The sequence below is a fragment of the Gossypium hirsutum genome, chromosome D10, assembly GCF_007990345.1.
Source record: "Gossypium hirsutum isolate 1008001.06 chromosome D10, Gossypium_hirsutum_v2.1, whole genome shotgun sequence".
NCBI classification, from domain to species: domain Eukaryota; kingdom Viridiplantae; phylum Streptophyta; class Magnoliopsida; order Malvales; family Malvaceae; genus Gossypium; species Gossypium hirsutum.
Window position 1 is genome coordinate 23,107,100 of NC_053446.1, and position 144,179 is coordinate 23,251,278.

At 31.8% G+C, this 144,179-nt stretch overlaps 7 protein-coding genes and 1 long non-coding RNA gene across 11 annotated transcripts; 4 read left to right on the plus strand and 4 right to left on the minus strand.

Annotated features, from left to right (window-relative positions):
• Nucleotides 1–30,159: 30,159 nt before the first annotated feature.
• On the plus strand, nt 30,160–31,026 carry LOC121222183 (uncharacterized). The gene is made up of 2 exons (XR_005919254.1): nt 30,160–30,512; nt 30,796–31,026. It is a non-coding gene; the product is annotated as an uncharacterized lncRNA (long non-coding RNA).
• Nucleotides 31,027–31,819: 793 nt separating this feature from the next.
• Nucleotides 31,820–34,108, minus strand: LOC107914656 (acetolactate synthase 3, chloroplastic). Its single transcript, XM_016843631.2, has one exon. It carries the CDS (start codon nt 34,030–34,032, stop codon nt 32,053–32,055), a length of 1,980 nt encoding a protein of 659 aa, XP_016699120.1. The 5' UTR covers nt 34,033–34,108; the 3' UTR covers nt 31,820–32,052.
• Nucleotides 34,109–50,557: 16,449 nt separating this feature from the next.
• Nucleotides 50,558–51,758, minus strand: LOC121222184 (23 kDa jasmonate-induced protein). The gene is made up of 2 exons (XM_041102218.1): nt 51,054–51,758; nt 50,558–50,954 (listed from the first exon to the last, which is right to left on the minus strand). Exons 1-2 carry the CDS (start codon nt 51,633–51,635, stop codon nt 50,778–50,780), a joined length of 759 nt encoding a protein of 252 aa, XP_040958152.1. The 5' UTR covers nt 51,636–51,758; the 3' UTR covers nt 50,558–50,777.
• A 10,572-nt stretch (nt 51,759–62,330) lies between these two features.
• On the minus strand, nt 62,331–64,342 carry LOC107915402 (uncharacterized). The gene is made up of 4 exons (XM_016844566.2): nt 64,232–64,342; nt 63,912–63,957; nt 63,417–63,603; nt 62,331–62,382 (listed from the first exon to the last, which is right to left on the minus strand). The coding sequence occupies exons 1-4, from the start codon at nt 64,322–64,324 to the stop codon at nt 62,331–62,333; spliced, it is 378 nt and encodes a 125-aa protein (XP_016700055.1). The 5' UTR covers nt 64,325–64,342.
• A 14,072-nt stretch (nt 64,343–78,414) lies between these two features.
• Nucleotides 78,415–79,819, plus strand: LOC107896014 (leucine-rich repeat receptor-like serine/threonine-protein kinase BAM2). Its single transcript, XM_016821179.2, has one exon. The coding sequence runs from the start codon at nt 78,426–78,428 to the stop codon at nt 79,683–79,685; it is 1,260 nt and encodes a 419-aa protein (XP_016676668.2). The 5' UTR covers nt 78,415–78,425; the 3' UTR covers nt 79,686–79,819.
• Nucleotides 79,820–99,058: 19,239 nt separating this feature from the next.
• On the plus strand, nt 99,059–103,138 carry LOC107914658 (uncharacterized). Its single transcript, XM_016843635.2, has 7 exons — nt 99,059–99,423; nt 100,081–100,190; nt 100,974–101,123; nt 101,227–101,462; nt 101,926–102,036; nt 102,385–102,429; nt 102,782–103,138. The coding sequence occupies exons 1-7, from the start codon at nt 99,321–99,323 to the stop codon at nt 102,939–102,941; spliced, it is 915 nt and encodes a 304-aa protein (XP_016699124.1). The 5' UTR covers nt 99,059–99,320; the 3' UTR covers nt 102,942–103,138.
• Nucleotides 103,139–125,288: 22,150 nt separating this feature from the next.
• LOC107914659 (probable fructokinase-4) lies at nt 125,289–128,730 on the minus strand. The gene is made up of 4 exons (XM_016843636.2): nt 128,057–128,730; nt 126,293–126,625; nt 125,760–125,876; nt 125,289–125,670 (listed from the first exon to the last, which is right to left on the minus strand). Exons 1-4 carry the CDS (start codon nt 128,462–128,464, stop codon nt 125,542–125,544), a joined length of 987 nt encoding a protein of 328 aa, XP_016699125.1. The 5' UTR covers nt 128,465–128,730; the 3' UTR covers nt 125,289–125,541.
• A 5,373-nt stretch (nt 128,731–134,103) lies between these two features.
• Nucleotides 134,104–136,765, plus strand: LOC121222185 (uncharacterized). 4 transcript variants are annotated; one of them, XR_005919255.1, is made up of 3 exons: nt 134,104–134,418; nt 134,545–135,740; nt 135,928–136,754. XR_005919255.1 is itself a non-coding variant. In XM_041102220.1 (3 exons), the coding sequence occupies exons 1-3, from the start codon at nt 134,359–134,361 to the stop codon at nt 136,146–136,148; spliced, it is 354 nt and encodes a 117-aa protein (XP_040958154.1). In that variant the 5' UTR covers nt 134,104–134,358; the 3' UTR covers nt 136,149–136,765. The 4 variants fall into 4 exon arrangements, 1 of the variants encoding a protein (XP_040958154.1); XR_005919256.1 differs by having other exon boundaries at nt 134,545–134,622; XR_005919257.1 differs by having other exon boundaries at nt 134,550–135,740.
• The last annotated feature ends 7,414 nt before the right edge of the window (nt 136,766–144,179 follow it).

Below are 144,179 nucleotides of genomic sequence, written 5' to 3' on the forward strand. Positions count from 1 at the left end.
GTTGGGGCTTGCGGCGGCGCTCCTTGCTGTTTAGGGCTAGGGTTCTTTGTGTTTTTTTTTATTTTGCTGAGTTGGGCTAGGCTAATTTGGGTCTGGGGTGTTTTGGTGTATTGGGCTTGTGTGCTGCTAGATTTAGGGGTTATTGAGCCACTTTCTTTTTGTGTTTAAACCCAGGCCGATTGGGCCTTATTACAATTTATTTTTATTTTCGAGCTTTAAAATAGCTCAAAAACATAAACTGACAATCATTTTTCAGAATTCCTTGTTCATTTCTACATTAATTCATTTCTCATTTCTCATTTTCATTTTCATTCTAATTTTCATTTTGGATAAAACCATAATCATTTCCTAAATGTTTTCCATTTCTCCATTTCTATTCATTTTGTTCATTTTGATTCAACACGCAATTCATTTCTAGTTTTAACAAGCTAATGGAAGAATTGATTGGATATATGCAATTGTGGCTCAAATGATTTATAATTAAGTTCCAGCTTCTTGCCTATTAATTATAAACTCATTTAGTCACGAAGTCATTTCACTATAATATCGTGATTGAGCTCTCCCCAATGGCATACCATTATGAAAGTAACTCATTAGTGTTCGTTTAATGACCTTGTCATAAGTGTCTTACCCTCAAAGAATATCCTTAATCTCTTTGGAATAATATATGTTATCCCAATATGATCTTATTTCATCTCATGGTAGCCATTACATCTTCCTTCATGAAAAGTCAATTACTATCAAATAGCAATCAAGTCATTCATCACAAAGACAAACGACCCATAACTATGTTTACTTTTCATCAACCATGTAATGCTAATGAGAGAATAATATTTACCCATGTATCGGGCTATGAATTCCACTATTGTTAATGACACTACATACTACAGAAGTCGTACATCCAGTGCACCAACTTTCAGTTCCTTATTTATTCGAACTTATACTTTTACTTACATCAAATTGTATGAGTCACGCATACATAGTCCGTCATCCACTCAGGATTTAGGTATGTCACACTATGGACATCACAAGTGAATAAATCCATAAATGGATCTAGGATCTCTTCTTCTTGGGTCCTATCTGTAACACCCCTAACCCTAAACCGTCGCCGGAACAAGGCTACGAAGCATTACCGGACATATCAGATAACTTATAACTAATTCACAAATAAATAACATACATAGCGTATTTTAATCAATACGGCACCTAGATACATGCCACAATATCAAAATAAAGGTACATCACTAAAATTTATTTGAGGTCAGGATTGCTCTGGATGCTGGACCGGACACTGGCTTTCTACTAACCTGCGCACGGAAACAACCGTACGCTGAGTATAGGTATACTCAGTGGTATTACCATAATTCAAATTTATAACATTAATCGATAAATTATATACATTTAATTTATGTCTACAATTATTCATTAATTTTCTCAGACTTTAAATCAACTTGATAATTAATAACAATAGGCAATATTTCAAATCTTGTATTTAATTGTATTCATACCTTATTTCACTATCTCAATTCCATTGGATTTTTCACATCTCATTCCAATAGTTCATTTCAATTGATATACAATTCATTCAATTTATCACTATATTCAATATCAACTTTATTACAATTTGTACTCATTAATATCATATAACAAAAATTTACTCTTAATCAGATCATGAACTTTGGGTTCATATATTCAAATCTCATATCTCGATTTCAAATTCACATATCAATTCACAATTTCACTTTCTCATTTCTTTCCATAGCCCAATCAATCACACTTATTCAAAATTTCTCATTTCAATTATTTACCCTTTTTAACTTGACTCGGATCTTAGCGGATACACGGATCCAACCAAACACACCAGAATGGCACCCAGTGTCTCATCGGATAGTTCGAAGCAATAGTTGACACCCAGTGTCTCATCGGCCAAGCCGAAGTAAGTTGGTACCCAGTACCTCATCGAATCTATCCGAAGTAATAGTATGACACCCAGTGTCTCATCGACTCAAGGTCGAAGTATCCTTGAACACTTCCAATCCTATGGCATGCCAACTATATCCGACTCAGCCCGACTAGTTAATAGGGTATTCAAATCATTTTTCTATTTCAAATTCACTTTCTACTTTCTAATCAATATACAATTCAATACCAATACATATTTCAGATATTCACATATAATCATACTTCGATTCAATTCAAACCACTTTTCAATCAATACACAATTTACATATTCACACATAATCATAATTTAATTCACTTTTATTCAATTCATATTTTTAATTCATTTTCCAATCAAATTCAAATCACTAATTATTTTTCAATCAATATACATTTCAAATACTCGCGTATTTTCTTCATTCAATTCAATTTGATTCAATCCAAATCACTATTATCATTTCAATTGCTTACCTAATTTTACTTACCATGCATTTTAATTAAAATATAACAATTAATAATAAATAGATTTGAATTATAGTAATATAAACCGTGATTCTCGTGTCTACGCCTCGTCCACTTTTTCTTTTCCTTTCTTCGTGGATGCCTCGGGTGTAATATTAGCTACGAAAAATTAAGATAATTTTCATAATCATTAATACAATATTAATTTTTCATCTAATACTTGAATTTCTATTTTATTTTCATCTCAATTTTAATTTAATCCCTAACTAAATTCATTTATTTTTCCATCTCAATTCATACCTCATTTCTACTCAAATTTCAACTAAACTTAAACTTAACTATCTAATTTTTATCATAAATCCCTAATTTCGAGATTCTTTCAATTTAGTCCCTACTATTCAAAAATTACACTTTATTTTACAATTAAATCCTTTACTAACTTTTAACTTGAAATTAAATTAATTTAACCCATAATTCTTTCATTTATTCAACATAATCAATGTCTAGAAATCTAATAACTTCCAAAATTTCAACATAAATCCAATAATACTTTGTTCTAGGATTCCAAAAAACTCAAAAATTATAAGAAAATGGACTAAATTGGCTTACCAATCAAACCTTGAACCTTGAAATCCCAAATTTCTTTCTTTCCTTCCCTTTTTCTTTTTCTTTCCTTTCTCCCCTGTTTTCGTTTTGCTATTCTGTTTCTATTCTCTTTTTCTATCTTTTATTTCTTTTATTTAATTAGTAATAATATAATATATAAATATCTTTTACTTAATTAATAAGTATGTACATATATTAATTACAAATGTATACATATATTTATGGTTTAATTATTAGTTTAGTCCTTTCACCTTTTTTCTATTTTATAATTAACTTTCACACTTAATTCAATTTAATCATAATACTCAATTAACTTTAATTTAACTAAATTCACTTAACTAAAATCCAATTGGTGATATAACTAATTCTATAAATATTTTTAATAATTATTTTACGAGTCCATTTTACAAGAATGGAGTCCCGGGAATACATTTGTTTTCAATTTTGTCCTTTTTAATCAATTAACCATCGAAACGTTAAAATTTCTTTAAGAAACTTTAATAATACCCTAATGACACTCTATAAATATTTATAAAAATATTTACGGCTCAGTTTATAATATCGAGGTCTCGATACCTCATTTTCGACCCAATTTACCTAATAATTTCTTTTAAATCACAAAATTCACAAATTCAAAAATATTTCTAAAATCAAGCTTAACTTATAATTATTAATTAATAAAATTTTCTAACTTTTTCATCGAATTTATTAGTCTCAAATCACTGTTCTGACACTACTAAAAATTGGGCTGTTACACTATCCATTGTACTGTCAGTCCGGTCAGTCACATCTATGTCTCTATCTTCTGGGAGTCATTCACTCCGATGCCGAAGACAAAGCATCTCCATAATTAGACTTGATAGACGATATATTAGTCTTTTAATTGGTTTATTCGTTTTCGATTAGACTAAGGACATGTTTAGGTTCGTCTACTAATACAAGCTATCTTTATGTATTACGATTCAACTACGTAATATCGCTTAGTATTAGTTTAAACGTTAGACAACCAATGAACAATATTTTCTTCCATTTTTATTTGCTTGTAAAAACCATACGAGTACAATCATACAAAACATATTAATGTAATCTATGAATTTGTTTTATTATTCAATCTGTTCAAAAAATAATAAGTTTACAAACGAATATACTACACTTACGGTACCAGATCCAACAACTACAATATAAGAAGCACTTCACCAACTTCTTTTCATTCTCTCTAACCCTCTTAGGTTTGAAAGAACTTAAGATCGAACCAAGCTTTAACGATATTTCTTTTCGGCTCATCATTCATTTTGATGGTAAAAAACACAAATCGTTTCGAACAGTCCCTTACCATATGAGAATCATCACAAAAGAATCATTTCACTAACCCATTTGATTTGTTATAGGGCTTCTCCTTCCTATTTCGTGGTTTTCCATTGCCACAAATATTGTTGTCATTCCCAAACTGTACTTTTTCATCTCCTCTACCATTTCCCTTCTCATTGGGCTTGAAAGACTCAAACTTGTCTTTCTTCAGAACAAACTTGATTAAGACTACCACGATCATGGCTTTGGTCAGTTCTTGAACCCCTTGATGTTCCAATTCATGTTTAACCCATCACTTCAACCAATCTATAAAGAAGAAGAATGCCTCATTCTCACTCAAATCGGTGATTGAGAGCATTTCACTGAACTCCTTAACATATTCCATAATTTTACCTTGTTGCGAGAACTGACACAACTTACCTTGTCGATATATGTGGGTAAAATTGCTCATTAAACTCTTTCTGGAACTTCTTCTAAGCCTCAATTTTGGTCCCACCTCACTTTTCATCTATGGACCTCCAACGCCACCACAAAAGAGTGACACCAGTAAAATACATAGAAGCAATATTTACCTTAGAATCATTATCCTTGATGCTCACGATACGAAAATATTGCTCCATTTTGCACAAGAAGTTGTCCACTTCCCTCACGAACCTTGCCCTCTTAGATATCTCTAGGTTGGGGGCATCAATCTTATGGCTCGGTGTCACACCCAACACCCCTTTCCCTATAACAACTCCCGTACACAACGAGCTTTCCCTCGAGCTCCTCAATTTTTACGTTCAAAGTTATCATTGTGGCTTCATTTTCTTCTTTCATAGCTATCATCCCATCTTTGAGAGCATCATTCTTTTCTGCCAGCTTAATCACAATAGTATTGATGAACACTTGAAACGCGTCTATGTTGAAACTAAGGGCCTCCACCACATATTCCTTGAACTACTCTTTCATCGGGTCTAACTCATCAATATGCCCCTCAATTACATCGAGTGTTTCATTCATTTCACCCATAGATTCCTTGAGACAGACAATACGACTTTCTAAAGCTGACAACATATCTTTCAATTTGCTATTTTTCCTGCCCTTCTCAGCACAAGTTCCTATTAAGACATTTTGTTCGTCTACTCCTTTCGTCATCTCAATAAGCGCTTTCGAACACTAGCTCGAATACCAACTATCACAAAGCTAGAGCTTAAGTCTGGAAAATCGCTCAGCCTTAAGCAATTTCTTTGCTTCAAATTCGCCTAATTTAACCTTACTCTCGAAAATAAAAATTCATAAAAGGATTTCTCTAAGACACTGAAATAAATCAGAAGCTAACTCAAAGCAAAGGAGCAACGAAAGAACTGAAAAAGCCACAAAAAAATAACACACACAAGGTGTTTGAGTAAATTCTCTCAAATGTATTCAATAACTATGAATGAAATAATTATAAATTAGGGGAAGACCTTTATTTATAGTTGAGCTCCACCAGATCTAACGGTACAATTGAATTACATCAACTACTGAGATTAGTGCTTATCTACAAGATGAGAGTCCTAAAGAATTTAAACTATATACAATTTTATCCTTTAGGATTTACAATAATTACCCTGGTAAATATAATTTTAATGGACTGTTTTAGTAGGCCACCAAAGCTTTAAGTAGATGGGCTTTTGCATATGCTTCATAAATCAAGCCAGTTCAAGTAGATTAAATAAGTCCCATTTGATCAGTTAACCTCCATGTGATGATTTGTGTGCAGTCGTCACAAGTTTTGATTTACGACTCGTGACACTAGGGGGTGGTTAACAAGCATGTATATTTTCCTAAGTTTAAAGTCTCGAAAATTCTGAAAGAGGTTGGGGAGGTTTCAATTTCACGTGGATCAATTGGAATTTTGTATATACATGCAATGAGATTTTGAATGACGTTGCATCACACCGGTGTGAGGCAATGACTGTGGGGGAAGCTAAAAAATGACTGTGTAGTGGGGTTTCTAGGGCAGATGAGGTTACCAATGAAGGGTTGTAGGTGGTCTTGGTTATTTGTTTAATGCAAAATCTATTTCTAGCACTGTTTCATCGACCAACTTTCTGTCGAAGGAAAGTCAAACATTCTTAATTGTATTGCATAAAACTATCAGGGTTTAGGCAACCCCAAGCAATGTGTTCCGTGAAGGAACTTGTACATTCTAATAAGCCTCAATTCTTATTTTTAATTAAAACTCTTCTTAGTTCTAATAAAATGGAAAACATTCATGTTATGTTCCGACTTGATTCGTGTTTCAATGTGAGTCGGGTAGGTCAACGTGGAGGACTTACATTTTTATGAAATTTTGAGAGTAAGGCTTTGGTGGTAGGGTATTCGCAGAACCTTGTCAACATTGTCATTGAAGAAGCTTCGGAAATGAAATGGTGGCTTATGGGTTTTTATAGGTTTCCGGGGTCGAGCCAAAAGTTTACTAGTTGGGCACTATTACGTTCTTTGTTGCAATTATATGACTTGATGTGGGTATATATTAGCGATATCAATAATATTTTATCCTTGGATGATAAGAGTGGGGGAGTGATATATCCGTCGACTTGGCTTGATGGGTTTCGGATCGTATTTCAGATTGTGCTTTGAGCCAAAATTCATTGACTGGTTTTTCTTCTCTTTTTTTTTTTTCTGACAAAACATTGACTGGTTTTTTATTTACTTGGGAAAGGGGTTGAGGCACCGCGAGTTGTGTAATGGAGTGATTAGATCGTGCTTTTGTGAATATTGCATGGATTCAATTGTTCCTGTATCAAAAACTGTTTAACCTGGTTAGTGTTTATTCAGATCACTCCCCTACTAAACTTGTGTTGTCCACTATTTGGAATGGCCACTCGGTCTCACAACATAAGTTTGAGAACCTGATGGTTTTTAAAGACTATTTTTTTGGAGGTGGTGCAACAAAGTTGGGCCAAATGCTCTTGTCCTGATTTATTAGATCGACTAGTTAGGGTTAGCTCTTAGTTGGGCGAGTGGTATAAAATGTTGGATTGTAATTTTATTACCCGCATCAGAGAGACTAAGGGGTGGTTGAGTGAGGCTCAACGTAAGGGATGTGATGCGCAAGTAGTTGGGTTACCGAGGTTAACATTCAAAGATTTTTTGGATGTGTTATGACAGTCTAACTCGTAGTTTTTCTATACGAATGTGGTAGGATTGGGTAATGTAGTTGTCTCATATTTTATAGATCTTTTTGCACATTCTGATATTTTTGAGTTCGCACATTTTGATGACTTGCCCGCTTTAGTGAGTAGGGTTGATAATGATTCTCTCTTAGAACCTTTTAGACAATAAGAGTTCTGGCAGGCTATTTTTGAGATGTACTTAGATAAGGCACCGAGTTCGGATGGATTGAACTCTACGTTTTTCAAAAGTGTTGATCTGTTGTTGGTGCTAAGGTGTTTACATAGTGCACTGCTTAGTTAGAAGAGGGTATTTTTCTGAACGCTTTGAATGCTACTAATATAGTTCTGGTCCTGAAGACAAGTTCGCCTATTGCTACGAAGGACCTTTGCTCAATTTCCATTTGTAATGTTCTTTATAAGACACCGTCGAAGGTATTAACTAATTGGGCTATTTTGTCGAAATTGATCTCTCCTATGCAGTCGACTTTTGTCCCGGGTTGATTGATTATTGATAACATTATGGTGGCCTTCGAGGCTATTCATCACATGAAGAATAAGAGTCGTGGGCGAGTTGGGGAGGTAGCACTAAAGGTGGACATTAGTAAGGCCTACAATTGGATTGACTTGCATTTATTATGCTTTATTTTTCTTAAAGTTGGATTTTCAGTCAAATGGGTTGAGTGGATGATTCTTTGTGTGATGATGGTATCATATTTTATTATGTTCAATGAGACTAAACTACTATCATTTTGCATCGGGGTCTTCAGCGAGGTTATCCACTTTCCCCGTACCTTTCCATTTTGTGTGCAAAAGGTCTTAGTTTTCTCCTTCAGCAAGCAGAGTTGCATAGGATGATTCATAAGATTCAGGTTTACCGAGGTAGCCTTTTAGTGTCACATTTGTTATTTGCGAATGATATCTTTCTTCTTTCGGGTTAAGGTATCGGAGTGTAATGTCATTCAAAGCATTCTATTGCAATATGAGGAGGCGTTTATTCAGTCTGTTAACTAGAACAAGTTAGGTATTATGTTTAGTTTGATTACCAATCTTGCTAACAGAAAATTTGCTATGTCAATTTTGGGAGTTACTACACCACTTGATCATGGTCGCTACTTGGGGTTGCCATCCCTTGTCGAACGTAAAAGATGAAAGTCTTCTCTTTTATCCGTGATAAGGTTAGTCAATAGCTTTTTTCTTGGAAGAATAAAATGTTAAGCCGACTGGGTAAGGAGGTGGTCTTGAATATTGTGGCACATGCCATTCCAACTTTCTGTATTAGTGTCTTTTTGCTTCCATTGGGTATGTGTGAAGTGATTCAGCAGTTGATGAGTTCATATCGATGGAGCTCTGGGTCGAGTGTGAGACGAAAAATTCACTGATTGTTGTGGAAACAACTATGTGTGCCAAAAAAAATGGGGTCATGGGGTTTCGAAAGCTTCACTATTTTAATTTGTCAATGCTATGCAAACAGGGATGGCGACTCTTAGCCCATCCCGACTCTCTGGTATCTCGTATTTTTAAAGCTTTTTATTTTCTGACTTGTGATTTTTTGGAGGCATCTGCGGGGAATAACCCATCATATATTTGAAAACGCATGCTTGAGACTTGGAAGATGTTGAATAAGGGGGTGCAGTGGAATCATAATGTTCAAAGTTGTTTCATGAAAAAATAAATAAAGTGTAGAAGAGAATGAAAAGAAGAGCTTTTAACTAATACAGGCAGTGCAAATGGAGAAAGCTATACAACACCAATTTTAACAACCCAGTTACTTAAATGGAAACTTTTGAATAGTTCAGTGGCATTTTATAACTTTTTGAAGTTGAGTGACCAATATGAAAACTTACTAAATAGTTTAGTGACCTTGAATTATAAATTACCGTTAAATTTATCATTTAAATATGCCTCATAATATTTATTAGAGTTTACGTATTCTTCGTTAGATGAATTGTACTCATCTAAAAGAGCTTAGCAAAAAACTCTAGTGAGCAGAAAAAAATTTAAAACAAAAGCCTGCTTTTTATTCCTTTCCGGCAAGGAAAGACTGGTCGGTTTTGGTGACAAGGAAATCGTAGAACTCGCCCTTGCTCTTCGTAAATCATAAACAATGTATTGAAATAATATTATTAATTTATAATTACGAACTTCGTTTACATATAAGTAGGACTGCGATTCTTAGAAATTAAGCAACAAAGCAAATTTAAGCTAAATTAGCAGAGAAATTAGAGAGAGAAATGGCCAAATCCAACAGCAATGTTGCAATGTATCTGAATTTTGCTCTTTTGATCTCTCTTCTTCTAATCATAAACATAGCAGAAAGCAGGCTTTTTCATTGTAAGTGTTTTTTTAGGCTATTTCAGATAAATTCCATGAAATTAATTTGTTAGTCTCTACTCACTTGAAATTGAAACTTATATGAAATTTGCAGATGGGCATGGAAAGGCCAAAATGTTGACACCAACATGTGTGTCGATATATGGGCAACAAGAAGGGGATACTTGCTTTAGCATCACTCAAGCATTCAATTTGACTTTTGATTTCTTCCTTCAGATTAATCCTAATCTTAACTGCGATACAATCTTTGTGGGACAATGGCTCTGCGTCGATGGTTTCCTCAGCTAATTTTATTTAGAAGGGAATTAAGTTTGAATAAATTGTTGATCATCACCTTATTCAAGCTCTGTTTTCTTGGAACAAAACATGCTTGGTGTTGATATTCAACATTGTACTTGGTGTAAGAAGTTAATATAAAATGTATCCCACTTATAATCTATGAATATGAAATTTTATATTTTGAACAAAAAAGAAAAAGAAAAAATTTTATTTTGAACTACAGGGACGTAGGATTGGTTGCATGGAAAATTTTGTTGACTCGGATTTTAGAATGATCTCTCTCTCTATATTGATTTGTGTTTCTCATTTAATGAAATGAAGTTCTTACTAAAAAAAATTGTTTTGGATTAATATTTGTAAGAGAAAGAAACCATAATATAAAAGATGTCCATTTTAAAAATAACAGGGTTGTTGATGCTGTAAATTGAATTTTTTCCTAATAGTCCTTCTCCAACTCATAAATAAGAAATAATGCACTCCAGCACACTTAAACTCACGTCCTCTTGTATTGACAATAATGTACATACCAATCGAGCTAAGACTCAATCAACAATTGAATCTTAATCTCACTAAATATCATGGTTTAAAAAGTATAATAACTTATTTCATCTTCTAATTTAAAAAAAAAGTTATTTTAGTTCTCTATTTACTTATTTATTTATTTTGCTTCTTATAGCCTCTAAGCTTAAATTATTTGTTAAATTACTCTCAAAATGGTTGAAAAAGTTAACATATACTAACTTTATTAACGTGACATATATGTGGATTGTCATATGGTTGCCATATTAGCAATTAATTAATTTTTTAAATATAAAAATTTTAAAAAATATATAAAAATATTAAAAACTTTAAAAAGTATAAATATTATAAAAAATATTTTAAAATATTTTAAAAATTAATTAATTGCTAACATGGCATACACATGAATATTAATAAAGTTAATAGATGTTAACTTTTCCATCCATTTTGGGATGATTTGACAAAAAATGCAAATTCAAAGGCTAAATAGAGCTAAGGGGGCCCAAATGGTAAATGATCAATTTAGTCCATTAAAATTTTTGAAAGGCATAATTGAAAAAAAAAACCCTCAACGTTTATGGGTTTTTCGGTTTGAGCCCTTAACCTTTTTTTTTTAGATTGACACCATCAATGTTACGATTTTTTAAGAAACTAGCCCTATTTTAAAATTAACGTGAGTTGATTGTCAATCAAATCGCAGCTCAATGAAGTAGCCTATGCAGTGTGCCACATAAGCACGATGTCATAGATAACGTCATCTATAAAAAATTGATTAACAAAATTATTTTTTTTTCATTTTGTTTCCATCTTCTTTGTTATTCTCCTCTTTCTCTCTTCCTCTCTAGCTGATATCGACGTTGTGTCCAACCATCAATCGATCAGATTTTCACATCAACTTATTAATTATAGTGTTTGAGAGAGAAAAATCAGAGCCATAGATTTCTAATCCTTTTTTCTTCTATTTTTATGCTGGATCTAGCAATATCTAAGTAGATTTCATTTTATTTTCGTTTTGGGTTCTCTCGAGAAGGCAAAACGGCAGAGGGAGGCTTTGTTGAGCGTTGTGGGCCCAAAACTCTAAATTTTTCCCTAGGGTCGTAAATATCGTTTGGATAGATTGTAGACCTTTCGTAGGGTTGGTATGTTATTGATTAAGCTATAAACCATGAATTCTGACCATTTGTGTAACACTTTATACCCGGCCTGGTCGCCAAGCCCAAATATTCGAATGCCGCACGACCGTCTCATATCACACAACAAGTAAAAGTTCATTCTAAACGAAACATCTTTCATATTATCTTTCATATAGGTTCTTGACCGAACATATTCTTATTTATCGATTATACATGTTGAACATACACCAAAAGGTTTTAAAATAATAATCAAACATGCATAACAAAATCTCAAAACTGTCACGTAGGTATCGATCTTGACACTAAGGTATCGATATTTTTGTTAAGTGGTAGCGATACCACCTGCAAAAACGATACCAAACTTGCATTTTGTTTCTCGATTAAAAACCCAAAGTTTCAAAAATTATCAGTACTTGTCATGAAATATCGATGCTTTAACCCCAAGTATTGATACTCAAGCAAAGGTATCGATACCAAATCTCTATTCTGACTTCCTGCACATCTCAAAACACAAAGGTATCGATTTTTAAAACTCGATTTATCGATACCTCTGCTCCAGACCTCAAAAATGCAGCATACATAAGCAATCACTCCATTCCAATTTAGTTCCTAAACATCATAAATCAATTACTCCGACAATTAATCATTCAACGACCTATTTAACAATTCAATATCACAATATCGTGTTCGAGTGAGTAACGTCAATCCCTCATCATGTTCATGAACCCAAGAATAACAATAACATGTAAACCTTATAAATCGAACCAAAAACCAACAAATTGTCTAGAAGTTAACATGGCTATATTCAAGTCTACCACATTGCCTCTTTCCCTAAAACGTAAATAAATGTAGAACACATACGAAATAACAAATAGACTTTCTTGGATCACCCTCGGAACCACACTTATCACACCGACACACAACTAATCTGCAATGGTTTAAAAGGAGTGGGCAAGTCTAACAAGTTCAGTGAATACCTAGAACAACTACCATGCAAACAATTCATCAAGCACTAACGAAACAACCATATAGCACAACCTTGACAGCTCCAACCTTAGTGTCATAATATACTTACTCATGCTTTGTTTTTTTTTTTTTGGTTCTTTTACATGGTAAACATATTCACTTTTAAGCATATACCATATTACACATATAATCACCTAACATAAAAGCATATATCACCATACTCATATAATCTCATGATGTTCGAGCATATGTCACATTACTCGTAAAATCACATAACATTCAAGCATATACCACAACTCTAAAACATCTTTATAGATAATTTGCATAATGGTCACATGTCATATAAACACATATCACAATACACACATATTCATACGTTAAGATAATTTGACACTTGAGCTATGAAACTTGAATGTGAGCTCTATCATCACTCATTGGATACACAGATCTCCAACACACCAAACATAGACTTATAGAGTCAAACATGTCCCAAAAGTGAAACATAAAGCTAACACTCCTATTATTTCTGCTCAAATGTCCTGTTGAATGGAGTTTAACTCACATTTCCTTATCCCTCCAACATGTCACAAGGCCTCAATGCCCAAAATCATTGTACATATAGGTGAGTACTTACAATCCTATGGCATGCCAACTATATCCAACGGTTTCAAGATCATAAAGCCAAAATATCTGAAACAAACACATATCACTTACCGATTATCCGTGCACTATCATTGCATATTTGCATTTTTAGCAAAACACTATCACTAACATTTAACATATACATAACATGTACACATTTGCACTTCCACAACAATTATCATAACCACATATCACATGTTATAGCATCTCATCTAAATTCATATATTCACATTCACATAAGCACATTGTTCACAAGATAGCATAGGTATGGGAAAACTTATACTCGAAATTTAGAGTAGGGGTTTAGACTACTACTAAATTCCCAAATAATGCATTGAATCATGTCCACAAGTAATTATTCCAAACACTCACCAATTACACTTTCGCTGAATAACCGAAAGCTCAAACTAGTTTTTCCTTACCTTTGTCTCTACTCGTAGAAAGTTCTATCGAATCTGAAACTTCAACACAACAAAGTCACACAACAATACATCCAAAAATCAGTCAATGACTCATTATAACCAAATTTTAAATTCAAATATCTCGATCTATTCTTAATCTTTTTGCCTAAAACCAATTCCATTTATCTTATAATTCGCCTACGACTAATTCTCAACCTTTAAACTATATAAAACTACTCAATTCATGATATTGACTTTTCAACATGTTTTATGGCTATTTTCTGAAAACTCATTAAAACTCAAGAAATCTTTAACGAAACTTTAAAGTAAGTTTAAGAACCTTTTAAGTAAGTTTAGGAACCTTCTAATCATGTTAAAACTAATTGAAAAATAGTTTGAAACCACATTTTTATGCAAAATCTCGAAATTCACCATTAAAGACCCGATTTTTGGCTTTTATTTAAAACATGTGTTTCAATGGCTAATAATTCAGTTTCAGGGGCTAGATATCATTTAAGCTCATCAAAAGTCAAATGGTTACCTTCGATGAAAGAAAAACGAGCTTTGACACTAATACAAAAAAACCCACATATGGAGAAGATAATGTAGATGATGAAGTTTTTGGGTGATTTTCTTGGTTTTTATAGAGGTTTATCACTTAAGAGATGATGGAAACCAAAAGGAATTGAGATTTGGAGTTCAAAATTGATTGAAATAGCAAAAGAGAATCAAGGGATGACAAACACAAATTTTTGGGTAGTTTTTACGTGAAATAACTTGGTAAAGAGAGGTTGTTTAGGTTGGATTTTAAAATCTGGTTAAATTGCTTCATAAAAACTCTCAATTTTGACTCTTTTTCAAATCAGTCATATTTTTAAAATTAAATGTATTTCAAACTCATTTTCAGAAATTGATTTAATTTTCTAAAAACCATAATTGAAAACATTATCGGTATGCCATGTCACAAAATTCTGAACACTCTAAGGATAAAATTCCTAAAATACCCCTAAAACTCCTAGGCCCTACTTTGGGGTGCGACAATTTGTTAGCGTAAAATTTGATATAGATACACATGTTTGAAGTGATATACGATAGGTAAAATTTGTAAAATGTTATATATATTATGTTTCTGTCATTATAAGCATGTGCATCGTAAACATATCTAATATCTGTTAGTTCTGCATTTGCATCTGGATGAGATTTGTTATATGGAGGAAGTGTGGACAGTATAATAACCTACCATATTTGGTGGCTCAACGACATATACTTTTGTAAACGGCGATAAATCGCCTAATAAACTAGCAACTCAGCTGCAAATATTCAAAGAAGTGTCATACCAACACTAAGCAATGTGTAGGGTTGGATGGGGGTAGGATTATATATATGCATCTGTTATGTTCTGATAAGCTCTAATAAGCTCTATTTCTACAAATATTCCAATATGATATGTTACACACTGAGTGTCGAAAACTCACTTTCTGTTTGTCTGTCACTTTCAGGTAACCCTCAGACTTAGGCAGGTTGGTGCGATGGGAGCTCGGTTATAATACTCTGGTTCATTTGACTTACTTTAAATTGAGTTTTACATGTTTTGTAAATTTTGGACTGTTTGGACATTTGAGGTTATTTTGGTTTTCGGAATTTATTTTTGTTTTTCCGCATGAAATTGGTTAAACATTTTTTTATAATGACGTTGTTTTCTTGCAAAACAAAGGAATTTCAAACAACAACTGTGTTTTCAAAATTGTACATTTCAAATTTCCATTGCAAACCTATATATTTTGGAAAGTGTAAAATAACAACATTTTCAATAAATCAATTAAGTAATATATGCTTTCAAATAAATATGATTTTTGCTTAATTAAGAGCTTATGACGTATTTTCAAAATAAACGAATTTTGGGCTTTCGAAAGAAATTGCAGTAATATCTTTAGATCTGGCTGTAACGTCTAGGTTGGGTATAGGGTGTTACAATGAGGATGGAGAAGGTTTGGGGACGTTTGTTGTGAGATCGACGTGAGGAGTAAGAGGGAAGGCAGCGGTGGTGGGGGTTGGGACGTGTAAAGAGAGAAGGAAACATAGAGGGTTTCTTGGAGTTGGAGAGCAGAAGGAAAGAAAGAAAGAAAGGAGAAAAGGGGTAGGCACCTTTGAAATTGGTTGAGCATCTTTGACGCGTCATCTACCTGTGGTTTATTGATGGTCAACTCACGTTTCCCGTTAAAATTTGGCTAATTTTTAGAAAAATCGTAACATTGAGGGTGTCAATCCAAAAGAAAAGGTTAAGGGCTCAAACCCAAAAACCCATAAACGTCGAGGTTATTATTTTACAATTATGCCTTTTTAAAATTATAAGTTAGTTTACTGGTAAAATTATGGTTTAGGCCCCCAAAGATGGAAAATTTTCAATTGAACACCTTTAAAATTCTAAAACAAAGAAAAAATTGTACTTTGACCCCTTTAAAATTTTATAATTTAGTTTTGCCCCCACCCCCAAGGTAAACTTCTGGCTTTGTCCCTAGAGCTAAAAGAGGCAAAAAATTAAATGGAGGGATAAAATGAATTTTCGTAAAGTTGGAGAACTAAATTAAGTCATTATACATTTTAAAAATGGATATGAACCAAAGATACTAAATCGAACTTTGTAGTGTGATAATGGTTGGAGATATGTTTTTAACAATCATGTTCTTTCACAATGGATTGACAGAAAATACAAAATTGATGTGTCAAATTACAATTTACATAGAGGTTAGGACGGCCACTTTGTAATTAACAAATTAATAATCTGATTAACACCATTTTGTGATTATTAAAAGTCACCTTAGGCAAACTTTTTTCCCCTATAAATAGAGTTCAGTTGGCATTCATTCTTATAATCAAGCAAGCCAAACCAAATTAGAGTTTAAATGCAAAAAATGGCAAAGGCAAACAACAATGTTGCAATGTTTCTGAACTTGGTTCTGATGATCTCTTTCCTTCTCATCATAAACATGGCTGAAAGCAAGCTTTTTCCCTGTAAGTTTTCCTATTCTTAATTTCATCCCCTTTCTTACAATAATTCAATAACTACAGAAGTCTTTGGAGAAGGCAATACTTTAATAAATTTAATATCTGATCTATCTCACATTTCTTATCCATTGCATGTATAAAGGTACTCAAATCTCATATCATCAAACCTCTAAATATAGACAGAGGTTTCACTTCAGAAATTAGATATTTGATTTATTACTACTAATAACTAGAAATTTATGATAGTTGCAGCTGGATTCATTGAGCATGGAAAGGCCAAAGAGTTGACACCAACATGTGTGTCGATATATGGGCAACAAGAAGGGGATACATGCTTTAGCATCACTCAAGCATTCAATTTGACTCTCGATTTCTTCCTTCAGATTAATCCTAATCTTAATTGCGACTCAATATTTGTGGGAGAATGGCTCTGCGTTGATGGTTTCCTTAGCTAATTTAATTTAGAAGGAAATTAAATTTGAATTACAAGGTTGAACCTTATTCAAGCTTTGTTTTCTTGAAACAAGACGTGCTTGATGTTGATGTTCAACGTTATACTAGTATTAAATGCCTAGTATCTTTGTGTAATAGGTTAATACAAAATGTATCCCACTTATTATCTATATTTATATTTTGAAAAATAAAATAAAATTTATTTTGCGAAATCCAGTTATATTACCCTTTTTTTTTAATTTCCAAAATATAATTATAACTATAATCATAATATAATTAATTAATTCACAAAATAAAACCAAAATAAAATATTAACAAAAAAGAAAAAGATAGTAAAAAGTATATTTGAAATTGTTAGAGACACTTCGACTGTCCCACTGAAATTTAGGATCTCATCTTGCATGAATCTTTCATAACTTTAATATTAATTTAAATTATATTCAATGTATGTTTTGTAATAATTAATTTTAGTTGCAATAATTCAAATGCATTATTTTTATAATTGTTAATCAATTGGGTGATATATAATGTATTTTCTTTAAAAAAGTTGCTTCTCCTCACCTAAATTTTCAAGGATAAACTATATATGGCTAAAATGGAGTAGGAGGGAAGGAGGAGATGATAAGTCCATGGAACAGGAATGGTAATTATACTATTAAGTCTGATGAAAGAGGTTGGAGAATACACCAACTTCTTCTTACATTGTAGAAAAAAGAAACTTTGGAATGTTGGAATAAGTGGGTCCGATATTTACAATTTTTTAAATTATTCCAATTTACTCACTATTATATTTTATAATAGCATTATACATTATACATATGTGCTCATAATTGATGATTTTAATCCAACACTCTCTTCTTTGTACTGTTGAACCAAGATTTCCAAAGGAACTACATTGTAATATTTCTCAAAAAAGTTTTCACGAGAATCACCATCAAGTTACTAATCTCAACTTAAATATATATATAATATTTTTTCTCAATTTAATCACTTTAATTAACATAATTGTTTAAAATAATTACAAAATTCTATTAATTCAATAACGAGATTACTGACATGGCACATTAGCCATTGTGTAGAGACTTTTAACTAAAACTAAAAATTTCTCTATAATTAATTAAAAATATTTTTTTTGATTTATTTGTAACATGTTAATTTTTCTTCCTCTTTCTGAAATATCCCATGCTTCTAATAGATAATGCCTTGAAACTTCAGCCTTATCATCATTAGCAGCAGCTTCTTTATTATCTTCTTCACCATCTTTCTTCACATAAAATATTTAAAAAAATTCATAAAATTGTAAAAAAAAAAGTTAAAATTCCAAACAAATCAATTTTTAAAATTTTATGAAATTTTAATTTTCTTTTTTAAGTTTTAGAAATTTATAATGTTCAAAAATAGATTATGATTTTTTTTATATAGTTTTCTAAGTTAAAAGCACTTTTGGATTTTAAATGGTGTTCTTTTTCAAAATATAAGTATTTTTTTTTTACTTTAGGGTGTCATTGATTGATTTAATTTTTTCAACAAAAATTTGAATTGAAATAATGAAGATTACAAAAGAAAATACAATAATCAAATTGCCAAAAATATAATATATGTATTAAAATAATAATTTAGGTATAGTATAATTAGGAAATGGTGATGATTCCGCAAGCAAGCATTAGTAAGGAAGAAAATAGGGGCCATCCTTTTGGTCTCGCTTCTTCTACTCATAAACATACTCTCAATTTCATTTAGCATCCCATTACGTGTATCTACGCACGTTGTTTCTTTAGTTTATACGTCAATGTGTCTAAAAGCTCAAAGCTATCATTTAATTCTTAATTAAAAATAAATAAATAAATTCGGTTATTAGTCTTTATATTTTGTAATGGATTTAGTTATTCTACTTTAATTTGATTAACTTTAGTTCTGCATTTTTTGAATTGATAAATTTTTAATCTTCACACTTTTTAAATTTTGAAATTTTAGTTCTAACACTCGAACAATAACAATTAACTACATTTAGTGAAATTCAATTACTAGTCTTGTACTAAGTATTCAATTGTAATTTTGGTTCATATTCTCCAATTTGCTCTTTCTAAGTCTTTATATTTTTCGAATTTTGAAATTTTATTATTGATGCAAATGACAATAAATAATTTATTAACTGTATTTTTAGTGAGTAATATGTGAATAATAAACTGACATGCAATTGCACAATGATAATATGTTTGGCGCATCAGATTTTAGAAATAACATAACTTTTTGAATTTAAGACTTATCATTTGGTAAGGATTGGAGTTTTAAAATTGAAAAAGTATAGGAACTAAAATAACTAAATTAAAGTATAGTGTTAAATCCACGACTTTCACAAAATATAGGGACTAACAGAAGAAATCAAAAAAATATAAGTACTAAAAAAGTCCATGTAAAATAATTAAAAAATCAATTAAGCCCCTAATTTATAAGTGTAATAAGTTGAGCCTTTAATCAAAAGTTAGCAATGGGTTGTTAAGTGTAGAGGTGGCGGATGACGTGGCTACTAATCATGATTTGGTGGATGGCAGTGAAAAAATGTTGTTGTGAAGTACTTAATTGATTTTTTTTAAAATTATTTTATGAGAGTTTAAATGATTTTTTTAATTATTTTTGGAGGACTTAAAAATTATAAAAATAGTCATTTTTAAATTTCCATAATATTTAATATTTTTAAATACCTTATAGAATTTTTATAATTTCTTGTTTTTTTATTTTAATAATATGTAATAGATTTTTTTTTAAAATGATAAAAATTTACTACTCATTTTTGTTTTCCTTCAAACCATGTCCAACTTCATACCTCAATCTATTTTTATCAACTTCTATTGTATCATCTCTCCTCGACCAAAACTATTATTCATTACTCACTTTAAGCCACCAAAAAATAACATTATGTTTGAATTGAATAAAAACAAGGAAAAAGGAAGGGAAAGTAATAACATTACGGTCGTATATCCCCTGTAACTTAAAAATTATGATTTTGACCCGGAATGTTATGTTTTGATCAGATTAGCCCCTGAATAGGTTTTGAACTATTTTTAATGAATTAAATTATGCAAATAGGTCACTGATTATATGAGATATGCTAAAATCCATTATTGATTGAATTTATGTGGTATTTATTTATATTTATGAATATTTGCATGAATTGTGAATAGTGTATGTTACGTTTGAATCTCCATATTCGTAATCGTATGAATGGCATGCCCTAAATTATTATCAATACTGAATACGTGAAAACCTTGAATTGCTACTGATTGGCCATGTGTTAGATTATTTAGGGCTAGTTTAGCAGTGCTTTTGATAAGTTTGGTTTAAGATTTAAGTGTTTACTATTGCCGTCAAAAAGTGCTTTTGAGAAATAAAATGTCTATTTTAGACATGGTATTATAAAATAACAAATATGCATTTAAATAATGTTCAAATTAGTTAATATTATTATATTTTAGTATGAATATAAAAAATAATTTATTATAACTTGTTGTTAATATTTTAATATATGAAATATAAATTTTAAATCTTTTTAAGCAATTAATATTAATTATTTATAAAATTTAATTAGAATATGTAAAAAAAATATTTTAAATATTTAAATATAACCATTAAATATTTGTAATTAAATATTAACACATTTGTATTATTTTAATATTGCGAAAAAATGGGTTTCTTCCTTCTCTACAACGAAAAAAGAAGGGAAAGGGATGAGGGATGGAAAAATAATTAAGCACTCAAAAGTACTAAAAGCTAAAAATTTTAGCTTCTCCATTTGGCCAAAGTGCTTTTGAAAAGCTAAAAATTTCAGTTAAAAGTTGATTGTTTAGCACAACTTTTTTCCAAATGTGTTTTTCAAGCCAAAAATGTTTCTCTACAACTTTGTTAAACACAGCCTTAATATGTCTTAATGCATTACATGGGTTGGGTTGTTGTGAACGGCGGAAGATCAAGCAATATATCTACAAGAAAAATGGCAAGTGCAGAGCATAGCCATGCGACAATTATTATCTGCAAATTGTTGTGTATTTACAGCCAAATGGCAAATTCCATCTGTAGATAATATTATGAATCTACAGCCAAAGGTTGATTTCAACGACGGGTTTATGTTGTAGAATCTACAACCAAAAAGCATGTTTTATATAAAGGACTTTTGCTGTGATCCCACAGCCAAGGGCGGATTTAGACCGCAAGAACTTGTTGTGTGTCCACAGCCAATACGGTAGTTATTACCTGTGAACCAGTAATGGTTTATCCACAATGTGGCGTAAAGGTAGAGGAGTTTTAGGGAACTCTTACTATGGTGTGTAGCGGTGGGGTAGGAATCATTTTGTTTAAAACCCGAAAATGTGTGGCATCATTTAAGTCATATGCATACAAACCTAAAAATTAAGTTATGATACATATGTGTGAATATATATATATGTCTACATATGCATGGAATATGAATTATTATGGCAATTATGATGATTTGATTATCCTGAAAACTGTTTTTGTGATTTTTGATATATCAATGATGGTTGCATTTGAATACCGACATTATGAACTGAATTGCTATATTTGATTATTCTATACAATGTTAATAAATGTGTCCTAATGAGTGTTGCATTGATTTTGTTGTAAATGGACTCACACTGAACGTCAAAGCTCACTCCGTCTTTAGTTTCATCCTTACAGATAACCCACCAGGTTAGGACGCCGGCACGACATCCAAAGGGCTCGATACAATCCAACGTTTTTTCAATTTATTAAAACGTATTCTTTTGATTTATTTTATTATATGAGGTCTGTAATGTTTTATTTGAACTGTAACATGAAATTTAAGACTTAGGATGTTTTTATTGTGGCATAACATATAATTTTAATTTTAATTAGGACATTAAATTTTTACTATTATGTGATTATATATGAACCTCAATTTTTATTAAAAACTTAAGTAAATGTCATCTTTTCTGCTACTAGAAGATAATTAAAATGTTGAGGGATAATAAATCAACATCCAATTGAAGGCATTGCCATTTCTGCTTTGGGTGAGAAACATTATTTTTTTAAGTTCTTTTATGCAGTTGATCATAACAAGGTTTTAGAAGGATTGCCGTGGTTTTCTAACAACCATTCAATTTTTCTGCACAAGTTACAATCCGGAGAGGATCCGCTAACATTGCCTCTTAATCATACGGTGTTTTGGGTGTAAATCCATGATTTGCCCCTGGGTCTTATGTCGTAAACAATGGCACGGAGGTTTGGATCTTTTTTGGGAGAATTCATGAAGTACGATATCGGGGTTCCTTCTTTGGGGCTGCAGTGATATATGAGGTTAAAGGCTCGCTTAGATATGAGATTGGCCCTTAAACTGAAAAGGAAGGTTCCATTAGGTGCTAGAATGTATTATGCTCAGTTCAAATATGAAAAGCTTAGTCTCTTTTGTTTCATCTGTGGTAAACTTGGACGTGGATAAAGCCTTTGTCTGGTGAGGGTGGATCCGTCCCAGATTGTTTTTGGTTGGGATATTACGTTGAGAGCTCCAACAAGAAGAGGTCCGGTGGGAGTTAGTCGTTGGTTACACGAATAAGATTAAACAAAGAGTTAGAGCACGGACAAGGAAAAGGAATCTACACTGCATAATTTAGGGGATTTTCCAAGGAATTTTACTCCTAATATCAATTATACATTCAGCGCCACTAATGGGGGGATATTGTCGGCATTTCATGGCGTCTCTAAGGAGGGATTTGGGCCTAGGGGTGTTAAGTCCACTGTTATTGAGCTTATAGATATAAAGTCAGATGGCGAAAATAATTCTATCCAAACAAATAATGGTAAAAAAAGACAAAGGAGTTGAGCAACATATCCAATTTTTTGCTTACGGGAGACACCAGAGTGCCACGAGGAAATGAAAATATATCGACTGGCTTTGCTAGGCAGGGCAGTCGGGTACAATGAAAATTTTTAGTTGGAATGTCAGTGGATTGGGGAAGCCACAGGTAGTTCATTGTCTCAGGAATAAACTGAGAGAAGTTCATCCCTAAATTATGTTTTTGATAGAAACAAAAATTAGTGCACGACGGATAGAAGGTGTTCGAAGGAAATGCGGCTTTCAACATGGTATTGATGTGGGAGCTGTGGGCTCTAAAGGTGGACTATCTTTAAGATTGAGGCAAAATGATGTGGTTTTTTTTAAGAAGCTATTTGCAACATCACATAGATGTCAAGATACAAGAATATCAAGACGGTTTGTTGTGGCATTTTATCGAATTTTATGGGCACCCATATGAAAATTTAGGGGAACCATTTGGGAGCTACTTCGTCAATTGGGCCAGGACTAAAGTTTCTCATAGCTGGTTGTGGGGGACTTCAAAAGGATTGTTTTCTCTTTTGAGAAGAAGGGCAGTCGTACTTGTGCAGAGGAAAATATGGAAGCATTTCGCTATGCGTTACTTGATTGTGATCTGGGTTTTATAGGGCGGTGGTTCACTTGGGAGAGAGGTATATTTGCTGCAACCAATATCCAGGAAAAAACTTGATCGGGGGTTGCAAACTCGGCGTAGTGGAGTCAGTTTCCAGAGTTTTTTGTTGCTCATTTGAGTCCTGCTATCCCTGATCACTACTTGGTTTTGGTGGATACGAGAGGTCAAAGAAACATACGACATGGGAATGGGAAAATAAAGTTTAGATTCGATGTTGATTGGTGCCTAGAGGGTTTATGTGAGAATGAAATACGAGATTATTAGGCATCGGTCTCCGAAAATTTGCCATCAAAGCTTGAGAGGTTGGAAGAGAAGCTTCTAACTTGGAGTCATACAATTAGGGGAGACCGAAATGCCCTTAAGAAAAAGTTCGAGGATAGAATGAAAGAGTTATATACAAAAGATCCGGATGATGATATTATTGCTGAGTTGACAAAAATTGAACTTGAATTGAATTTAGAGGCGGATAAGGAGGAGATTTTTTGAGAGCAAAGGGCGCTCATCAATTGGCTTTCTAATGGTGATCAGAACACTACTTTTTTCCAAAAAATGGCCACAGAGAGGAAATAGCGTAATGCAATCAGAGGTCTCAAGGATGATGAAGGGTGATGGGTTTTTTAAGAAGAGATCATAAGACTTACCACTGTCTATTTTTGTGATATGCTCACGATTTTCAAAGCAATGAATGCCTTACGAATTTTTGATAATGTGGAAAAGAGGATCTCGGATGAGATGAATGCTAAGATGATGCAACCTTTTCATGATGAGAAGATTTGGATTGCGGTAAAAGATATGGCTCTTCTTAAAGCTCCAAGAGTTGATGGCTCCCAGCTTTGTTCTATCAACGATATTGGCATATTTTGGGGTCAGACGTCACGTCTTATTATCTTGCTATGCTTTGAGGAGAGATAACTTTGGAAGAAATCAACGAGACACACATTGTTTTTATCCCAAATGTTAGTAAGCCGAGGACCATTATGCAATTTAAACTTATTATTCACTGTAATGTCTTATATAAAATTATTACTAATGTGCTAGTAAACAGAAGAACTGATTTCCTGATTTTCTGTGTTAACAAAGCGCAATGGGCTTTCATACCTAGAAGGTAAATCTCTAACAATGTATTAGTTGCGTATGAGATATTGCATTCGTTGAAAATTAAAAGATATGGTAAGAAAGGGAATTTTGCTTTCAAACTTGATATGAACAAAGCATATGACCGGGTGGAGTGAGATTTTTTGGCTAAGATGATGATACAGTTGGGCTTTCATGTTGATTGGGTGACATTAATTATAAGGTGTGTAGCTTCGATTTCTTACACGGTCAAAATCAATGGGAGTAGTAGTGCAAGTTTTGTTCCGTCGAGAGGCTTACATCAAGGTGATCCACTCAGTCCTTATTATTTTTGCTTTGTGCAGAAGGGTTTTCACCGATCTTGGATGAGGCTAAGGAAACGAATTCAATAAGAGGGTTCAGATTGGTAAAGGTTCTTTGGCTATTAACCATTTATTATTTGCTGACGATTGTATTCTCTTTAGCGATGCATCAAATGAAGGAGATGAAAATGTTTGTTATGTGATTTCCGAGTATGAGAAAGCTTTTGGGCAAAAGGTGAATTACGATAAGTCACTTCTATATTTTGGGGCAAATATAGGTGAGGGTGAGAAGAATTTGGTGGGTAACATTCTTGGGGTTTGGGTATCGATAAACCCGAAAAAGTATCTGGATTTGCCTATGATGGGGCAAGAATAAAAGACGGGCTTTTATGCATTATGTGGATAGATTGCATACTAGAATGGAGAGTTGCAATATGCATTTCTTATCATTAGGAGGGAAAGAGGTTTTTATTAAAGTCGTTTTGTAATCTATTCCTGTTTATGCTATGTAGTGTTTTCTCTTATCAAAAACATTGTGTACTAAATTAGAAAGTGTACTCAATAATTTTTGGTGGAGGAATACTAAATCGCTTAAGGGAATTCATTGGAGTTCTTGGAAACGGAATGTTTCCTAAAATTTGATGGGGGTTTAGGCTTCCGTGATCTGGCGATGTTAATGTATCTTTGTTGGCGGTGCTAGCACATTTTGACTCAGCCAAGCTACTTATCAGCTAAGGTATTAAAAGCACAATATTACACACATAATGAGTTTCAATCAGCTAGGTTGGGTACTCACCATTCTCTTACCTGGAGAAGCATTCTGAGCGCAAATGGATTACTTAAAAAGGGTTTAGGTTGGCGTATTGGCACCGAAGACACTGTGAATATCTAAAACGACCTATGGATTCCTAGACCTAGGGATGGCAAAATTCAATGTCAAACTTTTGTTATCAGATACACTAAGGTGTCTCATTTAATCCAACCAAAAACCTATACCTGGAGGGAAGACATTATTCGTGTACTTGTTGATGTTGATCAAGTTGAACATATTCTAACTATCCTACTTGCTAAGACGAGACCATGGTTTGGAGGTATGAAGGGACGGGGGTTATACAGTTAAAAGTGGGTACAAGCTACTTTTACATGAAAAATTATAGAACTTGGGAGCCAGCCCTGCCCGAATAACAAAAGCTATTACAACATTCTAAATAGAATTGTGGGCGCTACAAATACCAGGGAAAATCAAGATAGCAATGTGAAGAATGTATAATGATTTCCTTCCTACGTATGTTAATCTAAACAAACGAAACAAACACATTCCTAATGTTTGCCCTTTGTGTGAAAATAGTAGATAACTTGCTGCATTTCTGCTCAGTCACATACCAAAATTTGACTGCTCTGAAACTTATAGTGTCCCTTGTCTCAAAATACTCAGATTATAGAACATGCTTTATCGAGACATTTCATACTGCTAATGAGAGAACTAGAAAATTATTGGGAATTACTTCTTGAGCTATTTGATTTTAAAGAAATTGACTGGTTCATGAAGGTATCAGACAAGCAGTGTCTGAAATTTCAAGGTTCATATCAGGTTATCTACATGAAGTTAATGCTTCACGGACTGTGAGGGCTGTTACTTATTCTCCTAAGCAGACTATCTGGAGGTCATCTGATCCAGGATTTGTTAAATTAAATTTTGATACCTCTTTTAATGCAAAGCAAAAAACTTCTATCTCAGGAGTTCTAGCAAGAAATGAAATGGGTTAGATTATGGAGGCATGTACTTAACCTAAATGTTAATATTGAAGATGTTTTTGTTGCTGAGGTCCAGACATGTGAACAAGCAGCCCAATTTGCTTTTGACCTTGGGTTTCGATGTGTTCAGATTGAAGGCGATTCGTTGACGATTATCAAACGAGTAAACTCCTACAGAGTTGACAGATCAATATTGCGCTCGATTGTTGACGATATAAAAGGAATGTTGGGAATTTTTTTATAGGATTAACTTTCTTCATGCAATAAGGGAGGAAAATGTTGTAGCGCTGGCTAGGGAGGGACCCTAGTTCTCGGAGGAAAGATTCTGGGTTGAAAAGGCACTGAAGATGGTGGAGTGAATGGCGGCAGTGGAGTGGTTGCACTGGTTATGGAAGACCTAATCTGATTTCTTGTATTTGGGTTTCGGAATATGCTATTTTTTACTCCGATGATGATACACTCTCTAAGGAAATTTACAGTCAATTCAAGCAACTAGTTTGTTGTAGGTTTTTAGAGAGGTCTATCAACTGGATTCATGGCTTTGGGGTTTCAAGGGAGAAACTGTTGTCGTTTGGTTTTTTCTGCTCATTTTTTTTGGTTTGTTTCTGGAGTCTGGTTTTAGTTTTAATGTTAGCATGGTTTTCTTTATTACTTGTTCTTTTATATTTGTTTATTGGGGAAACGTTTGGTCTCCTTTGTTCTTTATTTTCTCTTGGAGTACTTAATTTTTAATTTGGGAAAAAAGCTGGATAAAGAAAAGTGATATTTCCTTTAAAATGTAAAGTGCCGTTTTTATTTTATTAACCTTTTACATAAATTATTTTATAAGAAGGATATAATTGAAAAAATATATTATAAATAACCATTTACTTAAATTTTCACTGTTTAACCAAATAAAAGTAGTGAAAATTCATTCACTTTCCTTTCCTGTCCCTTACAATTATTTATCCAAACATAGTGTAAACTCATTGTCTCTTAAACCCCCTTACTTACACACATACAAGTCTATCACCATCACACCAAATCCAAACATTCAAAATACCAAAAAGTTTCTACATTTTTATAACTTTTTAATAACTTTTATTTATTTTAATTGTTTTTATATTTTTTTTAGTTTTATATCTTTTTTAAATTCTATAATTTCTAAATTTTTTATAATATTTTCATATTCTTCATAACATATTAATAATATTTTATAATATTCATTTTTTATAATTTTTCTAAATTTTTGTAATATTTAAATTTTTTTATATTTTTATAATTTTTAAAAATTTTATAATATGTTAATAATTGTTATGCTTAAATAATTAAAAATCAATTAAACACTTCTAAAATAATTTTAAAAAAAATCAATTAACACCTTGTAAAATAATTAAAAATCAATTAAATCCTCCGTATTAACCATTTTTTCACGTCAAATGGTCTGTCAAGACCTTCAATAGAAAACTTTTAATCTTACCCCTAAAAAATTAATGGGTAAACTATGCAGATAGTCACCCAACTATAAAAAAATTCTCATTTTAAGCACTCAAAATAAAAAGTTTACAATTTAGGCACTCAAGTTTTATAATTTGTTCATTTTGATTACTCTCGTTAAAAATTCTAACTGGAATCTAACATGGCATTATTTTTGACACGTGGGTCAATTATTGGATGCCACATAACACAATTTGCCACGTCATAAGTGTTGCAAGCCATTTTAAAGGACTAAAATATAATTTTTTCAATACTAATTATTAACCAAAATAAAGAAAAAAACAATAATTAAATACTTGAAAACCCTTAGTAATTCAAAGGCCATCTTGTTTCTCGAATTTTAACACGGGAATATAAAAAATAAACAAGAAAAAATGACCTCAAACACAACCTTCGTCCACAACAAATTCTGTAGAAATAAGATCAGCTTAAAAGAAGTATTCAATTTTCTTGATTTCTCTTCCTTTGAAAGAAATACCTTTTTTTCATCAATTTTGTTTTGGCTTTAAATAATAATAATAATAATAATAATAAGCTTAAAGAAGATGAGTTGAAGGACATGGAAGAAACAGGGGCGGAGAAGAACTTGGTGATGTTTTAGAAAAAGGAATCAATCATTTTGCTGACAAAAAAACAACACTTTGTTTTATGTTTGCTGACAAATCAAACAAGATTGAAACTTGAAAGGGGAAAAATGAATCAATAGATGTCGAAACCATTTTTTGAAAAACAAAAATTTTAGTTGTCGACTTTAAAAACAAAAATTGGAGTCGCCACCGATCTTGATTGAGGTGTGATCAGTTCACCTTAAAAACAATTTTGGCCTGCGAAATTTGAGAAAACAGGTTCGAGAGTCAGTTACGCACGAGGAAGGGTTAGCACCCTCGTAACGCCCAAAAATTGGTACCAAATTGATTATTTAATGTCTTGTGTCGAAAATTAAAAAGATTTTGTTGAACTCAAATTTTGAAATCTGAAAAGGATAATCAATTATTCAAGTCATGTGAAGAAATTGAGACCTAATACGTTAGGGTACAATTTCTCAAAATCCCCGAATTTGAATATCGCTTTTTCATTAATTTTTTTAAAGAAAATCTTCATTTCGAGAAAGTAATATGTCATGCCCAATGCGTTAGGACATAACATATTAAATTCCAGAAAATGATTTTTGTTTATATTTTAAATAACGAATATTCTCGGTTTTTTGGAATTAACAAAGAAAATCGGAACCCAATACGTTAGGGCTCAATTTTTCTCGAAAATCCCTAACTTTGAATATCGTTTTTATTTTGAAAACCTTTGAATCATAAAAAATAATTTTAATGTTTTGATAAAATCAAAATATTTAATTTTAAAAAGTATGATAAGATATTGATGCATATATATACATGTATACAAAAATAATAAACATAATAAATATATATATATAAAGTTTATAAAAACTAATATATAAGCATAATATTTAGTAATTATAAAAAATATTGACATATATATGTATATATATAAAAAAAAGTTTAACAGATATATTTATAAAAGTATGGAATAATGTAGGTATATATGTATACATATTATAAAAAAATATTTATTTTTGGATCATAAGATATAAAAAATATAAATATTATAAAAATATATACGCATACATATGAATATAAAGCTAAGAAAAATAAAATAATAATAAAATATATGATATGTATATAGTATATATTTAAAACGTTTAAGAAATAAAAAAACGTGTGTTAATATGCATATGCGGTAAGTATAATAATAAAAATATATAATATAATGATAATAAACTAATAATAATACAGTAATAATAATGTAATATATAAAAAAAAACCAAAATAGCAAATTAAGGATTAAACTAAAAAAACAACAAAATTTGAGAGCTGGATTTGAAAATAAAAACAAGAAAAGGAGTAATTCAAAACATGTGCAACAGGGGAAGGACTGAAGGAGTAAATTACCCAAAAAAACACTGCACAGCAACGCGCATCATTGAATTAAACCAAAACAGGAAAAATTAAAAAAAAAAAAAAGAAAAAACAGTGATTGTGAAAACCATAAAGAAATGAAGGGCCTAAATCATAACCCATCAACTTGAAATCAAACAAAAACCCCCTTTTTAAACACTAAAAAGAACATTTTCTTTCTTTCTTTGACATTGCGCCGTAATGCTCTCCTTCTGCCCTCCTCTGCTCCTATGGCCATGAAACAAAGGAGTTTCAACGACGTCACACCGGTAAGTTCCCTTTACTCCCTTCCTCGTTTTGTTTATTTGTTGTTTTTTAGAAGCAAAAGAAAAGAACTAAAATAAATTTAAAAAAAAAACAGTAAAGGAACAGAGAAAAATAAAACCAAATCCCACCTTCAAAAATATTTTTCTGTATATTTTCTTTTTGATTTCAGTACAAAAAATTTTCTAACCCCCCTTACAATAAATCCATTGGCTTTTTATAGCCAAAACTCCTTTACAAGTTGTTGTCTCTATCCTATTAGTGTTGCCCGTGGTTTATTCGTTGCAGGTACGTGGAAAAAGCAAGGTGTGCTGATCGTGGGTGGTTGCTGCGATGTGAGCAGTTGCTGCGGCATTCGCGGAGGCTTTTTGCTGCTGCAGTACTGAGGCAAAAGGGCTAGGCTCCTTGATTCTGTTATGGGTTTATTGGGCTAATGTAATTGGGTTACAATTTGGGCTTGTAACATTTGTAATTGGGCCACGTAAATTAAGATTTTAAATGGACTGGGACCTTTGTTTATTTAAGCCCGGGCTAAAATTGGGTATTATAATAGAAATAGGCATGCTGATTAAAACAAATCACAAAAAGAGAAATCTATGCATTAGGTTTTTTTTTTTCTTGGTGATAGGAAAATTGGAAATGTGAAAAAGGAAGTGTCTTTTTTAAAAAGATTGGGACTAAAATGATAAAATGTTATTCTACTTAAATTATATTGAAAATAATTTTTTTAGAAATAATTCCACATCATATTTCCATTAGAGTTTTTAATAAGAGTGGCCAAAATGAACGAATTATATAATATGGTGCTTAAATTGTAAATATTTTTTTAAGTGCTTAAAATGAGAATTTTTGTGATTGGATGACAATATATAGTTTAGCCAAAATTCATTTAAACTTAATTATAAAAAAATATTTGTAAGTAGCCCAACCTAAATATAAAAAAGATATGGGTCGTGATTGACTGGAAACTTACAATTGGGTGCTGTTGAGCATGGCAAAGGGGAAAAGTTGTATATCCATATATGGGGCAGAAGATAGGCAATGGCTCTGCATCAAGGGTTTTCTCACCTAATAAATTAACCTATCACAAGAAGTTGAATGAATTGCTGATAATATGCACCTCATAGCTCCTGTCTTTCTCTCAATAATCACAAACCCACTGATATCTTCATGTACGTTGTTTTGTACCACTTTTACATTGTATAACCACTAAATCTGATGTTAATTTAAATTAGAAATGTTGAGAGTTGGAAAATATTTGAATTTATTTATATTTATATTTATATTTATATTATAACGAAAGCATTCATCATTTGAACAAAAACAGCATTCATCATTTGAACAAAAACAAGTTTAGATTCGCCCATTACATAACATTACTAAAGACATACAAGACTTGCATAAGACCAAACTGAAAACCTAATTGGTTGCTTTTAAAAGCATAGAAAAACTATGTTCCAGAACTCAGAAACTAAGCCCCCATAACCCACCCTCATTCATTACATACATTACCCCAAAAAAAAAACCATTTGATGCTCATTGAGGTCAATATTGTGTTCTTCCATCACCCTCTGTGATCACATCTTTGAAAGCGCCTCCACTGGGGATCATAGGCAGGACATGTTCTTGATGTGGGACAATCACATCCAACAAGTAAGGTCCAGGAGTGTCCAACATTTTCTGAATTGCTGCTTTGAGATCTTCTTTCTTCGTCACCCGGGCAGCTGGTATCCCGCATGCTTCAGCAAATTTCAACATATTTGGGAATATTTCCGACTCGTTGGATGGGTCTCCCAAGTATGTATGAGCCCTGTTTGCCTTGTAAAACCGGTCCTCCCATTGAACAACCATACCCAAATGCTGATTATTCAACAATAATATCTTAACCGGAAGATTTTCCACACGGATAGTCGCCAACTCTTGCACATTCATGATAAAACTTCCATCACCGTCGATGTCTACAACAACTGCCTCCGGGTTTGCAACAGCAGCTCCAATAGCAGCAGGCAATCCAAATCCCATAGCACCCAATCCCCCAGACGTTAACCATTGACGAGGCTTCTTATACTTGTAAAATTGAGCAGCCCACATTTGATGCTGGCCAACACCGGTACTTATAATTGCATTCCCGCCAGTTAATTCATCAAGAACCTGAATTGCATATTGAGGTGGAATAGCTTCACCAAAGGTCTTGTAACTCAAAGGGAATTTCAGCTTCTGCTCGTTTAACTCCTGCCTCCATTCCGAATAATCAAGATTCAGCTTAGCTCCCGTGGTCTCCAATATCTTATTTATCCCCTGCAATGCCAATTTCACATCGGAACACACTGACATATGAGGCTGCTTGTTCTTCCCAATCTCAGCAGAGTCGATATCGATATGCACAATCTTTGCCCGGCTGGCAAAAGCCTCAAGTTTTCCTGTCACCCTATCATCAAATCTCACTCCAAAAGCAAGCAACAAATCACTCTTATCAACAGCATAATTGGCATACACAGTTCCGTGCATCCCAAGCATTTGTAACGACAACTCATCCGAAATCGGAAAGGCTCCAAGACCCATCAAAGTACTTGCAACGGGTATCCCTGTAAGCTCAACAAACCTCTTCAACTCCTCACTAGAGTTCAAACACCCACCACCAACATATAAAACAGGCTTCTTAGACTCAGAAACCAATCTCACGATCTGTTCGAGATGAGCCTCAGCGGGAGCCTTAGGCAACCTAGACAAATACCCTGGCAATCTAAGAGAATGGTTCCATTTAGGAACAGCAAGTTGCTGTTGTATATCCTTAGGAACATCAATCAGAACAGGTCCCGGCCTGCCCGATGAAGCTAAAAAGAAAGCCTCACTAACAATCCTAGGAATATCATCCACATCAAGAACAAGATAATTATGCTTCGTAATAGACCTTGTTACCTCAACAATTGGAGTTTCCTGGAAAGCATCGGTACCGATCATCCGACGAGGGACTTGACCAGTGATCGCCACGAGAGGGATACTATCGAGCATCGCATCAGCGAGACCACTCACCAAGTTGGTTGCCCCAGGGCCAGACGTCGCAATGCAAACGCCGGAAATGCCAGAGGAGCGCGCGTAACCCTCGGCGGCAAAGACCCCACCTTGCTCGTGTCGCGGAAGGACATTTCGGATGATTTTTGAGCGGGTTAAAGCCTGGTGGATCTCCATTGAAGCTCCACCTGGGTAGGCAAACACATCCTTGACCCCTTCACGTTCCAGGGCTTCCACCAGGATATCAGCGCCTTTCCGGGGCTCATCATCCGCATACCTGGAAATGAAATAATGGGGAGGAGCAGTTTTTTGGGTAACGGATGCGGCAGCGGATCTGGGGTTGGAGCTTGCATGAGAAAGAGAGCAGGAAACGTCGAAGGAGCGGTAAGGGGTGGGCTTTTGAGGGGTTGTGGAGAAGGGAAGGCTGGATTTGGAAATGGGTATGGAAGATTTGAAGGACGAAGTTAACGTAGAAAGCTTAGGCAAAGCGGAGTTCGAAGTGGCAGCCGCCATTGTCGATGAGAGGCTTGTGGTGAGGCTTTTCTTGGTGTCTGTGGTGAGCGAGAGTGGGAAGAAAAGTGTGATTGTGATTCCCTTTTAAAGTTTCGATTTACCTACATTACCCTTTTGCCCTTCTTGTTTTATTCATTTTGGTCATATATTAAGAACGGTCCCTGTTCTTTACTCAAGTTACATCATTAGTCTTTCTACTTTAATTTGAGTAATTTTGGCAATGTACTTCATGGTTTTGAAAATCTCAATCAAATCATCAACAATCATTTGCTTTTTATGTGAAATCTAATCCATTGATGCAAGTTTAGGTAATGGATAGATAACGGTAGTTCGCACAGCGATGTTGAAAGCTAGGTCAGATAGGTTAAGGCCTAAGAGAGATGTTTTAAGGTTTCAAATATATTTGATAAAGTTTGAGTATGTAAAACTGTCTTAACAAAGAAATTATTAAGTCACAGAGGACTCTCAACAAGTGCACTAGGATGTGACTAGAAGCTATGTTATCTTGTTAAAGGGTTCCTATGCAAGGTTGATGTGACTTGCCGTCGATCTACATGCGATACATGTATGATCTTTTTGTAAATAACCTTATAGTATTTTGCAAGGACATCTCTTTAGGTGAAGTGGTGTAATAAGGTGTTAAGGTTGCTTTCTAATTGTATTGGGCAAGCTTCTTCATGCGGTGAGGTAGCTTCTTCATGCAACATGATTTATTTAAACAATTTTCCTCATCCAAGTTGAGAGGAAGATTACAAAGTGACATTCGTCAAGACTTGTTTGTTTTAATGAACATTGATGCAACATGGTATTTGAGTGTTAAACACATTGAAGGGTACATATAAATAAATTTTAGGGATATGAGTGACAACCTTGAAAGGTCAACTGGTATTATGATCAACGTACGTTAGGAACATGTGTGGTAATAAGCATTTTGATTTTTTGGTTTTTGTGACTTTTGCATTAATAAAAGTGATACATGTTTCCATGTGATTGAGTATTGAAGCGATATGACAATTATTAACTTTTCCACATATTTATTGTCGGCTTGTTAGTGAGCAGCCATAACATTGGGAACATGAGTGACGACCTTGAAAGGTCAATTGGTACTTATGATTAGCATACGTTGGGAACATGCATGGTAATAAGCGTTTTAATTTTTTGGGTTTTGCGACTTTTTCATGAATAAATGTGATACACGTTTCTAAGTGACTGAGTATGAAGCAATGTGACAATCATTAACTTTTCCTCATATTTATTGTTGATTTGTTAGTGAACAGTCAGAACATTGGGAACATGAGTGACAACCTTGAAAGTCAATTGATACTTATAATTAACATATGTTAGGAACATGTGCGGTAATAAGTGTTTTGATTTTTAGGGATTTACGACTTTTTCATTAATAAATGTGATACACATTTTCATGTGACCGAGTATTGAAGCGACACGACAATTATTAACTTTATCTCGTATTTATTGTCGATTTGCTAGTGATAGTTATAACATTAGGAACATGAGTGGTGACTTTGAAAGTCAACTAGTACTTATAATTAACATATGTTAGGAACATGCATGGTAATAAACTTTCTGATTTTCAGGGATTTGTGACTTTAACATTAATGAATGTGATACATGTTTCCATGTGATTGAACACTAAAGCAATTCGACAATCATTAACTTTTGCACATACTTATTGTCGATTTGTTAGTAAGCAGCCATAACGTTGGGAACATGATGACGACCTTGAAAGGTCAATTGGTATTTATGATTAGCATACGTTGGGAACATACGTGGTAATAAGCATTTTGATTTTTTGGGTTTTGCGACTTTTGCATTAATAAATGCGATACATGTTTCCATATGATTGATTATAGAAGCGATGTGACAATCATTAAATTTTCCTTGTATTTATTTTCGATTTGTTAGTGAATGGTCAGAACGTTGGGAACATGAGTAACCACCTTGAAAGTTAATTGGTACTTATAATTAACGTATGTTAAGAACATGTGTGGTAACAAGCGTTCTGATTTTTTGGGATTTGTAACTTTTGCGTTAATAAATGTGATGCACATTTTCATGTGATTGAGTATTGAATCGATATAGCAATCATTAACTTTTCCTCACATTTATTGTTGATTTGCTAGTGACCGTCATAACGTTGGGAACATGAGTGACGACCTTGAAAGTCAACTAGTACTTATAATTAATGTATGTTAGGAACATGTGTGGTAATAAGCATTCTGATTTTCGGGGATTTGTGACTTTTACATTAATGAATGTGATACATGTTTTCATGAGATTGAATATTGAAGCGATATGACAATCATTAACTTTTCCTCATATTTATTATTGATTTGCTAGTGACAGTTATAACGTTGGGAACATGAGTGACGACCTTGAAAGTCAAATAGTACTTATAATTAACGTATGTTAGGAACATGTGTGGTAATAAGCATTCTGATTTTCAGGGATTTGTGACTTTTACATTAATGAATGTGATACATGTTTCCATGTGATTGAATATTGAAGCGATATGACAATCATTAACTTTTGCACATACTTATTATCGGTTTGGTAGTGAACAGACGTAACTCTTAAAACTTATTTTAGATGTTTCAGATTGTCACTTATAAATAACAATTTTTGAGTTTTCGAAATCCAAATAGTCTTGAGAAAGTTGGCGAAACTTAGTTGAATTTTTGTAAGTCGTCAATTCTAAATATTTAAGGAGTGAGTTTTACAAGTAAGATTCTTTATTAGGAGTCAGATTGTATTTTGCCTCCTCTACTCAATAAATGGAAAATTAGTCCATGTATGTTAGATTAAAGAGAAAATTTGTGCTTTCTGTTAAAAATTTCATTCATTTGTATTGTTAAAACTAGTGTGACTGAAGAATAACCAGACAATGACATGTGACATGTCATGTGTATGTCATGCTGACGTACGAGAACCAGTTTGTAACAGTAAAAATGGATGAAATTTTTAATAGAATGATCAATTTGCTCTTTGATCTAATGTATAGGGGCTAATTTACCCATTTTTAGTAGAGGGAGCAAAAATGCAATCTAACTCCTAATACAGGAACCTTTATGGCACTTTTACCAAGATTCCTTTAATCATGTTGTTATATTTGGGATCTTGGATTATTGTTGGTGATTGTTTTGTTTCTTATTTGGAATAAATCTCAAAATTATACATGAATTTTAATTTAATGTGCAATTTGATACATAAATTTTAATTTGGTGTAATCATACACATAAAGTTTTTATTGTAGTTCAGATGTATACTTGAAATATTCATTTTAATTCAAGCGTACACATTCAAAGAAATGAATACATCAATTTATTTATATATTAGATAAATATAGACATTTTTGTATGTAACATGTAGACGTAAAATGATTGTAGAATTGTGGAAATTAAATAAAACAAAAATCTCATATATAAAATTATACAAAATTATAAAATTTAAGCCTTTCTAAATCAATTTTGAAATGGTGAAAAGGGTACATCGTAGTTAACTATAATGGCAGTTCTCCTGGACTAATGGTAGAGAATGGTTGTCTAAAAACACCTATAAAGGAAACTATTTTAGCAATTACAATCCCCATTGCCTAGGGACTAATTTCAAAATGTAAGTAAAGAAATTGGAAAATTTTGAAATTGAATTATGTTAGCAACTCCACATCTCTGAAAATAAGGGAGGAATCTCAACTTTTTAGACACGTTTATGATGTATATTATAGCAGACGTCATAAACTTGGCCATTAGTGGCCTTTTTGTTAGTTTAAAAGTGTTGTATGCGTTATTGTTTATAGCTTCTGATGTTTCGCGTACATGGAGGTTTTTCTGTTTCAAGTGCTTTCCACTAAAATTTTATATTTGCTGGTCAAAATATTTATATATATTAAAATTACACCACTTCAGTCTTAACCCATAATTATTGTTTCTTAATCTTGTATTTTTGGTCATCATTGCATTAAACAAATTATTTTAAAATGAATAAACATGTGACATCAAATATAAAATTGTTTGCGTTATATTTTATTAGATAAGATTCATGTCTATCTCTTTCTCTTCCTCATGCATATGGTCTTGTCCTTTTTGTTGTTTTTTTTTTATTTTTTCAAGCTCATTCTATATAATTGTTCCTTTTTATGCTTTCATCCGTTACTTTACCGTTAGATTAAATTAAAATTCTCTATGATTTAAAAGACAATAAAAGGTGTCGATTAAGTCTTAACTTGATTGACATTGATAGGAAGACATGGTTTGAATGCACTAAAATGCATTATCCTCCTATTTAAGGATTGGAAAGAGACTATGAGTAGTTTTAGACACTATATAAAAAAACAAATATAATAAACACATATAATAAAATTAATGTTAAAAAAATCAATAAAAGAAAATTCATATACTAATATTTAAAAACCAAATTATGAGATACTTATGAGATTAGAAAATATATAATGCTGTCCAAAATAAAATCTCATCCCTCTTCCCTGGTAGGCAGAAGTCACTGAGTGTTATATTAAGTACTAAAATATTTAAGTATATGATTTTCTTAAATATATATTATAGAATTATTTCTTTTGTTAATAAAATTTAAGTGTGGAATATAAATATATGATTTGATAATAATAAATATTGAATTTTGACAATTATTTATTTTATAATTTTAATCTTATTAATATAATTTTTTATATTTTTAAATAATTTTGGATAAAATTTAAATATAATAATTTGAATCTTTTAATTTTTTTGACAAAGTAAATCGATAGTATAGGTTTTTTTAAAAAATAAAAATAAAATCATTTTAATCATTTAAATATTAAGCTACATGTAACTTTTTTTCGAATGAGTGATTGTCCTTCTCCGACCCATACTGCCTAACCTGAGAGCGGACAACTAATGCATTCCAGTTATTGAATAGGGTTCTATGGTCGATCCGACACCTCTGGATACCGAAGGCGTCCTTGGGGTGATCTCGTAGTTCCTACGAGGTAGAGATGATGGGGTTGGTCCATGGAATTTCCTTCCTTTTGACGCATTTCGCTCAAAGGGTTGAAGGGAGATAGTGCATCAAGTTGTTCGCAAGGGCCAACTTGATCCTCTTCCCCAGGGATCCCAGATGGGGGAACCTAGAGGAGCCACCGGCTCCAACTACTGTCCATGTATGATCCATACTAGATTTGACCAACCGCCCATCCTACCTCTTCTACGTTCTTGACAACCCATTTTTGTCTCAGTAGAGTCTTTTAGTGGCATGTTTTAGTCCTCTTCCCCATTACTTAGAAAAAGTGTGAGCCACCAGTTCAAGTACAAGATACTATCATTATCGCCTGGACAATTAGACACCCAACCCGTAATCGCAACGACCCAATTGCAAGAGCGGAGCTCTACCAACTAAGTTATATCCCCCGAGCCAAGTAGAGCATACATGAAGGAGTCAGATGTTTCTTCTACTCTTTTTCTTGGCGCAACTGGGCCATCCCGGACTTGAATCAGAGACCTCGACCGTGAAGTAAATCATCGCACCTACGGTCCAACTAATTGGGAGAAAATCAATAGATTCCTTTTCGGGAGTGATTCATCCTTCTCGAACGCAGCATACAAATCTTCGTTGTACTACGCTTTCTAAGTGTGCTTGTTCCCCCTTCTTTCTTACCATGGTAAGTATTTGTGAAATAAGAAATAACTCCGATGGAAAGAAAAAAAAAGAGGGTATTAAAAGAGCCTCTTGGCCCAACCCTAAATGCTCTAAGATCTTTTTTCAAACCTGCTCCCATTCCGAGTCAAGAGATAGATAAATAGATACATCCTATTGCACTGATCGGGGGCATTAGTAGTGACTGAGGGGGTCGAAAATCAAAAAGTAAATTATTTATCAGCCAAGCATTCTTTTTACTGCTAGATCCAATCTCTTGGTCCCTGCAGAAAGGAAAAAGAATTTCACGTTCTTTCTTTTGGAAATGGAGGATTAGGAAAATTCTATTGATTGTAGCTTTCTTCGGACCTCCGAAAAAAGCATGAAAAAAATACTCGAACGGTACGATCCCTCCGTCACCCTAGAATAAAAAGGGCGATCTAGTAGTTCTTAGTCTGTGAAGATAAGTTATTAGATGCTCTATTTTATTTTCCCATTAAGGTCGAACCTAAACCTTTGCTCGAGAGATAGCTGTCCATACATTGATAAGGGATGTATGGATTATCGAGAAGAAATGAGCCATGGTGGTCCCCCCAGACCGCCCAGATCCCACGAATGAATAGAAAGTTAGATCTACATTGGATCTCACCTAAATTGCCCCATCTATCCTCCTGGGGAGAAGTTTGGTTTCAAACCTCAGTTCGAACAGGAGAAGTACGTCATGTTAATGTACATTGGATGATCCATATCTTAGGGTCAGGCGCTGATAAGCACATTGAACTATCCATGTGGCTGAGAGCCCTCACAGCCCAGGCACAACAACGCAATTATCAAGGGTGTGCTCTACCACTGAGCTAGTAGCCCATCATGCGGGCCTCCCACTGGGGCCCACTATGCCAAAAGCGAAAGAAGCCCCATCTCTCTTTTTCCTTTTTATACCTCCATTTCACCACATAGGAGGGACCCGGGGGCGTAAAAGGGGATCCTATCAACTTGTTCCGACCTAGGATAATAAGCTCATGGGCTTGGTCTTACTTCTCCGTCTAAAAACGAAAGAAGGCTTCCATCTCCAAGTTTAATTCAAACGTAGCTCACTTCTTTTTGGGTGTGAAGTAGTGTCAAACCAAAATACCCAACAAGTATTAACTCTCCTTGAAAAGGAGATGATCCAGTCCCACCTTCTAGTACGGCTACCTTGTTATGACTTCACTCTAGTCACTAGCCCTGCCTTCAACATCCCCTCATTGAGGTTAAGGTAACAACTTCGGGTATGGCCAGCACCCATAGTGTGACGAGAGATGTGTACAATGCCCGGGAATGAATTCACCGTCGTATTACTGACCGGTGATTACTAGCAATTCTGGCTTCATGCAGACGAGTTACAGCTTGCAATCCAAACTGAGGACGGGTTTTTGGAGTTAGTTCACCCTTGCGGGATCGCGACCCTTTATCCCGTCCATTGTAGCATGTGTCGCCCAATGTATAAGGGGCATGATGACTTAACCCAACACCTTAAGGCACGAGCTGGCAATAATAATACACCACATGTGTCTGCATTCCCAAATGTACCCCTCTCTTTCAAAAGGATTCGCGACATGTCAAGCCTTGGTAAGGTTCTTCGCTTTGCACCGAATTAAACCACATACTCCACCGCTTGTGCGAGCCCCTATCAATTCTTTTGAGTTTCATTCTTGTGAACGTACTCCCTAGGCTGGATACTTAACATGTTAGCTATAACACTACACAGGTCGATACGCACAGCGCCTAGTATCCATCATTTACGGGTAGGACTATTGGGGTATCTAATCTCATTCACACCCCTAGTTTTCGTCTCTTTATGTCAATGTCAGCCCAGCAGAGTGCTTTTACCGTTGGTGTTCTTTTCGATCTCTACGTATTTTACCGTTCCACCGAAAATCCCCTTTACCTCTATCGTAGTCCAACTTAGTAGTTTCCACTGCCTGTCTAGGGTTGAGTCTTGGTATTTGACGGTGGACTTAAAAAGCCACCAACATACGCTTTACGCCCAATTATTCCAAATAACACTTGCATCCTATGTATTACTGCGGCTGCTGGCACAAATTTAGTCGATGCTTATTCCCCGGATATCGTCATTTCTTCTTCTTTGGGAAAAGAAGTTCACAACCCATAGGTCTTCTACCTCCACGCGGTATTGCTCCGTCAGGCTTTCACCTATTGCAAAAAATTCCCCACTACTGCCTCTCTTAGGAGTCTAACCCGTTTCTTAGTCCCAGTGTGGCTGATCATCCTATCGGACCAGCTACTGATCATTGCCTTAGTAAGCTATTGCCTCACCAACTAACTAATCAAACGCGAGCCCCTCCTGGGGCAGATTCCTCTTTTTGCTCCTCAGCCTATGGGGTATTAGCGGCCGTTTCCAGCTGTTGTTCCCCTCCCAAAGATAGTTCCTTACGCGTTACTCACCCTTCCGCCACTGGAAACACCACTTCTCGTCTGACTTGCATGTGTTAAGAATGCCGCTAGTGTTCATTCTAAGCCAGGATCGAACTCTCCATGAAATTCATAGTTGCATTACTTATAGCTTCCTTATTTGTAGACAAAGTCAGCTCAGAATTGTCTTTCATTCCAAGGCATAACTTGTATCCATGCACTTCATATTCGTCTGGAGTTCGCTTCCAGAAATAGAACCATCCCTACCTCCTCACGTCAATCTCATGAGCCTCTTATCCATTCTTATTCGATCACGGAATAGGCAAGGAAAAATAGAAAAACTCACATTGGGTTTAGGGATAATCAAGATTAAAAAATAGAAAAAGAGGGATTCTAGTTGTAAGATATCTAATGAAACCATCACTGGAATTGAGATCTTATTCAAAGAGAAAGATATCAAATATCTGGAGTTTCTTTTTGTATATTATATGGATGATTCGATCCACAAGGACCATGATTGGGAATTATTTGATCATCTTTCTCCGAGTAAGAGGTGAAACATAATCAACTTAAACTCAGGACAGCTATTCGAAATCTTAGTGAAAGATTGGAGTGTTAGCTCATGTTTGCTTTTCGTGAAAAAATACCAATTGAAGTGGAGGGTTTCTTCAAACAACAAAGAGTTGGGTCAACTATTCAATCAAATGATATTGAACATGTTTCCCATATCTTCTCAATAGGCAAATGGGATATTTCTTTGTAAAATTGTGCTTAATTTCATATGTGGCAATTCCGCCAAGATCTATTCGTTAGTTGGGGGAAGAATCCACACGAATCAAATTTTTTGAGGAACATATCTAGAAAGAATTGGATTTGGTTAGACAATGTATGGTTGGTAAACAGGGATTGATTTTTTAGCAAGGTACAAAATGTATCGTCAAATATTCAATATGATTCCACAATATCTAGTTTCGCTCAAGTAATGGACTCTCGCTAATTGAAAGGATCTTCTGATCAATCCAGAGATAATTTCAATTCCATTAGTAATGAGGATCGGAATATCACACATTGATCAATCAAAGAGAGATTCAACAACTAAAAGAAAGATCGATTCTTTGGGATACTTTATTTCTTCAAACGAAACGAACGGAGATAGAATCAGACTAATTCCCTAAGTTCCTTTCTGAATATTCCTCAATGCCTCGACTATTCACGAAACGTGAGAAGCAGATGAATAATCATCTGCTTCCGGAAGAAATGAAAGAATTTCTTGAGAATCCTACAATATCCATTCGTTTTTTTTCTCTGATAGATGGCCAGAACTTCATCTGGGTTCGAACCCTACTGAGAGGTCCACTAGATATCAGAAATTGCTGAAAAAAGAACAAGATGTTTCTTTTGTCCCTTCAAGGCGATCGAAAAATAAAGAAATAGTTAATATATTCAATATAATTACATATTTACAAAATACCGTCTCAATTCATCCTATTTCATTAGATCCGGATGTGATATGGTTCCAAAGGATGAGCTGGGCAGTTCCAATAAGATTTCATTCTTGAACAAAAATCTATTTTTTGATTTATTTCATCTATTCCATGACCAAAACAAGAGGGGATACACGTTACACCATGATTTTGAATCAAAAGAGAGATTTCAAGAAATGGCAGATCTACTCACTCTATTAATAACCGAGTCGAATCTGATGTATTATAAGGGATTTTCCTTTTCTATTAATTCCTACGGATTGGATCAAAAATAATTCTTGAATGAGATATTCAACTCTAGGGATGAATCGAAAAAGAAAACTCTATCAGCTTTACCTTCTATTTTTTTTATAAAAAAATGAATCTTTTTATCGAAAGATTAGAAAAAAATGGGTCCAAATCTCCTGCAGGATTGGTTTGGAAGATCCAAAACAAAAAATAGTGGTATTTACTGGCAACAACATAATGGAGGCAATCAATCAAGATAAATTGGTCTGAAATATAATTCAAATCCAATATAGCACCTATGGGTACATCAAAAATGTATTGAATCGATTCATTAAAAAGAATCGATCCAATTGCAACTTCGAATATGTAATTCAAAGGGATAAAATAGGAAATGATACTCTGAATCATAGAACTATAATGAAATATATGATCAACCAACATTTATTAAATTTAAAAAAGAGTTAGAAGAAATGGTTCAATCCTCTTATTTTGATTTCTCGGACCGAGAGATCCATGAATCGGGATCCTAATGCATATAGATACAAATGGTCCAATGGGGTAAGAATTTCCAAGAGCATTTAGAACATTTCATTTCTGAACAAAAGAGTCGTTTTCAAGTAGTGTTCGATCGATTACGTATTAATCAATATTCGATTGATTGGTCTGAGGTTATCGACAAAAAAGATTTTTCTAAGTCACTTCGTTTCTTTTTGTCCAAGTTGCTTCTCTTTTTGTCTAACTCACTTCCTTTTTTCTTTGTGAGTTTCGAGAATATCCCCATTCATAGGTCTAAGATCCACATCTATGAATTGAAAGGTCCGAATGATCAACTTTTTAATCAGTTATTAGAATCAATAGGTCTTCAAATCGTTCATTTGAAAAAATTGAAACCTTTCTTATTGGATGATCATAATACTTCTCAAAAACCAAAATCTTTGATCAATGGAGGAACAATATCACCATTTTTGGTCAATAAGATACCAAAGTGGATGATTGACTCATTCCATACTAGAAATAACCGTAGGAAATCTTTTAATAACATGGATTCCTATTTCTCAATGACATCCCACGATCAAGAGAATTGGCTGAATCTCGTGAAACCATTTCATAGAAGTTAATTGGTATCTTCTTTTTATAAAGTAAATCGACTTCGAATCTTGAATAATCCATATCACTTCTATTTCTATTGTAACAAAAGATTCCCTTTTTTATGTGGAAAAGGCCTCTGTCAATAATTATGATTTTATGTATGGACAATTCTTCAATATCTTGTTCATTCGCAACAAAATATTTTCTTTGTGCAGTGGTAAAACAAAACATGCTTTTTTTGGGAGAGATACTATTTCACATTCACCAATCGAGTCGCAAGTATCTAACATATTCATATCTAATGATTTTCCACAAAGTGGTGACAAAAGGTATAACTTGTACAAATCTTTCCAGTTTGTAATTCGATCCAATCCATTAGTTTATAGAGCTATTTATTCAATTGCAGACATTTCTAGAACACCTCTAACAGAGGGACAAATAGTCAATTTTGAATAAACTTATTGTCAACCTCTTTTAGATATGAATCCATCTGATTCAAAAGAGAAGAACTTACATTAGTATCTTAATTTCAATTCAAACATGGGTTTGATTCACACTTTATGTTCTAAGGAATATTTACCATCTGAAAAGCGAAAAAAATAGAGCCTTTGTCTGAAGAAATGCGTTGAGAAATGGTGGATGTATAGAACCTTTCAACGAGATAGTGCTTTTTCAAGTCTCTCAAAATGAAATCTATTCCAAATCTATATGTCATGGTTCATTACTTCGATAAGGTACAAATATCTAAATTGGATATTTTTAGATACTTTTTCAGACCTATTGCCGTTACTAAGTATCAGTCAAAAATTTGTATCCATTTTTCATGATATTATGCATGAATTAGATGTATCATGGCAAATTCTTCAGAAAAAAATGTGTCTTCCATAATGGAATCTGATAAGTGCGATTTTGAGTAAGCGTTTACATAATTTTCTTCTGTCCGAAGAAATGATTCATCGAAATAATGAGTCACCATTGATATCAATACATTTGAGATCACCAAATGTTCAGGAGTTCCTCTATTCAATCTTTTTCCTTCTTCTTATTACTAGATATCTCGTTCGTACACATCTTCTCTTTGTTTCCCGAGCCTATAGTGAGTTACAGACAGAGTTCGAAAAGGTCAAATCTTTGATGATTCTATCATACATGATTGAGTTGCGAAAACTTCTGGATAGGTATCTTACATCTGAATTGAATTCTTTTTAGTTAAAGAATCTCTTTCTAGTTGCTCTAGAACAATTAGGAGATTCTCTAGAAGAAATACGGGGTTCTTCTTCTGGCGGCAACATGCTATGGGGTGGTGGTCCTGCTTATGGGGTCAAATCAATACGTTCTAAGAAGAAATATTTGAATATCAATCTCATCGATATCATCGATCTCTTAAATATCATACCAAATCACATCAATCGAATCATTTTTGTGAGAAATACGAGACATCTAAGTCATAAAAGTAAAGAGATCTATTCATTGATAAGAAAAAGAAAAAGACGTGAGCGGTGATTGGATTGATGAGAAAATAGAATCTTGGGTCACGGGCAGTAATTTGATTGATGATAAAGAAAAAGAATTCTTGGTTCAGTTCTCCACCTTAAAGACAGAAAAAAATATTGATCAAATTCTACTTCGTCTAACTCATAGTAATCATTTGTCAAAGAATGACTCTGGTTATCAAATGATTGAACAACCGGGACCAATTTACTTACAATACTTAGTTGACATTCATAAAAAGTATCTAATGAATTATGAGTTCAATACATCCTGTTTAGCAAAAAGGCGGATATTCCTTGCTCATTATCAGACAATCACTTATTCACAAACTTCGTGTGGAGCTAATAGTTTTCATTTCCCATATCGTGGAAAACCCTTTTCACTTCAGTTAGCCCTATTTCCCTCTAGGGGTATTTTAGTGATAGGTTTTATAGGAACTGGACGATCCTATTTGTTCAAATACCTAGCAACAAACTCCTATGTTCCTTTCATTACAGTATTTCTAAACAAGTTCCTGGATAACAAGCTTAAAGGTTTTCTTATTTATGATATCAATATTGATGATAGTGACGCTATTGATCGTGACCTTGATATAGAGTTAGAGCTTCTAACTATAATGAATGCGTTAACTATGTATATGATGTCTGAAATAGACCGATTTTACATCACTCTTCAATTCGAACTAGCAAAAGCAATGTCTCCTTGCGTAATATGGATTCCAAACATTCATGATCTGGATGTGAATGAGGTGAATTACTTATCCTTCGGTCTATTAGTGAACTATCTCTACAAGGATTGTGAAAGATGTTCCACTAGAAACATTTTATTTGATTGTATCGAAAGGCCAAATGAACTGGAATTTTCCTATTGGGCCGAGTCATTTTGAGGCAAGCGGATCATTTATGATGAAAAGGATGAGCTTCAAGAGAATGATTTGGCATTCTTGCAGAATGGAACCATGCAGTACTAGGCACGAGATAAATCTTCCAAAGCTGGCTCTTTTTTACAATGCCTAAAACTACCCATAGCCCCTCCCAACCTTTAAATAGGAGAATAATGCGTTTCAGCACGCTCAAACTCACGTCCTCCTGCATTGATAACAATATCCATACCAATTGAGCTAAGATTCAGTCGACAACTTTTACCTAATTATTTTATTCAACACCTTTTTATTGGCACTTTTGAATTAAGTGGAAATTTATTATAATTATCAAACACATTAAAAATATTAGTTTTTAAGGGTTTATCAATCACATATGAGGCTTGTTAGATAAAGTGTTGAAAAAAAATTAATCAACTAGAAATTAATATTTTCAACAATTTCAAAATCTTTTTGGTGAATTATAATAATAGGGTTATAAAATATAGAGAATAAATTCAATTATTTTTTATTTTATTATTTTTATAAAAAAATATAAGTATACTCATGCTACATTTGGTAGGTGTATTATTTTTTTGCACGTGTTTTAACATATAGGTTAGCAATAAATTAATTCAATTGGTAATATTTAGCCACTCTCATGACTTATCTTTAGTAAATAGAAGGCAAATTTTTTGCTAAATTTGAAGATGTATACTTTTTTACAAAAATGATTACTTATAATTCTAATTTTAAGTTTAAATTTGTACTAATTGTTTTTTATTTAATGTCTAACTAGTATAATATATATATGTAATAAATAAACTTTTTCTTTTTATTACTACACTAATAATCAAACGAGACATAAATATTTAATTTTAATCACATTTATTTTTTTAACCCATCAAATATAGCCTAAAATTGCAAAATTATCTACTGCATAATGCACATGCCTCTTTCTTTCCAAAATAAAACCTTTGGATGTAAAATAGGGTAGGCCTTGATGCCTTCCTCAACCCGCCCATTTAGGATGTAAGTGAGGTATACGTGTTTGTTTTCAAATTAAAAATTGGATTTGGCTTCAATTAAACTAGTTTTTCTTTTGTTACTTCTACGCATCAGTGATAGTGTGTTTCGATGTATTAATTTAAATTTATCCATTTTTAAAAACACTTTTCTTTTCATATATGTATATTTATGCAAATGTTATTTAATTTTATGCAAATAAATATATTTATTTTAAATTATATAATTAGTCATCCAATTATTAGTGCGTTATAAAATAATAATTTTATAAATAAAACAATTTCAGAGAAAAAAATTAAGAAGACTTAAGCAGATTCAACTTTTCTTTATTTGTTTTTCAATATTAATGACCACCATGTTAAGGTTGGGTCATAAACTACAACATGAGGTCGAAAAGGGTAAGAATTGGTGTCTTTAGGTTATTGCCTAAAACGAGTTTGTTGCAATTGAGATTGTGCTTGAAGGCAAACATGATTGGGGATATATTGGTGAGGATGAAGTCTTGAAGACCCAATAGAAGAAAGCCATGCTGATAGCTCTACAATTGATTCCTAGTTTGATGGCACGAGGACGAATGATGTGAAAACTAATGAGTTTGGAGTAAAGGTTATTGGTGCTAGTGGTTGTGGACGAAGGGAGTGCCCAACGCTCGATAAATTTGGTGAGGGCTAAGGCACAAGGCCAAACATATAATAAATAAATTATTATTTACAAAATAAAATTAAAATAAGGAAAAGTTTGAATCTAGTTTAAGTCTTGTTTGTGGGGTTTTTTAAAAATATTTTTTATTTACAAAATTATTATTTTAGTCAATAAATTTCATGTTGGAAAAGACAAAAATGGGTATTCATTTATTTATAATTTTTGTATGCATTTTTGTAATTTTGTATGCTTTTTATTATTATAAAATCTTATGCTTTTTTTATTATTATCAAAATTGAACTTTTAATTATTTCTTTATTTTAAAGTTGAATTTTTAAGAATCAAGATTAAAATGACATAATGTGCAAAGTTGAGGGTTAAGTTTGCTACTTTTTAAAATTAGGAACAAATTGATAGAGTCTATAAATATTAGAGGGCTAAATTTATTATTATGCTAATAATAAAATAATCACGTCAACACTTTGCTAGTGATTCAATAGATGAATGACCAAAATATTAAATTTCGGTAATGTTAGTGACTAAAATAAAAAAATTTAAACACAAGTGACAAAACAAAAACACGTTAATGGTTGGGTGACTATTTATATAGTTTACCTATATATTTATATGCAGATGCAACTTTTAAACTTGGGCCCTGGGCGTCCGCACCTTTAGACGACCCCAGGGTCAGACCTGAATTCAGTATTAATTGAAATACACTCAAATTGTTAAATTGTGCTGAAATCTTAAGTGAAATGGAACTTAGACTACATAATAATAATAATTATTATTATTATTATTGAAGGGTAAAAGTGCCAAAATTAGAGGGTTATATTTTTTACTAAGCTTGTGACTAGTGTGTTTGAATAGAGTTTTGATAAATAAACTTATCATATGATGGGTTTTAGGTCTGATTAATTCAATTGATTAAAATCCAATCTTTTATTTGGAACTATTTCAATCTCTCAGACTCACCATCCTCCTTATCATCCAAACAATATAAAAAAGAATATGCCCTTAAGATTCCATGACCTCCTTGCACTCACTCACTCACTCACTCATACCACTAATTCAACACTTCAAGACCTTTGTTATTAAATTTGTTGTTGCTGATACATGCTCCATGCCCCACTTCCAGTGGCTCAGGGTGGTGACTCTGGTAAAATTTTAATTTAGTTCGTTTATAATTTATAAAATTTGTAATTAGTAATAATAAAATTGTACTTTGATTTTCTCAAAATAATAAAACTTTATTTCAACTCTTTAAAAATTATTAAAATAATAAAATTATATTTTTACTATCATAAAAATAAACAATTCAAGAAAAAATTCCTCCCTCCCCCATTATTTACTTCACAACTCTCAAAACCTCATCCACCATCATTGCCTTTTAGGGCTTAGAACTACCATCATCATCAAGGCCCAATTGATTTTCCAAAACTGAGACCACCAGACGAGAAGATATTTGGAAGAATATGTATGGTATGAGCATTCTTATATTCATACTCATAAGGAAGACTCCAAATATCATAAATAGAAGCAAATGTGCAAAGATAATATTAAAAATAAATAAATCAGAAAATTGTTAATTATGAAATGGATGTCATTCATCATGTCTCTGTTAGATGTTAAATAAAATACTTTCTTTCCATACCACAAAAGATTTTATAATATTTTGCATTTATTAATGAAAAGACACATAATAGACCACCCACAGGAAGCAAGCCATAAAGATTGTGAACATTACAAAACAAAAACAGAACACAGGATGATTGACAACAGATCGGTGGGAAGGGCAATTATTTAATGATCAGTGGCAATTAAGCTACCTAATGCCTTATTTGGTTGCCCTCCCTGCTTAAACAGGATGATTATTCTAGCGACAGCACTCCCTCCCAGAGAGGCGAAGTGTCTATTTCGGTTTGGACTTGCGCAACGCATCCTCTCCATGCCGCACGATGCTGCCGACCAGCCGATGATATGGTTCTCCCAAGTGCTTCCCAATCAATCCTATCATAATGCCCAGCTTGGTTGATCTCCGCATAAGCCTGCAGTGTGCCATCCATCCATATAGATTAATACTATACTTTTAAACATGATTGTATATATCTCAACATGCATGCATGCATTCGGATAATATTATGTACCTGGTTGGTAAACCTAAGCGTATTCCAAGGATTGTCCCAAGCTACCAACCAGTCTGTGTCTTCACCCTCTTTGTTTTTGCCACGATAAACGACGGCGCCCATCGAGCCGGAAGCTGCCGCTGTTCTTTTCACATGAAAAAAACAGGCCCACTGCCCATTTTCGATGATTTGTGGGTAGGGCAAGTAAATGTTCCCCCACCAATCATTGTCAGTGTGGTATGTCAGACGTTCACCGGTTCCATTGTAAAGCACGCAAAGTGTTGAGACTCCATTGCCCCATCGCCTCTTCACTTCCCTCACGTAGTCCACGGCGGCGGTGTAGTTACCACCTCGATCTTTCCACTGCATGGCCACCACTGATCTGTCCAAGCGTGCTCTGTTCGCATACTCCGGGATTCCCATCACAAAAGCCTGGTCAATTACCGTCCCAAACAAGTTACTTCCTGACCTAGCTTCGGACAAAGTTAACTCCAAGGCTGCTTCGTCCAGCACATTATCTTCCTCAGACTCAGTAATCGGCTTCTCAGACGCCGTGTTATCTGCCTCCGTAATTGGCTTCCCAAACACGTTCTCCTCCGCCATTGTTGATGGATTGTGGGTGTATGTTATGTAAGCTTTATTTGCTTTCTGCTGAAATATATGTACATTATCATCCTATATATAAGGCTGGACGGTGTCCTTTCTTCCTCAAAATCCAATAATTCTATTCGGATAGACTTTGTCAGACCAATAATATGGCTCAAATAAAATATTATAGCTTAAAAATATTTTATTTTAAATTTATTTAATAATGAATATAAATGAGATGGTAATAAATTTATATTTTAATACTATTGAACACGTGTTATCAATTTTTGCATTAGTTTTACTAATGAGAAAATAAAAATAAAAATAAAAATATTAATTATACTTTAAGAAAATCATTTATTTAAAATATGTTTTATTTTTTAAGTAAGTTGGTTTTAATTATTAAATTGACAAATGAGTAGAAGTATAAATCAATTTTTTTAAAATAGTTATTATATATATGTTTTATTGCATTCTGTATTATATTATAATAAATTTATATTTTAAAATTATTTTATTAATTTTGGAATTGTACTTTTCTTCATTAATACAATGGTACATTGGTACACACAATTTTTATGGAAAACGTTTTTCTTTTGTTGTCTATTTTGTAGTAGTGTTCTCCTGTAAATTAACTTCCCCCCCTTTTTTTTTTGTGGCCACTCTTTTTTTTCCTTTTTAGTAATTTTCTTTTTGTTCCTTTCATTTCATTTTATCATTATATTTTCTATATTTGAGAAAGAAAAGCTTAACTTGATAATTGATGTGTGTGAGTTTATTTTTTAAATTATATAAATATAATTAATCTTATGACACACAAATACAATTGGACTTGTATCAACAAGTCCCACAGAAAGTAAAGAAGGTTTACCATCGAACTTATGACGATATAAGTCTGGTATCGACACAACTCTAGTTGTATCGATACAACTGGACAATTGTTTCAATACAACTCCCTTAGAATTCTTAGGCAGCTCATTGTCTAACTTGTGTCGATACAACTCAACAGTTGTACTGATACAAATCCCTCAAACTTGGTTAAAATGGTTTTATGAAGAGATTTTCCAAAAGTCTTTTGAAAGTTCAAACTCATGAAAAATATTTTAAGACATGCGGGATCATTTTATGAGTTTAAAATCACTTGAAAATAAATTTTTAAAATTTTTTCATTCATTTTGCAAAGTCGATTAAAGGAAAATTCTAAATTAATTTTGTTTTATCAAAACGTTTGAAAATAGAGGCTAACGAGCTATATATGCCATATACATATAAGGCTCAACACTGTTTTCATATATATTATATATGCATGTAAATTTGTCCTAATTACATACACATAAATATATTTATATGAAAATTTTAATTACGTACAATAAACTAAATGATTATATTTTATTTTTAAAAGTAATATTAAAAAAGAATAAAAATTGGTTTATAATATAAAATGGCATTCCAACCAATACGCACACATTAGCACAAACTGAAATGCACCAAGGCATCTGATACTAGCTAGAATTTAAATCAAAATAGAAATTAGAATTTGTTGTTCTGATTTATTATCAAAAAGGGACATTCAAACTGAGATGAGTGATATTAGTACGAAATAGGCTTCCTTAATTATATCTATGTTATATTTAATTTACAGATTAAGTTAGTGTTACATATCAACCAGACATCAACTTAGTTGAGAAATAATTAGAAAACTCTTCTATTATGAATAAATATATAAAATATTTAAAAATAATACAAATATGAAATAATAAGAAAATGGGAAAAAAGAAAAAAGAAGAAGATAAACCATCAATAATTAAATGCACGTTTATATTTTTGTATAAATATAGATATTGGATAAGGTTACTTACACACCATCAATGCATTAGGTGGGGTCTTGTAATATATATTGCTATTTTGTAATATACGGGAAAGATTTTACGAATAAAGCTTGTGGGGGTTAAAAAGAAATTTTTTTTAATAATTTCGTTATAATTTTTTGATTATATATATATATAATGTCTAGAATTATTTATAGTTCTTTCAATCCATAAATAGGAAAATAATGCTCTTTTACGTGCTCCAACCCATACCCTCCCTCTTGCATTGACAATAATATTCATATAAATCGAATTAAAACTCAATCGATTCAAAACATGTTTTTTCATGATTATAACTTATAAAAAATAAATATAAGAGTGCCGACGTCAAGAATTTTTTACTTAGTTAATATATTATTAGATTTATCACAATTATAATAAGACTATAGTTTTATTGAAAGTTAGAACTAGTAGGTGATTTTCCCCACAATTTTTGGATTATATTTCTTTATTTTATAAAGTTATTCCTAATTAATTTTCTTTATCAAACATTTTTTAGTTGTTAAATTAAAGTTTGTTTGTAAAGATATGTTAAAAATATGACTTTAATTATAGTGAGAATTTTTAAAATAAGAATAATGAGGATCAAAATAGTTTTAACCCTTAAATCAAAATGATTTAAGATTTAATCTACCTCACTAAAATAAAGAGCACAACACTCAATCTTTCCTTTTTTTTTTCTTTTCACCATGTAATAAAGTTTTAGGGTGAAAAAAAAAAGAAAATCTCTTACTTTCAGGTTTAATTTTTTTTAAGAAAAAAAATGGAAAGCAGATTTACAACGAGAAGAAAGTAAGAGATTAAGGTTATCAAGGTTAAGTAATTTGAATATGCAATATTTGTTTTTTCTTTCCAGAAAAGAAGGATAAAAATTTCACTCTAAAAATTTTGGATATTCAATACTTGACTGTGTTGCTTGAAATTTGGATACTGATGTGTTTCGTGTAGCATTTTGGGTTCATTAATATTTTTAAATATTTTTCACATATATTATATATATCCCAATTACATACATATAAATATTTATATTAAAATGTTAATTTAAAATTTATTAATTAGGTTCAATAGCTTAATTAAATGATTATTTTTATTTTTAAATACAATTATAAAAATAAATAAAATTAAGATAAAAATATTAAAATTATGTACTGGCTGATATGGGCCGATACATATTGGTACATACCAAAATGCACCGGTGTGAATGATATCAGTCGAAATTTACACTAGAACATTTTCAAACATTTTAAAATTTTTGAACTTGGTAGTCAAAATTTGCAATTTCGACATTCGAACAACAACATTCCCTTCATGTTGGTTTTGCAAAATAGTCCATGCTTCTTTTGCTTAATCACAAGTACAAATAATCTTAAATTGTTCCATGCCAACTCCACTAAATATAAAATTTAGAGCTTGTGAGTTTTCGTGAGCAGTCTTTCTTTCTTTAGCAATGTATTTACTTCTATCTTTTGGACATGTGATGCCATCAACAATTGTCACAATGGGTTGAGTCCACCCTTCTTCAATAGCTTCTCAAGTAGCTTTATTACTAGACATGTTGAAAGTCCTCATATAAGGCTTCCAATATGCATGGTTTTCTGAACCAAGTAGCAATGGGTGTTGAGCAATCAAAATACTTTCCCTCATGAATTCCATAGTTACAAATCGAGCACAGAATCACCTTCAAACAACTCTTGAAGCCTACTTTGATACCAATTGGAAAAGCTTTTGGTTTGCACTTCAAAAATAGTTTTGTTCTAATTGTTGTAGCAACAAAATCAAACAGAAGTAAACTAAACAAATTAAATGAAAAGTGAAACAATGAGCAAAATAAAAAGAGAATTAACACACAGTATTTGTTAATGTACTTCGAATTTACCAATCATATACTGAGGAGCCTCGCTCAGTGTGATTTTTTCAACAATTGTTCGAATCACCTATTGGCTTAAGCCAAATCTACCCTTACACCAAAATAGTAATGGTAGCCCCAACACCGAACCCAATTGTTACAAATTTGTAACGCCCTATACTTGACCTGATCACCAGGTCCAAGCTACGATATGTCACATTCATTGTCAAAGCAACTACAATCAATGATGTATAAATTTCGTCATAAATCATTAAATTACAGTTGTTACGAGTATAAAACATGATATATAATCATTTTCGAGCCATATACGAGCTTACGAAAGCTCAATACCATCCTAGGAACAAATATTGACTAAACTATAATATTTTTAAAAAATTTTAGACTGATGTCGCGACTTCCAGGGCTTGGTGTTGTGACATTGAAGACAATATACAAACTTTTCAACTTGAGGACCAAGTTGTAAAGTTTTAGAAATAAAACAAAACTAACGTCTCAACCTCAAACAAGGGACATCGCGGTGAGGAGGACCGATGTCACTACATTTAAGGTGTGTAGCCACGACTACCATGGCAGACCCCTAAGCTTCCATTTTCCCTTAGTTTCAAACTATCATACTTAACATTAGTTGGCCTCGAGTCCCCAATCAACCATTCAAAACAATCACAACATGTTCAAAACACAATTGTCAAGCTAATAAAACCATTTCTAAACATGACCAAAACCAAATCCATATATCTTCAACTTATATACAACCATTTTGACCATTTCTAACATTGAACAAAATATTCCTAAGTACATGCCATTGACATAATAAGAGAGTTGTACAGACTTAGGTTGAGTCGATTGTTGTTGTTTGGATATTGATTTCACTTTCCTAGGGCTTCGAGAATACCTATCCCTGTGCACGAAATAAACAAACCGTACTTTGAATGATAATGCTCAGCTATACTTCTATAACTCAAGATAACATAAGGAATTACAATTGGTCATTTATAGCATAATTACATGATCTATCCAAGTTATAATCTATCAAACCAACAATTTCACATATTAGATACAAGTGAAAACATAAATATGGCAAATAACCAATTCATTCTTCAACATTTGCAAAACAAGTGATATATGCATATCATTTGACAATTACCATTTCTTATACCTTATTAACTATCATTATCACTCATATAATCACATATCTTTATATGTCATTAACTTTATGCCATTCATATTCCATGGTAACTCTTATCATCTATCTTGTTGTCTTACCATTCAAACTCATTTCTAGAGCCTATTGACTCATTCGCATTCACTTCGGCCCTCATGGCTCATTTTCAACTAATTCATATAGCCACTCACATGCCCTCTTTATTTTAATTCACATATGCATACAAGTGGTTTTATATTATTATACCATTTCATTTCACTATCTTTAAACAAACTTACCATTTATAATCCCTGTTAACATGACTTGAACTCGGATAGATACATGGATCGTCCAACCAATACGCCAATTGACATCAAAGTGCATTTTCAGATAAATCGAAGTAAGAGAAAACTAGCAAATATAGTGCATACTAGCACATAAAGCGCATCCTAGTGCACAAAATGCATACTAGCACACGAAGTGCATACTGACACATAAAACGCATCCTGGTACACGAGTTGCATCCTGGCACATAAGCGCACCTGTACACAATCCAACCCTATGGCATGCCAACTATATCCGACTTAGCCTGACTAGTTGATAGGGTAACAAAATTCAATTTCATTTTGCAATTTAATACATATATCATTTCTCTATTTTATTCACAACCATAATCCAATTGACCATCAAATTACATGTATTATATGTCATACAAAATATTTCTTTCTATTTACCATGTCACATAACATAATTGAAGTAATTCATGTAATCTTTCATTTTATTCACTTTAGTCTTTTATTTTGATATCCCACATCAAACTTAATAAAAACAACTCATACTATCACCATATACTTACCTCAATGATCAAGCAATCAATAAACATGCATATATAAATAAATGTTTCTATCCCAAATCATAGAAGTACAAATTGGGATTTCGTGTCACTCATCGATAACTTTCGCTTTTCCTTTCCCTCTTGAAGGTTCTACATTGATGTTAGCTAAAAACAGTCATAAAACATATAACACTATTAATTTCCATCCAATTCACAATCAAGTATCAAGTCATTCATAGTTTTCAATTTATTCAATTTAGTCCCTAAACTTGAGACAAACATAACTTTCGATCTAAAGCTTCGAATTAAAATCCAATTTCACATTTACTCATTAGGGATCTTCTACTTCCAATTCCTACCACAATTTTATGATAGATTTGTGTTTTATTCAATTTTGTTTTGTATCGTCCCCAAAATCTCATGAATTGGAAATAGTGTCAAATTAATAGTAAATTAATTAGAATTTGAAGAAGTTATAAATTGGAAATTACCGGTGTTAGTAAAGCGTGAAGACAAATATTGAAGTGATTGGAAAAGCTTGTATATTGAGAGAAATAAACCCGGGGTATTGACTAGATTGCAAGAGAGTGAAAAGTATTGGGGATACAGTAAGAAAATTAAGAGTAGGAATGATTAAATTAAATTGAAGGAAAAATGAGAAGGGACTAAAGGTGAAAATTTACCAAAAAAATATGACTCATGAGTAGTATTATAGAAAAAGTTGAGGGACAAAATAGTAAATACTCAAATAAGATAATTATGAAAAATGTAATGAGTAAAGGTTTAATTTTATCAAACTTTGATTGGTTGGAAAATTTTATTATTAGATATTTTTATTATTAAATCAATAGTATAGAAAAATGGAGTTCATCTATCTTTTTACATACTATACACATCACTCCCATTTTCCATTATTCCAACTTTTGTTTTTCTTACAACTAAGTCATTTCCACTATTTCTAAGTCTATCAAGCTTAATTTCTCCATTTTTTTTCATGATTAGTGAGTGAAATCAACAGAGAAGTGTAGTAACTATCTAAATTTCATAATAAGTGCAACCATGGTTATCTTGGAGGAGAGAGAAAGTAAGAATTAATGTTGAGTACAATTGATTGAGGTAAGAAATGATAAGTTTTTCATGAAATTCATGTTAAAGAATACAAATTATGATATTTGATTATGATTTTGATGTGTAAATATTGTGTGTTTTGATATGGAAATGAAGAAAAAGATAAGGAAATTGAGAAGCAAGTGGAGGACTAAGGCAAATGAGTAGTCAATGGTAGTAGTAGTAGTAGACGAAGAAGAAGAAGAAGAAGAAGAAGAAGAAGAAGAAGAAGAAGAAGAAGAAGAAGAAAGCTTGATTCCAAACTTTTGGTTGTACGTCCAACTAGAATTTTTTTTACTTTAAAATAAGTTTTTAATTATCAAGTTTAATTAGATGTATAAAAATTTACATGATATTTGGTTATTAGCTTTTATGTTACATAAATAAATAAATAAATAAATAAATAAATAAATAAATAAATAAACAAATAAATAAATAAATGATGTTGATTAAGGATAAATAAAGTGATGATGTAATTCTATCTACTAAGTAGTTTGTTAAAGAGAAAATGAAGAAAGATGGGAGAAAGATTAAAAGTGAGAAAAATGACTAAATTGTAAAAGATGTAAAAGTTGACAGGACATGCAATTATTATGATTAAGTGTGTAAATGAAGTGAAATATGTTGATGAGTGATATGTGGAATCATGCGGTAATGTTATGATAATACTTACTGAATTATGAGAAAGAAAAGGACTAAATTGCAAAATATGCAAAAGTGACATTTGAGAAATATGGTAAGTTTTAGTAGTGAATTATGGAATTTTTATGAAGTAGTGAGATATGTTATATGTATTAAAAAAAGACTATCGAGGATTAGTAGCCTCACATCTCATCACATCACTGGAGCTAGGAAAAGAGTAAATTACTTATCTGTTTTGTTTTTAAGTAAATTACACGTACATATGTGAGTGCTTATGTTAGTAAATGGAAAACAAATGGACTCCCTACATTGTGTAAATGTGTTTTGGCAAGTAATTATAGAATATATGTGGAAATTGAGTATGCCTTAGATGATTTAATTTGAAAAAAATGGAAACAAGGCAAAAACAGAATAGACGTTGAGGCAACAGCAAGCCAGAGAGTGACGTCGTGACGAGGAACCCCCGACTTTATGATGTCAGCTTGAAATTTTGGAAACTTCACATTTTAGTCCCTATTTAAACTTAGACCACTAAAAGTGCTATCATAAGCTCGTATATAACCAAATTTGTCTTCAAATCTTGTTGTAAATGTATAAAGATCTTTATTAACTTGAATGAAATAAAGAAAAGAACTGAAATTAATTGACGTTGCTTTGAAAAAAAATGTAACATTCCAATATTTTGACCCAGCGACAGAGTCGGGTATAGGGGTGTTACAGGTCCCTAATGCACAAAGCTAACAATTAAACTTTATAATTTAGTTCTTTTTACAACCTAAGTTTAATTTCTATCAATTTCATACCTAATTCATCCAATTCTCAACAGTGGCAACTTATCAAAATCTCACTAATTGAACAAACTGATACATGAGTTACCTTACTCAAGCTCCCATGATAAAAAAAATCTATAAAAATCAAATAAAATAGTTAAGGACTTACTTCAAATGTTGGCAGAATATAAAGCTAGGTTTTTAAGCTTTTCTCTTTAGCTCAACAATGGTGGACAATGGCTTTGAGATGAAGATGTCGCCTTTTGTCATCTTTTCTCACTTATTTTTACTTATATACTTAGTTTAATTTTAGTTAAACTTAATTAATTACTTTAAGCGTGCTTAATTAAGCTTTACTATTTAGTTAATTAAATTAAACTTAATTAATTACTTTTTTGTGTGTACGTTTTAGGTTTATTGGTATTTTCTCATATTTTTCATATATATTATATATACATGTAAATATATCCCAATTACATACACATAAATATATTTAGATGAAAATATTAATTTCAAAATTTTTAATTATGTTCGATAACTTAGTTAAATGATTATATTTTAATTTTGAAAGTAAGAATAAAAATGAAAATAACAATTAAAATAAAAATATTAAAAGTTGGTTTATAATATAAAATGGTGTTGCAACCAATACCGACATGTGAACATTGGCACAGATTGAAATGTACTAATGTGACTGATACCAACTAGAATTTATATTAGAATAGAAATTAGAATTTGTTGTTTTGGTTTATTGCCAAAAGGGACATTCAAACTGAGATGAGCGGATTGATTAAATTAGTGTCACGAATAAACTAGACATCAACTTAGTTGATAAATAATTATAAAACTCTTCTATTTTAAAAGTAACAAATATTATTATGAGTGTTTTATTTTTATATAAAATCTAAAATAATTTAAACTTAGAATAAATTTATAAATTATGGGATTTAAACTTACAACACTAATATACTCAACACCTCAATTTTATAAATTTAATCAAAATTTTATTTAATTTTTATGTCAATTGTTTACAACTATATTTTTATAATCTAATTAGTCATTATATTAACATGTTTTTTTTGTTTGAGAAAATGAACACGTTTTATTACTGTGTAATCGAATTGTACTTTTCTTCATTAAGGGTCTGTTTGATTGGCAGTAAAATGTTTTCCGTAAAATGATTTCTGGAAAATGTTTTACTTTTCTGTAAAATGATTTACTGGAAAATATTTTCTGGTGTTTGATTGAATCTGTGTAAAATATTTTCTGCTGTTTGACAGATTTCCTGAAAATATTTTCCGAAAATGTTGTTTTTACATATATTAATAAATTTATATACATATTAATAAATTTTTATATTTTAAATTATTTTTACACATATTGCAATGATTTATTTATAAATAAATTTTTTATTAATAAAAGTTTTTTATCTAATTAAATTCCAAATGTTCATCTATTTGTAGATTATACCGATTTGATTTTACTTCTTCATTATTAAAACATTTATTTGTATTTAAATTTTATATTAATTTGATTCTACTTTTATCCAATCTGATTCTTGTGATACATATATTTAACATGGGATTTAAATTAAAATAAAAAATACTGTAATTATTAGAAAATTTCATTTTTTTAAAAACTAGTATATTGTATTAACTCGTACTAAATGATATGTCAAACTTAAATTGCTACATTAATATATATTGGGTAACTAATGCAAGTGTAGTATGCAATTAAAAGCTAGAATTTAAATGTTACCAACACAAAAAATAAAGACGAGATAATAAAAATTATTGAAAAAGAAAAGCAAAACAGTAATCCATAGCACAACAAGAAACTAGTTATATTGTTGTTCTCTTTTTTCTATCCAAACCCAAAACAAAACATCAAAACCGCATTTAGTACTACCAAAGTCTTTTATGGTTCCATCTAAGATTTGCAATAAATGAATTTGAAACTACTTAGGACCAATGTCTTTGAGAGCACAGATCTGCCCTTCCCCAATTGCAGACATAACAGACACAACCAGTTCTTTCCCCTCAGCAAAACCATCCATGATCTGCAATCACACCAAAACACATGAATGTAAAATTATATAACTACCATCTTCATGATATGTAAATTGGAACCAACATTTTTTTTTTGTTCTAGTATTAGATACACTTGAATTAGTATGCCAAGAGATTAACTTACCTCCTTACATTCTTGTTCCATTTCCTCATACGTCAATGCTAGCTTCTTTACCACATTTTCTTTTGTTTGTTCAATTGTTTGTAAAAGATCACAGAAATAGTAGTTAAAACCATCCACTATAGTTACCATATCTGGACTACAAACAGCAGCGACATACTTTTGCAAAGACTTTCGCTTATGTTTCACATTTTTATCAAAGAGGCAAAGTAAGCAACCAACTAACCTTGCTCAGTAAATCAGAGAGTTTTTTCATCTTGGCCTCCATCAATGCAATATGTTTTAGACTGTTAATGTCTTGTGAAACTGCAGTAGACCCATTTTGTCGAGGTCCGTGTGAGCCTTTTGCAAAATGTTAGCAAATAATTCATTTTTAACTTTTAGTCTGTTAGCAAAATATTTCAAGTACATATCAAATAATTCCCTCAAAAATCTCAAACAATAATGCCTTTGGGGTTCTGGAAAAGTGAAAAGCTTGACATGTAATTGCAATGGATCTTAAAACCCACATTACAGCAATTAAAACAGAAGAGTACTCTGAGGTTACAAATGAATTCCAAATCCAAATTTTCAAATTTATGTTTCCAAACATAGCATAAATGAACACAATCACAGCATAAGAATTTATAGCCAGAACCACATAATATTTTTCATTCTCAAAATAACTAATTACTTTGAAAGTAACCAGCAAGATAAGATGTTTACAGTGACAACATCAGATGATACAATAGCAACATGTTTCTTCATTTTTCACTCTTGAATACAACTTGGTCATGCATTTGCCTAAAATAAATGGAAAACACACATTTCTAAGCACTGAACTGAAGAGGTTGGAGTCACTACAACAAAAAAATGTCTAGCAATGATGAACATAATCAAAGAGGTACAAGTCGTGTGAGTTAAGATAATGTCTAACAACCCGGTAAAATTATAGCAGTACATATATAAAAGAACAATACAGTTCAGCTAGTACAACATGAGAAAAATGACTATATTTCCTAAAAGAATATGGGGTTCAATAAGGATCTCAGCTCGTCCAATGACTTCTCAAAACTTCCATACATTCTAATGGATAACCTTAGCCACTTCGAAATATGTGCTCTATTCTAATGACTGAGATGATTAATTGGGATAAATTTGTATCCGAATTCGAAGCCATACTCATATAGCCATTCATCTTGAATGAGGCACACCCTTACTCTATTTGCCTATGGTAATAATTTCATAGTGCTAAAATCAAAATGGACAATTCAAGCAAAGCAAATCACTGATACAGAAATCAAAGTTAACATACTGAAAATAAAAAGAAAGAGGACCGTCTATGGTTAAGGAAATTAAAATAAGCATCAATTTTATTATGACCAGTGAGGACTTACATGCCATCAATATGACATTCACCATTGGGGAAGGAGCAATTGCAGGTGACAGTACTGTTGTTAATGGCCTCAGGCACATTTGGCGGCGACGGTGGAGTAAACCAACTTGACTTATTGTTGCAAGGGTTTTCATTGTAATTCCAATCCTTCTTCCCAAGTTCTGTTGCTATCTCACGAAGAGCTCTTACTGCAAACCCAGAAAGAAAAGAACAAATATTTGAGAAGCAATTGGAGGAACTAGTATTGGGTTGGTACAAATTTACAAGCAAATCACAGTATAATTCTAAACACTCAAGTACATACTCAAATGAACCAAACCTGCAATTTACTGTTTGGTTGAGATTAGTTAAGAAACAACAAAAGAAAAGTGGACTGGAACAGAGTAAAGTCTCGGAATATGAAGAGGAAATTTCCAATATCAGCTAGTAAAGAAATACTGTTAATCTTTAACACAACCTGAAGCAAGAAAGAAGTTGCAAAGCTGTGCTAACTTACCTTCATAATCTGGAGGATAGGGCGGCTCCACTTGGGCTTCAACCATCTGTATATAACCAAAATATAACCAAAATATCATCCAGCAAGAAAAGTCGCCCAAATAGGAGGCGAATAGCCCAATAGATAATCTGTAATCTTCATCGGCTACTATACTTTCTCTCAATTTGATGACAATCAGCATAATTTATTAAAATAAAAATGTTAGAAATCAAAGAACGAGAGAGGAAGAGAGGAAACAAAACAGAATATGCTGAGAAGAGAAGATGAAGAACAGAAGAAGAAAAATGAATGAAGAACGGAAGAAGAAGAAGGAGCCTTACCTGGATTAAGGAGGAACTGGAAGAGGTTGCAATCCAAGGGGAAGGGAAAAGGGAAGGGGAAGGGGAAGGGGAAAGGGGAGAAGAAGGCATCATTTTCTGGAAAATGTCTTCCCGAGTTCAAAAGTGTAAGACATTTTCCCCAAATTTGTAATAGGTTTTCCCGTGTTGCGGAATTGGTTTTACAAAAGGAAAATATTTTCCTGCTATCAAACACTGGAAAACATGTAAAACCAATTCCGGAATTGGCTTTCCCCTATCAAACACAGCCTAATACAATGGTACATGTGCCACCGTTTGGTGGGAACATGATTACTTGAACACGTTACACTCTTTGTTTTCTATCCTGATTCTATACGGCTCTTTTTTCCGCGTGTTTTCTCTGATTTATTTTTTGATAATTAATTTGTGTGAGGTTATTTTTAAGATTTTTGGTATTAAATTTTTATTTTTGAAATTAAAAATTAGATTTATTTTGATTTTTGAACTTAAAAATCAGTTTAGATTTTTATGAAATTTTAATTATTTATTTAATTATTGTTGGTTTGGCAGTGAAACCGATCTTACTAGTTGAATCGAGAACAATTGGTCTGGTCTATTCAACCACTGATTCGATTATTAAAACACTAAATATGACACTTTGAGATTGTATCACATTATCACTTGAAAAGTTATATAAATGTTTTTAGTTTCAAGTGATGGTGTGACACAATCTCAAAATGTCACATCATCAAATTTTTATATTTTTCAAGTTCAGAAATTAAAATAGACTTACTTGTCAAGTTCAAGCGCCAAAATAAACAAAAATAATAATAATTACCAAAGTGAACTTAATCGCCATGTTCAATGATTAAAATTTATAATATCTCTTTTTTAAAATATATAAATATAAAGTGGATAAAAAGTTTAAAATCATAATAAATATTTAATTAATACTTATTTTTAAAAATAATAATTATTAATGAATTTGCAATAGATTTTTTTAATAACGAATATAGATAGGGTAGAAATGAATTTGTATTTTATATTATTAAATATGTGTTTGATCTTTGAATTTGTAAGTGTTTTATTTAAAGATGATGTAAAAATATAAAAAGATAAAAGTGTTACCATAATAATATTAATTATAATTTAAAAGAAGAGATAATTTTATAATTTGATAACTAAGTCAGCGACCCTATTAAGGGTGATTCTAAGTCAATAAAACAAACAAATCCCAAAGATGTGAGGATTGGATGGAGGTGGATGGAAGTAAATTTTAAAAGTTAAATTTTTGAAAAATTAAATTTGATTTTTTTAAATTAAAATTTTTGAAAAACAAAATTTAAATTTTTGAAAGTTAAGGAACTTTTTGGAGAAACTCTGCTCAAGATAATTTTTGAGTCGTATTATGAGTCGTGTCTTTCATTGTTAAACTAAGAGCCTTTTATAGAGAGTTTTTGCAGCTTTACAATATTTTTCTTGGTGAATCTAATCCCTTACATTATTACAAAGATTATATAATTACTATTTTTAATACTATTATTGTAATTGCAAAGAATATATTCTTTGAATTACAAAACTTTTTCAAGGAATCTCTATTGTGTATATTCATTTTTTCTTTTTGAGAGAATTTTGTCTGAGAATCGTTACTGTTCATCTCCATTTTTTATTTGCAGAGAATTTTTACTGTTTATCTCTGTTTTTTCTTTGCAAAGAATCACTCATGTTCATCTCAGTCTTTTCTTTGTAGAGAATCTCTCTTGTTCATCTTTATCTTTTCTTTATAGGGAATCACTCCTGTTCATATCTGTCTTTGCTTTGTAGGGAATCACTCTTGCTTATCTTCATCTTTACTTTGCAGGGAATATTTGAAGGTTGCAATTTTTTTTCTTTTTTTTATTTCTTTCTAGTTTTGGTGATTATCACTATTGTGGAGTCCTCTGCAAGATCCACCATTTTGATCGAAGATGTCGAGGATTTCTCATTTTCTGAGTCGAAATCTATTGAGTTGAGCACCTCGGCCATATGTTTTTTGTATTCTTTTTTGGTTTTGGCTAGAGTCAACAATGTGTTGACATTAGATTTGGCTTGAAGAAACTTTTCAATAGTTTGATCTGGGGCAGCAGATTTGCATAATCTTGAGTTTTTCTTGAAAAAATCATCCAAATACTTGAAATCAAAATTTTCATCATTGAATTTGTCCCACCATTTTGTTTTGAAATTTTGAACTAACAATGAGATTCTCATGTATGGGTCTTGTTCATAAGCATAATTCTAAGAAACAATCCAAGAAATACACAACTTTGAAAAGAAATGGATTGTTTTGTACATGTGTTTTTTGTCTAGTTCTAGCTGGAATTTGTCAAAGAACTTCGGCCCTAAATTTTGGATTTTTGCGGGTAGGATATCATAAGAATATGGTCAATACCAGTTCCATCATTCTTGAAACCAATTTGGAATTTGATTTGGGTACCGTACTTGAAATATATGAGCCAAGAATGTATCATATGTTGGTTGTTGATAAGGAAGGCATTGTACTAGGTTGTTTGATAGTCCCAGTATGTACATGAGTGGTGGTCTATTTTGTTTGGGAATGTTTTTGGGGGAGAGTTTAGGTTTTCACCCCAATCTCTTGATCTAAGATTTTTAATTATTTGGGTTATTGAATAGGTAATGAAGTTAAGGTCTTTTGAATTTGTGTAATGTTCGATCAAAATTGATCCAGTTTGAACCAATATGTTTTCATAATATTGTTGGGTTTTTTTTTAAGTCTAAGAGCTTAAAATGTCATCCTTTGGAAAGTTCTTTGATAACAATATGTAGAGGTTTTTCAAAAAATTCTTCCTTTATAATGAATTTTTTTTCAAAACATTTGTTTATAAAACATTGTGAGGATTTTTGTGTAGCAGTCTTTGAATATGCTACTTCTTTTGCAAAAAAAAAACCTCTTTAAGAGATGTTTCTTTTGAAATATTTTTGAGAGATTTTAGTTTATGTAAAACAATCTCTCTATTTTTTAAAATCTTGACTACTTCAGCAACAATTTGTTTGAGAAGAGTTTTCCCTTTGGATTGGGCTATGGCTAATACCACTTTTAGGGATGGGGAGAAAGACTCAATCCATTTTTTTTATTTGTGAACTGGTTTCATTTGGGTCTAGTGCATCCTGGAAGGATGCATTAATGGAGGTTTCTGATGAGGATGATAATCACTCATTTTCTTCTTGTAGGCAAATTTCATACCATGATTTGATAGGTTTTTGAGGATATTTTTGATTTGGTGGAGGAATCTTTTACTTTTCCTTTTCCTTTGGCTCATAGTTTTGGGGCCATTTTTGAAGAAATTCTTTGTTGATAAAATTAGACAAATAATTAGTTTCTCCTTTGATATATTCAATTTCAAAATTAAATATACTTAAAATTGTTTGTCATCTTGTAAAAATATGTTTTGAGGCAATATTTTAAACATATTTTTGTAGAACTTCTTTTGCAGAATTGCAATCAATTCGTAAAACAAAATTTTTTTATTTAATAAATCACTTTGAAATTTTGTAATACATAAAACAAATGGTAAAATTTCTTTTTTGATTGTACTATAATTTTACTGAGTTGGATTCTAGTGTCTAGATGTAACTTGGACTATTTATTCTTTTGCTCCTTTGATCTATTTCAAAATCCCGCCATACCCTATCTTAGAAGCATTTGTTTCTACTATTTTGGGGGCAGCAGGAGCAGCTAAATGTATGTACGGAAGTTCAATGATTTTTTTTTATTTAGGTAACTTTATTGGTGTGAATATTTGTCTAAGGTTGGAGATTCTTCTTGAGCCTCTCATACTAGGGCTTATATAATTTGCTAAGACTGAGATAAAAATCTATAACATAGTTTAGGTTACCTAAGGACCTTTGTAGTTCGAATTTATCAAGTATTTGATTTGAGAATTTTTTGGCAAATCCTATAGATTTTTTTATTGGAGTAATGGTCCCTTGGGTAACATAATGACCTAAAAACTTTAAATTTGGTTTTAAAAAAACTAATTTTGGATTTAGATACTACTAAACCATAAATTTTTTTATAAATTTGATGTAACACCTCAAATTCGGCTTGGACGTTAAGGTCGGATTGTGGAGGTTACATCACTTGTGAAAACGCTAAAGTTTAAGTTTTAATGAAAATCCAATTTTATGCAACTATTTGAAAACAAGTTATTTTATTGAAAATTCGTGAGTAGTTTGAGGTAAAAACATGTTTAATAGCTTTTACTAAAAACAAATCCAAATTTACTTAAAGCATTTTACGAGAGAAAAATATTTTAGCAAATTTCGATAAAAATTTGGCAGCGGAACCTTTTTAGCAACTTGATCTTATCTATCCCCAATTTACTATTTATTGCCTTGATTTAATCACTGATTTTAAAAATTAGAACTTTTGCATAACCAAAATCGTAAATAAATTCTAAAGTCCCAAACAAATTAAAATGTCCCAAAAGTTCATGAAAATATAACCCAAAACATACTAAGACAAAAACGTGAAAATCGGGCTCTAGTGTCTCCGTCCAATCCTAAGTTTGAGGATCACTTGAAACGAACCAAACAAATGCGTGAGCTTTTCACCCAGTGTGTGATATGGCTTACATATGGCAACACAAATCAAATTTCATAATAACATAATTTATTACATATCATATCATATTAGATCATATCATATCATATCATATCATATCGTATCATATCAGGTTATATTGTATCATATCATATCCTACCCCCATCCACTACACACCAACTCCGTCCAGTCAATCACACCAAATAGGACTTCAAGAGTCCATCCATCCAGTCACATCGATATGTGACAGTGTGCCACTCATAAATATGCAGCTGAGCTGCCAGACAAAAATTTACGGTTTAGTCACTATATTTGCAGTAATAACTGCCATATAACACTTCCTTCATCATATCATAACTCACCCCAAAACATAAGGTATACTCATAAAATCAACATATACATATCATAAATCACATGTCAGGCATACATATGTATTTTCCTACGGATCATAGTATAGCATATGGTTACTACAACATAATCTACATAACATACCTCCTAAGCTTACCCATGTATGTTGACGTATTAAAACTTACACTTTTCCGGCCCCAAATGATGCCTACAAGCTCAATCTTTGAGTCCCTCAAACAACCCCTAATTAGGCCCTAACATTGGCCAAAAAGGCCCATACGACCCAACAAGCTAGCCGTATGGTCCACACGGGTTGCAAGATTTCAGATGGTCATGTGCTCTACACGGCCAAGTCACACGAGCTGTAAAAACACACATGGTTGTGTGTTCCACACGGTCTAGAACACAGCCTGGCACACGGTCGTGTGGCATTGGGCAGTTTCAAAAATAGCCACTGTTACACATTTTTCTCAAGTTTCAAACGATAAAATCGGGTTAGTTTCACACACCTAACAATATTTCTGAGTAGCCACACAAATGGGAACTCTCGAATCCTATAACCATTCATCTAATTAACTCGATTAACCAACAAAATACTATCTAACCTCACATTCCTTTAACAAAATTTCAATCCTTGAGTGAGAAGAAATACGGTCACTTACCTCGGAAAGGTATGACGATCTTACAACACCTAATTCGCGGTAGTTCGTTATGAATTTCACAAACTTCACCTAACAAAGAACTCGAACGATTAACATTAAATGCTCAAGATCATCAAGAATCTCCCAATAATCTCACAAAAAAAATCAATTAATTTACCACTAGAAAACACACATACTAATCCATGTCGAAACAATTACGAAAATCTTCGTACTCGAACGCAGCACTACAACAAGGTTGCTCAAAGAACAGTGACAGAATAATGACATCAAGAGAGGTTTAATGAAACAATGGAATAACGTATATTTAATTTTTAGTGAGTTTAGTGTAACGGCCCGATAGTCAGGGGTGTCAGAAAATGTATTTTCGGGACTATTTTCGTAAATCGGACTTGTAAATATTTTTAAATATTTACGAGGCTAGAATAGTTGCTAATTAATTTTTAGAGTAGTAAATTTTGTGAAATTAAGAGTTATTAAGGTACAGGGACTAAATTAGGTAAGGGTTAAAAGTTGAATTATAAGTTGAAACAAACTAAAGGGGCTAAAGTAGCAATTGTTCCACTTAGTTATTGTTTGTGTATAGGTGGCCAGCCATGGGCTAAGTAACATGGATGTATATAATAATAATAATAATAATAATAATAATAATAATAATAATAATAATAATAGTGGATCATGCAAATTAAACAAAGAAAAGAAAAGAAAAAAAGAAAGAAAGAAAATGAGAAGAAGCGCATGACCTAAGGGGGTTTGAAGTTCAAATCGAAATTAGTTAGTGCAATTTAGTCTCTATATTTGTAATTTTTACGTTTTTAGAATCCTAGTACTTAGGGCTACCCAACCCATATTGTAATATTTAGTATTGTTCAAGATTTTAGATGTTGGCATTGTTGAATAGTTTAAGTATTAGGGATTAAATAGATAGATTTTTAAGTTAGAAATGGAAAAAGACTAAATTGTGGAATTAATTGTTGATTTTGAATAATAGGGATTAAATTGTAAAAAATTTGAAATTAAGGGGTCAAATTGGAAAAGAGGAAGTTAAATGTGGTTTAGAGTGAAATTAGTATAAAAATATGAAGTTAATTGTGAAGCTTAAAATTAGTCTTGATTTACGGATTAAATTGAAGAATAAGCAAAATATAGTGTAAAAATTAAAATTTAATGTGAAGTTGAAATGTGTAATATTAATGTGATTTAATTGTTTTATTTCGTAGCTAATGTCGTACTAGAATCCTTGAGTAAAAAGGGGAATGATAAAATCGACGTCGAATAGCTTGGAAATCACGGTTTGTGTTTCTATAATCTGAATTAAATAGTAGATTATTGCATATATAATTGTTTGCATATGGTAAGCATTTGAGGTGAGTACTTTGGTACTTGGAAATTGAATTAAATTCATAATTGAAATGAAATGGATTGATTTTTTATATTATGAAATATATTGATTATGAATATATGTGTATTGAGAAAAATATGATCATTATCAAATTGAATATATGCTTATATGTGATGATAGACATTGGTCGTATTGAAAAGTGAAATGAATCCCTTTTAACTGTATCAGGATGAGTCGGATATAGATGGCATAACATAAGATAGGAAGAGTTTAGGGATTACTTCGACCTCAAGTCAATGACGCACTAGGTGCCAATTTGCTTCAGTTTAACCGATGAGACACTAGGTGTCAATTTATATAGCGCTGGGAGAAGTTATTATTTTGGATTGATCCGATGAGGCACTGAGTGCCAAACTGGTGTGTTAGTTGGATCCGTGTATCCGTTCGAGTCCGTGTCGTGTTAATCAACCTATCCGAAAAATTACAAGTGTACTTAGATAAAAATACTACATTTAGGGTTCTAGACCCAACAATAATACATTTGTAATTCTCCCTAATTTGATTTTTAACATTTTTTTCCTAATAAAGTAGGAAGTCCTACTAGAAATTCTCTTTCTAGAATGGTTGTTGATTATCAGATCTTTACATGACCCTGGTTATAAAAACATCATTATACCATTTAACATTTGTTACTTTTTTGCATTTTAAATTTGATAATAATTCTGAATTTCTATCTTTAAGATGAGAGTGATCTCTTATAAAGTGTTTAGAGATTAAGAAAATCAAAGTTGCAACTGAATCTTGGATTTCTCTTCCTTGTTCATTTAAAATATTTTTTTCCTTGATCATCATTTTTTATTATTTTTAGAGTTTCTTCTTGTTGGATTTTAGTGAGTGCATGATACCTCCATCATTTTAATTGGCCAGTAAATCTAACAACTAAAAAGGTTGATTGTAGCATGATAACTAATCAACCTATGTTGGTTTTGAGTATTATAAACATTTGAGACATTGTCATTTGTTGCAATAAATTGGGAATATTTTATTCAGAAATTCCTTATATATTCCATTCATAAATAGTGTTAGCATTGTATTTATTTTGGAAAACAAGTTTCTCTTCTATAGTAACGTCAGGTGCAGTGATTTTTAGGTAATATAATCTTTTTGGTTCTTTGCAAGCCATTTTGTTAATTTGTTGTTCATCTTACTAGTCAAAGTCACATTGGGAAGATTGGTGTAATGTGTTTACTAACTGTCGGGCTTGCATTGATGTACCTAGTGCTATTAATTCAGACTTGTAATCTTTCAAAGCATCAACATTATTTTGGATTTTTGTTAAGAAATCATTTTGGGGGTTTTGATTTTGGTATTTTATATGGTGTAAATATTGGTTCTTTAGAACTTTTTTCAGTTATTTTTTTACTGGTTCTTTCTTAATTGGTTGGCTTTCTACCAAATTTTCAAAATAACCTAATTATTTTTATATTGTATGAAGGCTGAGATTAGTATAGTTTTTTTGTTCCACTATCATTTTAATGTCTTTTGATAAGATTTATTCTCTTGCATCATGAGTTCTCAATCCTAAAGTTTGTTCTTTGTGTTCCAGGATTTGATTCTTATTCTATATTTAACCTTCTAAAGGTTGTATTGGTACTTCCTATTTCAAAAGAATGTTTTGGGGGCATTTTGGGTAGCCTATTGAATATCTTGGTGTTAAGAAATTTCACTTAAAGAAGTGTTTCTAATAGGGGTTGGTGCTACAAATCCTGTAACACCTTCTAACTTCCATTTGACAGAGAGATTGGTTTTATGCCATTGTATTGTTTTTAGAATTATGATATGAGATCTTAAGGTGTTTGTTTCTATTAAAGGATTTCTCTTTTTGGGCTCTGGAGTAAAACCTTAGTGTTTACTACGAAATATATGACTTTGAAATTGAGTTGATAAACTAACGTTAGTACTCTGGATCCAGGGTGCATTTTGTAATAAAAAAGTATGAATTTGAAGGGTTAATGATTTTAAAATGTTTTTATCAGTTAATGAAACCATAAAATTTGGTAGCGACTAAAATATAATGGGTCAGTATGTAGGCTTATTTCAGTTATTCCTAGTAAGGAATCATTAAACATTATGTGTTTTTTCCCCTTAGGACAATTAAAGTTAAGATATTTTTGGTGGCTTCAACACTAAGTAGTTTGACACCGACTTGGACTACTCCAAATTAAATGAATATATTTATAATTTTCTTCTTTAAGTTTATTGATGACGATTTTATCTAATAATTAGATAGTTTCATATTCCTTTTGGATAGGTAAACTTTTTTCTTTTGTTTTTATTGCATAACTACAAAAGGCATTTAAAGTTTAAAATGTTTTTTATTTTATTTTATAAATTTGGTTTTTTGAAACTCTTGTAAGAGTCCAATTATCATATACTTGGGGAACATTTTCATAATGTTCTTCTTGTTCATTGAAAATGTTATTTGAGGTTTGGTCAGACTCTTAGGATTGATTGGAGGTAAAGCTTGCAACAGAATTGGTTCTCCTAAGGAAAAGAAACATCTTTTTGTTTTCGAATGTCCTATAGGGGGTTCTACTATCAAAATTTCTAGATTACTAAAATTGTCTACATGGATACTTTCCCTTAACACGCATAACCCATAGCTAATCAGACTGAGTATCAATACTTAGCAAAAATAATAAATCATTAATAAAGATAGTTAAACCAAAACTCAGAAATATTGAAAACAAAATTGAAGATTTTCAAAACTTAGAATTACTTGTTTCTCCTTGACTTTGATACTCAATAAAACACTTAAATATAATATAGATTTTAAACTTTATTTAATAATTAATATCAGTGGAGTAGTAACAAATTTGTATTTTAATACTATTGAATACGTGTTTGATTTTTGAATTTGTAATTGTTTTATTTGTAAATGATATAAAAGTATGAAAAGATAAAAGTGTCATCATAATAATGTTAATTATAATTTAAAAAAAGAATAATTTTTTTTGTAGTGTCATAGTTAAATTGGTGATATCAACTCAGTAAAACTCTTAAATATAGCATATGTATATTTATTAATAAAAATCACGAGAAAAGGTAAAGAGTCGGTTATTTTTTATTTAAAAAGATTAAAGGACTTAAATAGCTCTCCTTTTATTTTGTTATTGTGATTCTAATTTTAAGTAATTTTATTGATTGAGATGATATCGAGTCAACTTGTGACATCAATTTAGTCATATATTTTTATTATAGTACAATATGACACATATTGGATAATATAGGCATCACAGAAGAATAATTACATCAATTTAATGTAATTGTTTTTTTTTAAAGCAAATAAAATTATATTTTTAATTATTTTATATTTTATTTTGAAACAAATAAGATTCTTTTTTTTTTTGAGTTTAGACTTAAAACTTAATATATATGTATATATATTGGTGGTATTTTTGTAAATATCTTGAAGTAGGGCAGATTTACCTCAAACATAACTTTGATTATTTTTCTAAATTCACCTGACCGAATTTGAAAATGATTTTTCAAAAAGAAATTCCGACCATAACAAATCAAGTCATATCGAAACCCATTGGATTCGAATTTGTTTTGTCATCCCTATGTTTGGTTGGGAGATTAGTTTGTATATGATTGTTTGTTTCTTTTATTCTCCTTGTTTGGTGAATGCAAACAATGCTTATCCGAACTTGATTCACTTCGTAAATATAATTTTTATTTTTAAAAGGAAAAAATAATAAATATATTATTTAAGTGTCAAATTGTTAAATAATATGAACGTAATACGTGTAAATATTTATATGATTAATTTCTAACCGGTAATAGATTAATTAAAAATTAACATATGCAAATGTTACATACTTCTCATTTTGACCTCTTCAGTTCTGGAGCTCACCGAGCCTGGAAGGGAGCTAGCGGTACCCTATATGGTCTTAATTGTGTCGACATATTTCAACGCGATACTATAAAAAGAATGCCCAAGGCAATCTAAAGCCAACTCCATCAGAAGTCATCACCATAACCTAAAGCTCCCCAACAGCAAAAGCTCTGCAAATCTTCAAACTTCTCCAGTAAAATGAAGTTCCAACCAAACCTCCTCCATGTTTAGTTATCATTATTATTTAGTATTAGATAGTTTTACTATTATTTTAATTTAATAATATTTGTATATGTTGGTAAATATTATGTTAAAGATAATGACATATTAAGGTAATGATTTCTTGTAGATAAAATTTTGACTCGTATTCGAATGATAAATTATTTTATCTAATTATTTAATATTTTATTATAAGTTATTTCTAATAGTTTATTCTCTAAGTTATTTTATAAAATTAATAAAAATTTATTTTAAATTAGATTAATTCTTATTTAATTAGTTCATATTTTTAAAAAAAATTATAAAAATATATTATTTAATAGATTTTAAAATAAATATGTAAAATTATGCTAACCCACATAATATAAAAATTAATTTCATATAAAGATTTTTTATCACTCTATACTAGACCTGATCATGGGCCGGACCGTATGAAAAGTGTGAGGATTTGGGTAAAAATTTAAGTTTAAAAAATTAGTTTAGACAAAAAATGAGGCCTAATTTCATAATGGACTAAGCTTTGAATATGATTTTTTTGCCCCGGCCCGACTCGGCCTGAATTTGTAATACTGAATATTTAATGTTATTTTTAATTTTTATAACAATTTACTTATACTAACCTCTCGTGTCCTATCCTCTCCCCTTAGCCTTCCCAAATCCCAAATCACAAATCTCAAATCAATTTAAAAAAAAAAGAACCCTTAGTGGTTCCATCAAGACACTGTTGCTTCCTCTGTTGTTGGCGTTCTTCCACCACAGAGTCACGCACCCATTGGTCCATCGTCGTTCGCCACAGTCGCAGCAAGACTAAGAACCCGAACTCAACTCAGGTTAGGTTTCTCCCTTTCCCTCTTATTCTTTACATTCATAACTTCAAGCCCGTTCTTAATATTTTTGGGCCTTAGGCAAAACAATAAAATGAAGTTTTGAATTCCTTAAAAGTTAGAGAAAAAAAAAATTTAAGTCCTTTAAAAGTTGATAAACAGAAATTTTAGACCCTCAAAAAGCAAAATTTTTTGTTGGACCCTTAAAAACTAAAAAATAATATTTTAGACCTTTTTAACGTTGCAACGACCTGAACTCCAGATGAGCCCAGGGCAGGCGTGCATAACTTTATATGGGATTGGGTTATGCCGTTAGATATTATATTATTTTGTTGTAGTCTTTCTATTGTTGGGTACCAAAACACTGAGTATACTAGTCGAGAACCCCCCAAATTTCATTTTCGACAATGCGAATTAGAATAGTGAATTGTCTATGTGCAACCCTGATACTGTTGTTGCGCAATTTGACAGGAAGGGAATGTTGTTATATGAGAGTGAGGGAGTTGATGAATTGATTGTAGGCAGTAGCTAGTTTTGGGAGCCAAAATGCTTGCCTAAACAAATAGAAATATGGGTTGTGACGGATTGAGTTTGAATTTAGATATATTTTTAAGTTCATTTTTTAAATTAAGTTTGAGTTTAAAAAATGAAAATTGTGACTTAGGCTTCTTTTGGTTTGGCTTTGCATGCCAGTGAAGTGCAGTTGGGAGGAAAATATTGTACCAACCTCACTGGTCAGCCTTTTTGTTCAGCATGTTAGTTCAGTGAAAAGTCATCTCCACCACACTAATCAGTCCCAAATCAGCTGAAGTTTTCAGCAGCAATTGAAATTAACTGAGCTATTGGCATTTTTAACAGACAAAAATACTCTTACTTTTATTTGTAAAAACATTTTGTATCATAACATAATTTCTAGTAATAATGAAACTTGTTATGTCTTATGTTACTATATTTTTTTTATTAAAAATCATCCGTTTAGATACTTCAAAATTTGATCCAAGTATAATGTTACTATTTGTGAAAATAATATTTATCATTGTTATAAAAAATATTTAACTATAAAAAATTAAAAATAATTATCATTTTAATATATAATTTAAATTAATTATATAATTCATTAAAATATTGGTAGATACATTTTAATATTTTGTTAAATGAATTTATAAATTCACGTATTTTAATAATTTTAAAAAAGTAAAATATATAATTTTAAAAACTTCTATTATATATCAATTTTAATATGATGCCCTTAATAGTCATTTTTTATTCTTACCTCACCGCTACAGCTGCGTTTGAATCCAAACACACATTCAATCATTGTTTCTAATCTCACTGCTACAGTATCCAATCTCACCGCTACAATAACTAATCTCACCGCCACCACTATTTTTAACCTCACCGGAGATAAACACACTGTCCATCCAAACTAAACCTTAGAGACGCTGCCTATAACCTCAACTCTATCCATAATAATTTGTTAAAATAATTTTATAAAGAATTGAAAGTAGAAATTTTATGGGTTCATCGTTCCAAGCGAGAAAGGTATCTTTTTGCAGAAAAAACGTGTGGTTTTGATTGAGTAGGTGAAAGGTAAGGGTTTAAATTGTTGGTACTGTAATTTTTTTTTATGACTTATAAATTCTATACTTATCAAAAAACACTTTAAATCTTTTAACTAAATATAAAAATTAGGAAGGAAAAACCTTATGCCCCAACTCTAGAGAAAAAAACTACAATTAAAAGTATTACCCGCATTTAACATTTATAATTGTTATGGTTTTTCTTAATAATTAAATTATTAATTTTTATGCCTGTTTTTTTTATACAATGCTTATAATTATTCATAGTCCCCCTCCAACCTATAAATAGGAGGATAATGCGCTTCAGCTTACTCGAATCTATACCCATACCAATCGAATTAAGACTCAATTGGCATTTCTTATTAAATTTTAAGTAGATTGCTTCAGCGAAAATGAAATTAGACATTGGATTGGCTTGAAGTGGTGGAGCAATGGATATGTTTTGATTATGAGAAATTCAAGTCTAATGATGAGACTTCGTGACACTTGAAATTAACATGTTGTAAATATTGATGGTTTAAGATGGGGTGTAGGACTGCAATTTGCATGGTATCGTCTCTTATTCCTTTGTACATTATAAAATGTAATGTATATTGTTAATAGAAAGTAGGTTGAAAGGCAAAGATTGAGGTGATTGGTTAAATATAAAACTCGTTCACCAGCTTTGAACCTGAGCCATGATCCTCAAAATTATTCCTTTTTAAACAACTATTTATAAGTTGTTCCATTGCTGCTGCTGCTTTAGATGATCCATCCCCACTATTGCTCAAATCAAAACATGCATTCCTTGGACTCCTCTTTATGTCCAATGACCTTTGCCACACTTGTATCTTTTTTTCTTACACTTTCTCATTCACTAACGTTACAATCAGACATTGAAGCTCTTCAAGCCTTGAAACTTTCTGTTGATCCAAACATGATTCCACCATCATCGTACCTCACTACTTGGGATTTCTCCATTGATCCATGCGATAATATAGGTCCCAAATTTCTAGGAATCTTATGTTCTTCCCCTTCAAACAATTCGAAAAGCCGAATAACAACACTTGAACTTGATGGCGCCGGATATGATGGCTTTTTACCACCCAGAATAGGAACCCTTACTGAACTAACCTCCCTTGATCTTAGCAGAAATAGATTCAGAGGGCCATTGCCTGATGCCTTAAAGAATCTCAACAAGCTAACTAGACTTTCTCTTTCAGGCAATTTTTTCACCGGCGGTATCTGGACATGGATATACAGATTGAAGAAGGTTGAAAGGATAGACTTGTCGGAAAACTGCCTCTCCGGCCGGATCCCTGCTCGGATTTCCAAACTACGAAGATTGACTCAGTTAAGCCTGTCAAAAAATGAATTTTCAGAAAGGATTCCCAACATATATGCATTACAAAAGCTCCAGATATTGGACCTTGACTCCAATATGTTGATTGGAAGCTTGCCAAAGCTTCCACCAAGACTAAGAACTTTGAGACTGTCCCACAACAAGCTTACAGGGCATATCACATCATTAGTAAATCTTGATCATCTAATATCCGTAGATGTGAGTGATAACTGGTTTACAGGACCCATTAATAGGGGGGTTCTTGCATTACCTCGATTGAGTCACCTCAATGTGTCCTTCAACCAGTTCACAAAAATGGAGGTGAACAACTATTTCGGAAGTGGATCTCGGCTTCGAACACTTGATGCGCAAAGGAACCACTTGCTAGGTCATTTACCAGTTAAATTAGTGAATTTTGAGAGATTAGAAGTAATTAATTTAGCCCACAATCAATTTACAGGCCAAATCCCCATGGCATATGGGCAGAGATTGGGGAGACCATGGAGAACCCTGTTTTTAGATTATAACTTCTTATCAGGTCGTATTCCACCGGAGTTTGGCCCCGTCGCCGTGAGGATCAGAGGCAGCCTTGCAAATAATTGCTTGAGCTGCCCTTTAAGGATCCCACTTTGTAGGGGACAGCAGAGGCATGCTTCGGCATGCCATGGTGTGACTGATGGATAATTCACAAATAGTGAGATAGATAACAAATTACAAAGTGAGTTTTTATATGATTCCTTTATTTCTCTGATTTTAGATGTTACAAATGAATTATTATTTACATAGGATTAATATACTAACATGTCAATTTCGATTTATATTTGAAAATTTAATTCGACCAATCTGATTTTATCATGAGAAGTTAGTAATTTGAACTCAGAATAATCAAAACAAGTAACTCGAACTTAAATTAAATAAATATTTTTAAAAAATTAATAAAAATAATGCTTATAAACTAAATTATTATTTTACTTTAAGTATAACTTGTAAATGTAACTATCATTGTCTATTATCATAAAATATGCAATTTCGGCTTCTATCTATTGATAGAAAATTCCAAAAATAATAAATAATAGGAAATTATATTTTATCTATTTATTTCCAAGTAAAATTAATAAGTGAAGAGAAATTATCAAATTACGATGCAAAGTTTCAAAAAAATTGATATATTTCAAAATCTCAATATCTTTTATTTTAATTTTATTTGGCTATAAAAATTGAAATTTATTTTTATTCTAATTTATTTAAAAATTATAAAAATATTTTAACAAAATTTTCTTTTAGTTTGTACATATCTTTTAAATTCTAAAAATCTAAATCCCACAAATTTTTAATTAAAATATTGTTATTGACGAAAAATCAAAATTTGAGATTAAAAATATTATTAACAATAAAATATTTATAACATTTAAAAATAATGTAAATAAAAATAATTATTTTCACCTATTCCAAAGGTTCAACTTTTTATGGTTTTATATATTATGGATTAATTAATTTAAATTTATAAAAATTATTATATTTTATTTCAAACTTATTTCTGATAATTATTAATTTTTATAATAAATTTAAACCGATTAAATAATTTATCTAACTTCGATTTAATTTTATTTTAAAATTAACAAATTAAACTTTATCAACTTTAATAATCAAATCTAAACCCTGCAAGTAACTTGATTTTAAACTTATTTGATTCAACATAATCATTGTATTAAATTAAAATTGAATGACTAAACATGAAATCATCATAACCCGGACCTATAATGGTCCAATGAGAATTACTCACTCACCACAGTGTCGTTACATTTATACATTAGCCTATTCAATTGAACCAAATGATTGTTTGACTAATTGTATGATTTTATTAGGTATAATTCATTAAATTGGATTAATGATTATATAATTAATGTCATAATTATTCAATAACATTAGTAGATAGAGGAGTTTATAATTGATCAATACGGTTAAATTGATCAAAATTTTAAAATTAAACATTAGTGGTCCAAAGTTTTGATATATTTTACTATATGATAATAAATTCCAAATATGTACGCTCAATGTTGTGTTTACATAGACCAATTTAATTGGATCAATAATTGTACAATTAATTATACAATTTATTCAATTGGATCAATAGTTGTACGATTACTGTCACAATTCCTTTGATTGCACTAGTATTTAGAGGAATATACAATGGATCAATACCTTTAAAAATACTTATACACTACAATGTCATTAACTTCATAAATAGATTCATTCAATTAGAACAATGATTGTACAATTAATATCATAACTTAAACTACGTTAAAAATTAGAAAAATGTAAAATTGATTATTACTCTTCAAGTTAGTACATTCGTACATAGATCCGATTCAATTGGTTCAATGTCATAAGCATTCAATTACATTTGTAGTTAGGGTGCATAATTGATAAATACTCTTAAATGGATGACAAACGTAAAATTAAACATTGATGGTCCAAAATTTTGATATATTTCACTATATGATAATGAATTCCAAAATGTATGCTCAATGTTGTGTTTACATAGACCAATTTAATTGGATCAATCATTGTACGATTAATCATACAGTTTATTCAATTAGATCAATGGTTGTACGATTAATGTCACAATTTATTCGATCATGCTAACTAATAATTAGAGGAAGATACAATTGATCAATACTCTTAAAAATACCTATACACTACAATGACATTATTTTCATACATAGATTCATTCAATTAAATCAATGATTGTACAATTATTGTCATAACTCATTCAACTACATTGGAAATTAGAGAAATGAAAAAGTGATCATGACTTTTCAAATTACTCATACACCACAATGCTAGTACATTTGTATATAGACATGATTCAATTAGTTCAATGTCATTATCATTCAATTACATAAGTAGTTAGAGGAATGCATAAGTGATAAATACTCTTAAATTGATCAAATATTTGAAATTAAACATCGGTAGTCCAAAGTTTTGATATATTTCACTATATGATATTGCATTCTAAACATGTATAATCAAAGTAGTGTTTACATGGACTGATTCAATTGGATCAATGATTGTACAGTTAATTATACAATTTATTCAATTGGATCAATTATTGTACAATTAATGTCACAATTTATTCAATTATGCTAGTAATTAGAGGAATATACAATTGATCAATACTTTTAAAAATATTTATACACTACAACGTTATTACCTTCATACATAGATTCATTCGATTAAATCAATAATTGTACAATTAATGACATAACTCATTCAATTACGTTAATAATTAGAGAAACGTGCAATTCATCAATACTTTTTTAAATTACTTGTATACCACAATGTTAGTACATTCGTATATAAACCCAATCCAATTGGCTCAATGTCATAATCACTCAATTACATTAGTATTTAGAGGAATGCATAATTGATAAATACCCTTAAATTGATCAAATATTTGAAGTTAAATATAGGTGGTCCAATGTTTTGATATATTTCACTATATGATATTGAATTCTAAACATGTATACTCAATGTTATGTTTACATGGACCAATTCAATTACATCAATGATTGTATGATTAATTATACAATTTATTCAATTGGATCTATGATTGTACAATTAATGTCACAATTTATTTGATTACACTAGTAATTAGTGGAATAGACAATTGATCAATACTTTTAAAAGTATTTATGCACTACAATGTTATTACCTTTATACATAGATTTATTCAATTAGATCAAGGATTGTACAATTAATATCATAACTCATGCAATTATGTTAATAATTAGAGAAATGTACAATTGGTTAATACTTTTTGAATTACTTGTACACCATAATGTTAGTACATTCATATATAGATCCGATTTAATTGGTTCAATGCCATAAGCATCCAATTACGTTTGTAGTTAGAGGAATGCATAATTGATAAATTGTGACGCCCCAAACCCGACTGGGACAGTTTGACCTAAATTTAGAACATCACATTAGCCACTGAGGTGACTCTCCATTTAAAATTTTACGAACCACACCAATCAACCAGACATACCACACAATTGCAGAATATTTCATATAGGAAATTAGACTTAAGTGCATACTTTTCTAAATTAATCATTTCATTCACACAATCAGAAGGTATAAGGCGTACCTTAATACTAGGCAGTCTCCTTTAGCTACAAAAATTTGTTAGTTCATTTAATTATCATCAGATTAATCAAGTAAAAAACCATCTAATCAAGTAGTCAAGCTAAAAATTATAACATTGGAAAATCCTCCCAAAAAAAATAGTCTGTAATGTTCGTTTACAACCCATTGAAAATTTTATTTCAAAAGTTTAAGTCTAACTCTAGTACTAAACCCTTGAAATGACCTACATTGCCTTCATTTCGGAGCTTAAAAACTCAACACACATACTCAAAGAAAATGCCTTGCGATGTATCACCAATTTGCCACCCTTTTTTCTAACTCGAGAATTATTTATCTGCAAGGTAAAATAAGGGGGTGAGCTTGGGAAAGCTCAGTGAGTACACATGCATACAACACAAATATATATACACATCAGTCATGTTAGTATTTAAACATATTTTAACAATTCACATATAGCACAATTTTCATACTCAACACAGTGATATATTAGCAATTCGTGATTATAAAACATAGTAAAATTATATGCTCATTGGATAAACGGATCTCCAAAACACACCACATGACTCATAAAGTCGTACGCTATCTCTATGTAAATATAGCATGTATGCTTACACTATCCAAACACACCACACTATCTACGGTGAATGGAGCTATGCTCGACATTCCCTTATCTCTCTAATGCTATCTCCGGGCCACAATGCGCAACACATAATAAAAGGGTGACTACTCACAATCCTATGGCATGCCAACAATATCCAACATTTTCAAGTGTTCACATTGCCAAATCACATTTTATTACGCAATATAACTGGCTCGCATTACTGTTGAGCTCGCACTAATGTAACACCCCTAACCCATCTCTGTTTCTAGATTAGGGTTACGAAGTATTACTGTACAATCAGAAACATTAAACTTTAAATCATCAAATAACTTGACCACATTATAAACCATTCACATACATGCATATTGTCCCTAAATCGAGCCCTCAAGGCCCTAAAAATAACTTAGAAACAATTTGAAAGTGTTTGGAAAATTTAAGAAAAAGTCACAAAAATTTAAAAATATGGGCACACGGCTGAGACACACGCCCGTGTCTTAGGCTGTGTAACCTTCGAATTAGGGACACACGACCATTTCCCAACCCGTGTTCTCACTCATGTAACTCTCTGAGTAAGATCACACGGTCTTGTCAAGCGCCTATGTGCCAGGCCATGTAACTCACTGACTTAAACCCTTTGAAATCATCAGATGACACATGGCCGTGTCGCCAGGCCATGTGTTTCACATGGCTGAGTCACACGCCCGTGTCTCAGGTCGTGTGGACCCAAATTTACCTAAAATCAAGTCAATTCAAAATCATGTCATGCATAAACATTTAGACTTATAATGCACACTTTCAAAGCACCAAAAGCTCACCTAAACACACATATATATATGCCATTCCCAAGAACCTAATTCAACTAACCAATATGCCATTCAAAGGTACCACAGTATATCATGATATCAAGCATCAAACATGTCAATATTGTACTAATTCATACATGATAACCTATTCAATTACTTACCTAAAACATACCACATATTGACCATTCTCAAACCAATAAATTGTACCAATATGCCACAGACATTCATTATCAAAAAGTGACCAAAAGTACTTACCCAAAACAAGCATTATAACTCCATTAAGCATACATGAACATCAAAGCACAAACATATTGAGTTACCATCTACATATTCATAAAAAAACCATTATAAACCACCCTATACATGTTAATATTGTCATCTCCAAACATAATAACCTAGTTCAAATATGAACTAAAACATATCAAAAGTAACCATTTTCAAACCATCATCAACATGCCAAGAGAATCATATCAACAAGCTCTTTTAAGTGACCAAAATCACATAACTTGGTAAGGCATCAAGGTGTACCAAACCAATATAGCTTTCCAAAGCTTATAAATGCTAGAACACTATTAACACATACACCATAATACCATTACAAAGCACCTTATACATGTCATTATAAACCTTAACCAAATTACTCAAAAACTACCGAATCGTCTGTTAGATAGTGTGATGGATCTCTGACGAGCTTCCAAACCGATCAAGCCTTTGATAATCTATAAAACAAAGGAAAATAAATATGTAAGCAATGAATGCTTAGTAAGCTCATATAAACTTTAAACATAACATACCATTTCAATAATGAACTTTATAGAATAAATATAAACCTTTTACCAATGCCATAAGGCTAATAAAAGTCTATATAACACCATCAAACTCACAAGTTAGTATACTTGTTCATGATACATAAGAAATCAACCATGTATAAAAACATAACATTTAATTCATCATCGTTACCATATAATCATGATTCATTCTATTTGCTTACTTACCGTTTCCAGTACCATGATTTAATACAAGCCTATTCAAGCATCATCAAACTCACATGTTAGTGGATTCATTGATAATCATCTAATCTCATTTATAACATAAATAGATTTCATAAGATATATTACATAAGCATCAACTTTTTCATATAGTTATGAACCTTTCCATTAAATCACTTACCGTTTCATTTCCTTTTTTTTTTACCTATTGAACCATTGAGAATTACATCGGATACTCGGGAAAGCTCACATGAAGTGTGCCTTTACACATAACTGTAACCTTTCCTTTACATTAATGCTCACACGTGCTGTGGGTCAGAATATAAGCTACACGATGTTGCTCAGACAAGCTGTGGGTCAAAATATAAGCTACACAATGCTGCTTACACAAGCTGTGGTGAATAGTTGCTATGTGAATGCCTTGTTTGTGAATTGGTATTTTGAGTACCAAATGGTTGAAATTGAGATGTGGTATGCATGTTAAATTTAGGAAAAATGTCTCATATATGAGTTTGACCATTTAGGTATATTTTGGAAGTGTGATTGGTATATTTTAAAAGGGGCCAATGGTTGTGATTTTTGATATCATGTTGTATGTGTGGATATTACATGTTATAAAATTGATATTGGTTGGTTTTGAATGCTTATTTTTGCCATGATTGCATGTACATTGTTGAACTTAGGTTGGTACTACATTGGGTAAGAAATATGGCTTGGAAAATGACCTATTTTTGTTTACACGGGTAGAGACATGGGCGTGTGCCTCAGCTGTGTGTGACACATGGCCAAGTGACACGGTCGTGTGTTCTCTGATACTTTTATAGAAATCAAGTCAGTAGCTTCACACAGCCTAGCACACGGGCGTATGGCTTGGCCATGTGGCATGGCCATGTGGCACAAGTCAGCATACCCTCTAGTTTTCACATGGCCTAGCACATGGCTTGACACACGGACGTGTAAGGCCATTTCAAAGTGTATACGTCCTGGCACATGGGCGTGTGGGTTGGCCGTGTAACCCAAGTCAGTGAGTTACACGGGGTTGGACACGGGCTGAGACACGACCGTGTGTTCCCATTTTGAATGCCCACACGGGTGTGTGCCCCCTACACTTTGAAAATTTTACATGTTTTCCTAAAAATTTCTTGAGTACTCAGTTTAGTCCCAAACCATTTTTAATGTCTATTTTGGGCCTCGAAGGCTCGTATTAGGGATTATATGAATGAATTTGAATGATTATTCTTTTGAATGTGAAATGTACATGAGATGTTTGTTAAATTGATTTATAATTTTGGTAATACTCTATAACCCTGTTCCGGTGTTGGATACGGGTTAGGGGTGTCATAGGTCATATCATTTATAATTATTCATTCAAATAGCATAAATTACCAATTAAAAATTTATTTTAATACCATATTTGACTCGTAAATATTAAATAATAATATTTACAAACTTACTCGTCATATTTATGGCCCCTAAACCATTATTTCTGATACGAACTGCCTTAGTGTTGAGTCGAGTTGTATTTGTGTTCCCGATCGTCTACGATGAAGTATGGAACAAATGTATGGCTAACAAATAAGTTTGATAATATAGGCTCAATATCGTTTTATAATAACAAAGGTTAAGGGAAAATGGATAAAATGGAAGTGTTTGGGTTTGATATAATGAAAGAGATAAAATGGCTCAGGAAACAAGTAAGAACCAACACTATTAACTGTTGACCCAAAACTTATACGTTTAATGAGTTGGTTAGGAAATTCAATCAAAACCTCGACCCACTATCTAATAAGATAGGAACCTCGGTATAGGGTTTGAACGCCACACTTGTGAAAGTGATAAGTTCAGGATAAAACAAAGAACGGGTTGACGCCACTAGCTTTGTAGATAAGCCAACAAGTCTTTGAACAAAGTTGGAGAAAAGAAATTCTCACCAAATTAACAGAGTTTCATTCAAAATTCATCAAAAACTACATACAAAATCTGAATGCACCTATTTATAGTACTAAAATAAGGTAGCCAAATAGTCTCAAGCATTCACTTAATGTACTAATTAAAAGCTGATTTAAAATTCAAGACTTTTGGCATTCTTGAAACAAATAACTTCTTCATTGAATTCTCTTCAATTCAGTTGAATGAATGTTCATGAAAGCTTGAAATTGACTCTTGAGTTGTCCCATGGGTAGCCGAATGGACATCATCTCTTTAAAGAAGTTTTGAATGTTGAATTTATTCTTTTTAAAAGAACAAAACAACAGGTAGCTAAAAAGGTTGCTGCCGAATTTAAAGAGTATAAAATTGTAACACCCCTAACCCGTATCCGTTGCCGAATTAGGGTTACGAGGCATTACCGAACAAACACAACCATTTTTAAAACCAAACTGATCACAAAAGTGGAAATTAAACCATTTTCGCTTTGCTATATATATATACAATCCAAATCTAACCAAAATCATACTCAAACCTATACATGCCATAAGATCAAGTTCAAACTGTTAACAAAATACCAAAAGAAGTCGATAGTGTGATAGACTATGCTGATGATCCCCGAGCTCGTAACGCGTCTCCAAAATCTATAAAACAAATGAACAAAACAATCAAAGTAACCTTTTATAGCTTAGTAAGTTTATAGCATAACCAAAATACATATAAACGATCATACGTATAATCATTATATACCTAAAAATCAAGTTACATACATAATCATTAATTGCATATATATATTCCAAATATACTTATCATTTGCATTTCATTGAATGCTTGTTTATGATCTTTCAAAAACATATGTCAAAAACTTATATTTCCACTTATAAACTACATGAATCATATGCACATTTATACTTCTAATCCACATGTGTCGATTTCGTATAAGTATATTCAACAATTTTCATATCAACCAATGTATATATGCATATTCACTAAACTTATAGATTGAAACATTTATAAGCTCATCGAATACATATAAATAAATATTCATATACTTATTCATTATATATATATAACCCAAAATCAGTTATATTTATATATCTATCTAATGCATATAATCACATAATTTAACATATTCACCGGCACTTAGCCTGCTAGGCTTATAGCCTGATTCATATCACTGGCACGTAGCCTGCTAGGTTTATAACCTGATTCCGATCACCGGCACTTAGCCTGCTAGATTTATAGTCTGAAAAATTCACCGGCATTTAGCCTGCTAGGCGCTTAGCCTGAAAATTTCAATTTCACAGATACAATGATGATTTCTCGTATATTTCTTAATAGCAACACACGTTCATAACATTTATATATAATTCACATCCTCAACTCTATCCCAAGAAAATTTATAATCCCTGTTCGAATCATACAAGCATTTACAATTTATACTTTTAATCCAATGCAAACCTTAAGCATATATATATATACATATACATTCGACCATATATATATCAATATATAATTCCATACCTAATTACAAGAAATTATACATGTACGTAAATATATATATATGCATAACTATATATTCGAACCTCACACATATGCATATATATATATATATAACACTCATACTTAAAATTCATTACAAGAACATATACATATATGTAAGCATACTTTTTCAAATATAGCATATACATATAAATTACAATTCACATATACATATCTATTCGAAACTTCTCATACAATCATGGGTTACATAACTTTAAATAAATCCAAGAGTTTATACATGTATATACCTATATATATATCCGCACCATATATATATATTATACATACCTTCGATTAAAATCAAGCATTTATACCTATGCAACATTCATACTTTAACTAATTTCAATAACTTTTATATATATGTATATATATTCTAGCATTATATACATATATATATATACATACTCATACCTTTATCTAATTTCAAGACTTGTTCATGTATTTACATATATATATTCGAATCTAACATATATATATCTTTCTTACCTAAATTCAATACAAGCGATTTACATATATATATACATATACATGCTTATTCGAATATCAACTATACTTTTATACATTTCTTACCTTTATTTCAACCATAAATCTATACAAGATTTTACTTGTATATTCGAACATGCTATATATATATAAATATCATCCATACTTCAAAATTTATTCCATCAATATACTTTTAGTTATAGCTCAACACATAATACAATTAGTATACATGTATAAATATTAATTTAATAACTTTTAATTGCTAATAGACTTACCTCGGACGATGGAAAATCAGAGTCGGACGATTATTCGACTAATTTGGCTTTTCCCCGATCTAACTCCGATTTCTTTGGTTCTCGATCTAAATATTTTCAAAATAAGATAATTTATTTATTAACACATTCAATTTAATCCAAAAACACATAATTTGGCAAATTACTATTTTGCCCCTAATATTTACACTTTTTGCAATTTACTCTTTATTGCATAAAACATAATTTACACAAAATTTGCCCATACCACACAAGGGCCGAATATTCATGGTTCTCATACAAGTCCACACATTCCATTTATTTCACACTTTAGTCCCCCAAAAATTTAATTTCACAATTTAGCCCTATTTACTCAATTTCACTAAAAATTCCAATACAAAACATATTAATCTAACAAATATATTTCATATTTCACCTACTAACATCATAAAACTCAAGCATTCATCAATGGCACATTTCAAAATCATCCACAATTCACAAAATTAAGATATGGGTTTTGAAGAACACGAAGCAACGATCTCAAAAACGTAAAAATTATCAAAAGCCGAAGTAAAACATACCTTTAATCAAGCTAGTTTTGTGCCGAAACTTTAACAAGCATGGATGAATTCTTTCTTTGCTATATTCGGCCAAGAAAGATGAAAAATGACCTTTTTTATGTTTTAATTTAACATATATTAGCATAAATTTTAGTTTACAAATTTAACCTTAAATAAATAAATTATAAAACATATAATATAAGGGCAATGTTGACCATTACTATCATCTAAATGACTTAATTGCCATTTAAAACCCCTATTTTTGAAAGACAACAACAATTGGGTGCTTTTATATTTAACCCCTAAATTTTCATTTTATGCGATTTAATCCTTTTATTTAATCGGACACTCAAACGGCGAAATTAAAGCACGAAATTTTCACACTAGTAAATTCACACATAATAAACACAGAAAATAATATAAAATATTTTTCTAATTCGGATTTGTGGTCCCGAAACCACTATTCCGATTAGAGTCAAACCGGGTTGTTACAAAAATGCTCTTTAAAACATCCTTTAATGGTGTATTAACCCCTTTTGTAACAACTACTTCATTTGTGTTCAGATAGCACTTGAAAGGTCACTTCATTTAAATTTGTAACAGCTTTGAAATGTAACGGTTGTGAGCTGAAAATAACTCCTGCAATAAAACATTAAAATGAAATTATTAAGCATATTAAAAATATATCAACAATAATTATTTAACTTAAATAGATGAACTAAACTCATGCATTTATTATTCTAGAACCTATTTAAGAAGCAACATTAAATAAACTTAACTCTTGCTTCAATAAATAATTCTGGATGCTAGATTAATTAAAAACAACACTTAAGTAAATAACAGTTCAATAATGAATCACTTATTAATTAAACAAAGATAAGTTGATTAAATGATCAGCAACTCAATTATTTAACTAAAGATGAGTTTATTAAAATTTCAATTCAACTTGCAATAAATTGCAAGAAACGCCTATTGGGTTACTCCTTTCATGATGAATGGAATCAACTTCTTATTCTCTCCAAACTCGATCCACATAGCTTGTTAAAGCTTCTTTAAATTTCTTAGCTCGTGACCTAGTTATAGGCCCTTGTGGCAACTCAATAGAAACATCCCAGGCTGAGATCGTATCAGTTTCCAACACCGCTGATAAACGGGCTGTTACACTTAGCATTTTGCAATAATATAGTTTTGCACTAACTAAAACTCGCAATATCATAAATCTTATAATTCACTTACTATCTGCTTTGATATGAAATATATAAGATGAAATGATATATGGAAATGAAGTTAAAGGAAATATGTTGTGTAGCTTCCGGTAGGGCAGATATACATTGCAAATTGGATTGGCATAACACAATTAAACATGCTATTAAATGATTCTTAAATGATGAGCTATAAAGAGAGAATGTATATGAATGAAATGGAAACATATGATATGAATTTGACTCTGAATTTTGGGTATGTAGCTAGCATGAAAATGGAATGTCTGTGTTATGATTGTGTTGGCATATAGAATTCGCCTATATAACATGCCATTGTCGTACTGAGTCTGTCTAAGTTCTATATACGCCAGTGGGTGTACTTTGTGGTTATGTGTGATTCCTTTGCAAGTTTGAACTGTGTTATTCGTATTTTTACTTAAGATTTCCATGGAACTCACTAAGTTCTTTTGAACTTACCTCGTTACCCTTTCCTTCTCAAGTCTACTGTTGAAGGAAGACGTTCTGAAGGATTACGCCAGAGGACATCTATTGTTGTGAGACATTTGTTTACTTGTACTATGCATGACATATGGGGGTGATGTCTAGTTGTATTTTGAGATGGAATTGTAACTGAAACTTATGATTGATAAACAATGCTTTAATGAAATTTCATCTAAGTTTTTGGAATGGTTTTATAATGTTATATTTCGAATAATGAAATTATCTTATTGAAGTTTATACACCATTTGGCTTATACTTTATTTTAATATTTTATTAAAAGTTTAATTCAAACACTGCAAACTATACAAAGTTTTCACCAAAAATAGTTTTAAAGATGGGTGATTTCTAAGTAATGACATGTCATACTTGGGGTCCTTCTAAGGGATCAATTTTGGCGTGTTACAGTTCATCTCTTTCTCTCTCCCAACTCTCTTTATTCCTTCAATTTCTCCTTTCATTTACTTTCCCACACAATTTCTCTCATTCTCCTTCATCCAGACTTCCCTACCATTCCATGGCTTCTCTCTTTATTTTCTTTTTCATTAAAAACTCAGCTTTCATCTCTTTGGAAAAAAAAGAAGAAGAAGCTAGAATCAATTAGAAATTTTAAACAATGCAAGATTCATGCATGCTAGAAGAAAGACTAACTATGTTTTATGGCTTCTTGGTTTGACTCTTTTGGATTTTGAATGATTCAGTTTCCTAATGAGCTTAGATTTGGTATTCTCATGCCTTTCTTTATTATGTTTTTCTTATCAATTTTTTTCTTTAAGTTTTTGCCCTATGCTTCTCTATATGTATTTGTAGTTTTTTATTTTTATTTTTTCCCAATATTTGTCTTTTGGTATAATTGTTTATTGTGTTTGCATGCTTATCCTTTTATAGATCTAAAATGAAATTAAATCTTCAAAAACATAGATTTTTCTCTTCCATAAGCCATTGTATTTCCACATATTCTGATTTCTTTTAGTTTTTTTCCTTGCATATCATGGTGTTATGGGGATCTAAGGTTTGCATTGTATTCAATTTTTCCATTTCCACCCCCTTTTTTTATTTTTCTAATTTTTGGTAATTTTATATTAAGGTATGATTTTTTTTTATATTAATAGCAAATTAAAGGTTTCCACTATGTAGGCCTAAAAAGGTATATGTTATGGTTTTGACTCTCCTAAATGTTATAGCATAAAAAGTATCCATAAGATAATTAATTTAGTTGTTGTCTTCCTCTTATTGTTGTTAGTTTCCGGAATAATCTTTTTGCCTCATTAAATTATGTTCTTTGCTTTTGTTCATTCACTTTTGGTCTACAGAGAAGTTAAATTTGAAGAATATGGACGAGTATAAATATTTTTATATCATTCAATTTTAGTATCACTCATTGATTGATTTTGGATTTAGCTCAAGTCAATTTTGGGAGGTTTAATTATGACATTAATTGTACATACCGTTAAATATATATTGATATAAAGTGTTTGACTATGTTTAGTGTCACGAGTTAAGTGACACCAATTCAGACATGCGGTGTAACTATATCAAGTTTATGTACAGAGGATAATTATATAATTTAAATATTAAAAATATTATAATTTTTTAAAAAGCTTCCCACTTTTTTTTTTTTAAATTACTCCTCCTCAAAAACGATCAACCTCTTTAAAAATTTACAATTCTTTTAACAATATTACTTTTTTTTAAGAATTAACTATATGAATTTTAAGAAATCATCGACTATCTTTAAAAAAAATTATAAGCTTATCTTTAAAAAAAACTAATCCAAATATAAATTCTTCTTATTCAAATAAATATAATTTCTCACCCAAAGAGTGGGTACCAATATATTCAGTTTTTAAACCAAAACCTAATAAGTATATTAGATCACATTCTTACCATTACACTAATATGTATATCACTTTTTGAATAAAAATATAACAACGATTACACAGTCATATATAAATAAAATATGATAGCATGAAATAACTTTTCTTCTTTAAAAAAAAAAAAGAGAGCATGAAACACTATTACTGATAATAATTAACCTTAATAAATAATTTTGAACTACAATATAAATAACTTCTAAATTTTTAAAAATCAATCCCGCGTAACACACGAGATGCTGAAATAACACTTTCTTTCATAATACTTTCATAAATTTCAATAATAAATTAAATTAAATTAAAGACAAGGATAAAATTTAGAAAAGTTGAAACCAAGAAGATTTTTAAAAAAAATTATTCCAAAATGAAAAACATTTAACAATTTGATGCGAATGCGAAAGGTTAGACTTTTATTTATTTATTTATTTATTATATTTAATATTTAATATATATTAATATACTTTTTTTTCCTCTTACTTGTTAAAAGGTTATCACATATATTTTTCATAATTTTACTACATTTTTTCATAAAATTCAATGTCTGAAAGGAATAGGGTAATCTCTTGAATTTTATTGATAGACCTCAAGGGTTTATATATCTATACAATAGTAGTTATGTACGGATAAAATTGCTAAAAGATAATTTTCCATAATAATATCCTATAATATTCCATTAAGAATCAAATTGCTAAGAGATAATATCCCATAATAATATCCTATAACATCCCACCATTAGGAATCTAATTGTGTAACACCCCTAACCCCTCTCCGTCATCGGATTAAGGTCACGGGCATTACTAACACGTCATACAATTAATCAATCATAATTACACATATATATATACTTGCCATTAACAATATAATATACAGGGGCAGGTCAAAAACAATCAGATCATATCATACTAGAATATTATACAATCGAATAATGATTCATGCTATGCAATGCTAAACTTGGTCTTCCACTGTCTACACTCTTATCAGTATTTATACATTGCTAAAATTAGTCTTCTACTGTCTACACTCTTATCACTATTTATCCCTTCTTGAATGTCAAAATTCGGATACATACAAGACTATTCCAATTATTAGCATCAGAGTATTGGTCCATACTCTATCTACGATTATCTTTTTAATTTATCTTCGATGATGTTAGTCGAATGCACTTAATTTAGGTTTGCTAATCCACCCCAAAACAAAGTAAAAATTACTCTTACAGCCCCTATTTCGAGTCTACGGGACCTTAAAATTAGTTTAAAAATAGGCAGGGACTAATTTGAAACAATTCTGGAAGTTTAGGAAATAATTACAAAAAAAATTTGATACAAGGGTCACACGCCTATGTGGCCAGGTCATGTGCCTCACACGGCTGAGACACACGCCTATGTCTCGGGCCGTGTAATAATCGAAATAGGGATACATGCCCGTGTGTTCAGGTCGTGTGGAATGCCTCAGGCCATGTGACTCTCGAATTTGGGACACATGGCTGTGTCCTTGCTCGTGTAACTCACTGACTTGGGCCATACGCCCATGTGTGTTGCCCGTGTGTGACACACGCCCGTGTGGCCAGCCTGTGTGCACCTAAATGTACATTAAAACTCAAGTTTATCTTTTCCTACTTACTTGGGCACTAAGCAACTCAATTACCAATCGTTTAACCTATTCAAAACATAATTAAATATGCCCAAAATACACCAAATTCATCACTTAATATGCCTAACCAATGTACCCTCATTGGTACCATATTTTATATGTTCAAATACATCAACAACACATCAAACATTCAAGACTTTCATTCATATCACATTTACCATAATTGGACTATCACTTAGCTATTTAAGTTACTAAACTTTAATCTAACACATACCAAATATAAATTAGGCTAACATACCAACATTGCCTCAACCAAAACTATATACATATTTAAGCATCATTTCACTAGTAGCTAAGATAACTACACCTTATAGACAATATCAACAAAAGACTCCCTAGGTACATGCCATTACAAAATGAAGTATCACCACACTTGAGCTCGGGATTTGTGATTTGATTTTGAGTCGACAATAATTTGAACAGTACCTAGCCTGCGTACGGAAAACAAAATTGCACATTGAGTAAAACTTAGTGGTATTCCTATAATTCGAATAATATAAACTTGATATAAGTATTTAAAATGCAAAATGCAACAAATAAGCTATGTTCATGTGTTTCAATTCAATAGTATAATTTTTGTTCATTCTTTATTCACATCTACTAAGATTTTCACATGTTCAAATATATAAGTATATATCAATGACATTTCATTTAACATTTGAATACATTATCTCATACAATGGCATGATTCATATCTTTGATCAATACTTGAATTCATTCAAGTTTCACATCTCAATTCATCATTTCATATTTCATTTCTCATCTCATAATCATTTCTTATATTTGCCATTTCAATATTTTTCTCATCTCATATTTATTTCTCATCTTTTCCATTTCAATATCAATTATATCAATTATTATTTTAGTTTCCCCTATTAACACGACACGGACTTGAACAACCAATACACCAGTTTGACACCTAATGCCTCATCGACTCGAGGTCGAAGTAATCCTTGAACTCTTCTTATCTTATGGCATGCCATCTATATTCGACTTAGCCTAATACAGTTAATAGAATTTCATTTCACTTTTCAATACAACCAATGTCTCAATTTCACATATATACACATTATCACATATAAACATATATTCAATTCAATCTCCATATATATTCAATAAATTCATAATTTACTGAATCAATCCATTTCAATCGAGTATGAATTCAATTTAATTTCAAAGTACAAAAGTACTCACCTCAAATGCTTACCATATGCAACAATTCAAAATGTAATAATTTATAACTTAGTTCGGATTATAAAAACACAAACAATGATTTTCGAGCTATTCGACGTCGATTTTATCCTTCCCCTTTTTACTCGAGGATTCTGATATGACGTTAGCTATAGAATAAAACAATTAAATCACATTAATATTACACATTTCAATTTCACATTAATTTTAAATTTTTACACTATATTTTGCTTATTATTCAATTTAGTCCCTAAACTGAGACTAATTTTAACCTTCACATTTAACTTTATATTTTTATACTAATTTCACTCTAGACCACATTTAGCTTCCTCTTTTCAATTTGACCCCTTAATTTTGAAATTTTTTACAATTTAGTCTCTATTGTTCAAAATCAATAATTAATTCCACAATTTAGTCCTTTTTCCATTTCCAACTTAAAAATCTATCATTTAATCCCTAATATTTAAGCTATTCAACAATGTCAACATCTAAAATCTTGAACAATACTAAGAATTACAATATGGGTCAGGTAGTCCTAAGTACCGGGATTCTAAAAATGTAAAAATTACAAGAAAATGGACTAAATTGCACTAACCAATTTGAATTTGAATCTCAAAACCCCTAGGTTACCGTCGGCCTCTTGTTCTTTCTCTCTTTTTTCTTTCGTTTAATTTCAATTACATGCACTCATCTCTTTCTTTCCACTTTCTTTCTATTTCTTTCATTATAACTATTATTATTACTTAATATAAAATATACATTTAAGTTCCTGTAGCATGCACTAATCTATGATTTTGCTCTATTGATGATCCTGTGGGCTTTGCTCCCAAAAGACTCGCCTTCAAAATAATATTAAGTGCATATTTCCTTTAACAAATAAATAACCCCAAAGAGCTACGAGCTACCTCTATCCCCAAAAAATGTTTCAAAACACCAAGATCTTTCATATGGAAGCAAGAACTGAGATACCCCTTAAAAGTTTTAAAAGCAGCGAAATCGTTCCTAAAAATAACAAAATCATCAACATAAACTAGCACATTAATACGTACAGATCCCTTAGTGTATGTAAAGAGAGAATAATCAAAATATGATTGAAGAAATCCATAACCTTTCAGTGCAGTAACAAGCTTCACAAACCAACACTGAGGAGCATGTTTCAACTTATACAAAGACTTACACAAACGAAAAACCATTTCAGGCTTATCAGGAGAAAAACCTGGAGGAATAAACCTCTTCATCAAGACCACCATGTAGGAAAGCGTTATGGACATCCATCTGATGTAACTCCTAATTTTTCGAAGCTACAATAGCTAAGGAAACCGAACAATCACCATTTTCGCCACAGGTGTGAAAGTTTCATTATGGTCAATACCTTCCTCCTGGTGATTACAAAAAACAAAAAGTAGAACTTTAATTCTCTCAATACTTCCATCGGAGTTATATTTAATCTTGTACACCCACTTACTACCCAGTGCTCTCTTTCCAGGAGGAAGTGTTTTCATAGACCAAGTGTCATTATCCGCCAGAGCACAAATCTCCTTTTGCATAGCATCATGCCATCCTGCATCCTTCACATCCTTTTTAAAAGACTGTGGCGTGACCCCTGCAATAATAGCTGCAAGAAAGTTTCGGTGTTTCATAGTAAATTTGTCACAATTAACATATGCGCTATGAGAAATGAAGTACCTGATGAAGGCTCTGAAGCAGGTGAGGTGGGAGATGGACTTTTCTTTATGACGGTATGAGTGACAAAATCTCGAAACTTCATAGAGGGAAATTTCTCCTTATGCAGTCGTCCTAATTCAGGCGCATCATTACCCAAAGCCCTTTGTACCATCATGTCATTGGAGGAAGAAAAAAATATCACATGTGCCGAAGAACTCGCAGGTGGCGAACTCAAAGGTTGTGGAGTAACAAGCAGAGGAATTTTCGTGGGTTACAACACATTTGATTCACCAAAATATGTATAAAAAATTATGTCTCCCATATGGCAAAGCAACATTGTCAGGCTCAATAGTTGCAACATTCTCATTCAAACACGGAAAAATATCCTCAAAAAATTTCACATCGCGGGACACAAAGAACTTCTTAAAATCTAGATCATATAAATAATTATCAAGTTTAGAACTTAACTTGGACAAAAAAAAGTATTAAATCACTATTTGAAGCCTAAATTTAACGACTATTCTCATATTAGGGCTTAAACTTTTATTATTATTATTATTTAAGTTAGACTCTAAACTTAATAATAGCCCAATACTATCGAGTTTAGAGCCTAACTCCAATACGAGAATAATTACTAAATTTAAATCGTAACTTTAATTAAAAAACTTGAGACCCTAATGTGAAAAAATTAGGGACCTAAAAAATATTTAACTCGTAAAAAATTCATACCTATTGCCAAGTTCATTTAATCATATTTTAATCAAACACTTTCCGATAAGAAACTTTTCTTGGAATCACAAATTCTAACGTCTGAAGAATCATAACAAGGGAAAGAAGCGGTTGTGCTTTATATGACAAATCGTACTTTGTCACTCTTCTTAATGTAAAAGGATACAATACAGTCTCTTGAAAAGGTTTGAGGTTTGAGGTTTGAGATGGAAGTTGCTGAAGTAGAGGAAACCTTGAAGGTGTTGGACGCCTCTCTCTCTCTCATCAAATGGCGTCTTAAATCTTCTTCAAAGCGTCGTCTCCAAATAGGTCCTTTTTTTGCTTCTCTTCTTTCTTTCTGGGTTACTTCCAATATTTCACTTTCTGGGTTTTCTCTACTTTTCCTTTTCGCTCTGTTTTCTTTTTTGGGTATTTTGTTTTCTTAAATAACTGAAGGCTGAAATAAGCTAAACTTCTACTTTTTGTATTGCTTAAAGGCAGAGAGGAGTTTTAGTTTACTCGGTTTGTGGGTGAAAAGCATGAATTTTATTGTTATTTGTTTCATTTCCTTTGCAAAATCAAGGTTTGACAATTTAATTTACTCTCAGTCGAGGTAAGAATAGGATATGGGTACATGTTCGACATGAGTATACTCAATTTTCGAATGTGTATTTGATACTTCAGCAAAAATGAACATGATTTTGCATTTGTATGGATCAAATAGATTAAATGTCTGCTAAACACTTTGTTCAATTTTGATGAAGTATGATTTTGAATTTTGTTGTTGCCTAGATGCAAAAGCAACAATCAAATGGAATTTTTTTGACATGTAGTGCAAAAACTAGAATGTCCTAACCCATCTATTGTATCCATGAACTGCCCTATCGCATATTGAAATCGAAAGAATTATGGTATTTCTAGAATTTGATCTTTTGTTATGTAAAATTGAATTATTTCAATCATAACTTGGTGCTAATGCTTCGGCAGATGTTCTGGCTGTCTGCACGAGAATGAGGCCAGTTGTGATGATTGACTATGGTGGGAAGATGCCTGAACTGCAAGAAAATCTTTGTGCATTTCTCGAGCACTGTCGAAAGGTCTTACTCCACATTGATTCAATAGATTATTTGAGGAATAGAATTTGAATATATATGTCCTTACAACCTTTCTTTTTATTGCTTGTTCTGGTTTTCTTGCATTTAAAGTTTAGAATCCGCTTTTCAACAAGCTAATTTTTTTTAATTGATGTTTATATCACACTACATCTCATTCTGTGCCTTGTTTGATCCGTACGTTCATTGAACTGCATAGTGATATGAAGAACATATGTAGGCATTTTTGGATATGTAAATTGTTTTTGTCCTCAGTTTTCAGTTTTACAAACTATGGGATCGAAACCTTTCCATCAAATTATTTGTAGAAATTTGCTTAATTTAATCCTTTTCATATCTAAGTGGTAAGATCCTTTTTCAAACTTTTTACAATCAAGTCACTTTTTTTTTTTTTTCACAAAACCTGGAATAAATCTTTATCAATGATTTATAATAATATTTTGGATATCAACCATCAAAAATGCCTTGCAAGTATACTGACTTAAACCCTACTATTTTGTGGCTGCAGACAAAGAATATTTTTGGTTTATTGTAAGCTAAAATCCCATAGGCATAGTCAAATATCAGTAATATTGCATCATATAAATAGTCTTGCTAGTTACAATCATATCTATTTGTCGAATAGACGGTTCTAGTTATAGTGCACCATGTACTTTTGTGTTCATACTGGTTTCATATTGAAAATGTCTGTGCTAGATGCCCTACACAATTGTTACATCTTTTGATAATGTTTGTTATTGCCTTTTCTCCTAATATAATTTCATTCAGGAGTCAACCATTTTTGAACAGCTAAGAGTAATGGTTATAGAAGGTATGATATATTTGATACACGTAAAAGAAATGGCTGAGTATGTGAGTTCAAGCTTGAGTTCGAAAGTGGAACTGCTATTTGTGGATCTAGAACAGGATCCTCCTAAGGTAAACTGTCCTAAGTGCTTTAACTTTCCATAAATTTTTTATGTCCTGTCTAAAGGATTCATCTTTTACCTTCTGAACCTAGAACTTCACATTTTTGTTCCAGATGAGAACACTAGACGACAAAAGTTTACTAGGGATGCAGCTTATATCAATTCAGAAGTTATTCTCTTTATATTTTCCTCTTGAAGGAATGAGAAATGATCTCTTGCCACCTGACAGGGCAGAACCCATGGCAGATTCGAAATCCTTAAGCGAGCAGATTGGTTCTCAGTCCTCTGTACTTATGGATCTCAGCAGCTGCATGCATGACACCGAGGTCACTGTGCCAACTGTAAATGGGTAATCTTTTAATATCATTACATATTTGTATAATTTATAGCTATAGTATATCATGTCTCTATACCAACACATACTATGTTAAACACATGCAGCTTTTTGAGAAAAATATATGTTATTTGGACTTGGGTCTGAGTGAAATTTGAGGAATCTTGGAGGATCATATCCTGATGCCCGTATCTAAATATGCATCAGATGTGGATGCCAACCGCTGTACAAACTTTTGATAATAGGCTATCTAAATGTGCTCCAAAATGGTCTGTCCACATTGAGAAGTCGGTGGCATCGTCTAATTTGGGCAATTTTCTCTGTTCCTAAGTTCTTACATAAGCGACTTGCCATTGTTTCCCTGGCATAATATAAGCCGGCTGACTATATAATATTACGAAAACCATGTTGATTTGCTGCAGGTGGTTTCTACTTTTGTGGTACCTTACATATGACTTTGATTTCTATCCTGTTGCAGATGGCTTCTTGGTTATCCAATAGTGTACTTGTTTAGCAAGGATCATATTGAAGATGCTATATATAACCTTTCCACAAAATTTCTTCGCATCTACAAAATTTTGGTATCAAGGTTTGATTTTCCGATTCTTGTCTTTAGAATTTTTAACTCTAAGTACATGCGTTCCTGGAAATTGCCTAAGAAGGTTGATCTGGTCTGAAAACTCCAAATTTTGAAGCTTACAAAGAAAGAAAGTGAAGTAATTAGTATAATATGGAGGAATCGGATTGGAGTAAATATATTCCTCAGTATCTGAATGAATATGTTAAAATGTATGGTATGTAGGTTCAACTTTTGAGGATCACCATGAGTTTCTTTCCCAACTTGTGTCCTCAAGAATGCAGATTCCTTATCTGATATATTGCTATAAACGACATAAAGCTAATGGTTTATTCATGTTAAAATTTTGAATTATTGCAGGACGAGTGCCCCCAATAAAGGATCCCAACCAGAAGAATTAATGAGGTAAGTTCCTTATAGTAATTTGTAAGAGTCTCCAGGTAAGTTTTAATTACATTCTTTGAGAGAGCAAGAAGAGAAACACCATTACATTTTGCCTTGCTCCCTGGGGTGGCACAAGGGCTCCGGAGCGACAAACTTGTGATTCTCTAGTGATTGCCAGTCCCAAATTCGACTGTTACAATGGAAAGCTTGGATATTATACGTAGATATTACTCAGTTGTAGACTTTAATGATTGGAAACGAGTTTCTGTAGAAGCTACATTCTTTGTTGCAGCAACGACACACACACACACATATGCATCATGCTAGAACTGATCTTTTATATTCAAGATTACATCAATGTATTTTTACGCAGTTTTTCAGTTCCCTATGAACTGAGCATGAGAGGGAGCAATGAGGCATGGGCGGAGACATTCTTGGCTTGCTTGCAGTCGAAATGGGGAAGATGCAAACAAACTTGGAGCTCCTTGGAAATGGAGGTTAGCGAATGCTACCCACAAGCAATCGCTTTATAGCAAACGGTACCTCTCTAATCCCAATTAAACCCTAGTTCCATTAATTCAGAAAAAGGAAAAACCCTAGCTCCTTCCTGCCCCCGTTTCAGTGTGCATGGTCAATATTTACATTATCCAACACCATATTCAAATCCAGATGAAAGATAATGATAACGTAACGAACAATATTCATTCAAGAGAGAATGATTGGTATTTAATGCATTTGCTTGCTGATTATTAGAACAGTGTGTCAATAAGTAAGTAGCAATAGGATCCAGATTTTAGTTTTGTTCGTACCTATGCTACTACTGGTTTTCAATTTATTTTAGTAGTTTTAACTCCTCTGTTGCAAGTAAAAGATAATAAGAAAAAAAATATGAATTCAAGGGTTTAAAGGTTTTCTATATTCAAATAATTAATTGTTCAAAAAATAAAAATTGACATATAATAATTTAATTGATATATTGTAGAATTATAAAATGTATAATTTTTAATAAATAAGATAGAAAATTGTAGTGCAAAAACCATTAGAATTATGATGAGCCATAATTCTTCATAACAAAGAAAGCTTTAGCTTAAGGGTAAAAGAAAGAGTTGTAAACGTCTGAATCTAATAAATTAAGCTTGAAGTTCTATTATTGAATAATTAGTATTGATCTATACTATTATTAAAAAAAAAAAAAACTCCATGAATTTATATATCATGATATGAATTTAATAAAAATAGTATCTAAAAATTAAAAATAAACAATCAATTCATAGATTACAATCATACATTGATGAAAGAAAAAATAAATCACGCATCACTAAAATGAAAAATTTTGTTTTTGAAAAGTGATATATATTATTGATTTTCATATTTAATAAATTTTACCAACTTAATTTAAAAGTTAAAATATATTTCAAAATCTTTTTACTATTTATACATTTGGAATTTAGTTTTTTTTTTAAATTTAAAAATACAAATCTAATTGTTAATATTCTTTTGTTAAATTTATGTCTATTATGATGTCATATTATTGATTACATTGCTATCAAGTAAATATTTAAAAAAAAAATGTTATGCCAACAAATTTATCAAAATAATTTTATTGTACTTATAATTGGAATTGAATTTTTAAATTTAAAAAAAATAAAAAAATAGATAGAGTAACTAAATTTTTAAAAATAAAATAAATTCTAAATGTGTGAAAAATACGATTTGAACTTATTTTAATCCAATTAGTTTAATGAATAAAACTCATAGCAACGAAGTGGTGGTAAGTTGAGTAAAGAAGTTAGCCAACTTTGTTTAAGAAAGTGGCCTCCTTGGGATGTATTTTGGGGAGGATAGGTTGATGCTTGCCTTTTCGTAGTATGCAGTTTGTGAATTTAATGAGGATGTGTTTTGTTGATTAAAGTTTCGATTTTGTTACCTCAAGTTTTGGGTTATATATATATATTAATCAATCAATTTTTTATGTCTACACAAGTTAAAACATAGGTACAATAAAGAAAAATTCTCTTCATGCGATGAATATATTTGATTTCACTATGCTAATTCCAATCTTTGCCTCATTACATACAATAAAGAAACATATATCACAAATTTCATACCTCAATTGATTCTTTCTTTTAAACAAAATCACAATTTTCATGGTTAATCGTAATAACTAGTGTTTTTGAGAAATAACTCTCTCTCTCTCTCATTAATAGATTTATTGAGATAGGCTCAATTTACAAATCCTCTCTTATACAAGTTTCCTTCTTTTTCATTCAAATATCATTTACAGTTTTTAATACCTTGATCAAATATCACACAACTTATATACATTTTCTATCACCATTGCCCTTAAGCAAACATATCTTTTTGTTCATCTAAGTTCACACAATGTATACACATAGAGCATCATAATTTCAAAAAATTTCTACACTCACGTCATTTTAATAACACAGCTAGTCATGCATAGCACTATTCAAATTCATTATAAACATGGTTTTTACCTCAACTAATAATTAATCTTCTAAGTCTACCAATTATTGCAAAAAAAAAATCGAAATTCATTCATCAATTCAAAACTTCGTGTGTTTTTTTCCATTATTTATCCGCCAAATATGGAGAAGAAAAATCACCCTCATAAAAATTGTAACTTAATTTAATTCTTTATATCTTTAATGTTCATCCAAAAAAGAAATATATTTTCGCAATTCAAGATTAAAACATTAATTTTGAAAAAAAGTTAGGCATAAACTTTAAATTGTGGTTTCAATATTAGTTCGATTGTTTATGATAATTGATGATCCTAATTTGTCAAAGTTTTGATGAGTTCTCTGTTTGTGTTTTTGCATGGCATTCTCCTACAATTTTAATATTTGAATCAATAAGAGACCACACTTTGTTAAATGATGATTGCATCTCTCTTTTTTAATTTTTTCCCCTTCAAGTATAATTGTTATTCTCGACCAAAGTGTATCCTTGATATTTTCAATAATCTTTACTTTCATTATTTTAAATTATGAATCTTTATCCCATTTAATTTTTCTTTAGGTTAGGGTAAATTATATTATTAGTCATTAAATTATGGATTAATTTTTGTTTTAATCACTTAAACAAAAAAAATTACAATTTGATCACTAAATTATTCAAAAGTTTCCATTTAAGTCTTTAGCTGTTAAACTCAATGCTATATGACTCTTTCCTTTTTTCTTTTACAGTTCATTTTTTTCATGAAATGACTTTAGTTGTCATGAATCTACTAGCCAAAATTTAAATTTTTTTCTCCAATCTTCGTCATTGACCATTAGATTGACTTGGATCTAAGGTATATTCTTCTACTCGTCGATCGGTATTGATCCACTGTATCAATCGTCAAATTGTCGATTGGAGTTCGCTAGTGGAACCTTTTTTTAAAAAAGAAGAACTTAACAGTCCAATGATTTAAATAAAAACTTTAAATAATTCAGTGACCAAATTGTAACTTTTTTTAGTTAAGTGATCAAAACAAAAACTTACCAATAATTTAATAACTAATGATGTAGTTTACTCTTATATTTATTTTCATCTCCAAGGGTTTGTTAATGACCTTATTGATTGTGTTGACAAGCAAAGAATTTGAGCTTACATTAATAATAAAAAGCTTCTAAATTATCATAGTCAAAACTAATATACTAAGCTCTCCTTTATCTCTATTAATTATTTCACTTATAATTGTTTCTTGACAAATACCTCCATACAGATCCTTAGCATCATCTCTTTTACCAATGCATACTTGATTACACTTGATGCGATGCTATCTTAATTCATTGTTATGTTCAAAAATTAAAACCCACAAAGTCAATTCATTTAATGCTTTTCGTTTGCTCTTTCATTGTCTCCACCTCTAACATGAATATTTTTCTCTACCTTTCTCCGTCTTTTTACTAGAACAATAAAACCACTTGATTCAATGTTCAATGGAATTGTAGATATGAATTTATTGAGCTCAAATTACACCGAGAAGAGGGTGAACTAGTATTTAACATTAAGGAAATGAAAATTTTGACATAGATTTTAAAGTGGTTCGGCCAATTGCCTACCTTCACCATCTTAGCTTAAAACAATTAAGGGTTTTCCTTAATCCATTAATTGGTACCTTTTTAGGACAGTGTATAACCTTTGCACAATCTCTATCTTTTAAATTGATAAGATAACACCATTACCATAGTATTAAATTGTGGTTGTGAATTCCGTCGCAGATGTGATTGCAACAATGTTTTTTAAACCGGATCGGTGATTGAACTAGTCAAGCCACCGATTCACCTATCTGATTAAAAATTTATTAAAAATTCAAAAAAAATAAAAAAACCCGGTTTAATCGTCAGTTCAATCAATTTTTAGTCAATTCAATCATTAGTTTAATCGGTTTTTAGTTGGTTCAACTGTCTGTTCCTGGTCTAATCGATTCAAAGCCACTCTTCGGACTAGTACCCTAGCCAGTTCCTGGTTCAACTGGTTTGATTAATAGGTCCAATTCAAACAACATTGGGTTGCAGTGTTATGGTTATAGATACTATGGACGTTACATAACACATAACGGTTGCCGCAGATGTATTTTTTTCTTTTCGAAAATCATATTTTTTTAAAACATTATATTTATCCCTTTTGTTGTTGGTTCAGCCGATCCAATCGATCGGTCCGATTCAAACAACATTGGGTTGTGGTGTTGCAGTTGCGGATATGATGGACATTACGTAATGCATAAGGGTTGTCGCAAACGTGATTTTTTTCTTTTCGAAAATCACAATTTTTTAAAACACTATATTTATACCTTTTGTTGTATTTTTTTTATTCTAATATTAATACTATTTTCTGAGTTTTTTTTCATTTACAAAAATTAAAATTCATTTAAAACGAATGTAAAGATTATAATATACATACATTATCATATTAAATCATGGATAATAACAATCATAATTTTAATAAATTGAATCTAAATAGTATCATACATAAAAAAAAAGTTAATTTTACATCAATTTAAATAAAAATATGCACACAAACAAATATAAAAACTCTAATTCTTATAAAATACCACCAAAACGAATTGCGTGGTATATCTAAAGCATTTCTATTTTCATCACTCTTTTAATTTTGATTTCCTCTCCTTGTATGTTAAAAATATAGAAGTATCACATTATATACAAAATATGAAGGGATAGAACCATAACATGTTTCATTGGTAAGATGAATGTGATGTGGTAAATGATAATCAAGAAGTTCATAACTTGGATTTTGTCCAAAGTAAGGTGGATAGAATGCATTTGGATAATAAGAATGAGAACTTTGAGATGATGACTCACTAAATTCATATTTATTTGTAGATGAAGAGCCTACAAATTAATCATGAAAATTGACCTTCCATCTTCCCATGAGTTCCATCATCCCTAACTCTTCTATGATGTGAATTAGTAGGAACATTTTCAAACAAACCTTGATCATTATATCCACTCATACCTTGATTTCCATAAAAAGGGATAAAATACCTTTGTTGAGGTTTATGTTGGTATCAACCTTTATTATTGCTACTGGAATCATCACACCACTACTTGATGTCGACAATTGATCACTTTCCTCATTAGCTGAAGTAGGTGAGATATCATCCATGTCTACACCTTGAGTTTCTTCATCAACATTTCCATTATTAGTGTCATTGAGTATCTCTTATGGAAAACATGAAGAATTGTCTTCAGCATCAAGTGTAGTTCCCTCACTTTCTTCAATCCAAGCACTTAATAGATCTTCCTCTTCAAAAATATTGTTGAGTGATTCAATTAAACCCCATTTCTAATTCTTGAACACTTTTTCACATGCACATTAGCTTCAACTTCATGTTATAATGAAAATAAACTGATTTTTGAAGCTTTTTTATACTTTTGTCTATTTCTTTTCTTTGTAAGAATTAAACTAAATGTACTCCAATTACACTCGCAATTTGAAGATGATGTAGCTTGACTCAAAACTCTAACTACAATATGCTGAAGTTGAGATGAACAACTTTCGAAATGAATCCACCATTCTGTTACATGAAAAACATAAATTAAGATTCAAATTGTAAAGTATCTATAAACATACCTTCATTAACAATAGAATTATACAAATTAAATACCTTATTTACTAGGATTAGTCTTTTAAATTTGCAGCTTGAGCTAATGAGGTGCTAAAAGAATCTTCACCTCGATATAACAACAATTGAAAATAAATAAAAGCATTATTACATGAAAATATGATAATCCATAAGTTTCTTTAAGAATCTAAGTATATAATTGCATACCTGATTCATTGCCAAAATTTGATTATTCATGTTGGGCTCTAGCTTTTGTATAACATTTCTAACCCTTTCTATAGTTTCTTGAATCACATGATATGTGGAATTGCCTCGATATAAAAATTATGGATTTAAGAAATATCCTATATAACAAATATATAGTTTGATAAGTATCTAAAGATAATACTTTACTATTTAAAAATATCTAAAGATTTTACAATGTACCAGTGGAATGCAAATCATTATGAAGTTGAGAACTTTATCTTCTATCAATGATATCTCAATATTTTTGAAAATACCGACAACCCGTTTTAATTGCCAACTTTGCTCTATCCATTGCTTCATAAATAAAACCCATAGTCGGCTTTTCATCGCCATCACACATTCTCAGCACTTTAAGTAGTGGTTCTTGCACACGTAGGATCTCATGAGCCCTTTTCCAATTGGTTTTCGTCATTTCTAGTCCAATTAATTTTCGTCATCGAGTTAATGGTTTTTTTCATTTCTAGTCCAATTGGTTTTTTTTTTTTTGCATATTTGGACCTTTTCCATTTTGTAGATGTCACCATTTCTTTTAATGCTTCTTGACTTCTCACAATGCTCTCCAAAACAATGAATTGGTGGCAAATCTAGTAATCCCAGGTCGTAAGAGTTCTGCAGTATTGGTATACCTCTTCATGTAATCAATTGTCTAAGTATGATTATATACAAAAAGAAGTAATCTTTTTTGCCTCATTTAAGACATTCATCACACTTTTTTTCCTCACCTAATACAAATGTTTTCTTTTCTGCATCAGCATATACCCACTAGCTTTGATAGCTGCTTCATTGTCTGTAACAACCTGAACATATTCTTCACCAATTTCATCCACCATTTTATCCATTAAATGAAAATAATACTTGGCAATACAAGAAGGAGCATTGCAAACATCAATGGATTTTTTAAAAATAGGTCCTCTAGGACTCTAAATCAAAAAATTGATTATGTGTTGATTAGTGGTCCCTTTTCACCCATCAAACATCATGGTCACCTCTCTTTCTTCCCATATCGGTTTAAAACTATCCACCCATTCTTTTATTTCCTTATACTACTCTTCCAAATACACTTCTGCGACCTTAGAAGCTAAAGGTCCCAAAATTGATTTTCCCAATTTTGCTGCAGCTTGAAGTACAAGTGGTTAAAATGGTGACTTTGTAATTCTTGAAGGCAAAGCTTCAAACATAATGGTCACCCTTCTTTCTTCCCATACCAATTTAAATCTATCAGCCCATTCTTTTATTTCCTTATACTCCTCTTCCAAATATACTTCTTATGACCTTATAAGATGAAGGTCTCAAAATTGGTTTTCCCATTTCTCCTGTAGCTTGAAGTACAAGTGGTTAAAATGGCAACTCTACCATTCTTGCAGGCAAAGCTTCATGCAGTATCAACTCAGACATTGCTTTTCCTAACTTAGCCTTTGCATTTTTCAAAAAGTATATACTAAGATTTGATTGTTGTGAACTTTCAAGAACATGATCCAAATTTGCTAGTCTAGCTTTAAAAGAGTTAAGATTACTCCATTGATCTCTCGCACTTTTTTTAAAAGTACAAAAACTAACTGATCTTCTGAATCCTTGAGTTCCAAAACCACTGCCTCCTCTAGTTTCATAAATTGAATGTTGACCAGTTTGTACCCTACGATGCTGCCTTCCCATTCGACTTGAGATCTTATACTTTCCCTATAACACCCTTATACCCAGTCCAATCGTATGGACCTAGTATAAGACTATTACATTTGGTGTCAAAATTGTTTTGGCTAGACACTGTTTAATTTAAACATTTATACATAGTATTTTAACTTATTTAACACAAAAATTATTAATATAAATGTGCGAGGTCATTATTGGATGTTAGATTATATTTGGAAATGATTTTAACACTATTTTTACTCAAAACAGAGGAAAAGTATTGATACCAAAACAAAAGATATTGATACCTTTTAAAAAGGTATTTATACCATTGCACAAAATCAATACCAAAATGACATTATGGAGCTCCAGAAATTCAAATTTTGATGAAGGTATGATACCTTAGGCCTAGGTATCAATACCTAGCCTCCGATATCGATACCAATGATAAAAACGATACCAAACTCACATTCTGTTTTGGCAATTTTGTATTTCAAAGCCTAGGTATTGATACATATACCCTTGGTATCGATACTTTCAGTAAATTTTGGCAAAAATTATTTTAAAAGTTCACTAAACCCCCTGCAATATATATTAGATTCTTCTCAAGACATAAGGCCAATTCAAAATGTATTAAAACTACTTAAAACCACTCCAAATCAATCATAATCATCATATTAGCAAACCATATTTTCAAACATAATTATAGTTTCAATAATTTATTTCATATAAAACCAAAATACTTAAAATAAAACCAAAAAAAGATAGAGTTTCAAGAGTTTGCATTTTAGTCCTTAACACATGGGAATACATTTGATCTACCTATGTACATGCCATTTTAACTCAAAATATAATACCTACTCTTGAAGCTCTTGAGGATGTGATAAGATGATGAGAGATCTCCCGGCCCGACTCTATCTCTTCAAGTCTATCTGTATGTATGCGTTAAGCTGGTGAAGGCTTAGTAAGCACTACAAGAATAAATAGGTAAATGAATCATAACATAATGTTTTAAACTTATTCAATTAATACATACTTACACACATACAAATTTCTTCAACTATACCTTACTTCAATAAAATTTAACTTACCTCTGTAAGTTATCAAACTTACCTCTGTAAGTTATCAAACTTACCTCAACACATTGATGATTTACTTTTGTTCGCAACTTATATTCCTAACCCATAGTAGACTTTATAGAACACACCGGATATACGTAACAAATATAGAGGTGCATTATTATGCTCTATTGAACAAAGAGCACTAAAGTGCTATACAAAGAGCATGAATGTGCTAAACGGAGAGCACTAATGTGCTAATAATCAGATTGCGTGTTAAGGTCCCTTAATGACATGCCACTAATATCCTAATAGTTCTAAATTCCATCTACTTAGGCGTTAAAACTAAATTTCATACATTTAATTACTTTACATAAGTATTTCGGAGAAGATTTCTCTTTTCTCCATCATCTATAATTTAGTCCCCATTTCACAAATCACAAATATCACACTTTTTTCACACATATACTTTTACCACAACATCATTACTTAGTTTTCAAACAAATATACCATTTCATATTCTCCACCTATAATTTTTTTTACAAATTTCATAATTTCATAATTTAATCTCCTTTATTATCTATTTACAAATATAAATATATATTTAACATTTCTATTCTAAGCAATTCCATAATAGGTCCCCTTTATTATCTATTTACAAATATAAATATATATTGAGATGAAATATCCTGTTCTTCTTTCACTCCTTAGTTTTCTCTTTCCCTTTCCCTTTAATTAGGTCCCCTCATTTCTTTTCTTGCTTTTCAATTTTCATAACAAACATATAAAATTTATATGTTAAAAACCACAATCAATTGACATTCTTATACTATTTAATATAAATAAACATGTATGGTATGATAATTTCATTATCTCTTACCTTAGCTCTTTGAAAACCCAAAACCCTAACTCATGCTTTTCTCTCTTTTAACCCATTTATGGAAGTTTTCTTATGAAATAAAATTGTTCACTAGTCTTTTTTTTAGTTTTTACTAAAAAAATTTCAAAGAAAAAGGAAGGTTTGAAGCTTGAATGGTTCAACAATGGAGGAAGGACATGAAAAGAAATAAAAGAAAAGTTGGATGAAAGTTGGGGGGAAGAAGTGATGGTTTGGCTTGGTGAAAAGATGATATCTTTTCATCTTTTCTCCCACTTTCTACACCATTCCACTAAAATATCTCACCTTTTTAATTAAAATGGTCAAATTACTAATAAGTCATTAAGTCATCCATCTTTATACTTTTACCCACCATCATTACACCTAATAAATATCTATTTGGCTAATTATCACTTTGTCCTTCCTCATCTTTCATATTTCATAGGACGACTCATACAATACTTTGGTTAAATTTCTTCCTGATCCTTCCTTCCTTTCCTCTACTACTATGTATCTCCTAACTTATTATATTTCCTACTTTGGCCACAACAAATTCTCTATTATTTCAATTAAGTCAATGCATCTATTTAAATTTTTCCTACCTAATGAGTATTTTCTAATTTCTTATTGGGTCTAAATACTTTCTAATTTAATACTCAAAATTTCTATTTATTATATTTCAAAAATTTTACACTAATTCTTGACCCGATCCATCACTGTATCTAACCCCGAGTTCAAAGGCGGATGTTACATTCCCGTCTCGTAATAATTAATTCATCATCACCACTATCTCCATAGTCTCCTATTCTTATCCATTCATCGAATTCTTCTTTCCTTTACTTTGAAACTTTCTCACTATGAAGTTCTTGATGTTGTTGAGCAATGTTTTTTCTAGCTTGTATTGAGACTCTTGGACAAGGTGCTATGTTCTCTCTTTTTGCACCTAAGTATTTTTTTAGTTTTGTTATTCCTCCTTTAATAATGTTGTCACAAAATTTGCATCTAACATTATTAAGATTAACTTCAGCAGGTTCTCCCCACTTCCAACCATGATAATCACTAGGAGTTACACATTTTTTATTTTTCAAAGGTGACATTTTTACTTGAAACTGAAAAAATGAAACGAAATTATAAAATTTATAACTAACAATATAATGAAGATTAAAAATGATTGTTCTATTTTGATAAAACTATAAGAGAAATAAAATTTAGAATATACCAAATTGAGTTGAAATGAAATTAAGTATAACTTAAAAATTTTTTGATTTAAAAATATTTTTATTTGATATTAATTAAATAATATTTATATGTTATACAAGTTAGATTGGACTAAGCAAGAGAATATTTTTGCTATCTAAATTTGTTCTATCTCGGTTTATAGATAATTTTATTAGTAAAATATCATATTAAATTAAAAATATATAAAATTTTATAATTTTTTTTAATTTTCAAATATTATTGTTGTCAGTGTAGAAGGGTATGAGTTTGAGTGCGTTGAAGCGCATTACCTTCCTATTTAGGGGTTGGGGAGGGGTTATCGGTCGTTCTAAGCATTGTATTAAAAAATTAGATATAATAAGAACCTATAATAAGATTAATGTTAAAAAAATATTATAAATTACGTTTGCAATTACATATATAATTTTTTTTATAATTATTGAAGTTTGAAATGTGTAATATATTGTAATAGAATTAGAATATGTATAAATTTATTGAATATTATAAATGATAACATAAAATTATGAAGTAAAACAAGAAGCGTAAAAAGCAATAGAAATGGATACAATAACCATGCCTCAAATGTTGAGCACATGACAAAAATGTAGAACCAAAAAAGCTTTATATACAAAGCTATTGGGGATCGACTCGATTAAACAATGAACAAATAAAAAATAGAGAAAGAAATTAAAAATTTGAACACACAAATTTAACATGGAAAACCCTTTCCAAACAAGATAAAAAAACCACGGCAAATATAATTTTACTATAATAACAAAAGAACGAAGAGTACAAAAGATGGAGATGAAAAACCAAACCCGAAAACCCGAAAACCCGAAAACAAAGAACCCTCAAAACGTAAATACAAAATTCTCCAAAAGTGTCATGAGTTCTAATATTTAATAGGTGTATTTTCTGAGGTTGTAAAAGAACATATTTATATGCTAAATTCGTAGCTCAAATAATAATAAAATAATCTAGACTAATCAGAGTTCGATAAAACAAATAAATAGAGTTTAACTGAGAGATTATCTTTCAAATTTGATTGAAATACGTGGCATACTCAACAAATCTCCACTTTGACTCGTATTTCTACAAAGCCATCTTTGCCAAATCCCGCCATAAGCCTATCTTGAACTATGTAGGGAATTAACTGAGTCAAATCTGTGCTTAGAAGCTGGAACACTTCTAACTTTTGACTTATGCACTGCCAAGTTAAAACTAACCCAGGTTTGATTTTCATGGACACAGTGCTCTAACTTTTCAAAACCTGCATCCAAAAGAGAACCTCTCTTCAACGAAATGGTCATAAATTTTTCCCTCCTATGACTAAGTTGTCTCCACTCCGAACGAATTAACTTCGACTCCGTAACAGACGAGAGGCGTCCGATTTCACCAGTCACTATAGAACCTTCCAAAATATGAATATTGTCTATCCTTTTACCTTTCATCAAAACAAGAGCCCCAAGAGATACCTTAATTCCGCTCGACTCGATGTTGATTCTGCAACCTTTTGAGTCTAAAATACTCAAGGAGATGAGATTCTTTCGTAAATCAGATACATACTTGTTATCTGATAGTGTCTTGATCGTCCCATCATGCATCCTGATTTTAACAATACGATTATCGATTACCTTACTGAATGAATCATTTCCCATGCGTACAATTCCACCTTCAAGTGAACTATATGTGGAGAACCATTCCCTATTTGGACACATATGAAAAGAACATCCCGAGTCTAGGATCCACTCGGACGTAAGCTCAGATTTTTCACTCTTGACACTAACAAGAAATCATTACCCCCTTCATCGGCCAAATTAACACTAGCTACATAGTTCTCATTGCTCTCATAATTTACTTTGACGTGACCTAACTTCTTACAATAACGACACTTTTATCTCACTTCTTTGATGTTACCAAAATGGAAGCTTGCCTATCTGCCTTGCTATTCAAACCAAACTCATTGTTAAGTTTGTCTTTACTCAACAAATGACCCTTCACACTCTCAAATGAGAGTTTATCTTTGCCATAAATCTGGGTTTCCCTGAAAGACTTGTATGAATGGGGTAAATAGCACAATAATAGCATAGTCTGATCTGCATCATCAATCTTAACCTCAACATTTTTTAAATCATTCAAAAGAGTAATAAATTAACTAATGTGATCTCTAAGAAGCTTACATTCGTTCATGTGAAACATAAATAGACGTTGTTTCAACATTAAACGGTTAGCCAGAGACTTAGTCGCATAAATAGTTTCTAACCTTTTTCACAAGACGGATGAGGTTTTCTCCATCAATACCTCCTGTAATACCCTATTCGCGAGGTAGAACAAGATTGTAGATAAGGCATTTTCATCAAGCTCTTCCCATTCTATCTAATCTAGATTCTCAAGCTTTTACCTGGTAATGACATTTTTCAGGTCAGTCTGAACTAAATTTGCCATCATCTGAATTTGCCACAGATTGAAATTTGTGACACCATCAAACTTCTCAATGTCAAACGTTATTGTTGCCATCTCTAAATGGGCTGATCTACGAAAATTGAACTAGTTTTGATACTACTTGTTGGGGATCGACCTAATTAAGCAACGAATAAGTAAAAAATAGTGAAAGAAATTGAGAAATTAAAAACACACAAATTTAATGTGGAAAAATTCCTCCAAGGAGGATAAAAAACCACGGGAAAAATAATTTTACTATAATTGGAATAGAACGAAGAGTACAAAATATGGAGATAAAAAACTAAACCCCAAAACCTGAAAACAAAAAACCCTCAAAAGATAAACCCAAAATTCTCCAAAAGTGTTATGAGTTCTAATCTTTAACAGGTGTATTTTTTGAGATTATAAAAGAGCTTATAGGTCAAATAATAATAAAATAATCTAGACTAATTAGAATTTGACTGAACAAATAAACATCGTTTAACTAGGATATTATCTTTCAAATTTGATTGAAATACATAACATACTTAACAAAAGCATAGAAATCAATACACTAGGGACCATTCAACAGTCATAAAAACCAGATAAACCCAAGTAGATCAAAAGCATAAACGAAGAAGGGAATTAACTATGAGCTGAACAAAAAAGAAAAATATAACTAACAATACAAAAAATAAACAAAAATCTAGTAAATCTAGTTGGATTTTACAAATTGATGGGAGATTAGATCTTATTAGATAGAAAATGTGAGAAAACTCTTTTCAAATTACCAAGATAACTCTCTTCAAATAAACTTACAATTGGATATTTTTCTTCTTTCAAAATGAGTTACAACTACAGTGATTTTTTTTAATGCATGTCAAGAAGTAGGTGAAATGAATAGCTTTAATTCATTTACTTTTTATTTAAACTATTTAGATTTTCAAGGAAAAACAAAAAAAAAGAATATTATATAAAATTTATAATGCACCATCATCTCAATTTTTTTTCTTTATAAGTCTGCAAGCTTGTCTGCAATTCATGTCATGACAACAACCTTCATTGAAAAGGAAAAAGTGTTCGTACTCATAGAAAATGACAAAAACAATAGTTAACTCGTTGTTATCAGACCAAAAATAACCAAAATATAAGGGAATTCATCAGTTGTGGGTTGTTGCGCAACATTTATTCTCCGTTACGGGCATTGCATAACTGGTTGTGGGTGTAACAATTGTGGTTCCACCACACCTTTTTGAAGTGCTGAAATTGCTTTTTGGCGATGCTAATTTCTATTATAATGTAGCATGTAACAACCCATTTTTAGTGGTGTTAGAAAATAATGGTTGGGCGGACTCCTTTATAGAGAACATGCCACCCCAGTTGTTAGATGTTTGGGTTAATTTAGTTTGAAAGGATTATTTATTATTTTATTACTCTGGTTAGATAATTTAGTTGGTCTGATGAGAACAGGTTAGAATGGAACTAAGTTATCGTAATCAACAAGACTCACATTTATGATGAGAGAGAAAATTTTTAGTCATAGAAATCGAGGAGGTTAGTGGGATAATCTGATTTATCCACTAAACCTAGTTTTCGTGTTTAGTTGTTTAAAGTTAGTATTGACTTTTTGGGCAAGTTTTACATTTTTCTTGGCATCCATTCTTTCTTTCAAATTTTCTCTACACTTTTTTTTGACAAACCTTAGATCAGAAACCTGCTTGAAGATTTGGGTTCGTTGTACTCGGCCAGCTCTTTCGTTATTTTAGCACCTGGTAAATATAGATGAACCTTAGGTTATTTCATGGTTATTTACGTGACCTTAGAGTTGCATGCTTTAATGTTAGTTTAGGGTGTAAGGAAGGAAAATTCCTAAATTTGGGTTTTGAGATGATATTTATTGCAAGCTTGTTTAGTTTTCTGGTATAATTATTTGATAAGTTTAACTATTTATATTATAACTCAAGACACTCCTGAAGGTTCTCGTGATAAGGGCAAAGGTTCTACTATTTAGACTTATTGTGTTTTCTGGTGAGTTCCTTCTTACTTCCTTGTGTGTGTAACGCATTGTTTATTTTTTTAAGGTAAGTATTCATATTCTGTAAAGATGAAATGTCTGTAAATGAGTGATGGATGTTCGTAGTTGTTAGTCTAGTTTGGTATGTTTGTGTTAAATGTGTAAGAACATTTCTTCGTGTTTAAGCCACTACCCTTTGCTTCTGACAAGGATAATATGGACTGGAAAATGGAAATGAATTCATGGCGTTGCTTTTAATGGAATAAACACTGAACTGGCAGATCGCGATACATGAAAATGGTCGTGTAGCCTCTAGTAGGGCAGAAATTATGTTGCAAACCATATTGGCAAATCATGACAAAGGAATATAATTGGAATGAACGATATGACTTGACTATGGAAGGGGTACATGGCTAACATGAAGAAGGTTAACTATATGGTTACAAGGGCGTGATGTACATGCCAAAGAGAATAATATTTGACGTATTGTTTGCCTATGATTGGTACCCGTCAACTAGCAAACTATGTATCTGTGTTGAGTTTGAAAGGTTTTGTTTGAATCATGTATAACCAATGTAATGTCTACTTTTGGAACTCACTAAGTTCTTTGAAATTACTTAGTTACCTTTCCTTCTGAGGCCTGCTGATGAAGTAAAGGAATTTCTGAAGACTACGTCAAAGAACAGTCACTGCCGTGAGAATTCTAGTTTTGAATACTATGCATGGCATGAGAGTGGTTTCAAGATGCTTACATTTTGAAGAATAAAATTTATATTTAAACTTGTGTTTATGAAACTATGACTTCCATGAAATTTTAGTGAAGTCTTCATGGTTCTTAAAGTGTACCATTTTATCTAGCCTTGAATGACAAGTTGTTTACATTCTATATTAAATTAAATTGTAGTTTAACTTGATTTATGTCAAATATGGTTTTAAAGATACTAATTTTATGTTAGTAACACGACATTCTAGAATCCTCCTTAAGGGTTGGGTTTGGAGTGTTACACGTAAAGAGTTTGATTTCATCTCTACAATAACATTTAAAAAAATGGAAAAGAAGTGAACAATACTTCTTTACTAAGTTGAGAATTCCACCGCGACCATCTTCTCTAGTGGTTTGGTTCTTCTTCATTTCTTTCTCTCTTCATGGCTAGAGTTAAAAAAAAAAAGCCTAAAAAAGACAGGTGGGTCTCCGAATTTGCCCATCGAGGTTGTGGATAAATCACAATGGGGAATTAAAGCGTCGACTGAACCATCTTGGTAATAAGGTGTCGCAATGTCAACCTGAAAGCAAAGTGGTGAAGCATCGGAGAAACCACCTCCATCCTCAGCCTCTATAATCAAAGAGAATGATGAATTACTCTCCTGGATTAAGCAAACATTTCACGTCCCAAAAGAGGCTACCACGGGTTGTGAAGACTTTGATACAACTCAACAAATTCTGATCAAGAAAAAGACATGTCTCAAGATGAAGAGTTTGTTCCTTCTAAAGAAGCGGCAAAGCCATCCAACGAAAAAGTCGAAGAGTCTACTGATCAAGTATCAAGTTTTCAAACTGAATAGGCAAGCGAGACCTTGGCGCAATTGCATGCTCGTGTGAAAGAAAAAGGAAAATGTAAGATAGATGTACCTAATTTTGATCCGTACACTTGCTCGAAGCACTTGTGTGAAGTGCAGTCAAAAGAGATGAAGAGTTCGTTAAGGTAACACCCCTTGACTTTGTTGATATTCTAGCTTGGAAAATGTGACTAATCAAAAGGTCATCAATGAACAAAATATTTTGGTCTCTCCCTTTAAATAATATTCACTAATGCAGTTGTTTAAAGCTACTAGTTTGCTGAAATCTATTACATTCGTAAGGTTGTATGTCAAGAAAATTGTACAAGAATTTTACTGTAACTTGCAGCATGACATTGAATAGAAAGGTTGGCTAATTTTAAACAAGTCAAAGTATGAGGTAATATGTTTAATTTTAGTCTAACCATTATAAATCGGTTTTTGAATAATCTGGGTGTTAGTAATGAACATACTGAAGACTACAACCACATTGTTGATGTAATTACTGGATGTATGGTGCGTGTGTGCTCGAGAGTAATCATCTCTCTTCCGCAAGACTAACGACAAAGTTTTGCGTCTTGCACAAAATCACCATTCATGATTTGCTACCGGCAATTCACAAGTCATCTATCAATAACCCATTAGCTCAACTTTTATATATGGTGGGTCAAGGGGTTCAATTCAATCTTAGGGAGTTCATATTTTATCAAGTGGTGAAGCATGCTGAGTCCATCTCTACACATGAGTTCTTCCCCTTTTTATCTTAAGTTTATCAAATTCTTATGCTTCAAATAAACATTAAGGTGAAAAATGACATGTTGACGACTGAATCTTTGGAGTATAAGATCTCTAGCAAGCTTTTTAAACCAAGTCGGGTCAATGATCTTGTGCCAAGAGAACTCATCCCATCTCCCGTTCCAACAAGCAGAACAAGTACTCCTCAAAGTGTTGTCACGACTTAGAAAGTGCGAGTAATGGTTGTCTTAAGAACTAAATTTGAAAGCATTTGTTTTGAAGTATAACAACTTAATGCTCGAAAAACTCACGTTACAAAATTACTTTTAAGACTTGGAATCGTTGTCTTGGTGAAAAGGGGAGTAATTTGACATTTTGCCAAAAAGGGCGAGAGATGGTTGCTTGTTTTTACTGAAGTGTTTTTTGGTTGTTGCTACTAAAGTTTGCTGCTGCTACTTTGCATTTATTTCATTTTTGGATTGTTGGGGACTTTGGTTTGGGTTGTTTATATTGCTTCATCTTATGATGTTTGGAGAATGTTTGGTGGTACTCTTTTATGCTCATCCATGCGAAATAACTTGGTGGATTTTTTCTTTTATTTTTTGATTCGTCTCAGTTATACTGCTTGTGTGCCTGTGTGTTTTACATGCTTGTTCTTAAGGGGGAGCCATGGAGATTGGATCATTAGTTTTCTCAAAATGCCAAGATGGAGATATATTGTTGGGGTTTTTGTTGCTGCTCATTCTATGTCTTATAAGAACGAAATTAGAATTTTGTATGGGCCATGAAAATGGGCCTTGGAAAGGTTTCAATCATCTGTTTTCGGCCTATAGAAGTGTGGCATGTTTGACAAAATAAGTAATATGGTTCGGTTAGGGTGTCAAGCCCTTCAACCGATTCTTTTATATGCTTAAGGTGATTGGATAAATATTGAACTCTTATCATTATCTCTTTGGTTATTAAAAGAATTAATTTAAAGATAATTATCATATTTTCTCAAGGGATTTTTCCAAATTTTTATCTTCTAATTTAAGGAGATTATCTTGTTGATGTTCTCAGACTATAAATAGGCGTCTTTCTCCTTTAGTTCATATACAATTTGAAGAGCTAAAATACCTTTGAAATCTTGATTACTTTCATGTCAGTTTTTGGTCTTTTCTTATATTGAGTGCTAGTCTATTTTGTTAAAGTGTGTTAATAACTCTAAAGTGAATTTGAGATTTGGTTTGAATGTTTGTTGGGAAACTATTGTTTTCTATTGGGGTTGCATGAACTTGCTTTGTAAAATAGTTATAAGCTTTAGCCGGTAGAGGTGAACTATTGTGTTGGCTTGATTTGGCGATTGAATAAGAATTTATCCTAAGTGAGACTTTGTAAATGTAAGACTGTTGTATCTGAACTACGAAAACAAAGATCGATTGTATCGTTTCTTTTGCCTTAACTCATTTTCATACTCACATATTCCTTTCATTCTATTTGTCGTTGTAACGAACATTAAGCAAAATTATTATTATTATAACTGGGTACTAATTTTATTTCATAAATAAAGTATGATTTTTTTTTTAATTTGACTTTTCTTTTAACAAACATAGATAATCTATTTCAACTTATCAAAACATATTAAATATACTAATATATGTAACAAGTAATATATTTTTATTCTAAATTATAATCCTTTATTAAAATGCTTAAAAGAATGGTATCTTTGTTTTGGGAATAACTTTTTAATATATTTAACCATTCATTTGAAGATAGGAGTTTATTTTTAAAACAATAATGTTAGAGAATAATTTAGATTAGAAAGATTCTAAAAACTACTGTTTTTAGGCACCAATAAAGTTTCACCACAACACCAAATTTTAAAGACATGAAATTATTATTATACATCCATTCATATTCAACTCGCTCTCCAATTCTAATTAAATTATTTCAAAACATAAGTAATTAAAATAAAACATATGGGATTAAAAATTTGTAAAAAAACCTTAATTTCAAATTCATATAAATTACTTATGGAATTTTTTTATTGTAATTACTGATGTTTTAAAACAATTTAATTAGATTTGGATAGTTGGTCGAATATGCTAGGCCGTATAATAATAATTTCATATCTTTAAAATTTGATGATGTGACGAAATTTTATTAGTTTTTAGGATCATCCAAATATAAGTTATTCCCATAATGTTAGCGATATTATATTTCTCTAGAATATTTGTTATACCCTTACTCTAGCTTGGACACGTGGCTGCACGAGAGATAGCTTAAAAGCCACCCATGGATGGCCTTCCATCTTATTCCACCAGTAGTGTTCATCCGTCTTATTCCATCAGTAGTGGTCATTCGACTGGTCATGAATCTGGCTGGTCATCCATACCTCACACTACCCCCAGGTGAGGCCGTCTGCTTTTAGCCACTCGCTGTGGACTATTCATAGGGACCCCTAAAAGATCACTGAGGAATAATAACCTCGTTCTACCTCAACAAATGAAATGGCAGAGCAGGACCACATGATAATATGATTGACGACAACTAACATATAACAAACATGTCATTTGATTGATCACACGAGAAGACCACCGTCTATGCTGTCTATGACATGGCACTACCAAACAAGGGAACCTTCCCCTGTATATACCCTAACACACAAAGAATAAGGGATATTCTTCTCTCTTAAGCACCCTACTTGATACTTAGACTCACACAACTTCCTCCTCTCCATCCTAAGTCCCTACATCTTTTGATGGGCGTTGAAACCACAAAAAATATTCCTACAATAAAATAACTCTAAACAATATTAAAGAGCAGTAGGGTCGAGTCCATGGGGATTGGATATTATGATCAACTTCTGTGTTTTTCTTATAAACATAATTTCGGTCGAGCCGATGATCATAGTAATAGTCGTGCCCACACTCCAAACGGACTTGCTGAAAAAATAAACAAATAAATCAGGGGAGTTTTGAAATGTTTGTAAATTAAATAATAAAAATGGCAGAAATGAGAAATTAAGTAAATAGGGAATAAAATAAAATTAGAAGTCAAATTTGAATTTTAATAACCCCTAGACTCGGTGGATTCCAATTTTTGAATCGATCCTCGAAAGTTAATTTTCTCCTCCAAACAATAAGCTGGTTATAGTAGTTAAGAATGTCCTAACCGCCAATTTTTCTTCTCGTAATTGGTCCCGGTATGACCTGCAAACCAACCCTTACCGATTATCTAACCGAGATACATGTGTTCCTGATTCAAGATTTCGGCAGCCTTGCACTCTAAAGAACCCAACTCGGATTAACGACCTCAACCGCACAGGACGTTTTAACCCGATCACTTCTCCCTTGATTTGTTCTCGGAGATTCGAATACAACACGGCTGACTCGTTTCCCCTACTGTCTACAAACACGACTCTAACCCAACATACTTTTTTATTTGAAATCGAGTTAACTTTAAGGGATGAATTTGTCAGTCCCAATACTTAGGAAAAATAGTGAATACCGATTGGAAGGATTTTAGTACGGATACGTATCTCACGATTCCTAACCGGAAAAAATACCGGCCTAAAGTTAAGTTAGAATTTAGTGAAGCACGAATTTAATCATGCTTTGATTGGTTATGGAATGGATTTGAATGAAAATAGTGGAAGTTGGGAAGGGAAAGGACTTGGAAAACAATTAAACAAATTTTTTTAAGAAAAACGAAATGAAATGAAAGTAACAGTATGCTACTGACTCATGAAATTGGAAGGGAAAAAATAATTCTTATTTAATTGCAAGTGAATTCAAGTGTATTTTCAAGCTACCACAAAGTCCTATTTATATACATATGATTTACTAAATTTGGCCTAACTACCCTCTATACAAAATTAGAATTAAATAAAAATAAAATATGATTTTCTTCTAATTTTAGGTTTTACAAGGTCCAAAAAAATCTAATAAGTCCTTGACTATTTCTAAGTTTCTGATTCGACCCCACTTTATTGACTATGCTGCAAATTAATTATTTTCTGCTCGTTTTTTACTCATAGCATCCCAATTGCATTCCTGATAGAATTAAAACATAAAATCACTAATTTAACAGGGATCAATTCAACAATTAACTGATTTAAACATAAAAAATCATGCAAATTTAACATGTTATCATCTTCCCTTCTCATCTCTCCCTTTAGCTCTCCACCTATCATAGGTAAACCCGCCTTCAAACAACCATCACCTTTTCCTCCCTTCTCTTTGTTGAACACTAGTATAAAAATATTAAATTAAAAATAACTGATAATATACTAATAAAAATTCATTAATGAAGTTTGGAATAGGACATTACAATTTACTTTTCTATCAATGTGAATATAAAATATTAATAAAACATAATCATCTAATAATTATATTAGTAAGATTTATAATTAATATTTCTTTTAAAAATCATACATAATAATTGATTCATACATTATTTTCTATAACGATAAGTAAAAGGATGCAGTAAATGAATAATTTAAAAATAAATATGTAAATAGATTATTAAAATAAAGCAATCAATTGAAGAACTTTAATTAAGATTTCAATTTAAATGGCAAATAAAAATAATCAATAATTTACTTAATAAAAAAACCATATAATAGTTTTGTTAGTTAAAATTTAAAAGAATATACTGATAAATAATTTAAAATTTATTAACAATAATTTATTTTTATCAAAAGCCTGATTGATTTGGATTATCACCCTCGTGAGTATTGATCCAAGATTTTATCTTGGGATTGAAAATTGGTAGAGTGGGTAGGAGTAGCACATGATTCATGGTTACTTTGATTTTACATCTTCCTTGGGGGGTTCAGCATAAGATCTTGTGCAAATGGAGAAAATTGCATAAAATGGGCAATCTAGACAATACCTTGCTACAGGCTTTAAATTAATAATTTTTTATTCAACTGGAGTAACTTGTAAATGTTTCTTTACCTCATTGTTTGCTTGCGTACATGATATGAAATGTTTTGGCTTAATTGTTTTTAACCTCATTGTTGATACATATATTATATTTAAATTCAATAAATAATTAAACTCAAACTCAAACATGAAATTTATGATTGGTAAAAGAAAAATTAAAGGTTTATTTTTATTCCTACTCCCCTTGAAAGCACAAAGCCTAACAACACTACACAGGGAGGGATGGAGGAAAAACGAGGGAAAAAGGAAATCAAAAGAGGGGAAGAAAAAATCGATACCTTTCAAAACCCTCTCTCTGAAATGTAAGAAATTAAAAAAAGAAAAAGATGAGCATAGATTATTGAAGTTTGCTGCTAATAATCCTAAGCTCCATTGATTAAGGCAAGGACTTCAGCCTCGGTTGGAAGGGCTGGGATTGCTCCCTTCTTGGTTGTGGTTATGGCTCCACATGCATTTGCGAATTTCAGTACCTCCCTCAATTTCGATTCATTCTGATTTGATTTCATAAAATAAAATAACCATTTAGAATAACAATGTAAATCACAATTTTAATCAATAAATAATATACAAAATGGGTTACCTCAAGTATGGTTGGGTCTTCCACGATCTTGCATAGTAAAGCACCAACAAAAGAGTCCCCGGCGCCAGTTGTATCCACTGTATTCACATGGAATGCATCCACTGACCCATGGAAGTACTGCCCACACAGAGGTATCACCGCAACAATACGTAAATTATTATCAGAAGCTTAAATTATTACACACCTAAATAGTGAAAACGTCAACACAAGACCCTTGGACCCCTAGTTTTTTTCAGCCTAGGTCCCTGTCGAATAATATTAACAAAATAAGACAACTTGAAGAGTTGGGGCCCAAAGCTGACTAGATTACTATCATACTATACTATATTAATTGTTTTTAGCCCTTGGTACCAACCGACGGACAATATTTGCAATGGGATGGACCAAATATAATTTTCCTATCAGTAAATATATGCTTACCGAGTGTTTTTTTATATAATACATATACAAATAAAGCCATCACCAACCATAAATTTGCTAAAAGTGATAAAGCATTCAACTAAGAGCAGCCCAAGAGGCTAAATTTAGCATACCTTGGTATAATACATGCTACCCTTTTCACCGAGGGTGATCAAGAGTAGTGTCAAGTTGGGGCGCCAAAGTTTCATAGCAGTTTCATCGTCGATTTTGTTGCTACCGGTGAGGAACTCTAGCTCAACATCGCTGACCTTGATAATATCGGCCTTATCCCAGATGGATAATATCTGTTTCCTGGCCTCATCGGCTGAAGGCCAAAGTGGCAGCCGAAGGTTTGGATCATATGACAACAAAGCACCTGATTCTTTGGCCACTTCCATTGCCTTTAAGTGAGCCGATCTGCATGGCTCTACGATCAAACTTATTGATCCGTAGTGGAATACTTTGGCCTGCACAAAACAAACAGTTTAAAAGACAAAAAAAATACACAGTTTTGTTGAGAAAATTACAAGACAAGCAAATTTCCAACAAAAACGATACATCATGCAGTGTTGTTAGGTAGGTAGGCCAATCATTTGATCCATAAGCTAACGAACAAAGACAAATCATACAACTTCTCACCTAACAAGTATTCAATTTTCAATGTTGAAGTCAAATATATACATAATGATTTATACGTTCCTTCACTTCACTCTCCCTCCCATCTACCACATCTACCGACGCATCAAATAAGTCCAGATGCAGTCGTTGTGGATAAACTAACATTGTGGAGGAAAGCTTAAGGAAAGTCATAAACCAATACTTATCACCAGAAACAAATACTAAATGCATCAAACGGATACGAGGAGCACGTCATTCAGTAGCACTATAAGTAAAATCGAACTGGATCTACCCTTGATCAACAATAATTTCCCTATTAGCTGTTGCATGGGATTTCTTACCACAAGGCTACAACTTAAGTTTATGTCCATCCATCGCTTTCTTTAAAATATCCAAATTCAATCCAAATATACATATTAAAAGGTCTAATTATGCCCCCAGTCCCTGTACTCTTCAGATTATTTAAATTTAATCATGACTTGGGTTAAATTTGAATAGGGGTTATCTATTGGACTTCAATTTTTAATCGTCACGGAATTAATAAGTACCTAGAAGATTAAATTTTCAAAATCCAAAGAATACAGGGAGTAAGGGCATAAATATACGGAATTATAATAAAATAACATAAAAAGGTCCAAAGAGACAGAAAAAGCAAAATGAAGATCCAGCGCGTTTTGCCATTGATGTTCAGGCCAGGGTTGGTGTGACCAAGCGAAGCACGTGAAGTCACGTGAGAGACGGAGTTTAACGTTAGTTGATGGATTTTGGTCCCATCGTGGACGCAATCATATAATGTCACAGTGGCGATCCATATAAAGTAATCCCGCAAAACACGGCAAATTTCACCCCATTCCATCTTGTACGAGTTACGTCACAGTAGATGTGAAGTTAGCACTTCCCACACCAAATGTTGATAGTCAAATTAATACATCCAAAGATCCAGATTAGGTCCCAATAATAAGTTACTGTTACGTCGGAGAAACCTCACCGATAGGTGACAACATCAATGCCCGCAGTTTTGACAATTTACGGTGCCTAGATACTCAGCGTGGGTCCTCTATAGAACTATGGATCATAATAATATTGGCTAATATGGCTGACATGTCAGTCTTATTAAAACTCTACTCTCACATTACGGCGCGTGAGTATCAGTTTTCTTCTTGTTTTTTTTATCCTTGTCTTTTTTTGGTTCTTTAAAGTCAAGATCGAAGAAAGAACAGACGAAAGTTGCACTAAAAAGAAAAAAAGAAAAGAATTGAAGGTAAAAAGATGTCACTTACGGATCTTATAAGATCAAGATTCAATTCCTCCGGCGTCAACAGCATGTCAGCACTGGGATTCCTATAAAACATGAACTCACGCTCTCCGTCGGCGCGTAGAGTTACGAAGGCAAGAGCGGTCCTAGCACCTTGGTCAAATAAGATCCCGTCACCAGAGACTCCGTTTTGCTTGAGAATATCGGCAAGCATGTGACCGAACTCATCGTCGCCGAGTTTTCCGATGAAGGATGCTTTACTGCCTAGTCTTGAGACGGCAATCGCCACGTTGGCTGGGGCTCCACCGGGGGCTTTGAGGAAGCCTGGAGCTTCAGCTAAAGAAACGCCGGAGACGGTGGGGACGAAGTCGATGAGCATCTCACCGAAACTCACGATTGAACTCTTGTCGGAAACGACCCCGTTAGGTGCCATGGCGTCGATAAGAAAGCAAAAAATAAACGATCTTTTCTTTTTCTAAGGTAAGAAAATAGAAGTAAGAGGGAGGAAGAGGACGGTGCTTATTATATAGGAAAAATACGGAATATTGATTTTTTTCATATAATTAAATTTATTAATGATTTTTATTTGAATGGATTTTGGAAACTGTGTTCTATGTTGGATATTTTTACAAATGTGGGCCCGCTGTTTTTCTATTTTAATTTTGGATTATTATGAGCTAAATAAAAATAAAGAATTATTTTCTAAAATTCATATTATTTTTATTTAACTAGTTCAAGTGGTATCATATACTTCAACGAGTGATTTATTTTCAATAGAGTAGGGGGTCGAATTTCATTCGTCCACATACAATCAAAGCATCATTCTCAGAAAAAAACTTAAATATAGACTGCATATACACATTTGTAGATTTAACATGTATATATAAAGCCGTTGAGCTTAGTTTTGTAGTTATAAATCATATTAATGTCCATGATGATTGTATCAATAACTTATCTCAACTTCTTTTGTTCATTTGATTCTTGGTACAATCACTAAACTAATTGTGGGAATTAAAATAGGACACAACTTCTTGATTTTTAGGTTTTGTATTTTAGTGCGTAAAAGGGGTGGAACATATGCCCTATTATGATTATCTCTCCTTCCTTAATTCAATTTATTATTTTAATTTGATTTATTCTTTTTTAATTTAATCGAGTGAAATGAAATTCGAGTCAAATAAATTTGTTGAAGTTAAATTTAAAATTTTTTTAAAAATATTATTGATAATATGACTAAATTCTAAGTTAAAGAACATAAATGTCATGTATATTTGAAAACTCTTTTAAAACAAAATAAGAGAAGAAGAAAAAAACAAGATAATTATGCTATGTTTGGTAGGAAATTTTTTTCATATTTAGTCACTCCAATGACTTATTTTTAGTAAATAGAAGAAAAAATTTTCGCTTATTTTGAAAATTTCTTTTTTTTTTACAAGAATTATTACATGTCTTTTCAATTTCAAGTTTAAATTTATACTGACTATTCTTTATTTAATGTCTAGCTATTACAATATATATGTAATAAATAAGATTTTTCCTCATATTATTACACTAGTAACCAAACGAGGCATTAGTATGATCAACTTGATTTGATAATCTATTTGTTTAAAGCCTTAAATTTATCATTTTAGATTTTTTTAAAAATATAATTAATTTTTAATTTTTTGAATATATATGTATAAAATTTTGAAAAAGAAAATTTAAATTTTGGAAGATAATTTTTAATTTTTTGTAATTTTTTTAAGAGAGACTAATTTGCACATTTTCAAAATTGTTAGGATTCAAGGGGTATTTACATTAATTTATTAATCCAATTATTTAAATTTTTCGAGCTGTAAAATTCAACTCGACTCGAACTCGAAAATCAAATTACTTATTTAAATTAATTAAAAAATGAATAACTCAAAATATTAAATAAGTCAAATTTTTTATAAGAAAATAATAATTTGGTATTATAATTAATTATAAATATTTATACAAAAGGAGACAATCATTGTTTTGGAATTTGGCTTTCCTTTCATTGGTAATCTTTAAAAAGAAAATCAAAATACATGGATACACAAAATAATTGCAAATGAGTTAAGTTTGGAAATTGTTCAAAGTGGGACAATTGGTAGGTTATAATTTTATATTAAAAATGATTTAACATAAATTTGTAAGCAAGAAATCCTTAAATAATAATTTCTTTCACAAATGATACCCTTGAAAAATTCACTTCTATTAAATTTAAACATATAAAAGATGAGATTTAAAATTTCTTTTAAAATAAAGGTGGCATAGACAGGTCTAATCAGGACCAACTTGTTTCTCCACTAATGTCATCTAAAATCAACACATTTTATAATAAAACCAATAACATCTTTTGTGGAAATAAATAAAATATTTACTATTATTGCCACTATGGTGAGATAACTTAAATATTTAATTTCAATTGTTTAAATGTAAATTTTTTTTATAATTCAATTTCAATTTTAAAATTAAAATATTAACGGATAAATCTCAAAATTATAAATGAACTTTGATTTAATGTGTAATTGTATATATAAACTTTAATTTAGTGCAATTATACACGCGAAACTCTAATTATGGTTCAAATATATACTTCAAACTTTAATTTTGATTTAATCATACACATTTAAAGAAATAAATATATCAATTTATTTTTATACGGGATAAATATAATCATTTATGTATGAAATATATATAAACATAAAATGATGTTATATCAACAATTGTGTTAAAAATTTACAAGAATTGGATCAAATCAAAATTTTATGTATAAAATTGCACAAAATCAAAGTTTATATATACAATTACACATTAAAACATAGTTCATATATAATTTTGAGATTTATCCCTTTATAAACTATTTTACAAAAGTTTGCCGTGTAAGTTGATTTTACAAAATTAGGTAACCCCTCTTTTTCATTTTTTATGCCATAAGTTGATTTTCATGTCAATAAACTTTTTCATGCCCTTTTTAATAAGATTAATTTTATGTAATTTCATCTATATTTTTCATGCTTTTTTTTCAATCTTTTATGTTATCAAAGTTTTAGATCTCATAATAATTATGAAAAAAAAATTTCTCGTTAATATTGTATTTGTTTTACTGAAAATATCTTTTGAAAAATAATTTTAAAAATTATTGAATAATGAAAAATATTTTACACAATCATCCAAACACCAAAAATATCAAAATTTTCAGAAAAAAATTAATACATTTTTCATAAAAAAAATTTACACCAAACAAATAAAGTAATTTTAATTTTAGTTAAATTCGATCATAAACCATAAAAATTTATATGGTTCAATAAAAACAAGTGTAATTTTATTTTATTTTCCCATCACTTTGATCAAAGGTGAAGCTTTATCTACTTATTGCTCTTCCTTCATTTCTCTTTATTTATTTGAGAAAGAGGTATGAAATTAAATTTAATAAAGAATTAAAAGCATGATGACAATTTAGTAAGATGTGCTTTTAGCTAATATTATATTTTGTCAACCAAACAATAAACTCTTATATTCCAAGGTAGTAATACATTGTGTGAACCAATTTTTTTTCTTTTAAGAGGGGGGTTAAAGCTAAGAGTTTTGTTTAAGGGGCCAAGATGAAATTATAAAACCCAAGGATAAATGCTAAAATTTGTGTTAGAAAAACTTAAATTGAATTATTAATTTTTAAAGTAAAAAAGATTGTAATTTTTTTTTATTTAACCAAAGGTAAATAAAGACTTAAATCGAATTTTTTTTTTAACTTTTGAGAGGGATTAAAAAGCAATATTATCATTTAGATAAGGGGACAAGGTTCTGCCTGCCCTTATTATCGGGTATGTCATATTATCAAATTTAGTTAATTTAGTTAAAATGTAAGGATTTAATGTTTAGGTGATAGAAGGTAAGATTATTTAAAAGTAAAATTTATTAAAATTATCCTTAAACATATAAAAACTAAGAAAAGTTAACTATTAAAAAATGAAAAATTAAGATAATAAGATACAAAATGTTAAATGTTAAAAGATTTCAACTAACGAATAATCAATGATGGAAAAAAATCACTTATAATAATTAATTAAAATAATATAGTATAACTAAAAAATGTAATATAATAAAAATAATAAATTTCTCAACTAATAATAATAACAAATAAATAAAAGACAAAACTCACTTGTCATAAAACTGAAGAGTTTGATTTATTAGCGTGTGTTTTTCATTTTTCCTTTTGGTTTAACATAAATGGATTTAATCTTAAAGAAAAACATAGAATTATATGAATTATATTGTCATGTTTATGAAAAAGTAACTCTTAAAAAAATTAAAATTCAAAAAAGGTAAATAAAATAAAATTTGACATACCAACATAAAAAGTGGAGATGTCAAATTCTGAAATTTCCTCTGACATTATTGGTGGTAAAGATGAGAAGGGTGGCCAAGCAGAAGATCGATCCACCAAAAAGGTTCGTCATAAGGATCAAAGGGTGGAGTCGAACTCGATGACTATGGTAGACCTGGTGTCTGTACCAATAATGACCTAAAAAGACAAACTGGTAGGGGATTCTTCTATTTTGGGGAGGGCGTTTGAAACACCAGAATTTGTGATGGAATCTGATATGGAATTCATTGATGGAGACATTAGGAGATCGGATATTAATGGAAAACCATCAATTGATTTTTCTGAGAGGGTTAATCAATTGCTAGTTAAAGATATGGCTCTGACGGTAATGATCAAATTACTTGGTCGAAATATTGGTTTTATTTCACTCCAAAACAGGATTTCTAATCTCTGGAGACCCTCAATGCCTTTTCATTTAATGGACATTGAGAATGATATTATTATTTGGTCAAATTTCAGGGCAAAGAAGACTATGATAGAGTATTATCTTAAGGGCCTTGGATTGTATTTAAACAATACCTTACAGTTCAGCCATGGTCAACAGATTTTTGATCCTGCAAAACCTTATCCGAGTATGGTTAAGACCTGGATTCGCCTTTCTGGTTTGCCAGATCATTTGTACAACAGGAAAATCCTTTGGGAGATTGGGGAATTGGTAGGGAAGGTTGTGAGGTTGGATTTCAATATTGATTATAGGGCTAGAGGCAGATTTGATCGCATGGTTCTTTTCATTAACTTGGACAAGCCCTTGGTCTCTTAAACTCTGATTAATGGAGTCCTCTAACTGATTGAGTATGAATCATTATCGGTTGTTTGTTTTTCTTGTGGTAGATACGACTATGGGAAATAACTATGCCCAAATGTCAAAAATGTTACGGTGGTCGAGGAAGGTCAGCCTGTTGTAATTGAAATAGGGGAGCCTGATGTGGCAATGGAATCGACTGACAAAGAGGTTGAATCGGTAAACTATGGCCCATGGATGTTGGTAGAAAGAAAATCAAGGTGAAAATCGAGGGATGATAGGAGATTTGGTATCGAAATTCAAGGGGTTGGATCTTCTGGATCCCGTTTCAATATCTTGGCTGATGGAAATAAGGGAAGGAATGATACTGTGGGGATTGGGGAAATCGATAAAGGGCAGTCGAAGGGAGTTCTAAATGGTAATAAAAGTGAAGCTATTAATTTTAGTAAAAATTCAGGATTGGGTGAGAGGGCAATAGTTGTTTCCAACAAAGAAAATAAAGGCGAAAATCGAGGGATGATAAAGGATTTGGAGTTGAAATTCAAGGGGTTGAATCTTTTAGATCTCATTTCAATATCTTGGCTGATAAAAATAAAGAAAGGAATGATAATGAGGGGATTGGGGAAATTAGGAAGGAGCAATTGAAGGGACTTTTAAATGGTAATAGAAGTGAAGCTATTAATTTGAGTAAAAATTCAGGGTTGGATAAGATGGTAACATTTGTTTCTAACAAAGGTCAAACTAAATGAAAAAGTGGGCCTAGTGAATTTTCTTCGAATGGGAAAAATAAATTAGTGGATGGAGCCATCCTGCTTTCTAAATCCCAAGAGAAACGACCTATACAGTCGAATGGATCTGGACTTTTGTCCCTTTTAGGCCCAACTTTGGTCATTGAGGGAAATTCTTTTAATGAGGACAGGGAGGGCGTTACCAACTTGGCTCCTTTAGAAAAAACCCGTCCTTGGTTCGCTTACAACTCTCCAAATAATATTTTCGATTCTAGGGGGAATTTTATGTTGGGAAGTGTTGGATGTTCAAATGGTGGGATTTTCTCTATTGAAGGACCTATCAAAATGGTTGTGGGTGTTAGAGAGAGCTTACTCGATGTAGGAAAGCACAATCCAGTGGTTTTTAAAGAAAACAAAATGCCTACTCCAATCGATTCTTGTATTGGTAGCAGTTGGTAGCAAGGATGTTTCTACGAAGAGGATTTCTTCATCTCCAAGTGAAAACGACAGTGGAGGGAAAACAGGTAATAGTAAACATAAAAAGAAACTAAAAAAGACCATTCACGGACCAGTGAGAAATTTTAAGGTTTCTAGTAACTCACGAATTCCTCTGGCTGAGTCGATTAATTCCATGGTTAATTTGATATCAGTACAGCTTGCCCAAGAAACTGGTAAGGAGCAGTTGGGGAAAACGGGGGACTATCAATCACAATGGAGTTGGATAGAAAGTAAGTTTGTTATCCATTTTTTGATATTATTTTTATGGATTTAAACTTTACTGTTTTCTCATGAAATTACCAAGGTTGTGTGGGGATTAATTTCCCACGTGTTTTTAAAGAATATAACCTGGAATTTAAGTAAGATATTGTCAATTTGTTAGAACCAAGAATCAACGGTACTAAAGTGGACGTTGTTATAACTAAGCTGGGTTTTCAATATTCACATTGAGTGGAAGCAATGGGTTTTTTGGGGGAATTTGGCTTGGTTGGAAATATTCTATCAAAGTCAAGATTATCCGAAGTAATCCATAATTCATTCTAACTCTAGTTTTAAGTAATAGGTGGTCTGAAGGTGTGTTATAGCTTTTGTTTATGGTAGCCTAAATCAAACACAAAGAAAATCCTTTTGAGAGGACTTGAAGTTGTTACCCAAAGGGCCAACTCTTTGGATGCCAATAAGAGATTCTAATACTATTATTTCTGAGAATGAAAAGTTTGGGGGCACTCAAAAGGTAAACATTATCCATTATTTAGAGATTTTGTAGACAATTGAGCTTTGCAGGACTTGGGGTTCAAAGGTTTGGAATTCATCTAGTAGAGGGGTAAAATTTTTGAAAGACTTGATGATCAGCTATAAAAGTAACATATTTTAATCTCATTCTTAATTTATTTTTTGATGACTAATTATGCAAATTAGTGAATTTGATGCTCCTAATCCTTTAAATTCATGTTTTTATACTTAAGAGACCATTTGGGAGCAAAATGAACGAAAAACAAGCCAAAATTGGACAAAAAGAGCTACTTTCAGGATCCATACGGGTTGGGCACACGCCCTTGTGAGCCTCATGGGCTGGCCACACGCCCATGTGCTATTTCATGTCAATTTCGCACTCTGCTCCCCAAATATGTGGAAAAACTCAATTTTTAGGCTTTCTAAGCATTCTAAAGACTATAAATACCAATTGGAAGAATAGAGAATGGGGCAATCAGAGGAGATTGAAGAAAACACTCAAAGAACACCATCGAAATCAACTTGGAAGTGAATCTCCATCAAGCCAACTTGGAACCAATTAGTCCTCGTGGATTCGATATTCCCTACTCACCATAGCTATACTATTGTTCGATAGGTGCGCTTGCCTTTGTCGTATTTATAGTTAGTTTAGTGACCATCAAGTTTTTCGCGCCGTTGCCGAGGACTAAAATATTAGGAACACTTAATTTTTATTAATCTAGCCATTTATTTTTATTGCATTTTGTTTTTGTTTTTTAGTTTAAATTTTACATTCTAATTTTTCTTTTGGTTGTTTCTGGCAGGTTCCTTTATTACTGAGGAGATGGGGGATAATCAAAATAATCAACAACCTCCTGCAGTTGCAACAAACCCTGTAGATCCTGCTCTTGTTCCTCGTACTATGTACGATTATGCCAAGTCCACCTTAACTGGGGCTGAATCGAGTATCGTGGGACCCACTATTGTTGCAAATAATTTCAAACAAATACCGAACACTATTCAGATGATTCAACAATTTGTTTAGTTCGATGATTTGCAAAACAAAAATCCATATACTCATTTGGCTAGCTTTCTAGAAATTTGCGATACTTTCAAAATTGATGGTGTCACTGACGACGCCATTTTCCTACGGTTGTTCCCTTTCTCATTGAGGAACAAAGCTAAGCAGTGGTTGTACTCTTTACCATGAGGTAATTCCATCACTACATGGGATCAAATGACTGAGAACTTTCTACTGAAGTACTTCCCACCGGCAAATGCATCCAAGTTAAGGAACGTCATCTCTTCCTTTGTGCAGATCGATTTAGAGACGTTATATGATGCATGGGAGATGTATAAGTATTTATTGAGAAGGTGCCTTCACCATGGGTTATCTCTATGGCTACAAGTTCAAACCTTTTACAATGGTTTGAATCCTTCAACTAGGCATCTAATCGACGCAGCAACCGGTGGAACTCTGAATAATAAAACACCCTAAACGGCTTATGAATTTATTGAGGAGATGTCATTGAATAATCATCAGTGGCAAGTCATGAGGACGAAGCCGCTGAAAGTAGTTGGTGTTTTTAATTTAGATGGGATCACCATGTTATCAAACCAGGTAGAAATTTTAAATAGAAGATTTAATGGTTTATATCTTTTTATGCAGGTAAATCCAGTGATGCAATGCGATGCAAATAGAGGTGAAATAAATAATCTAGATTATTTACCCTTCGGTCCTAGCACAAAGAACGATAATATCAATTATATGAGTAATAATTCTAGAACTCAAAATAACCCTTATAGTAATCACTATAATACAGGTTGGAAAAACCACCCAAACTTTTCATGGGGTGGTCAAGGAAACTAAAGATCACAACCCTTTCCAGGCTTACAACAACCTTATTAGCCACAGAAGAAGCCAAACCTTGAAAAGATGTTGGAAAATTTTATTTCAGTGTCGGAGACTTATTTTCAAAACACCAAGACAACTTTGAAAAATTAGCAAGCATCAATTCTTAGGCTCGAAAATCAGGTTGAACAGCTTGCTAAATTAGTTTTAGAAAGGCAACAAGGTAATTCACCTAGTAGAATTGAACCCAACTTAAAAAAGTATGTGAAAACAGTTATATTGAGGAATGGGAAAGTGTTGGCTAAACCTTCTTCTTCGCCGAGCCACACGCACCAAACCAGCCGTACCCCCACCAAGCCCTTCTCCCATTTCTTCCCTATTTCCCCCTCCGACACCATTCACTATCGAACAACCCACGCACGCGACCACCCCAATCCACCCCTTCGGCCTTCACTCAGCCTTATCGGACTCCATCGTCGCTCACCTCCAGCCACCGTCTGCCCCTCCGTCAATCTTTTTCCCCATTTTCCTATTTATTTTATTTATTATTATTTTATTTCTTTATTAATTCATTTTATTTTATTTTATTCCTTTACTTCTTTTAATTTATTTAATTTAATTATTTACCCTATTTAATAATGTTATTATTATTTGGTTATGTTTTTTACTGCTCTCTTTGTTTTTATTTATTATAATATTATTTATTACTACTTTTATTTCTGTTTAGGTCAGTAGTTATTATTATTATTTGTTCCTTTTATTCTTCAAATTATTTCCTTAAGTTAGTTTCTACATTAGTTTATTTTATTTTATTATTCCTTATTGTTGTTATTATCTCTGGTTTGATTCATAATTGTTTAAGTATTTGGTTTTTGCATGATTTGGTATTCATACGTACCGTTTTCGGAGTGGATTTCTATTTCGACTGCTTAAATTTTGATTTGTCAGCCCTTTGCTTGCATTTTTGGTGATGCTTTATTTATTGTTGAATTCTTTTTTTTTTCAGGCACACCATGACAAATACTCGCAACAAGTCTAAGGTCGCCGTTGCCGCCTCAAAAAAGTAGAAGACTCTGGGCACGACCTTCTCTTCAGGCATTTCCGCCGAGGCACGCCATCTATTCCTCTATTTTTCTCAAGGTCCCTGAGAGGACTTATATCAGATTATTTGACTTCGGCCACTTGGCGTGGGCCGATATATTGATTGGGCTGCTTTAGAGTTGGTCCAATTAGTTGATCACATCCGCGCCTTCATTTCTGCAGCACCATGAGATCAGTTCTTTTCCATCATCGAGCCTACTTACATGGAGCTTACTTTAGAGTTTTGTTCCATATTTACCCTTCAGCAGGTGATGTCGTCTTATGACGAGTCAACAACCATCACCTTTCAACTTGATGCTATGGCATGACATATGAGTGTCCCCGAGTTTGGAGCAGCATTAAGACTTTACACTACAAAGTTCATGAGTGCCGAGAACTTCTTCCACTCACACCAGCACATTCACTACTCGTCATCTCTTTGTTGGATCAACCTTACGGCGAGGACAAGAACTTATGACTCGAGTCGCTCGAAGGCGACTTCTCTTCCTTCGACTCTGTGATATATTCATGCCATCTTAGCCTACACATTGATCAGTCGGAGGGAGAGCATTGGAGTCGTCGGTACCACTAATGCATACTTTCTATAGAGCATGACGATGGGGCATATTTTTTATCTAGCCTAATTCATCGCTCTCGCATTCCTCCATTAGACAGAGCATAGCAGGAAGGGTCCTATCTGTTTAAGCCCTTATGTGACTTGACTCACACGACATTTCAGTCTCCTCGACACACCGGAGCAGTTTTCTTTTCTTACACTCGTCAGCTAGATGTCTTCGCAATGACTATCGAGCATGACACATATGTTGATGATCAAGCAGCTTCATGGAGTGGATCCTCTTCAGTATCGATTATTTCATTCTGACCCTCAGAATGAACCTGAGGAATTCACTGATGATGTCTCTTTCCATCACGATGATCCACCTCATCATCCACCTTCGAGTCACGTCCTGCTTTTTCTACTACTACATTAGAGGACCTCTCCGAGTGATCCACTCGCTTCGAGCAGTGCTACTTTCAGAGGTTCAACAGTATTGATACGACTTTGCAACATATCTGTCAGCACATTCATATCTCTTCAGCACCGACGACTCACCCTACTAATGTCTCTAACGATGAGGATCATTGATTTTATTTGTTTTCTTTTTAATTTTAATTTTAATTTTCTTTTTTTATGTTTATGTTTATTTCTATTTTTAGTTGTTTTGTTTTATTGTTATTTTCTTGTACTTCTTTTAATTATTATCTTTTGAATTATATTTTTATGGTTGTTTCCAATCGAGTTATAACCCCTTAATCTTCTTTACTATTTGTGTTTATTTTCTTTTTTTATCGGAATCATGCGCTACATTTAGATTTGACTATAATTCCGTTTTTCACTATTCTAGGGATTTCATCCAATTTTCAGGGCAGTTTCAATTTTCTCCCTCTCTTATGATATTTTGCTCATACTGTGATTATATATGTTTGTACACTGAGGACAATGTATATCTTAAGTGTGGGGAGGTTATTTATATAATTATTAGAAAATCCTTGAATTATGTCTTGTATTTAAGGAATTTTCTCATACTTCCATTAGAATGAATTTTTGTCGATTTGGAATTTTTGTTGATGTGTTTTGAATTAATTTGTAGATATTTGTGCTTTGGTTGATTTAAACTTTAAGACGTTAGAAAATCAAGCATGATAAGTTTATTTTCGGAATTAAAAATTTTAAGTTGTTTCCCTGAATTGAGATATTATCTTGAAGTTTTAAATTTGCAAGTTTGACATCAAAATCCATGAATTGTTATGAGATTTTGAGCCTTTAGAGCATACATTTATCTTGCTCATTTTATTATTATTGGTTATGAGTGTATCAATTTGATTTGTTATTCTAGAACTTGCTTCGATTATACATGTTGAGACCACACCTTTGATTTGATATACTAAGGTGATAAAAGCACTTAGGTTTTAACCCACTTATCCCATAAAAAGCCTACCTTCGTAATTAACCCTTAGTGAACCAAGTTGAGCCTAACACACCGTTTCTTTATTTTCCCATTAATGTTAACCTATAACTCAATTTTTTGTTGAGGCTTTTTCCCACTTTATTGACTCCCTTTCCGTCGAGATTTGATTTGGTTAGTTGCCTAACTATACTCTTTTATTTGATTCGTTGAATTATCTCTTATTGTTCTAAAAAAGATCAAAATATATATATATCAAAAATAAAATATTGAGTATTAATTAGTCTTATTGATTGAGCTTGAACAGTTAAATTCATATTTTGAGAAGAAGCTCATTTTATTATTCTTGAATAGTTCTTAATTCAACATTTGTTTATTTTTCTAATTTGGTAATTTATCAATTCAATTTCGATTTTAACCAACTTTTTCAGCCTTTCTCCACACCTTTAACCTAAGCCCTACTAAAACCTCTTAAAGACCTTTTAATTTGTGTATCATATCATTTTATAGTGGTAGAGATTTGATTTCCATGCAAGCCTATGGTAATGACTTTTCTTGTTTGACTATTGAGTGCTTATTGTTTAACCTTAAACACTTTGAGTGATTTGAGTGAATCTTTAGTGAGGATGCCGATTCTTGTCAATTTTGAATTGAAGGTAATTACTTAGATAAAGGGAAATACCTATGTTTTCATACTTTAAAAATTTTCGACTTAGATTGTTTGAATCTTTAGTACTTTTTTAGTTGAATTGCCAATGCATGATTATTTGTGAATTATTTGAGACATTATTGATAAGATTTATAATTTGAGAAAGATTAATTTTAATGAGAGTTGAAGATTTTGCTTGAGGACAAGCAAATGCTTAAGTGTAGGGATATTTGATAAGTTATAAAAGTAACATATTTTAATCTCATTCTTAACGCGTTTTTGGATGATTAATTATTGAAATTATTGAATTTGATGCTCCTAATCCTTAAATTCATGTGTCTATACTTAGGAGAGCATTTGGGAACAAAAGGAACGAAAAATGAGCCAAAATCAGACAAAAAGAGCTACTTTTAGGATCCACACGGGCTGGTCACACGCTCGTGTGCCAACCCGTGTCGATTTCGCACTCTACTCCTCAAATACGCGGAAAAACCCAATATTTAAGCTTTCTGAGTATTCTAAAGACTATAAATACCAATTAGAAGAATAAAGAAGGGGGCAATCAGAGGAGATTGAGGAAAACATTCGAAGAACACCATCAGAATCAACTTGGAAGTGAATCTCCATCAAGATTGAAGATCTCCTTTTAATTTCTTTCGAAGTTTTATTGAGTTCCTTTATGTCTTGTGGTTATCCTAACTTTGAGATGTTTCTATTTAGGATTATGAACTAAATTCCCTAGATACCTAGGGGAGATGAAACCTATGATGAATCCTATTATTTAATTTGTACTTTACGCGACAAATACTTGATTCTTGTTCTCAATTATGTATGCTTATTTCTTGTTTTAATATTTTCGGGATGTTAATTCATGTTTAATGTGCTTATTTCAGTGGAGCAAAAGTCTCTGTTTAAGAGTAGATCTAGGATATTTGAGTGGAGTTGCATGCAATCCTAGAAATATGACAACATAAATCTATCAGATTAGAGTCAAATCTAATAAGGGATTCCATAGATCGAGTTAATACAACGATAGGGGTTTTAATTAGAAAGAGATTTCAATTAATCAACCTAGAGTCAGTTGTTCTTACTCTCGAAAGAGATATTAACATAATTTAAGGATTTCTACGGATCAAGACACAAGTAAATAAATCGTTCAATTCAGTTTCATAATAAAATGTGAAGTTTAGGTGGATTCTTTCCTGGCTATTGTCTATCTCATTGGTTATTATTCGGTTATTTCCATGATTTATTTTCTGTTGCGTTTTTAGATAAATTAGTTTAGTAATTTTAGATTAAAACACATCACCCCAATTTGTTAGCTAGATAATAAGAAGACGATAATTACTAGTTCTTTTAGTTCACGTGGATTCGATATTCCCTATTCACCATAGCTATACTATTGTTCGATAGGTGCGCTTGCCTTTGTCATATTATAGTTAGTTTAGTGACAATCACTTGATTGAGCCATTGGTAATGTTGAGTGGATTAAATCTTTCCCTAGTTGTTTGGTTTCCCATCTCCCAAGAATCAAGTCAAACAATCGGCCAATTCTCTTATCTTTTAAATAGGAGGCTTATATGTCTAAAGATTGTCCTTTTTGTTTCTTGGCAGGATGGATTAATCATTAAGACTTTTTAGATTTTGTTAAGAAAAAAATTAACTTTTGATGGTAACATAAAAAAGGTCCTTTTGCACTTCATTGCTAGTATTTTGCTATGGAGTAAAATAGTGTTTGGTCATATTGGGTCGAGTAAAAAACAACTTATGAAGAGGTTGACCAATATTCAAAGGGCCTTAGAAATATCCAAATTTTATCAGCTTTTTTATATTGAGATGCAGATTAGAGAAGAATTAAAATTTGTTTTGTATCACAAAGAACTCCTATAGAAGCAAAAGTCTAGAAGTGATTGGCTAAATTTTAGTGATCGAAACACAAAATTTTTCCATAGATGTACACTCAAGAGAAGAAAGCTTAATCGTATATCTACTTTACGTATTCAAAATGGTGAATGGTGTTATGATCCGAAAATTCTTCAAAGTGAGATGGTTTCTTTTAATCAAAACCTCTATGGTGTAGAGCCGACCCCTTTGATTAAATTACCTCTCAACTCTTTTCCCAATATGGATTCAAGGGAGATTGATTTTTTGGGCAAGTTTGCTTCTGATTATGAGATCAAGAAAGCTCTTTTCGATATGGCACCTCTAAAGTCCCCAGGTAGCGATGGTTTTCATGCCCTTTTCTTTCAGAACCAATGGAATGTAGTGGGAGGAGCTTTATGCGATTAGGTTAGGAAGGTTTTTGAGGGTGGTTCCATTGATCCTGCCCTTAACAACACTCTTATAACCCTTATTCCTAAAACAACTATTCCAGATAGTTTCCAACAGTTTCGTCCTATAAGTCTGTGCATTGTGTTATATAAGCTGGTGATGAAGTCATTGCAAATAGGTTCAGGTTGGTATTTCCTAAAATTATTGTAGAAGAACAGACAGGTTTTATAGTTGGGAGAAATTTTATTGATAACATTCTGATAGCACAAGAAATCATCCACTCTATGAAAGGTACGAAGGATAAATGGATGATGATCAAAATTGACCTTGAAAAAGCTTATGATAGGGTAAGATGGGAACTTAGTGATGCATCATTAAGGGTTGCTGGTATTCCGAATTTCTTGAGGAAAGTCATCATGTTTTTCATTTATATTTCTTCCATGCAGATATCATGGAATGAAACTTCTACATGGAAATTTAAGCCCACTAAGGAAATTCACTAAGGATGTCCTTTGTTTCCGTATTTATTTGTGATGTGTATGGAGTGGCTTGGGCATGATATTAAGTCAGCAATTTCAAATGAACAATGGAGGCGAATTAGACTGTCCAGATCAAGTCCGAATCTGTCTCATTTATTCTTTGTCAATGATCTTATTTCTGTCAACAAAGTCGATATGGATCATACTAAGCTTATCCAGGAGGTTTTGGGGCGTTCATGTGCTTACTTTGGTCACAAGATCAATGCGCAAAAGACTAATATTTGTTTCTCTCATTATGTTGACTAGGCACTTGGACATCAAATTAGTAGATTGTTGGGCTTCCAAAAGGTAAATGATCTTGGTTCTTACTTGGGATTTCGTTATTCCATGAAAGAGTCACGAAAAGTACCTTTTTATATTTGTGATCGACAAGGTTCATAATAAGCTTTTTAGTTAGGATGCAAGACAATTATCTCTTACTGGGAGAGCCACTCTAGCTCACTCAGTACTTCTGTCAAATCCCAATTATTTTATGTAGCCAATGATGATACCGAAAGGGATCTATAAGGAGATTGAAAGTTTGGCTAGGCAGTTCATTTGGGGCTCTTCAAATGGAAAAAGGAAATTGGCACTAGTTAACTAGGATTCAGTTTATCAACCCCGATCTTGTAGAGGTCTTGGTTTGCGGATACTGATGGATCAACATACTTCATTTCTAATGAAATTAGGATTTAATCTTGTTTTTAATGTCAATGCTTTATGGGTGAGGGTACTTTGG

Bases quoted from the DNA above. Each gene is read 5' to 3' on its own strand.
- LOC121222184 (XM_041102218.1), bottom strand. From the start codon at position 51,635: ATGGCGGAGGAGAACGTGTTTGGGAAGCCAATTACGGAGGCAGATAAC. The intron at 50,955-51,053 runs GTACATAATATT...GGCACACTGCAG, and splicing joins CGCTTAGGTTTACCAACCAG to GCTTATGCGGAGATCAACCA.
- LOC107896014 (XM_016821179.2), top strand. From the start codon at position 78,426: ATGATCCATCCCCACTATTGCTCAAATCAAAACATGCATTCCTTGGAC.
- LOC107914658 (XM_016843635.2), top strand. From the start codon at position 99,321: ATGGAAGTTGCTGAAGTAGAGGAAACCTTGAAGGTGTTGGACGCCTCT. The intron at 101,463-101,925 runs GTAATCTTTTAA...ATCCTGTTGCAG, and splicing joins ACTGTGCCAACTGTAAATGG to ATGGCTTCTTGGTTATCCAA. The intron at 102,037-102,384 runs GTTTGATTTTCC...GAATTATTGCAG, and splicing joins TACAAAATTTTGGTATCAAG to GACGAGTGCCCCCAATAAAG.
- LOC107914659 (XM_016843636.2), bottom strand. From the start codon at position 128,464: ATGGCACCTAACGGGGTCGTTTCCGACAAGAGTTCAATCGTGAGTTTC. The intron at 125,877-126,292 runs GTATGCTAAATT...CTGTGTGGGCAG, and splicing joins GTAGCATGTATTATACCAAG to TACTTCCATGGGTCAGTGGA. The intron at 125,671-125,759 runs GTAACCCATTTT...AAATCAAATCAG, and splicing joins AAGACCCAACCATACTTGAG to AATGAATCGAAATTGAGGGA.
- LOC121222185 (XM_041102220.1), top strand. From the start codon at position 134,359: ATGTTTCTACGAAGAGGATTTCTTCATCTCCAAGTGAAAACGACAGTG. The intron at 134,419-134,549 runs GTAATAGTAAAC...ATATCAGTACAG, and splicing joins CGACAGTGGAGGGAAAACAG to CTTGCCCAAGAAACTGGTAA. The intron at 134,623-135,927 runs GTAAGTTTGTTA...TGTTTCTGGCAG, and splicing joins ACAATGGAGTTGGATAGAAA to GTTCCTTTATTACTGAGGAG.
- LOC107914656 (XM_016843631.2), bottom strand. From the start codon at position 34,032: ATGGCGGCTGCCACTTCGAACTCCGCTTTGCCTAAGCTTTCTACGTTA.
- LOC107915402 (XM_016844566.2), bottom strand. From the start codon at position 64,324: ATGATGCCTTCTTCTCCCCTTTCCCCTTCCCCTTCCCCTTCCCTTTTC. The intron at 63,604-63,911 runs GTAAGTTAGCAC...CTGGGTTTGCAG, and splicing joins CTATCCTCCAGATTATGAAG to TAAGAGCTCTTCGTGAGATA. The intron at 62,383-63,416 runs GTAAGTCCTCAC...ATTTTGCAAAAG, and splicing joins GAATGTCATATTGATGGCAT to GCTCACACGGACCTCGACAA.